At 46.2% G+C, this 123,775-nt stretch overlaps 2 protein-coding genes across 5 annotated transcripts; one reads left to right on the forward strand and one right to left on the reverse strand.

Annotated features, from left to right (window-relative positions):
- Positions 1-205: 205 nt before the first annotated feature.
- Positions 206-101,923, reverse strand: zcchc4 (zinc finger, CCHC domain containing 4). 2 transcript variants are annotated; one of them, XM_038791467.1, is made up of 13 exons: positions 101,745-101,923; positions 93,207-93,325; positions 74,113-74,195; positions 64,604-64,879; positions 62,185-62,265; positions 31,065-31,137; positions 23,432-23,582; positions 21,101-21,198; positions 18,225-18,346; positions 16,798-16,873; positions 14,289-14,340; positions 12,488-12,632; positions 206-657 (listed from the first exon to the last, which is right to left on the reverse strand). In XM_038791467.1, exons 1-13 carry the CDS (start codon positions 101,821-101,823, stop codon positions 465-467), a joined length of 1,548 nt encoding a protein of 515 aa, XP_038647395.1. In that variant the 5' UTR covers positions 101,824-101,923; the 3' UTR covers positions 206-464. The 2 variants fall into 2 exon arrangements, 1 of the variants encoding a protein (XP_038647395.1); XR_005460003.1 differs by having other exon boundaries at positions 557-657; positions 12,488-12,591.
- si:dkey-219e21.4 (nuclear factor 7, ovary) lies at positions 28,780-61,226 on the forward strand. Of its 3 annotated transcripts, none has more exons than XM_038791469.1 (7): positions 28,792-28,936; positions 35,588-35,868; positions 51,342-51,437; positions 51,618-51,875; positions 55,609-55,631; positions 56,466-56,599; positions 59,936-61,226. In XM_038791469.1, the coding sequence occupies exons 2-7, from the start codon at positions 35,620-35,622 to the stop codon at positions 60,526-60,528; spliced, it is 1,353 nt and encodes a 450-aa protein (XP_038647397.1). In that variant the 5' UTR covers positions 28,792-28,936; positions 35,588-35,619; the 3' UTR covers positions 60,529-61,226. The 3 variants fall into 3 exon arrangements, with proteins under 3 accessions (XP_038647398.1, XP_038647397.1, XP_038647396.1); XM_038791468.1 differs by lacking the exon at positions 28,792-28,936 and adding an exon at positions 34,925-35,004; XM_038791470.1 differs by lacking the exon at positions 35,588-35,868 and having other exon boundaries at positions 28,780-28,936.
- Positions 101,924-123,775: the final 21,852 nt, after the last annotated feature.

The raw sequence follows: 123,775 nt of genomic DNA on the forward strand, positions 1-123,775 counted from the left end.
TTAATGGATTACTAGTCTCATGACACTACCACAATGCCACCATCGCCCCACACTTGGGAAACACAGTTGAAAAGAACTTTCATTCAAATCAAGTAAGACCACATATTTAGAAAAATGCGCTTTAATCTAAAAGTGCCTTTTCCGAATCGCTGTATGACTAAGGTGAGAACATAGACGACACAGGATTTCACACCAATGAATGAATGGTAGCTTTATATCCCTGACAACATTTCCAACGTTTTTAAAAATTCTCTGCACGAGTGTTCTCTGGTATGCGGATGGAATGTGGCTGCCAGATTAACAGGTTGAATATTGCATCAAACATATTGTGTAAACAAGGCACTGACATTGGAAAAGAGGTGATGGAAAGATATGCAAAGGTATACCTCGGCGGCCCCTAGATTCCTCAGGAAGAATTTAATTTGCTTGTGAAGGTAGACGTTAAGCAGTGCTCATCTCATCATCTAGCACTGCACAGTTTGTCCCCTACGCTTCTGTTTCTTCTTCCTCTTCAGTTTCCTTTTCAACTTTCCAGTTGCCCACTTCAGAGTTTTCCTCTTTCTGGCACTCACATTTTGGGCTTGTTTTTTACATTTGTTTGCAGTGGTCTTGTTATCTGTCTCCAAAAGTTTTCTTTTACGTGGCTTTGCCTCTTCACTGTGTACAAGACAAAAAATATAATGATAAAGTATCTAATAATAATCATCATCGTTTATTGTCACAAGTAGGCTTCAATGAAGTTACTGTGAAAAGCCCCTAGTCGCCACATTCCTAGCTTTAGGAATTCTAAATTGTAGTACATCGTCTGTCGCTGTAGGAACACCATATGCCACTAGGTGGTAGGGTGCGTTTCTGCAATAGTTGGTGCACAAAGCAGATTTCTGACCTCTGGCAATACTGATCACCTACTTCTCACAGGGAGGGAGGGAGAAGGCAGGTGAACCGCCTGGCACCAGAAGAGCGAGGGCAATGCCATCAAAGGCTTGGGAGAAGGCCATCTGCCCTTCTTTTCAGTCACACCCATGGAAAGATTAAAGACCTTCAACCTTCACACGTTTACCATCCTACTGCGGGAAAATGACAGATCTATAGTCTGTGAAGCCACGTAGGAATCATTTGCTTTTCTTCACGTCTGCACTAACAACAGAACAGATTATTGTTGAAATGGAAATATCGCGGGTTTATCAGGGAGCGAGACAACTGTGGAGACTGTACCACTTGTGCACTGAATCCACCAAATCCACCAAATAGGCAAACTCCGTGGCATTAATGTGAACCATGATTGATAGCTCCAAATTCAGATTTTGGACTGGACTCATGCAGACTCGGAATCAGAGAGATCAGGCGAACAGCCTAGTGCGAGGGACAGAGGAAGACAGCAGACAGAACAAAATGCAGACTTGTTTTATTCTTGCTCGTGAAACCTCTCTCAAGTACATCACTAATTGAAACTTACAACATTCTTAAAGGGCTAGACATGGTAGATGCAGAAAGGATATTCCCACTTACTGGGATGTTTAGAACCAGGGGCAGTCTCAGAATAAGAGGCAAGCCATTTATGACTGAGGTGAGGAGGAATTTCTTCACTCAGAGGATAGTGAATCTCCGGAATTCTTTAACCCAGACGTCTGTGGACATTTAGTCATTGACTATGTTCAAGAGATAAATAGACTTCTAGATACCAATGACATCAAGATGTATTGTCATATATCTGTGGAAATTGTCTTCAAGGTCAACAGGCCTTAAAGTAGACAGGCCAACAAGGGGCGAGGCCACATTGGATTTGGTACTGGGTAATGAACCGGGCCAGGTGTTAGATTTAGATGTAGGTGAGCACTTTGGTGATAGTGATCACAACTCGGTTATGTTTACTTTAGCAATGGGCAGGGATAGGTATATACCGCAAGGCAAGAATTATAGCTGGGGGAAAGGCAATTATGATGCTATTCGACAAGATTTAGGATGTATAGGATGGGGAAGGAAACTGCAGGGGATGGGTACAATCAAAATGTGGAGCTTTTTCAAGGAACAGCTACTGCGTGTCCTTGATAAGTATGTACCTGTCAGGCAGGGAGGAAGTTGTCGAGCAAGGGAACCGTGGTTTACTAAGGAAGTTGAAGCACTTGTCAAGAGGAAGAAGAAGGCTTATGTTAGGATGAGACATGAAGGCTCAGTTAGGGCACTTGAGAGTTACAAGTTAGCCAGGAAGGACCTAAAGGGAGAGTTAAGAAGAGCGAGGAGAGGACACGAAAAGTTCTTGGCGGATAGGATCAAGGAAAACCCTAAGGCTTTCTATAGGTATATCAGGAACAAAAGAATGACTAGAGTAAGATTAGGGCCAATCAAGGATAGTAGTGGAAAGTTGTGTGTGGAATCAGAGGAGATAGGGGAAGCGTTAAATGGATATTTTTCGTCAGTGTTTACAATGGAGAAAGACAATGTTGTCGAGGAGAACACTCAGTTTCAGTCGACCAGGCTAAATGGAATTGAGGTTCAAAAGGAGGAGGTGTTAGCAATTTTGGAAAATGTCAAAATAGATAAGTCCCCTGGGCCAGATGGGATTTATCCTAGGATTCTCTGGGAAGCCAGGGAGGAGATTGCAGAGCCTTTGTCCTTGATCTTTATGTCGTCTTTGTCGACAGGAATAGTGCCGGAAGACTGGAGGCTAGCAAATGTTGTCCCCTTGTTCAAGAAGGGGAGTAGAGACAACCCTGGTAATTATAGACCTGTGAGCCTTACTTCGGTTGTGGGTAAAATGTTGGAAAAGGTTATAAGAGATAGGGTTTATAATCATCTTGAAAAGAACAAGTTGATTAGCGATAGTCAACACGGTTTTGTGTTATCGTGGGACCAGGCAGGGGTGTCCCCTGTCCCCCCTGCTCTTTGCACTGGCGATTGAACCGCTGGCCATGGCGTTGAGGGAGTCAGGGAAGTGGAGGGGTCTGGTGCGGGGGGGGGAGGAGCACCGGGTATCGCTGTATGCAGACGACCTGCTGTTATATGTGGCGGACCCAGAGGGGGGAATGCCGGGGGTGATGGAACTGTTAGCAGAATTTGGGGGCTTCTCGGGCTATAAGCTGAACTTAGGAAAGAGCGAGGTATTTGTAGTGCACCCGGGAGATCAGGAGGAGGGAATTGGGAGGCTCCCCTTCAGGAGGGCAGTGAAGAGTTTCAGGTACCTGGGGGTGCAGGTGGCCAGGAGTTGGGGGGCTCTTCATAAGCTTAACTTCACCAGACTAGTGGAACAGATGGAGGAGGAATTTAAAAGGTGGGACATGGTGCCGCTATCGCTGGCGGGCAGAGTGCAATCCGTCAAAATGACGGTTCTCCCGAGGTTCTTGTTCCTCTTCCAGTGCTTGCCCATCTTTATCCCTAGGGCCTTTTTTAAAAGAGTGACCAGCAGCATCATGGGATTTGTTTGGGCGCATGGCACCCCAAGGGTGAAGAGGGTCTTCTTGGAGCGGAGTAGGGATGGGGGGGGGCTGGCGTTGCCCAACCTCTCGGGGTATTACTGGGCGGCCAACGTGTCGATGGTGCGTAAGTGGGTGATGGAGGGGGAGGGGGCAGCATGGAAACGGATGGAGAGAGCGTCCTGTGGGGATACAAGCCTGGGGGCCCTGGTAACGGCGCCGTGGCCGCTCCCTCCCACGAGGTATACCACGAGTCCGGTGGTGGCGGCTACCCTCAAGATTTGGGGGCAGTGGAGGCGACATAGGGGAGAAGTGGGGGGCTCGATGGAGGCTCCGTTAAGGGGGAACCATAGGTTCGTCCCGGGGAACATGGATGGGGGATTTCGGGGATGGTATAGAGCGGGCATTAGACAGCTGAAGGACCTGTTTATCGACGGAAGGTTTGCGAGCCTGGGGGAGTTGGAAGAGAAATTTGGGCTCCCGCCGGGAAACATGTTTAGATATCTGCAGGTAAAGGCATTTGCTAGACGGCAGGTGGAGGGATTCCCTGCGCTCCCCGCGAAGGGGGTGAGTGACAGGGTGCTCTCGGGGGTCTGGGTCGGGGAGGGGAAGATATCCGATATCTACAAGCTTATGCAGGAGAAGGAAGAGGCGTCAGTAGAGGAGCTGAAAACGAAGTGGGAGGGGGAACTGGGGGAACAGATCGAAGACGGGACATGGGCTGATGCCCTGGAGAGGGTAAATTCTTCCTCCTCGTGTGCGCGGCTTAGCCTCATCCAATTCAAGGTGCTGCATAGGGCCCACATGACTGGGACGAGGATGAATAGGTTCTTTGGGGGTGAAGATAGGTGTGCCAGGTGCTCGGGGAGTCCAGCGAACCATGCCCATATGTTCTGGGCATGCCCGGCATTGGAGGAGTTCTGGAAGGGGGTGGCGAGGACGGTGTCAAGGGTGGTGGGATCCAGGGTCAAGCCAGGATGGGGACTCGCGATCTTTGGGGTTGGGGTAGAGCCGGGAGTGCAGGAGGCGAAAGAGGCCGGTGTGCTGGCCTTTGCGTCCCTAGTAGCCCGGCGAAGGATTTTGCTACAGTGGAAGGACGCGAGGCCCCCAAGCGTGGAAACCTGGATCAATGACATGGCGGGCTTTATTAAGCTTGAGAAGGTTAAATTCGCCCTGAGAGGATCGGTGCAAGGGTTCTTTAAACGGTGGCAACCTTTCCTCGACTTTCTGGCTCAACGATAGGGTACTGGGACAGTAGCAGCAGCAACCCGGGGGGGGGGGGGGGGGGGGGGGGGGGGGGGGGGCGTTGATTATGTTAGGTTATTTTATTTAAATTTGATTTATCTAATTTTAATTTATGGTTAAGTTCTCTTGTTTGGGGGGGGGGGGGGAATGTGATACATGTGGTGTTACCGTATGGGGGGAATTGTGGGTGTTATGGGGCTGTTAGTTGCATATTACTGCTTTTTGCTATACTTTTTGTTATATTTTCTGCAAAAAATTCCAATAGAAAAATGGAAAAAAAAAAAAAAAAAAAAAACACGGTTTTGTGAAGGGTAGGTCATGCCTCACAAACCTTATTGAGTTTTTTGAGAAGGTGACCAAACAGGTGGATCAGGGTAAAGCTGTTGATGTGGTGTATATGGATTTCAGTAAGGCGTTTGATAAGGTTCCCCACGGTAGGCTATTGCAGAAAATAAGGAAGTATGGAATTGAAGGTGATTTAGCGGTTTGGATCAGTAATTGGCTAGCTGAAAGAAGACAGAGGGTGGTGGTTGATGGCAAATGTTCATCCTGGAGTTCAGTTACTAGTGGTGTACCGCAAGGATCTGTTTTGGGGCCACTGCTGTTTGTCATTTTTATAAATGACCTGGAAGATTGTGTAGAAGGATGGGTTAGTAAATTTGCAGATGACACGAAGGTCGGTGGAGTTGTGGATAGTGCTGAAGGATGTATCAGGATACAGAGGGACATAGATAAGCTGCAGAGCTGGGCTGAGAGGTGGCAGATGGAGTTTAATGCGGAAAAGTGTGAGGTGGTTCACTTGGAAGGAGTAACAGGAATGCAGAGTACTGGGCTAATGGCAAGATTCTTGGTAGTGTAGATGAACAGAGAGATCTCGGCATCCAGGTACATAAATCCCTGAAAGTTGCCACCCAGGTTAATAGGGTTGTTAAGAAGGCATATGGTGTGCTAGCCTTTATAAGCAGGGGGATTGAGTTTCGGAACCACAAGGTCATGCTGCAGCTGTACATAACTCTGGTGCGGCCGCACCTGGAGTACTGCGTGCAGTTCTGGTCACCACATTATAGGAAGGATGTGGAAGCTTTGGAAAGGGTTCAGAGGAGATTTACTAGGATGTTGCCTGGTATGGAGGGAAGGTCTTACGAGGAAAGGCTCAGGGAATTGAGGTTGTTTTCGTTAGAGAGGAGAAGGCTGAGAGGTGACTTAATAGAGACATATAAGATAGTCAGAGGGTTAGATAGGGTGGACAGTGAGAGTCTTTTTCCTCGGATGGTGATGACCAACACGAGGGGACATAGCTTTAAATTGAGGGGTGATAGATATAGGACAGATATCAGAGGCAGTTTCTTTACTCAGAGAGTAGTAGGGGTGTGGAACGCCCTGCCTGCAACAGTAGTAGACTCGCCAACTTTAAGGGCATTTAAGTGGTCGCTGGATAGACATATGGATGAAAATGGAATAGTGTAGGTCAGATAGGCTTCAGATGGTTTCACAGGTCGGCGCAACATCGAGGGCCGATGGGCCCGTACTGCGCTGTAGTGTTCTATGTTCTATGTTCTATGGTCGATGATCAGCCATGATCTAGTTGAATGGCAGAACAGGCACGAGGGGCTGAATGGCCTAAGTCCTGCTCCTTTGTTCCTATTGTAGTGCAAAAAAGGAAGACAGTCAATTCTGGTTTAATTTCAAGTCTCATGTAAGCACTCTTGGTGCAGTTAAAGGCGGTCGTGTGGAATTTGAACAAACCCAAGGCTGAATGAGATAAGACAATGTTAGTGATAAAAATTAACTGTCGATGGATAGAGGAAGTCAGCCATGATACCCCAAAACAATTAAATGTAAATCAGGTTATTTTGTTTGATTCCATTTAGATACATTGACACATGAGATAGCTGCAGCATAAACAGCCAAACCATAGATGCCTCATGTGGCACAGTCTCATCATATCAAAATGACACATTTTCAAGAGCGGAAATACACAAAAATCAACAAAGTTTAAGTTCTATGATAGATGTAATTTCAGGATTTAGGAGAACCTAATTAAGTGAGAATTATCAACAGTGAGTATAATGTAGGGGAAACGCAGGCTAAAATAGTAAACTGAAGAAGTTATGGAGTGATGCAGGTTACTGCAAATAATAGAGGATAAAACATGATTATAAGGATAAAACGACATTAAGGAAAAAAGGTACATCAAAGAGTACAAACGGATTAGTGCTGCATTTTCATATGCAAATGTAAAACATTAGAAATAAATTAATGGAACCAACTGCATTCATCTGAATATAAAGACAATGTTGGAAAGTGAGACTAACACGTAAATATTCCACCGACAAAATGTTCAAGGGAAAGAAGGAAAGAAGGAGGATGGTTAGATTATTAATTACAGCTTTGAAAAGGGGAGGTTTCATTGAAGTTCACATTCAGACAGTCTGTGTTGAACAAAGACATAGAATGGGATTTGTTGCTACACTGATAGTATACAATACAGTAAATAGTGAGGAAAATTGAGGTTGAGATTTATCGGCAATTTAGTGAGATTCGCAGTCGTAGCAGAGTTTTAACTGTGGGGAAATTTAACGATCCTAAGGTCGGCAGAAATAACATTTCTGAAAAGAAGTCTTCCCAGATAATATAGAATATAGAACAGTACAGCACAGAACAGGCCCTTCGGCCCTTGATGTTGTGCCGAGCAATGATCACCCAACTCAAACCCACGTATCCACCCTATACCCGTAACCCAACAACCCCCCCTTAACCTTACTTTTTAGGACACTACGGGCAATTTAGCATGGCCAATCCACGTAACCCGCACATCTTTGGACTGTGGGAGGAAACCGGAGCACCCGGAGGAAACCCACGCACACACGGGGAGGACGTGCAGACTCCACACAGACAGTGACCCAGCCGGGAATCGAACCTGGGACCCTGGAGCTGTGAAGCATTTATGCTAACCACCATGCTACCATGCTGCCTATGCTATCTAACTATGTTGGATGTCCAAATGTTAGATCTGAATCTGGGTAACAGAGCAAGATAAGTATCTAGCAGAACACCTGGGAAATAGTGACAATGTATGGGATTCTCTGAACCCCCGCCGGGTCGGAGAATCGCCCGGGGCCAGCGTCAATCCTGCCCCTGCCGTGTCCCGAATTCTCCGCCACCAGAGATTTGGTAGGGGTGGGAATCAGGCCCAAAACACCTACCTGACCGGTGGGATTGGCGGCGCGGGTGGGCTCTGGGGTCCTGGGGGGGGCGCGTGGGACGTTCTGGCCCCAGGGGGTGCCCCCATGGTGGCCTGGCCCGCGATCGGGGCCCACCGATCAGCGGGCAGGCCTGTGCCGTGGGGGCACTCTTTTTCTTCCGCCTTCGCCATGGTCTTCACCATGGCGGAGGCGGAAGAGACCTCCTCCGTCCAAAGATGCGGATGTCTCCGCACCTTTTGGGGCCAGGCCCTCACACTGAGGGGCTCGGCCCGCGCTGGAATGGTTGCCGCTCCGCCGGCCGGCTAAGTCCTTTAGGCCCCGTCTGGCGTGGCGCCAAAGGCCGTTCACGCCAGCCGGCGGAGTGGCAACCATTCCGGCGCGGGCCTAGCCCCTCAATGTGAGGGCCTGGCCCCGAAAGGTGCGGAAACGTCCGCATCTTTGCGGCGGCCCGACGCCGGAGTGGTTCACGCCACTCCAATACGCCGGGACCCCTCGCCCCGCCGAGTAGGGGAGAATCCCAGCCCATATCCTAATTATGCTCACATTGTCAACAGTAAAAAAAAAGACGGGGAGCGGGATTCTCCGTCCCTCTGCACCCGATTTCTGGTGCGGCGCGCCCCTGGGATTCTCCATCTCGCCAATGGGGTTTCCTATTGTGGGCAGTCACTCGCCGTTGGGAAATCCCCAGGCTGCCAGCAAAATGGAGAACGCTGACAGCGGAGAATCCAGCCCAGGAACTTTGAACTTGAAATTTCCCAACTTCAGTGAGATGAAAAGCAATCTGGCTCTGAAAATGGCATATCAAATCATTGAAACAGAGAAGGCTAAGAGATTTAATAAATGTTTTTTTTTTTAAAGTAGGAGGTGTTTTAATAGAGTAAATAGGAAAATACTATTTCCTCTATTTGTGAGATCAGTGGGTCAGCAACTTAAAATGGCCGTGTAACGTGACAGAAAATTAAAGCTTTCTTCACACAGAGGGTTAATGCTTTGCTACAGGGAATATTTGAGGTGGAGGGTAATGCTTCTTCTAAGGAAAAATTGGATAATTATTTGTAGCAGAGGAAGATACAAGTTATAGGAGGAAAACAAAACAACAGGATTAGTTTTGGATTGTCGTAGCAAAGAGTTGACACAGACATAATGAGCCTCTCACCACACTTCAGACTTCTGTGATTCTTTGAATTGTGAGATGAATACATATAGATATATAATTTGGATCTTCCCATAAGTAAGCAGTGAGGTTGCAGCAAAAGGGAAATTTTTTTATTGAGGTATATGAGAAATATAGGACAGTGCAGAACAATACAGAGAATATAAAAACATAAAAATGGGGAATAAGGAGAGACATTAGGAAAGCTAATAAGTTATCTAAAAGAGAATTGTACATACAAAATAAGAGGACAGTTAAAGAAAGGCTAGGATTACTTTGAGATGAACAGGGATATCATATACCTGAACGTGATGCAATAGTGAAGATGATGTTCAGTTAAGGATCGATGGTTGTGCTTATTTATTTTTTCCAAAAATAAACGGCTTGTAGGGCTACCCAAAGAGGATGTGAAAAGCCACTATTAAAGATAAATATTCAAAACAAAACTTCTAACAAATTAAAAGAATTAACCATGATTTTACAGTTGTAGACTGGAATAGTGTCAAAAGGTGGCAAAAATAATTAGGTTCAGAAAAGCAAAAATACATCGGTATGACACACCTAGAATATGGTTGGTAGAAACATAAGAATTCTTGGGTTAATCAGGGCTAAATTCTTTAAAATAAATTTAGAGCACTCAATTTTTCCCCCCAATTAAGGGGCAATTTAGCCGATCCACCTACCCTGCACATCCTTTTGGGTTGTGGGAGTGAGACCCACGCAGACACAGGGAGAATGTGCAAACTCCACACGCACAGTGACCCGGGTCATCGACGAAATCAGGGTTAATTTTAACGTATTAGTAAAAGGCAATTGTATTTGAAATTGATTTCTTTTGAAGCGAAGTGCATAGAAAAGGGTAGGGCGTGTATAGATTTTCATAAGGCATTTGATAAGATGTCACATAAGGAACTTGATGTGAAAACAAAGCTGTGTTGTATTCAAGGAAATGAAGTGTATGGATAGAGAGATAGGGGATTAGAGAGCAAAAGGTAGGGCTAAATGGATATTCGTCAGACTAATGGGGTGTGGATAATTGATTGCCATGGGAGGGGTGTGTTGGGTTCTTTTTAGTTCACAATATTAATCATTCAGAATTAGGCAGGCAAAGAATTGTTCTGGCGAAAATAAATTACAAGGCATGACAAACTAAGGAAGAGTGAAGGACATTAGAGGACAGGCATAAACATGAATTAGGCCACGTTAGAGCGAATCTAATGGGCAGAGCAAAGATATTGGGAAGAGTAAAAAATATGTTCACTTGGTTGCTGTAAGCTATCACACTCAGTACAACGAGAGATAAAACTATTTGGTTTACTATGTCACAGTCAGTCATTTGCTTGTGAACAATGGGACAAAAGGGAATCATAGAAAATAGGAGCATGAGGCCATTCTTTCCTCCGGAGTCTGCTCAGCCATTCATTATGATCGTGGGTGATTATCCAACTCATAACCGTTTCCCCCCCATATCTTTTCATCCCTTTATTCCCATCTATATCTAACTCCTTCAAAGCATACGGGGCGGGATTCTCTCATCCCGGGGTTGGGCAGGAGAATCGCCGGGACGGACATGAATCGCGCTACGCTACCCCAACACCATTAGCTCTACGTGCCCCCCCCCCCCCCCCTACCCCTGTGACTCTCCGTCTGGGATGGGCCAAGCGGCCACGCCAAAAAAAAACGAATCCCGTCGGCGTCGTTCACACCTGCCCTTACCCGGTGGGACCTCGGCGTGGATCCATCCAGGGGCAGCCTGGTGGGGGAGGGGGGGCCCGATCGGGGCCCACCGATCGACGGGCCAGCCTCTCGGGCTGGAGGCATCTTTTGTTCCGCGCCGGCCCCTGTAGCCCGATGCCACATTGCGTCGGGGCCAGCGCGGATAAGGGAGCCACTGCACATGCGTGCCTGTCCCACTGCGCATGCGCAGACACCGCGGCACCCACCTGACGCCGGGGATTGGCAGCTGGAGCGGCGTGAGTCGCTCCAGTGCCGTGCTGGCCCCCTGTAGGGGTCAGAATCGCTGCCCCTGAGGCCATGTTGACTTAGTCGAAAAACGCAACGGCGCAATGGTCTACCCCTGGTTCTGGACTACTCGCTATCGGGAACATCCTTCCTGCACCTATCCTGCCCATTCTTATTAGAAATTTTTAGGTTTCTTGGAGATATCCCCCCCACTTCTTTTAAACTCCACTGAGTATAATCCAAGCCGACTCAATCTTATACACAGTCCCACCATCCCTGGGATCAGTCTGGTAAACCTTCTCTGCACTCCCTATATAGCAAGAGCATCCTTCCTCAGAAAAGGAGACCAAAACTGCGCCCAATATTCCAGATGTGGTCTCAGCAAGTCCATGAATGCAGCAAGACATCCCTACTTCGGTACTCGAATCCTCTCGCTATCAAGACCAACATACCATTTTCTATCTTCACCACCTGCTGCATCTGCATAAATACTTTCAGCGGCTGATGTACAAGGACACCCATGTCTCGTTGCACATTCCCCACTCCCAATCTATAGCAATTCAGATAATAATCTGCCTTCTTGTTTTTGCTACCAAAGTGGATCACCTCACATTTATCCACATTATACTGCCATGTATTTGTCCACTCACTAAACCTGTCCAAATCACACTGAAGCATCTCCATGTCATACTTACAGCTCACCCTCTCATCTGGCTTTGTGTCACTTGCAAATTTAGAGATATCACAGAATCACTACAGTGCAGGAGGAGGCCATTCAGCCCTTCAAGTCTGCACTGACCCTCTGAAAGTGCACCTTACATTGGCCCCCACCCTATCCCCATAACCCATTAACCCCACCTAACCTTTTGGACATTATGGGACAATTTAGCATGGCCAATCCACACAACCCGCAGATATCTTTCCACTGTGTGGGATGAAACAGGAGCACCCGGAGGAAACCCAATGCAGACACAGAATATCCATTTATTTCCAATTGAGGGGCAATTTAGCGTGGCCAATTCACCTATCCTGCACATCTTTTTCGGTCATGAGGGTGAGACCCATGCAGACATGGGGAGAATGTGCACCTGCCACTGATCCTTGTGGTGTCCATTTGTCACTGCCTGCCACTTGGAAAAAGACCCATTTATTCCTACTCTTGTTTCCTGTCTTCCAACCAGTTTTCTATTCATCTCAATGCACCACCCCCAATCCAAAGCGCTTTAATTTTACATGTTAATCTCTTATGTGGGGCCTTGTCAAAAGCCTCCTGCAAGTCCAAATAAGCCATATCCATGCCCCCTCCACCCCCCGCATCAATTCTAATAGTTACTTCCTTGAAGAATTCCAGTAAATTTGTTGAGCATGATTTCCCTTTTGTTAGTCCATGCTGACTCTGTCCGACTCTGCCACTGTTTTCCGATTGCTCTGCTATCAAACTTGCATTAATTAGATCAAAAAGTTGATTCGCATTTCATGAAAAAGTTTTTCAATTGATGTGTTAAACTCACATAGTGGTCCTGTTTGGGAATGCTGACTGAGGACATTCCCTGCGTTTGTGCTCAGTGCTTCCACATGTAAAACATCCATCTCCGGCTATCCCGCATGTATGTTCCTGAAGGACACAACGACAGCAGGTGTCACAGTGAATCCACGCTGGAAAACACAATTATTTCTTAGGTTAATATCAATCTGTACTTTTGGTTTCTTTTATTGTTTTGACAGCACAGGCAGTGCCATATTTGAATTCTGAAACAACAAATAGATTCAGACTTCTTTAACAAGTGCCTGCTTTTCCACGGCAGGAATTGTTTTAATGCAGAAAACTGGACCGTGTACTCAGAATTTCAATTGTTGGAACAGCAGAATGAAAGAACCGGAATTCAATCTCCTTTGCAGAATTTCAACATTGAATAAATATTATTACGATTTGAATTGTAAATAAATCTTATTAAAAGCATTATATTAAAAAATAAACTCTGACCTGCAGGCCAAAATATTTTTAAAAATTAATTCCACATCGCAAACCATTGTCTTGGTTTTAACTGAAATACTACATTTCCAGGAATATCTTTCCTCAAGGCAGCACCGTAGCATCGTGGTTAGCACAAATGCTTCACAGCTCCAGGGTCCCAGGTTCGATTCCGGCTTGGGTCACTGTCTGTGCGGAGTCTGCACATCCTCCCCGTGTGTGCGTGGGTTTCCTCCGGGTGCTCTGGTTTCCTCCCACAGTCCAAAGATGTGCAGGTTAGGTGGATTGGCCATGATAAATTGCCCTCAGTGTTGGGTGGGGTTACTGGGTAATGGGGATAGGGTGGAGGTGTTGACCTTGGGTAGGGTGCTCGTTCCAAGAGCCGGTGCAGACTCGATGGGCCGAATGGCCTCCTTCTGCACTGTAAGCTCTATGAAAGAGAACAAACAAGAACATCCCCAGAATATTCCCACTCTTGATTCTTAGCTGGCATAGATCACCTTGATACACCGCATTCCCATTTCCTACGAAAGTGGTCAGCACTGCTGCCTCACAGCGCCAGGGACCCGGGTTCAATTCCAGCCTTGGGTTACAGTCTGTGTGGAATTTGCATACACTCGCCATATCTGCATGGATTTCCTCCTGGTGCTCTGGTTTCCTTCCACAGTCCAAAGAAGTGCAGGTTAGGTGGACTGGCTATGCTGAATTGACTCTTAGTGTCCAGGGATGTGCAGGTTCAGTGGGGTTACGGGGAATAGGGCAGGGGAGTGGGCCTTGTTAGGGTGCTCTTTCAGAGGGTCGGTGCAGACTCGATGGGCCAAATGGCCTCCTTCTGCACTGCAGGGATTCTATGATTCTTTGAAATAATTAGAGAAATGCATTTAAAATATACACTAAAGTAAAATATGATTAGCTTCTGTCATTTGCTTCAATTTAGTGCAAACATTTTACCTGGTTCTCATCTATCGAGACCTCATTGTACCCATGTTTTAACCATCCCATAAAGTAAAATTATAAATATCCTGTTAGCTTACTGTCATGGTTTTCCCCTGAAGGCCAGGTGATTGCTTTGAGCATCATACATTCAAGGAAATCTGGATAATATATATTTGTCAATGTTGCTGACCCCATCCTGTACTATATTGTGCCTATTTTCCAGAATAATATGAAATAAATATTATAGGTAAAGTTCCCCTAGCATTGGTCTCAACATCTGCACTACCAATGCGTTAGTGTCATTTTTGTGGATTAAATATTCTTGTACATTGACTGCCTGCACATCTAGTCAACGGACCCTGGAAACAGTAACACAGTGTAACTGCCTAATGAGTTCTACTCACATGGTTTTACGCATCTGTTGCAGGTCTGACAGTGTTTCCATTGCCTGCCATCCTAATAGGAATATAAAACAGCGTTAAGCTAAACCAGAAACTTCAGAGAAAATACATTTTATTATGGGTTATCATTTACATTCCCCAATACAAACAGCCGGCACAGTGGTTAGCACTGCTGCCTCACAGCACGGATGACCCGGGTTTGATCCAAGCTCCGGGTCACTGTCCTTGTGGAGTCTGTACATTTTCCCCGTGTCTGTGTGGGTCTCACCCCACAACCCAAAAGGTGTGCAGGGTAGGTGGATTGGCCACGCTAAATTACTCTCTCATTGGAAAAAAATAATGGGGCACTCTAGATTTATTTTTAAAAATACATTCTCCAATAAAAGATTAAAAGTGGTGAGGAAATGACCACACCGAGAAAGGTCCTTCAAATATACCAGTTCTATGATCAATCTCTCTTTATTTCAAATACAGTCATCTCAAGACCGTGTCACCAACACCTCTGTTTCTTTGTCGAAGATTCCTTGTCCCACACACCTCAAGCCCCAATTAAATTGATTGCCAATCATTCCAAACTGTCTCCTGTGTCATTTTGAAGATAGAAGCTGAGATATGAAACCTTGCCTTCAAGAGAGTATTTTCTAATTTTCTCTCCCTTTTTGCGGCAAGTTACTTCCCTCTGGTCTTTGGTACAAACTGACAACAGCGTATACAAATTTGGGAAAGGTGTGCATGGAAGGCAGCAAGTACAAATCCACAAATCATGGACTGGGTGCGGGGGTCACTGGGAAAGACTCTCTCATTGAAGAGAAACATCTCATCAGTAAGCAGAGGCCATAGTCAGCACCAAAAGCAATTTTCCAGGCAATGAACATGCACTCAAAAGAAACTAAAGGATATCTGCATAAAAATTCAGCCCATAGTTGCTAAAAACACAACTTCACAATATACAACAAGCACAACAACTTTTATTTATATAGCTCCTTTATGGTGACAGAATGTCCCAGGGTTCTGCACAACAGTTATTAAATAACATTTATCAAGCCACATGTGGAGATATATGGGCAAGTGACCAAAATCCTGGTCAATGAGGTAGGTTTTAAGGAGCATTACAATGAAGGGAAGTGAGGTCAAGATGTGAAGAAGTTTTGAACACTGCCACCAGTGATGAAGCGATTAAAACTATGGATGCTCAAGGAGCGACAATTAGATAAGCGCAGATACCATGAAGGGTTGTGGGACTGGAGGAGATTACAGAGACAGGGAGGTGCCAGGTCGTGGAGGTGTTTGAAAGGGCAGCACAGTGGCGCAGTGGTAGCACTGCAGTCTCATGGTGCCAAGGTCCCAGGTTCGATCCAGGCTCTGGGTCACATTCTCCCCGTGTTTGCGTGGGTTTCACCCCCACAACCCAAAGATATGCAGGGTAGGTGGATTGGCTACGCTAAATTGCCCCTTAATTGGAAAAAGTGAATTGGTTACGCAAAATTTTTTTTTAAAAATGGAGGCGTTTGAATGTAAGGATACAAATTTTAAGATCGAGCTGTTGCTTACCCGGCAACCAACGTAGATTAATGAGAACAGGGGTGAATAGCACTTGGTGCTGGGACATGGGCAGCAGAGCTTTGGATAACCTCAAATTTACAGATTATAACATGGGAGGCCAGACAGGAATGCATTGGAATGAGGGTTACAGCACTGGTTCAGTGTAGGCAGGGGCAGATTTGGGCAATATTATGGAGGTGGAAATAGGTGGCCTTAAGAGAATAAGTGGTCGGAAGCACATGTTGGGATGGCAGGGTGGCTAGCACTGCTGCCTCACAGTGCCAGACCGGGTTCAATTCCAACCTCGGTGACTTGCCTGTGTGGAATTTGGACATTCTTCCCGTGTCTGCATTCTGTGTGGGTTTCCTCTGGGTGCTCCGGTTTCCTCCCACATTCCAAAGATATGCAGGTTAGGTGAATTGGCCATGCTTAATTTTCCCCAGATGGGGTAATGGAAATAGGACCGGGGTTTGGGCCTAGGGTAGGGTGCTCTTTCAGAGGGTCAGTGCAGACTCGATGGGCCAAATGGCCTCCTCTGCACTGTAGAAATTCTATGAATATAACACCAACACTTAACAGTTTGGTTCAGTCTCAGGTAGTTGCTAGAGAGACAGAATGGGACTTCAACCTTCTCAATATTTAATTGGAGGAAATTTCTGCTCATCCAGTACCAGTTGTGAAGCATGCTGGATATAGTAAGAAGTCTTACAACACCAGGTACAGTCCAACAGGTGTGTTTCGAATCACTAGCTTTCGGAGCACAGCTCCTTCATCAGGCGAGTCGCCTGGTGGTGCAGGTCAGTCCTGTAGCACCATTTAGCGTTTCCAAGGCAGTTATCAAAGAACTTTGGGGGCTTCTCAAATATTTTGCTTCATTTGCTGGAATAATTTACCAGAATGGTGCGATATGTCAAATCATTTGTCAATTGCCTCCAATCTGGTGGGGCACAAGAAAACAAAACATGCTTACTTTCGATGTGCAGGCGTTGCATTTCTCACAGTGTCTGTTTGCTGAGGATATATATCGCTGGCAAAGTGAACAGAACCTAGAGGAAAAGACTGGAATTTGTAAAAGTGCAATTTAAAAGCCAGGGAATATGCATTTGTGTTTCTAAATGGAAAACTGCTTCACCAACCTGAGCAAATTATAAAGATTGAATTACTTGATTAAAGTTAACTACCAACCTATAAAGTAAGTGAGTCACGCAAAGATAGAAAACACTGACTGAAGTAGATACAGTGTCATGACAGTCCCAAATTATATGCTGTTGTATTTTGTAAAAGATAATATATACACACACGCTGCAAGGGGATTGGAGTACAGGAATAAAGAAATCTTGCTACAATTGTACAGGGCTTTAATGAGACTACATCTAGAATACAGTGTGCAGTTTTGGTTTCCATATTTAAGAAAGGATATATTGGCATTGGAGGCAGTATTGCAAAGGTTCACTGAATCAATCACTGGGATGAGATGCTGAGTAAATTGGGCCTATGTTCTCTGGAGATATGAAGCATTAGAGGTCACCTCATTGAAACAAACAAGATTCTGTAGGATCTTGACAAGATAGACATGAAGAGATGGTTTCTGCCCGTCAGGTAATCTAAAATACAGAGAGGCGGCTTCAGGATAAAGGGCCGATCATTTAGGACTGAGATTAGGAGAAATTACTTCATTCAAAAGGTTGTGAGACGTTGCAATTCTCTACCTCCTTGGGTTGTGGATGCTCCATGGTAGAATATATTTAAGGCTGAGAGAGACAGATCATTGGTATGACAGGGAATCAAGGGATATGGGGAGTGGGCAGGAAAATGGATTTGAAGTTCAAGATGAGCATGATCATATTAAATGACAGAGCAGACTTGATGGACCATGTGGTCTTCTCCTACTAGTTCTCTGTTCTTGAGAATGTCTTCCTCTCTGATTCTTGGTTTATTTCCCATGACATCAGTTCAGAGCAGGTCAAAGATGTGCAGGTTAGGTAGATTGATCATGTTAAACTTCCCCTTCTTGTACAAGAATGTGCAGATTAGGTTACGGGATAGGGTGGGGTGGAAGGGGGAGTGGACCTGGGTCGGGTGTTCTTTCGGAGGGTGGATGTAAACTTGATGGGTCGAATGGCCTCCTTCTGCATTGTAGCACTCAAGGATTCTATGTTGAGGACATGTTGAGATTTTTCTGGGAGGTTGGGAAGCTGCAGTCCTGATATTCATTACACTGAATGGAACATAAAGCACATAGTTGCATTCCCTGATGACTTATTGTAAAACATTTGCGATGAGAGCTATTTTACTCAGTTTGTCACTTTGATTGAGGATATTTCAAGTTAAAGGAATTTTATTAGAACACGGAAACATTTTCACCAGGTGACATGCTTATATAATGCATGAACTTACCTGTACCCTTCTTCTGCAGGCAAAATAATGTCTTTAGGAGGAAGATTGGTAAATATCCGCACAGGAGATTGTTTTCGACCAGTGTTTCCATGCTTGTATAATGCATGGTTATCATAATCCACCTGAAATCAAAATCATTATTGTTGATTATCTGCTACCATCTATTCTTTCAGCTGATATGGCTCCAGATGTGCACTAGCTACAAACTGTAAATCCCCCACTGGCAAATCAATAAATATATTATTTACAGATCACGGATTCCTTGAAACTAAATTCATGGCACATCATCTCATCTTTCAGCCTTGGCTCAGTTTAAACTTTGCTGTTGTAATGCCCTTAAAAAAAACTATTCAAAATCTACATAAAGTAAATTCTAAGAAACAGTAGATTGTCTCACATTGCCAAACAAAGACTCTATTTGGCTGTGTTGTTTTCAAAAAAACAGCAAGCTGACTCCTGCAAAAGAATGTTGACGGAAAACATTCTACCGTTTCCATCACATTTCTTCCATCTTTACAGCCAGGTACAAATGACTTGGTTACTACCCGCCAGCCACGCAGTTGCTACCTCAGTTTTTAAACCAGAGGGAGACCCTACGGTCGCAGAAACACTTTGCTTTGATAGATATACCATCTGTATTCGGTCTCCAGCCCAGAATGAAAAGCTGCCCGCATGTAGCACTCTATGAAATTAAACAATTAGTCAATTTTTCTGACTCCTGCTACAGCTTTCCCTGTTAAGAGCACACTAGTCTTTTAAAAGCTGCTCCTGTCTTGTAATCCCTAGCATCAAGAGTGTGCCTCAGGGCACATTTGCGAAATAATCTCTCGTAGCTATGTAGAAATTCCAGTTCTTCCCACGTACTCTAAAAGGCAACGTGACAAGTGGCCTAACCCGAGCTACCAGGTTTAGAACAACAATTTAGCCTCAAGCTCTGCGCATGAAGAACGGGTGCAGTGCTCAACAGAAAGCCAATATTTTCAGGGGAGAAAAGGCAAAAAGACAATTAGCACGAAAAATCTATTTCTGCTACATTAAACTTCCTGAGAGAGCCGCAGCTCAAAACTGTCGTGAATTCAGCAACATCTGGGAATTTCACTTGAAAGGGCCAAATTTACAGTTGATATGAAAACATGAACATCTCAGCCCCATTTCTAGGAGCTTAATCAAAACAGGTGTTCGTAGCACAGGCACCACACATGGGTGCTCACCAATCCTGCAATATTTTGGAACTGGTTATAGGAAGGAGTTAAAAGCTTTACCATGAAGCAATAGGCTGCTAAAGCCCTACCAGCCTGAGGCAAACATTATTTAAACCACATTATAACATTATCTTAGTTGATTACAATTTTCCAAGAATGCCTATCTCCTAATCCCAATGTGGAGAGCAGCAGACGGCAGTGAGATTTCAAGTGGTTGAAGGCCCATCAGGAAAAGGTCCCGGGCCCAAAAGCTCGCGATGGGAGGTAAACAGTCATCATTTGAGAAATGGAAAAAAATGCTGAGCGTGGAAGCGGCAAAGTTTCCTTGTGAGGCCCCAAAGCAGTATTACTGATCCTCCTGGCCCACAAAAGGAACCATTAAAGATTTACATAAATTTACTTTGTTTGGCATCTTCTGGCACTGAGTCATTCTGAAATCAGTCTACACAGTTGCAAATAGTTTTGTATGCCACTTCACAGACTGCAGTTAAAATGGCAGGGTGAACAGACTCTGCACCATGCTGCTCAAAAAGACCCTAGTGCATCCAACATTTACATGAGAAACTCATATAAATTTGCAAAATTGAACAAGGGCTGGTCACACGTTCATTAACATATTATAAACATTGCATGGGCGGCACGGTAGCACAGTTGCTTCACAGCAAAAGGGTCCTGGGTTTGATTCGCGGCTTGGGTCATTGTCTGCATGTTCGCCCCGTGTCTGCGTGGGTTTCCTCCGGGAGCTCCGGTGTCCTCCCACAAGTCCTGAAAGACATGCCTGTTAGGTGAATTGGACATCCTGAATTCTCCCTCAGTGTACCAGAACAGGTGCTGGAGTGTGGCAATGAAGGGATATTCACAGTAACTTCATTGCAGTGTTAATGTAAGCCTACTTGTGACAATAATAAAGATTATTATGACTGGATGCCCCAAAACTATCCTTGTTTGGTACGTCTGGACAAAATATCCTAGGCCAGAATTTAGAAACCTTGCTTGACTGATGCATACAAATTGTGGCTTGAAAGACTTCTTTAAGAGGTACTTTCTCAGTGCAGAGCAGTGACAGTGCAAGTCCAGGCTCTGAAATACAAAACAATGTCAAAACAGTTCTCTTTCACAGCTCGGAATTCCAGGCTTGCAATGAGAGCACTTCCTCTCACTACCCCCACAATACCCTCTCCAATCGTCAAGAGCATGACCAAGGGCTAATCTATATGGTCGTTCTGAAGTAAAAGGTTAAGAAATGCAGGGAGGTAAACACTGCTCTATTCCTCAGTCCGATTGCCCAAATGGGATATAAACATAATAGCATCAGACTGAATGGCATATCACGTGTGTCTCCGTTTGATGTCCATTCACAATAACCAGACTATTGCACTGGGGCAAAGTTTGACAGTTTCCTCACCTGGCTGTTTAATGGTCCGGCAAATGAACTTCAAGCTCCCCTGTTCAGGAAGAACCATCAGTTTTCCCACCGAAATAAGCTCAGCCCATCTAGGGCTACATGTTTACTCATCTCTACCTCAGCTTATTTGAACCATATCAGAAAACACCACTTGCAAAGTAACATGTTGCAATTTGTGTGCTGATCTAACTTTAAACTTGGATTGAATCACAATGAAGTATAACATTTGCAGTTAGTGGGATCGCCAAACATACGGAGAAGCTGCTCACCTGGTAATCCAGCATGCTCAAAGATGGGAAACATCGCAGAATGCGAGGTTCAAAAAAGTATGGGAAAATCCAAAATATTGGCAACTCCGCATCATCAACTGAATGAAAACAAAACATAATTAGAAGGTATTAAAGTACCAACTTCCTCAGAATGAGAACAAAATAAGAACTGCCATTTACATACATCGCTGCAAATTCTTCCCCCTTTTAAAAAAAATCTGAACAAATAAAACAAAAGTCGAACCAGAAATGATAGCAGTTGCCATGCATTCTCAGAGTTGGGAAACCTTGTGCTCTCGGGTAAGGCTCAGAGGAGTAAATTATGAAGACAGGCGATATTCCTTAAATAGAGGGGATTGAGCGGCAATTTGATAGAGGTTAAAATGATATTAAAATTTATCTTTTGAAGGGTAAAAAGCCAGGCAGGAGAAGAGGAGAATTTATTTTTTTGAAGTAAGTTCATATGATTTGTAATGCATTGCCTGTGAGGGTGGCAGAAGCAGATTCAACAGTAACCTTCAAAAGGCAACTGCATCAATGCTTGGAAAGGAAAAATCTTCAGGATACTGGGAACAGCACAGAGAGTGGGACTAATTCATAATTCTTTCACTATCTATCCACATAAACCCATACCAGGGTAAAGGTTTGAAACAGGTAGCATTGCCGTGACTATCTCAACATAGGAATCAAGGCATTCCGATTAGCTCAGGTTGTACTAAACTACCTGGAGGGGAACCCACTACAGATCCGCAAACCAGACCCTCTTTAAAAACACTCACATTTCAGTGTAAAAAGGTTAATTTTACCTGCTTTTACACTGGTGTTGAATTTATTCTGATCCCAGAAGGCAGGCACTCGGCTGTCAGCACCCACCATTTAAGGTGCTATATCCTATTGTCTCATTGGCTGGCAAACTCACAGACCGATAAGAAAAACTATGTTAACAAGTCTACCATCAAGATGAAGCAAGCAAGACTGAGAAATGTAAATGGCTGACAGGGCGACTCAAGGCTTCCAAAATCAGATCAGAGCAAAAGCAATGTCAGTCAACAAACCAACTAACTGACCTGAATCAACAACCAGTTAGAGCCCCTTTCAGATCAGTATAAATTGGCAGTTACTTTCCTCTTCAATCATCATCTCTCCTACCCAATAATATCCCCAATACTCATTAGCTCATTCATTTTTGCCATAGCTGCAATAGATTTCAAAACGGATGTGCAATCTACCGGCCGCATTGTACACAAACAGGAGTACGACATGGCCAGTAGATGAAGAGGCCTCCCCCACGGGCTTCCCAACAGCCAGTATGACTAGTGAGATCTACCCAGAACTCTTGAGGCTTTGTGATCAGCATCCCACCCACAATGGGTGGGACTAAGCCACATACGCCTAAGTAGGTTTAAAAACCAGGCATGCTGACCCGGTATCTATCGGATTCCCGGCATCTAGCTGCCTCCTTAGGGAGACTCCAGCCGGGCACCGTTCAGTACTGGTTCACACAAATGTGGACCAGGTGGAATGGCACCCAGGAGCTCACCTGGGCCATCGGAGTCCCCTGGGTGGTCAAAAGCAGGGCAGAGTGGGCATCTCGGCACTGCTGCCACCACCCTGGCACTGCAGCCAGCAGTAGAACTCGGGTTGTCTGGATGGCACGTCCATTGTTCAGGGCCTGAGGTGGAGCCATGCCCATGAAAGGAGGGTGGAGATATGATGCGTGGGGGGGTGGGGGGGGGTAAAGGGTGGGGTCCTGAGAGGGGCAGGGGTCCCAAAAGGGATGCGGGAAGGCCCAAAAAAAAGGGGGAGTCCTCAGAGCCCCCATAGCGGGGCGTCATCACTTGGAGAGTGTGTGCAGTAATGTCATTGGAAAGAGTACAGCGCATGTAGAATGATACCAGGGCTTAGGGAATTAAGAATAACATGTTGACAATGTTAAAATGATTTGCAGAGACTATTTCCTAAAGAAGGGAATTAAGAACAAGGAAATAAAATCTTAAAGTAAAGCTAAGCCATCGAGGAGTGAAATTAAGAAGTACTTTCTCACACAAGCGGTGATAGAAATCTGGAATGCACTTCCCCATCAATATAATGACAATTAGTTTCCAAGACTAAGTTAGACAGATATGGTGAGGTAAAAGTACCAATGGATACAGTGTACAGATAATTGGAATTGAGATGAAGGACACCAAATAGGACATTCTCCTTTAATGCATCAATCAAATAATAAGTGTATTTCAGGAGCTGTCTGCCCTACTCAAATTCCAAATGTTCCCAAATGCAAAATATGCCTACACCATACATGTACAGACACATTGTACTGAGATTCCATACTTTCATTCCGTGAAGTCTTCCATACGCCAACAATCTTCTTGAAGCTGTGGGCAAGAGCCTCCACTAAGCCGCCAAATGGTGGGTCAGTCACCATGATAATAGACTCTCCCTTGTCTTGGCACAAGAATGTTTGAAATGCTTCAGAGGCAGACTATGAAAAGTTAATAAAATAAATCAGGGGACAGGCACATATGCAATTTTCAAACAGGTTCGGACAGCTTTACTAACAACTACATTTTTAAAAAATGATAGATGAAACAAGTATTAAAAACATTTGTACGGGGTGCATTATTGTAGTGTTTATTCTGTAACTCTATAGTGTGTTAATTTGCGTTGTTGTTAAAATGCTGGGTTGTTCATGGGGATGGGGCGAATGTATATGATTGTTAATATTATTGTTATTTTCGGTATTTTACTAAGGTGCGTCAATGTTGTATAAAATCAAAATTTCTCAATAAAAATTATTTAAAAAAAAAACATTTGTACTTTGACACATAATTGCCCGAGGCTCAAACATCTTCAGTTGCTTCATCAATGACCTTCCTTCCATCATTAGGTCAGACGTAGGGATTTTCATCGATGTTTCTACAATGTTCAGCACATTCAAGATACTGAAGCAGTTCATGCCCAAATGCAGAAAGACCTGGACAATATCCAGGCTTGGGCAAACAAGTGGCAAGTAACATTCATTCCACACAAGTGCCAGACATGGCCATTTCCAATAAGAGACAATCAAACCATGAATCACCCACTATCAACACCCTGGAGGGGATACCATTGACCAGAAACTGAACAGGACCAACCATACAAATACTGTGGCTGCAAGAGCAGGTCAGAGGCTGGGAATCCTGCAGCAAGCAACTCACCCCCGACTCCCCAAAGCCTGTCCAGCATTTACAAGGCACAAGTCAGGAGTGCAGCTCCAACAACATTCAAGAAGCTCAACACCATCCAGGTCAGAGCAGCCTACTTGATTGGAACCCCTTCAACAAACATTCACTTTCCATACCAGCCTCCCCGAACATGCGCCGGAATGTGGCGACTAGGGGCTTTTCACAGTAACTTCATTGAAGCCTACTTGTGACAATAAGCAATTATTATTATTATTATTCCTCCCAACTGATGCACAGTAGCAGCAGTGTGCACCACCGACAAGATGCACTGTACATAGGGACTGACCAAGACTCTGGAGACGGCATCTTCCAAACCCATAACTGTTACCATTCAGAAGACACATGGCAACACCACCATCTGGGTTTCCCCTCCAAGCCATCCCAACTTGGAAGCATATCGCCATTCCTTCACTGTCGCTGGGTCAAAAACCTGGAACTCCCTCCCTAACGGCACTGTGGATGTACCTACACAGCAATTTAAGGTGGGAGTTCATCACCACCTTCTCAAGGGCAATTAGGGATGGGCAATAAATGCTGATCTAGCTAGCGACGCCCACATCCCATAATGAATAAAAAAGTTATAATTTTATGACGATTGCTTTGCCTTTTAACTGTGCAACAGCATTAATACGTTATAAATATGTAATGGGAATAAAATATTTTCTCACGTAGAATGATAATTGTAGATGTTGAAAAGATCCAGATGAAGTGTATTTATTTTTGGAAACAATGGAGTGATGAAGATAATTTGGTGCAACGTGCAAATTAAATCACTGCATAAAAGATACTCTAATCTTTGGCTTTGCTCACAAGCAGTTATTTTCAAATTTGTTCCTGGACATGGCTCAGAGGGAGTGCCGTGAAATAATTAACAATATTGATTGTACACACTGTCTCACTGTAATTCAATTCACTTCCAGCTGAACGAAGCTGCTTTAATTTCTCCCTCCTATTTAGAGATGGAAGCAGATGGCAATATCATAACAATGCAGTGCTGACGTGATACAAGACGAGCTCGATCAACACACTGCTTTATTGCCATCTGTTCAAGCTCCATGAGTCTCTGTATTTGGACCCAACTGTGTGATGGTAGAGAGAAATGCGAGAAAGGAATCAGCATGGTCCTGAGGAATAAGTTAGGAACTGTACGTGACTTCAATTATGTGAAAAGTCCAGAGAAACTGGGATTGCTCTCCTTAGAACAGAGAAGGCTGAGGGGAAATTTAAAGTCATTGAGGGTTTGAGAGAGTAAATAGGAAGAAACTGTTTCTACCAGTGTGGGTAACCAGAAACCAGAGGACAAAGATAGAAAGTAATTGACCAAGAACCAGGATGAGACGAGGAGAATCGATTTTTTTCTAAATATGATTTGCAGCAATCTTATTAAAAACCTTAGTTTAAAATATATATAAGGCAATGTGTCTACTAAAAATGTAATTAAGGTGTCATAAGAGGCGAGGTAATTGTTGATTATAACCACTTATTTGTTTACAGAGAGATGGCTAATGGAACATTGTTTTGATTGCAGGAGATTCCCTGGGGGTGTTTATAATTTAAAGGATGGTGTTTAGTCCAAGCTAAGCAGGCGATGGGACATCTTGGTGGGGTACAGATGATTTAATTAATGGGCGGAATAGGTCCATCAGTAGTTTTAGCAGTTTTCCATAGGATTTGTGTCTGACAAAACCAAAGGATTTTCAGGTTGTTCCGGAAAAAGGGTCTCTCTCCCCAAAGGTCTGTACAGATAAGCAAGTAACCCTGGTTTCTAACTTTATTTATGAGCGGATTTTGTATTATATTTGGGTTGCTTAATTGGAATTAGTGGCAGGTGTAACTTACTATTTAAGAACTGTTTAACTGTTAATTGGAAAGCTATTTATTTGATATTAGTGTGGCTAATTCTGTGTTTAAATTAAAATTTGTTTTGAAATAAAAGATACCTATTGGTCAGAGCTATCACTCTTAGTTTTACAAATTTAAAAACTGTTTTGAATTCTCATCCCATATCCCAAAACTATTAAATAATGTGGCTGCAAGCCGGGAGAAAATGTCCTTTTAAATTTGTAGTGCATTAACAAATTGGGGCCTCACGGTAGCATGGTGGTTAGCATCAATGCTTCACAGCTCCAGGGTCCCAGGTTCGATTCCCGGCTGGGTCACTGTCTGTGTGGAGTCTGCACATCCTCCCCGTGTGTGCGTGGGTTTCCTCCGGGTGCTCCGGTTTCCTCCCACAGTCCAAAGATGTGCGGGTTAGGTGGATTGGCCATGCTAAATTGCCCGTAGTGTAAGGTTAATGGGGGGGGATTGTTGGGTTACGGGTATACGGGTTACGTGGGTTTAAGTAGGGTGATCATTGCTCGGCACAACATCGAGGGCCGAAGGGCCTGTTCTGTGCTGTACTGTTCTAAATTCTAAATAGTCGTGCGATGCAGCAGAATAATAGAGGCACTATAAAATTGAATTGAAGATGATGCAAAAAGTGGGGATGGGTAGGCAAAGAGAAGAGACTGTTCAGAATAGAATAGCATGCTTTGGCAGGGTAAAGAGTACTGGTGCAATGTGAATTCTGGTCATCCTAAGCAGTTAACTGATTTGTGGTGAAAAATTAGAAAGAATTATGAAGAATTTCAAACTTGGACACAGGCATTTGATCCAATCAATCAATGTGGGTGTAGTTCTGCTGGTCGAATCCCATGAGCCCAGCCTACTCTCATATCTATTTATTTAGTTTTCCTTAAGGCAGCTATCTAACCTAGTCTAGAACGGTCTCTCCTTCAATCACCAAATCCAGCTGTACATTCCACAACCCCAAAGAGATCTGAGCAAAAATATTTCTCCTACACTTTGTCCTAAATATCTATTCCCGATAACTATTTGTATCAAACACCCTGTAATCTCAAATGAAAGTTACCCCATATTTTACAAAATTTCTTACATTTGCATGTACTCATACCAAGTACTATGTGATAGGATCTGAACTGTATCCTCCTTTGCAGCACCTTTCCTATAGTGCACATGGTACCCCAAACTCTTGCCTAATAAAACTTTAGAATATAGATTATTTTTTTCCCAATTAAGGAGCAATTTAGCGTGGCCAATCCACCTACCCTGCACATTTTTGTGTTGTGGGGGTGAGACCAACGCAAACACAAGGAGAATGTGCAAACTCCGCACGGACAGCAACCCGGGGCCGGGACCGAACCCGGGTCCTCAGCGCCGCGAGGCAGCAGTGATAACCACTGCACCACCGTGCCGTTTGTTTTATAGATTCAATCTTGACTTTTTTTTATTCTGTAGATTTGACCATAAAATCCAAAGTCTTGTGAACCCGAACACCAAATTCTCCTGTCCTCCACCATTCAATTATTACATGTATACAACTAGAATTATTACATTTTGGTGTAAATAGTACCACTTCACAATTGTCCTTCTAACCAATTTTCATTCCAATTTGCTACCCTGCCCTTAATTCCATAATTTGCAACCTTCTCCAGTTTTTTTCCTGTGTTGTGCCTCATCGACAGCTTTACAGAATACCTTGTACACCACATTCACTGCTATTCCTTCAAAACAGCATGCAGAGAGTTAACTTCGCCTCATCGATTACAGTGGTTTGAATGTAGCTATCACCAGGAATTCCTTTTCACCAGGAATTAATGGCAAATGACATGAAACATCAACATATTTTCTCTCCACAGATGCTCTCAGATAAGCAATACATACAGACCTTCCTAGTGGTACCTATAATCCTAGCATAACTTTTAAAAAACATTTTACTACATTAGATTTGTTGTTGCTCAGGAATGGACATTTTCACTGCCTCTGGGATTTTAATACAAAACTGTGGTTACCAGGAGCAAATTGCACTGTGTTACAAGAATACATATTTACAGGATTCATCACAAGGTGCAACAGTGCACCAAATCACATCCCAATTATGAGGTACAATAAATACAAAAAAAAGGTGACTCACGTCATAAAATATGAATTAAAACTGACATACCACAGTCAATAAAAAAGTCCATTATGATTCTTCATCACCAACATCAAGACATCAAGCCAATTCTGTCCTGGCAGCAACATGTTAAGTGTTGTCAGGAGGCAAAAATCAGACAATGTTGCTTGTTTTGCAATGCCGATTGTAAAGAACCAAATAAAACAATTGCAATCCTGATTGCAAAGGACCAAATAAACAATCAGAGTTTTAGTAGACTAAACCCTCCAGTTCGCAATTTCAAAGCCAAAGTTCCTTATACAATTTCGAAATATCCACCTTGATTGTGCTGGCTATAAGCGTTTAGTTTTAACTGAAATGAAATAAAAATATTTCACTTGTAAACTTCTCTACAGTTTAACCCTCACATGCGCTTTGATTGGTTGGATCTCAATGCTCCCTTTGATCTACAGAATCAGAGGAGGAGCAAAGTAGGAGCAGTACAATAGAAAACATGAGAGCATGGGTATAAAAGTGCTGCAACACTTGTACTGTTTGCTTTATAGTCTAAGAATTTGAAGAGAACAGAGACGGTAGTGACAATTGTACAATCAATCTTGAGACCAACAGAAAAGAGCGCAGAATCTCTTAAAATTGGACAGTGACAAAGGGAACGTGGTAAGAGAAAATTTAATTTTGCATGCCACACAAGAGTATTCAGCAATACAAGATATAGTATTCTGCTCTATTATCAAATAGATGGGAAAAGTGACAAGTTACAACTGGTGTAATTACCAGAAGAGGTATGCAAACAAAAAAATTATGTCAGATAGTTTCTGTAGTGCTTAATTTTGTTTCTGTAGTGCTTAATTTTGTTTCTACTTAAGTCAGGAATTGACTAGCTAGAATGGAACTCTAGCAATACCAGGCACCTAGCTTAATCAACCATTTGCCTGGTGTCTAAGTGATGCCACAGCAAGAATCGACAAATTGGAGGTAAATATACACTAGATAAACAAGATTAAAGGATGAATAGTGCTTGAAGCATCAAAGAAAATTCAATTGATAATGTATCTGCATCAATAGGTAACTTACTTTTTTAATGAGGCACGGGGGAGGGGGTAAGCACGAGAGAGCACACAAGCTCTCTCAAGGGCAAAGTTTCAAAGAGTAAGGATTGTTATTTTTATTTAAAGATTGAGGAGTAACCATGGAATTTAGATGGAATGGCATCACACAAAATGAAGCATTTATATGATAGAAATTGCGAATTGATTAAAGGCTTTCATTCAAACAATATATATAGATTAAAGCAACAACCAGATGTGCTGTGGAGAACAAGAGCATTGAACGTAAGAGAGAACATGGTGCGTTGGTACCCGACATGTGCACTGCTAAATCTGACTCCTTTAACCCAGCCAGTGAATCAGACACATGAAGAATGGGACCGGTGAGCCTGCCGCCAGAATTAGAAACCAACTTGCCAGTGTAAATTTTGGGAACGATCCCACAATCCAACTAAAACAGTGCCAGTGTAAAAGAGGCTTTACAGGGACTAATTGGATTTTGTTGAGAAGAAAAAGGATGAGAAAGTGATTCAGGTCAATAAAATGCCAAGTAGAAATGAAAGTGCAAGCAAATTATTTAATCTGGACTCTGAGCATACAACTAGAAGGCATTTTTACAAAATTAGCAAACCTTTAGTGGTTCTAGTACACTTCAGATGGTCCCTAGCAAAATTCGCTATTAATTTGCTCATTTAAAAACAAGGGCTTGCAGAAATGTAAGCTTCTGGGTGAGAACTACTTTAGTTTTAAAGTATTCTCCAGAGGCCTATTGAAACCCAGTATATAGAATACATCAAAACTATTGTGCCAAAAGCTTGTTCTACACAGGTTTGTAAAATGCAGCAAATGTGAAAATAACCTCTAACATAAACTGCAAATTACACAAGATAATAGGAATAAATTGAATGAGGACAAATACTTCATGTGATGTTCCTGCATATGTTCATTGCTTCAAGACTTTGTTTCCCCCCCCCCCCCCCCCATTACAGAATAATTATCCCTTTGTTGTCCATTTGATACTGATGCATTTCTAAGATGCTGCTCACATTTCTAAGATTTTAGTGGAATATGCAAAAAGCATTATTAATATAACATATTTTACTGGCCAAATTGCAAAATAACTGCTGTTGCAGAATTGTGAACAAGCTGTCAATTATACATCTAAATGAAAATAGCTGCACGTTGTGAATGTAAAGAATATGTCACCACAGTACACTGGCTGCCCTCCCCCACAACCCAAAAAGAGGTGGATTGGCCATGCTAAATTGCCCCTTAATTGGAAAAAAATTATTGGGTACTCGGAACTTAAAATGAAATACTTGAGAAAGATTGAGAAACGAAGATCTGTAGGTGGAGGTGTGTGGAAAATGGGTAGACAGGCAGTAAAAGATTGCATGCACTAAAAGTGTTCTTTAATTCTGGACTGTAATGTTGCTGGTTGTTTTAAGGGCTGCAAATCTTTCTGGATTCAGGGAGTTATTGTTCAGCTCCCAGACCCCTCTGTAATTAATGGCACTGCTTCACCATTCCGCCTCTTTGTGGGGATTGCTGATTGGCAAGGAGATCCAATGTGCTAAATTGGCTAATTATTACTTTTAAGATACTTTCTATAAAAGAAAGCTTTGTTTAAATAGAAAACGGGGAACTAATACAAACAAATTTCTATTTGACTTTCCTGTTCTTTAAGGAAACTTTGCATAGCAACGTACCAATACAATCACATACAAGCTGATGCTTACCTTTCCCCCAAAGAAATAGTGATTGAACATGTTATAGTGGCAGAACTCCTCCTCTGAATAAAACTGCGAATACCTAAAGTAAAAAAAAAGATATATTTATTACTACACGGATGCACACGAATTGTGCACAAAGGCTGTAGAACCTGAAAAGGTAAATAGAGCAGCTGTTAAGAATGAACCTCCTTTTTAAGAGGGTATTTTTTTTAATGTATCAAGATGAGAAACAGAGATATGTCCGTACAGAGATATGTCAGTACAGAGATATGTCAGGACAGAGATCTTGGTAACTTTCTCACATTTTTGACCAACTGCCAGCTTCAATCCTTCAGGAATTGGGCACAAATTCCAGTTGTGAAATGTTAAACACAGGCCATCTGCCCAATCAGTGATAATATCTGAAGTAAAACAGAGCACATGGGACCATCCTGTCTGCTAATGGGCTGCTGCAACTCCCAACAAACAATAACAAAAATGGCAGCTTAGAAGGGTCGAAAATTTGGGGACTTATGGGTAGAACTTTAAAACCAAAAAGGAGCAATCATATTGGTGGGAGTGTTCTATAGGCTTCCTAACAGTCCAAGAGGAATAGAAGAACAGATATGTAGGCAAATTTCATAGACGTGTAAATGTAATAGGGTAGTGATAGTGGGGGACTTCAATTTCCCCAACATTACCTGGGGCAGTCATAGTGTGAAAGGTTTAGAGGGAGTGGAATTCTTAAAATAGGTCCAGGAGAACTATTTAAGCCGGTACACAGAAGACCCTCAAGAGAGGGGGTGACCCCGAACTTAGTTTTAGGTAACAAAGCCAAAGAAGTGGTTGAAGCATCAGTGGGGGAGCATTCATTAGATTCAAGTTTGTTATGGAAAAGGTCAAGGATCGACCCAAAATCAATGTTCCAAATTAGGCGATGGACAATTTTAATATTACATTGATTTGGCCAGAGTGGATTGAGAGCAGTCACCTTTAGATAAATCTGAACAGAACAGTGGGACATATTCAAGAAGGAAATAGGGAGAGTACAGGATTGGATAAAAAGAGAAAACAGGAGGCTTATAGCAGATATCGAGGACTCAAAACAGCAGAACTCCTAGGAGTGTAGAATGTGCAAGAGGAATTTAAAAAGGAAATTAGGAGAGCAAAAAAGGGGACATGAAAAGATACTGTAGTAAAATAAAGGAAAATCCCAAGTTCTTTCACAAGTTAACTAGGGAAAGAGTAGGGGCCATGAAGGACCACAGTGGTAACTTGTGCGTGGAGACGGAGGGACCTGGTAGGGTTCTAAATGAATACTTTGTCGGTTTCACTAGTGAGAGGGACGATACGGATATAGAAATCAGGGAGAAGGACTGTGATAAAATTAAAGAACTTACATAGACAAAGGGAAGATTCTGATAGGTTTTTCAGGCTTAAAAGTAGATAAATATCCAGGACCGAATAAAATGTATCCCAGACTGTCTTGTGAGACAAGAGAGGAAATAGCAGGGGATAGAAATCTGTATCCAGTGGGGCTCCGCAAGGTTAGTGTTGGGACCGTTGTTGTCTATGGTTTAAATAAATGAATGATCATTAAGTTTGAGGAGGATAGCCTTAGATTACAGGAGGATATACACATGTTGGTCAGGTGGGCTGATCAATGGCATGGCATACAAAGCTATGGACCAAGTGCTGGAAAATGGGATTAGAATAGTTAGGTGGTTGAATATGAATGGCGCAGACGTGATGGGCTGAAGGGCCTTTTCTTTGATGTGTACCTCTATGACTCTATGGATGAAGTGCCCCGAGAGATCTTGCATGTGGCGAAGTGAAACTGGCTGCGGGAAACAGGGATTCAAAAATCTGATTCTGTGCAAGCTACTACTCGAATGCTACTACTAAAAAAAAATGATGGTCCAGGCAAAAGAAAAATTATTTCGCATTGTGGATTAGGAGGCCACATGCTTTATACATATAAAACGGACCCTGGGAGCCGGTATCCGAAATAGCAGTAAAGATGGCGCCATGCAAGCATTAGATGAAGAATGAGAGGCTTGGAACTCATATGAAGAGATTTTAACTTCATCTCAATGAATTAAACACCGGAGGATCTAAAAATTGTGACGTTTCTCAGTTCAGTGGGGCATAAAACTTTTATGCAAAACTTAGTCCATCTAGAAAAGCCGGGAGATAAGACCGACAATGAACTGATGAAAATTCTAGAAGGGCATTTCTCACCAAGACCGCTTATAATTGCAAAAAGGTTTCTGTTCCACTGCTGTAGTAAGGAAGAAGGTGGAAGTATGCTACAGTTTGTAGCAACCTTTAAGGTTAGCAAAATATTGCGAGTTTGGTGCAACACTAGATGACACCCTTCGTGATAGGCTGCTATGTGGACTCCGCAACAAAGCTATTCAGAGGAAGCGGCTTGCTGAAAGCGCTGTAACTCTTAAATCAGCAGTAGAAACTGCCACATAAATGGAGCTAGCAGAAAAAGTGTCTGAACAGATAGGAGCTGGAGTGAAGATCCATAAGATGGAGACTACCAAAAACAAGTCTGCAAAAGGACAACAATGCCATTGATGTGCACAAGTTGGACGGTGCAAGAACTGTGGCAAAAAGGGCCATATTGCCAAAGCATGCTGGACACAGCAAACTTCAGGAATACCGTAAGTGTATAAAGGAGAACTTTCTTAATCAGTTTGTTGTAACCCAATGGAGGGAGGAAGGGAGCAGTGCTGGATCTACCTTTATGGAATGAAGAGGAGCATACTTCAGTGGGAGAGCATTTGCAAAGCAGTGATCACAATATCATTAGGTTGTGGAAGTGGACAAGGAAATATCATATGCGAAAATAGCCAACTGGAGAACGGCTAATTTCAGTGATTCCAAAAGGGATCTGGTGCAGATGGATTGGAATCATTGATTGGCAGGTATGGGAGGCTATCAAAGAAATTTCAGATACAAACTAGACAAACCTACAGGGGGAAAGGAAAGGCTTTGAAATCTGGAGCGTCCTGGATGACCATGGACATGGAGATTAAAGTGAAACAGTAAATATTAGGCTTATGATAAACTTGAGATTCATCACTCAGTAGTGCACGCAGCTGAATACAACAAGAAAATGAGGGACAAAGATAGTAGGAGAATAGATTAATATGTGGCATGAAAAGGAACCTACATGTATTCTCTAAACAGCAAAATTGTAGTCAACGGTGGTATGGGACCAAAAAGGAGATCATCTTGTGGAGGCAGAGGGCATGGCTGAGGAACCAGATGAATACTTTACATCTGTCTTCACAAAAGAAAAAGTTGCTGCAAATGTCACAGTAAAGGAGGGAGGCAGTAAAAAAAATTGACTAAGATGAAAATAGATAAAGAGATTCTTAAAATGTTGGCAGTGCTCCCAAGTGGAAAAGTCACCCAGTCTAGATGGAATCTATCCTAGGCTGCTGAGGGAAGTAAAGATAGAAATTGCAATCTTCAAATCCTCCTTGGTATGGCATGGGTGGCATGGTAGCACAGTGGTTAGCATTTTTGCTTCACAGCCATGGTTGCCGGTTTGATTCCCGGCTTGGGTCACTGTCTGTGCGGAGTCTGTAAGTTAGCATGGCCAATCTATTAACCTGCTCATCTTTGGACTGTGGGAGAAAGTTCACGCGGTCATGGGGAGAATCTGCAAACTCCACACATAAAGAGGTCGGAATTGAACCCGGGTCCCAAGCGCTGTGAGGCAGCAGTGCTAACCACTGTGCCGCTGTTCTGGAGTTGAAACAAAATGGGAAAATTTAAGTTTTAAGGATGAGTGAAGTGAAAACCGCCGATATTTTAACCAGAATTATTTTAACGCCCATTCCCTACATTTTTTAAGTTTTTGACTTGGCGGAGAAAATAGAAGTAAATTGATCTTCTGAAAATCAATACCAGTTGATGCTCAATAACAACAAGCTACTTTGTCTACAAGGTAAAAAATCTGTTCAGCATAACCATCTCAAATCTGACTTAAATGTTTAAAATTTTAGTTTTAGAGTGAGTAAATGTTGTAAATGTTTGTTGGAAGCATGAAATTATTTCAGTACACTAGATTAAAAACCTCTGAACCCTGTAATCCCATAGATGTATTATGCTCAAGTTAAACAATTACAGCAGCAAAATAAATGAATAGCTATTTTAACTTGCAAAAGACAAACATAAATTTGTCTCACTCTTTATTCTGGTATTACAGCATTTATGTTTGAACATTTTACTCAATAGCATGGAATGTTGTTCCAGAAAACATCTTGCCAATCACCTTAAGGGTTCAATTTGGATCAGTCCACTTTTACCAAGGGGTAATGGGGGGTGGTGATACACACATACACCAAAGTTAACTAATGTACATGCTAGTCAGATTTGTTCTGCAAACATCTAATGATAAATTAAGCGACAAACCCTGAAGAAAGATGACAATAAAACGAGTTGCTACGTTGACTTAATTCAGTCACACCTCTGTCATAAGCCAATCCAGCAGCAGCTATTTCTGTTTACCTTCTAATCAAACTCCGCAGGTTGTCATTACACTGCGCTCACCCTGGTAAGGATGGCAGAAAACACAAGGCCCTTGCCGTCTAACCTTGCACAACAGCAACATGCTATCTGTTCAAATGTTGCTACGGAACTTCATGCTAATACAAATGCAAGCAAGGAACCAAAGGAAAGGAGTACGGCTCCAGCCCATTCGCAACAAATGAGGCACCAAGATTCAGCTGACAAAAAACTGCAAGAGTCAACAAGCTCTGCACTAGCCCAGAGTGTTGCTGTAAGGAGGACAGAACCCCTCTTACTACAGGTATTGTTTCCTTTGGAAAATTCCCTTTTCTTTAAAATGGAAACCAATAGCAACTCCATTTTCCTTCGTCAATAATAGTCATTCTTGCCCTGCCTTCTTTCAAAACCATTCCAGTAAACATATTATCAATGGGTAAGAAAAGTATTATTTTGGAAGAGTTAAAAAGTGCATAATTTTTGACATGATGTAATGTACAAGTTTGTGTTGATAGGTGTGAGAAGTTTATTTTACTGTCATATTATAAAGAAGGCTTACCAATTCAAAAGGAGACGAGAGCCATTTTAAATAATTGCAGGAACAAAATTCTGATGGCGACACTATGTGAAACACAAGTACTATTTTCTATTATGAATGCTGCTTTACACTTTCAAACCCATGTATTTAAAGGTGATATTACACATTTTATTTCATTCTTTACATAAATATGAAGTGACCAAATATTTGATCTGAGAAAACCTGAGCTGCACCCAAGTTGCTGATGTATAATGTGAGAACGATTCAGATGGGATAACTCTGCTCATATGTGCACACTCTACACGATCAGACACAATGGGCGCAATTCTCCGACCCCCACGCCTAGTGGAAGAATCGCGGGAGTGCCGGGTGATTCCCGCCACGCCGCCCTGGCACCCGCACGTGATTCTCCCACCCCCACAAATCGGCGTGCCACGTTTCACGACAGGCCGCTCGGAGAATCGCCGCTCGGCGTCTCTAACAGGCGAGCGACGGTTTTCCAGCCCGGATGGGTTGAGCGGCCTGCCCAATACGATGGGTTCACGCCGGCGCCAACCACACTTGGTCGTTGCCAGCGTGAACAGCACGCAAACGCTGCGTGTGTGGCCTGTTGGGGGTGGGGGGGGGGGGGGGGGAGGAGGAGGATCGAGCACCAGGGGGGTGCTCAGTAGGGGTCTGGCCCCCGATCGGTGCCCACTGATCGGCGGGCCGGCATCTCTAAAGGACGCACTCTTTTCCTCCGCCGCCCCGCAAGATCAATCCTCCATGTCTTGTGGGGTGCCCGCGGGGAGGACGGCAACCGCGCATGCACGGGTTGGCGCCGGCCAACCTGCGCATGCGTGGGCGATGTCATTTACGTGCTGCCGGCTGCGTAATTTACACGGCGCCGCGTCCCAGCGCGTGTAATTGACGCGGCGCCGCTCCTAGCCCCCTGGGGGTGGGAGAATATTGGGCGAGGAGCGAGGAACACTCCCGTTTTCACTCCGGCGTCGGCACTTATTCTCCCGATGGGAGAATTTCGCCCAATTTGTTAGATTTAGAACATGATTGAGCAGCTGAAGATGTGGTGTGAGGAATTAAGTCTAGTTGTGTTTAAAGGCACATGGTGTAGGGCTTAGCTAGCCAACTGCTTTGTAAACCTCAGTATGTGAAAAGATTTAGGTTTTTCTCTGGCGCCCTCCATGATCAAGGCAGCACGGTAGTCTTGTGGATAGCACAATTGCTTCACAGCTCCAGGGTCCCAGGTTCGATTCCGGGTTGGGTCACTGTCTGTGTGGAGTCTGCACGTTCTCCCCGTGTGTGCGTGGGTTTCCTCCAGGTGCTCCGGTTTCCTCCCACAGTCCAAAGATGTGCAGGTTAGGTGGATTGGCCATGATAAATTGCCCTTAGTGTCCAAAATTGCCTTTAGTGTTGGGTGGGGTTACTGGGTTATGGGGATAAGGTGGAGGTGTTGACCTTGGGTAGGGTGCTCTTTGCAAGAGCCGGTGCAGACTCAATGGGCCGAATGGCCTCCTTCTGCACTGTAATCTATGATATCTATGATCAAATAGCCGATTCTGACTTGGGTTCAAATGGTCCTATACAAATAAAAATGCTTATAATAATAATCTTTATTGTCACAAGTAGGCTTACATTTACACTGCAATGAAGTTACTGTGAAAAGCCCCAAGTCGCCACATTCTGGCGCTTGTTTGCGTACACAGAGGGTGAATTCAGAATGACCAAATGACCTAACAGCACATCTTTCGGGACTTGTGGTAGGAAACCAGAGCACCCGGAGGAAACTTATGCAGACACGGGGAGAACGTGCAGATACCGCACAGTGACCCAAGTGAGAATCAAACCTGGAACTCTGGTGCTGTGAAGCAACATTGCTACCCACATGCTGCCCCAGCACCCAGGATGCCAGAGTGCAGCATTTATCAATAACTTTCCCAAAAGGATGGGTGAAGAGAGCAAGGACAGGTCAAAAATGTACATTGGGTGCACTGGCTATTAATTCTAATATAACACACTTCATTATAATTCTAGATCAGGTCTTGAGCACTGTTGGCTAACTGAATGAATCTGGGCATGAAATGCATGTTAGTTCCCAGCTGAAGCACCTAAGTTTTTAATGTAAGTTTGGGGTGGGGGTGCGGTGGAGGAAAGAACACAAATCAGTGGAAGGCTGATGAGATGCTTTTCCTTCCCCATTGGAGTACATGTCCAAGCCATTCATTTAAAGGCCTGGTTAGCCAGATTGGACAGACTGGCTGGATAATTCCAATTTCCTGCATACATCAATATTTAATTGTTTGTAAATCAGTTCCCAGGTCAAATTAATAAAATTTAATGTTGCACACTGGAAGTGATAGACAGTTACCCAAATTATTGACTTACCTAAACAAGTGTTTCCCTTAATGGTTTAGATGGTGGAAGTTTTGCAGGGAGCAATCAACTGGAGACAACTCGATAATCAACTCCATTGGGATCAGCTTGGTGACATTTTTTAATGCACAAATATCGCAAGAAATGATGCTGTTTCGTTAAATTACTGCAACAATAGATTCATTTATCAGTGTTGCGTATAAATAATGGACAGAACTGTGATTTTAAAATGAAGAGTGAATTACATTTGCATGGTGCGGTCTCCAATACTAACCACTTCATTTGAGCACTACACTTGGTTTTGACTCACAACGTACAACATCACAGGAGATTAACAAGCAGATTTTTAAATTCTGCATCTCTTCCAAAAGCATGTCCAGACTCAGACAGATTCCGACAGAAACAGTACTGTCAAACACAGCAAGACAAGTTTAGACATATAACACTTGTAATATGCAGGCAAGAAAATTGAAACTAATGAATTCCATTCCTTGCCATTGAAATTCTGGGGGAAAAAAACCTGTCTCGCATCACAATGACTTTAACTTCAAAACCATTCATTACAATTTTTTATTCTGCCAATATGTGCATTTCTTTAAAGGGCAAAATGTTATTGCCTATCTCTAGCTGAAAAAATGGTGGGAGGTGGTGACCTTCACTTGTACCTGCTGCCCAAGTCACAGGAGTTCGACACAGAACCAAATCTCTGATCTTTTAAGCGGAAGCATTTCAGCATTTATGTGGAAGGTCTAGTTTAGTAATGGTAACTCCCCACTCTGCAGATTGTTGATCTTATGCGATGGCAACATCATCAAATGTGATGGGAAAAGTGGTTAGACGCTCTCAAATATGATTGTTTGATATTGGTCTGTTGCAAACGTTACTCATACGTTATCGTCCCACGCCTGAATGCTGTCTATACCTTGCTGCATGTAGGCAAGGACTGCTCCAGTATCGGAGAAGTGGCACTTGGAAGGAGAATGTGCAATCATCAGTGGACAGCCAGATAGCTGCCAAAATGATCTGGAAAGGCCATTCATGAAGCAATTTAAGATGGTTGTGATGAGGGCACTGTCCCTAGTAATAATAATAATCTTTATTATTGTCACAAGCAGGCTTACATTAACAATGCAATGAATGGGGCAGCACAATGGTGCAGTGGTTAGCATTAGGAGAGGAGAGTGGGCAATGAAGTGGCAAATCAAATACAATGTGGAAAAGTGTGAGGTTATGCACTTTGGAGGGAGAAATTTAGGCATAGACTATTTCCTAAATGGGGAAATGCTTAGGAAATCAGAAGCACAGGGCGTCCTTGTTCACGATTCTGTTAAGGTTCATGTGCAGGTTCAGTCAGCAGTTAAGAAGGCAAATGCAATGTTAGCATTTAAGTCGCGAGGTCTAGAATACAAGAGCAGGGATGTACTTCTGAAGCTGTATTAAGCTCTGGTCAGACCCCATTTTGAGTTTTTTGAGCAGTTTTGGGCCCCGTATCGAAGGAAGGATGTGCTGGCCTTGGAAAGGGTCCAGAGGGGGTTCACAAGAATGATCCCTGGAATGAAGAACTTGTCGCATGAGGAACATTTGAGTACTCTGAGTCGGTACTCATTGGAGTTTAGAAGGATGAGGAGGGATCTTATTGAAACTTACAGGATACTGTGTGGCCTGGATAGAGTGGATGTGGAGAGGATGTTTCCACTTGTAGGAAAAACTAGAACCAGAGGACACCATCTCAGACTAAAGGGACGATCTTTTAAAAAAGAGATGAGGAGGAATTTCTTCAGCCAGAGAGTGGTGAATCTGTGGAACTCTTTGCTGCAGAAGGCTGTGGAGGCCAAATCACTGGGTGTCTTTTAGACAGAGATAGATAGGTTCTTGATTAATAAGGGGATCAGGGCTTATGTGAAGAAGGCAGGAGAATGGGGATGAGAAAATATCAGCCATGATTGAATGGCGGAGCAGACTCGATGGGCCGTGTGGCCTAATTCTGCTCCTATATCTTATGGTCTTATGACTGCCTCACGGTGCCGAGATAGAACAAAGAACATTACAGCGCAGTACAGGCCCTTCAGCCCTCGATGTTGATCCCGGCTCTGGGTCACTGTTAGTGTGGAGTTTGCACATTCTCCCCATGTTTGCATGGGTTTCACCCCCACAACCTAAAGATGTGCACGGTAGGTGGATTGGCCACGTTGAATTGCCCCTTAATTGGAAAAAATGAATTGGGTACTCTAAATTTATGGAAAAAACAATGCAATGAAGTTACTGTGAAAATTCCCAAGTCGCCCCCCTTCCGGCGCTTGTTCGGGTACATTGAGGGAGAATTCAGAATGTCCAATTCACTTAACAAGCACGTCTTTCGGGACTTGTGGGAGGAAACCGGAGCACCCGGAGGAAGCCCATGCAGACATGGAGAGCTCGTGCAGACTCCACAAGCAGTAACCCAAGTAGGAATTGAACACGGGACCCTGGCGCTGTGAACCAACAGTGCTAATCACTGTTCTACCATGCCGCCCAACTCCTGCAGCCATGCCCTGAATTAAAAGTAGGCTACAATTTGCTTGCAACAGGGCACCTAATATCATCTTCTGTTCGTTAAACTTGGCCTTGCACAATTGGCTTTCAAAATCTTTTTTGCATAAGTTTATGAAAATGCAAGCTAATATCGTAGTGAGGGGAAACCACACAACTGGAAACAAAGTGAGCAGGACAGGCAACTATGTATCTATTTACCCAATCGTACTAAAGGGTTGTAAAATAATCAGCAGAAGGACTGACTAATCATTTTTAAAAATTCATTTTATGGGATGTGTGTGTCGCTGGTTAGGACAGCATTTATTGCCCATCCCTTCAGAAGGTGACGCGAGGTTCCTTTTTGAACTGCCTCATCCTTGTAGTGTAGGTACATACATAGTGCTCTTTAATTAGAGTAGATCAATTCAATATTAAATCAGCTACAGAAGGAGCGATAAAGACATAGGAGAAAAATTGAACAGGGAGAGAGAAAAATTATAGAAAGAAAACGTTAAAAAAAAGTAAGATTTTAAATTTAACTTTAAAAGAAAATCTCCAGGGCAGCAAGGTGATGTAGTGGTTAGCATTGCTGCCTCACGGCGCCAAGGTCCGAGGTTCGATCCCGGCTCTGGGTCACTGTCCATGTGGAGTTTGCACATTCTCTTCGTGTTTGCGTGGGTTTCGTCCCCACAACCCAAAGATGTGCAGGGTAGGTGGATTGGCCACGCTAAATTGCCCCTTAAATTGGAAAAACTGAATTTGACACTCTAAAATAGATTTAAAAAAAGAAAATCTCCAACATCAAATAATATCCTGAGGGACTGAAACCCTCCAACTGATATGCTTAACTTTCAATGTCAAGGATGTTCATTAGCTGTAATTGGTGTTTTTCTTTTACAAATTTAGAATATCCAATTATTTTTCTTTTCCAATTGAGGGGCAATTTCGCATGGCCAATCCATCTACCCTTCACATCTTTCGGTTGTGCGGGTGAGACCCACGCAGACACGGGGAGAATGTGCAAACTCCATACGGACACTGACCCGGAGCCGGGATCGAACCTGGGACCGCAGGGCCATGAGGCAGCAGGGCTACTAACCACTGCGCCACCGTGCCATCCTCATTTGCTGTAATTAATGATCATATTAGTAAAAGGATGCAAGCACTTTAAACAACAAGATTAAACTTTCTGTGGCAAGTTTAGTTTTTATCTACTGTACAATCCAGCAGCTTCATCAAGTGTAATGCTTTTCAATGATAAGGCAAACAGCTTGAAGTCATTTGCATGAAGCTATGTCACAGCTGCACAACTTGGACTTTTGGACTGTGGATCTGCACCTGTACCATTTATGACTGCATAATTGTGCATGCCATTAGCTTTATTGTCATTCTGAAATAATGCACAGATTGCAATTTTCCCTATGACTAACCAGAGGTGATGTGCCACAGGCACTTAGGTATCACCTAAATAGTTCCTACTACTTTCACTCCAGGGTCAGAAGGTTGCAAGGTCAAGATCCACTTTTGGATTTGAGCACTTAATCAGTACTATCTTAAGAACTCTTGTATTATTGGAAGAAGTGTTTTTCAGATGAGACAACCGTAGAAACATTCAATGGATGCACAGTAGGATACAAAGAAAGAGGTTTATTTGGATACATTACTAAACTCCCACACCCAAAGGATCACCCTCCCTGACCTGCACCCAGGCTGGGGTTTGTATGGGAGTGAATGGGAACCGGATAGTGCCCACTCCCCGACTTCCCAGGGGGCCATAACACTAATAAATCTTCTTTTCGGGTGGACATAAAAATCCTATGGCATTGCGTGACAGGATTTTGTACTCCAGGCAAGAAATCTAACTTAGTGCCAAGGCTGAGTAATTTGGAACAGTAAACCACACAGAACAGGTAGCAGAGGAGCACAGTCAACGGACAGAGATATAGGCAGGGTGTGAATGATAAAAGGGTGTGGGTAGTTCAAATGGAATAAAGGAACAATCAATATTAGTGTCAACTCAATAAAATCAATTTTTTTAAAGTATTTTGTCCAATAGTCTAGTCACATTGAAAACCTAAAACGTTATTTTTCTATACTTTTGAGGAAATGAACAGAAAGGCATGGTACTAAAGCATGATGGGTAGTTAGGCCAAGTTAGGAGTAAAATCTTACTGCAGTAAAATAAGGAGTTAGGTTAGCGGACTTTGTAAAGATCTCGGCCCGATTCTCCGCTCCCCACGACGGGTGGGAGAATCGCGGGAGGGCCGGGCGACTCACGACACGCCGACCTGGCACCCCCCCGCGATTCTCCCACCCCCCTGCTCGGAGAATCGCCGCTCGCCGTTTTTCACGGCGACCGCCGATTCTCCGGCCCGGATGGGCCAAGCGGTCTGACGTTCCCGACCTGTTCACGCCGGCGGCAACCACACCGGGTCGCTGCCATCGTGAACATGGCGCCAAAGCTTTGTTTGTGGCTTGTGGGGGACGGAGAGGGGAGTGAGCACCACGGCCGTGCTCGGGAGGGGACTGGCCCGCGATCGGTGCCCACCGATCGTCGGGCCAGCGTCTCCAAGGGACGCACTCTTTCCCCTCTGCTGCCCCGCAAGATCAAGCTGCCACATCTTGCGGGGCAGTGGAGGGGAAGACGGTAACAGCGCATGCGCGGGTTGGAGCCGGCCAACCTGCGCATGAGCGGCTGACGTCACTTAGGCGCCGCCGTCGCGCCATTCTCGGCGCACCTCCTTGCGTCAAGGCCCGGCGGCCGAGATTTACGGAACGCCGCTCCTAGCCCCCTGGGGGGGGGGGGGGGGGGTGGTGTGAAAAGGGTGCAAGGAGCTGCCTCTGCGGCCGTCGTGAAACTCAGCCGAGTTCACGACGGCCTTCCCGATGCCGCGCGGGAGCGGCAAATTCCGCCCCTCTAGTTTATGCTGGGGAAAATGTGCAGCCTGCAAGTGGGATTCAAGGCATGATGAGGGGGATGGGTAGTCACTGGGTCGGCCTGTTAGGGAAGATACTGGTGAAAGGGGCCTCAGGGTTAAGTAATGTGGGGAAAGCTTATGGGAGTTTTGCATTTGCCACCTTTGCCTTATTTGGTGGTGTGTATATGAAACGTGATGCTACATGAATGTATATGAAAACAAGATGCTTTGTCCCTTTGTCTTTCACTTGCTCTGGGAATCTCAGGAACTCTGTTGGTGTCCTGTGTTATCAGAGTGAGTCTAGCTTGCAAGCTGCTTGGAATAAAATAGATTTTTACTGACAAATCAGATTTGGTAATTTTACTGAGACCAGACTGAGGGCAAAAAGAACTCAAAATCATCACTTACATTTCTGCTGTGAATCATGAATATTAACAAAATAAAATAGAACATTCACAGACCACAAATGTGGCTCTTAAATTATGCTATTGTTGAGTTTTGAATGATACCAATAGCATGTTACAAAATTCAAATAGCTGGTCTATTCAATGTACACATATCAGCACTGAAACAAAAATGTTCGATTACTGAAGTCTCCTAATAATTTGCTTCCATTTAAGCTATCTTGCTAGGTATAGGTGACAGACAGGGTACCAAGAAGAAAGTTTTCACTTCTATTCTGCAAAAACGTGACTCAAAGTGTCCACAGCTGCCATGACACAATTGGTTAAAAAGGCCCAGAATAAGAGCAGCATGGTGGTGCAGTGGATAGCACTGGGACTACGGCGCTGAGGACCCGGGTTTGAATCCCGGCTCTGGGTCACTGTCCGTGTGGAGTTTTCACATTCTCCCTGTGTTGGCGTGGGTTTCACTCCCACAACCCAAAAGATGGGCAGGTTAGGTGGATTGGCCATGCTAAATTGCCACTTCATTGGAACAAAAAAAAAATAATTGGGTACTTTAAATTTATTTTTATAAAGGCCCAGAATAGCAAGGTTGAAACTATTACCACACGGACACCGTCTTTCACTTGAAAGCTGTATTCGGAGAGAGACAATGATTACTTCTTCAACACGATTGAAGAACTCACCATTTTGGAAAGATTGGATCGAAATAAACCAAATGGATTTATAATTTCCACATTGTAATTTGTTGCACTTTTGATTCGTGTGCATTGCTTTACTCACAGAATCGGCTTTCAGACGCGCCATGTTTTGTACTTTATATAGCTATGGGCAAGCTTGATGGCCTGACCATTTATGGTGTTGCTGCTGAAGTGGATACAGCATTGAATACACCGAGTACGATTTTCCTACCGCATTGTACCCAGCGCTGATCCCGTTACATCGGGTCCATAGTAGGAGAGGCCTAAAAACAGATTTTGCGCTGAGCGTCGAGCTCGATGCACCCGTCGCACTATGCCTGACGCAATTTGGATCATGCCCTCAGTGGGCATGATCCAGATCAGCATATTTAAATAAGTAATTAAACGCTTTGAAATATGCGCAAGCCTTTTGAGGCCGGATTCAACCGTCTCCGGGTATTTACCAGCCCTACCAGCAAGGCCTGTCGCCAGCATGAATTAGCACTGGTCTCCAAAAATGGAAATTAGAAGTGATATGGGTGGGGGGGGGCTGGTGCTCAGGGGCCATCGGAACCCTGGTGGTCAGCATTGCCAAACTGGCACTGCATGGGTGCCAGGTTGGCACTTCCATTGTGCCATGGGGCAGGGCCTGAGCTGAGGGGGGGCATGCCCATTGTTTAACCTTTACGTTGCAGGTATAGTGGACCAACTCTTAGTTAGCACTGCACTGAACATCAAAATGATCTGGTGGGTTGTGGTAAATCTGCAGATGGTGGAGAAAGGCGTCAAGACGAACATATTATTTCATCGAGAACAACCACCAGTTTCAACATGCAATGTGGTAAATTAATTATCCAAGGATCTGCCGCACCACAATGACACACTGGCTCAACATGATGTGACATTCGAAAGTCATCTGGGGCACATTGTTGTGAAGTACATCTCTTCATAAACAGAAGAAAAGTTCTATCAAGGCTCTAAAGTTGTTGAAATTCTTTGAGATTTCATTTAAATAATGTCATTAAGAGACTGCAAGGGGCTTATTGCATTGTGACGAAAACTGTTCAGCGCTGGGCAAGCTTTTAAAAGAAAGCTCTACTCCAATCGAAAGTTAGTGGTGCGAGTTGCAATTCCGCTTATGCACTGCAATTCAGAAGGAGCTGGAAAAATCTAATGACTGTGCCAGTTACAAATTTAGGATGAGAAAAAGGAGTTTATCAGCCATGTCAAAGGCTTCCCCTGAAAGGTCTCCAGACTGGCAGGTGTTTGAAAATCTTTTGGGTCGAGAATGCCACACCACAGTTATTAAAATTACATTTGAGTTCCGACATAATCACCAGTGGAAGAGTAAAGTTAATGAAGTGGGAGCTTGAAGGTTGGCAATGTCAACCTCAGTTCATACGGTCATTATTTAACAGCAGCGATGTGTAAGAAGAAGCATTTTCAGAAATTAATCTGCAGGCTGCCCATTAGGTGCTCACATCAAAACCGGCACTAGAAACAATGCCACCCGGATTGAGAAACAGCCCGATCACGTTGTGCAATAAATAGTTATTGCTCACTAAATGCAACCATTGAGGTTGAAATGTTGCTGACAAAACTGGCACTATGAAGGTGAGAGAGAAGGCTGATCCAATAAATGGGAGTGCTCATTAAAAAAGAATGTGACTGTTGGACAGAGGGTTTAATCTGGATTTTGGATAACACAAAGTGTTTTAATCATACGCCTAAGACATGGGTTCAAGTTCCCCGTTCCAAAAGATTGGTCATCCCTACCCTGGTATATATATTTTAAGTGAAATATTGCATTGCCAAATTCATCATCAGCTCATCATGGTGAACCCGATGTGATATTTGAAAATACATGAAACACAAAGGTTTGCTGTATTTTTGCCAACAAGTGAGCTGGATTTCACTACTGTTTCCTTTTAGTTTAAATTTAATTTACTAATTAATTAACACAATGTCAATTAAAGGGGTACAGTACTCTGACTGTGAGATGTGGCAGGTCCGGGAGGCTTCCAGCGTCCCGGATGGCTTCATCTGCAGAATGTGCACTCAACTGGGGCTCCTCACAGACCGCATGGTTCGGTTGGAGCAGCAGTTGGATGCCCTTAGGAGCATGCAGGTGGCGGAAAGCGTCATAGATAGCAGTTATATAAATGTGGTCACACCCAAGGTGCAGGGAGAGAAATGGGTGACCACCAGAAGGGGCAGGCAGTCAGTGCAGGAATCCCCTGTGTTGTCCCCCTCTCGAACAAGTATACCCCTTTGGATACTGTCGGGGGGGATAGCCTATCAGAGGAAAACAGCAGCAGCCAGAGCAGTGGCACCATAGTTGGCTCTGATGTTCAGCAGGGAGGGTCAAAGTGCAGAAGAGCAATAGTCATAGGGGACTCTATAGTCAGGGGCACAGATAGGCGCTTCTGTGGACGTGAAAGAGACTCCAGGATGGTATGTTGCCTCCCTGGTGCCAGGGTCCAGGATGTCTCAGAACAGATTGCAGGCATCCTGAAGGGAGAGGGCAAACAGGCAGAGGTCGTTGCACATATTGGTACTAACGACATAGGCAGGAAGGGGCATGAGGTCCTGCAGCAGGACTTCAGGGAGCTTGGCAGAAAGTTAAAAGACAGGACCTCTAGGGTTTAATCTCGGGATTACTCCCTGTGCCACGTGCACATGAGGCGAGAAATAGGAAGATAGAGCAGCTAAACACGTGGCTAAATAGCTGGTGTAGGAGGGAGGGTTTCCGTTATCTGGACCACTGGGAGTTCTTCCGGGGCAGGTGTGACCTGTATAAGAAGGACGGGTTGCATCTAAACTGGAGAGGCATAAATATCCTGGCCGCGAGGTTTGTTTGTGTCACACGGGAGGATGTGGCAGAGGGGTGGGTACCGGAGCAATAGGTCAGAAGGTGAAAGCATTGAGGGAGAACTAGGGAATAGGGCCAGTATGGATCTGAGGAAGAGCAGATAAGGAGATAGACATAGAACAGTACAGCACAGAACAGGCCCTTCGGCCCTCGATGTTGTGCCGAGCAATGATCACCCTACTTAAACCCACGTAACCCGTATACCCGTAACCCAACAATCCCCCCATTAACCTTACACTACGGGCAATTTAGCATGGCCAATCCACCTAACCCGCACATCTTTGGACTGTGGGAGGAAACCGGAGCACCCGGAGGAAACCCACGCACACACAGGGAGGACGTGCAGGCTCCACACAGACAGTGACCCAGCCGGGAATCGAACCTGGGACCCTGGAGCTGTGAAGCATTGATGCTAACCACCATGCTACCGTGAGGCCCCTACCATGCTACCGTGAGATGTTGCTGAAAACAGCGGGTCTGGTGGCCTGAAGTGCATATGTTTTAATGTAAGAAGTATTATGGGTAAGGCAGGTGAATTTAAGAGCTTGGATTAGTACTTGGAACTATGATGTTGTTGCCATTACAGAGACCTGGTTGAGGGAAGGACAGGATTGGCAGCTGAACATTCCAGGATTGGCAGCTGAACATTCCAGGATTTAGATGTTTGAGGCAGGATAGAGGGAGATGTAAAAGGGGTGGCGGAGTTGCGCTACTGGTTAGGGAGAATATCAGAGCTGTACTACGGGAAGACACCTCAGAGGGCAGTGAGGCTATATGGGTAGAGATCAGGAATAGGAAGGGTGCAGTCACAATGTTGGGGTTTACTACAGGCCTCCCAACAGCCAGCAGGAGAGAGAGGAGCAGATAGGTAGACAGATTTTGGAAACGAGTAAAGACAACAGGGTTGTTGTGATGGGGGACTTCAACTTCCCCAATATTGACTGGGACTCACTTAGTGCTAGGGGCTTGGACGGGGCAGAGTTTGTAAGGAGCATCCAGGAGAGCTTCTTAAAACAATATGTAAATAGTCCAACTAGGGATGAGGCTGTACTCGACTTGGTATTGGGGAATGAGCCCGGCCAGGTGGTAGAGGTTTCAGTAGCGGAGCATTTCGGGAACAGTGACCACAATTCATTAAGTTTTAAAGTGCTGGTGGACAAGGATAAGAGTGGTCATAGGGTGAATGTGTCAAATTGGGGAAGGCTAATTATAACAATATTAGGAGGGAACTGAAGAACCTAGATTGGGGGCGGATGTTTGAAGGCAAATCAACATCTGACATATGGGAGGTTTTCAAATGCCAGTTGAAAGGAATTCAGGACCAGCATGTTCCTGTGCGGAAGAAGGATAAATATGGCAAGTTACGGGAACCTTGGATAACGAGAGATATTGTCGGCCTCGTCAAAAAGAAAAAGAAGGCATTTGTCAGGGCTAGAAGGCTGGGAACAGACGAAGCCTGTGTGGAATATAAGGAAAGTAGGAAGGAACTTAAGCAAGGAGTCAGGAGAGCTAAAAGGGGTCACAAAAAGTCATTGGCAAATAGGGTTAAGGAAAATCCCAAGGCTTTTTACACGTACATAAAAAGCAAGAGGGTAGCCAGGGAAAGGGTTGGCCCACTGAGGGATAGGCAAGGGAATCTATGTGTAGAGCCAGAGGAAGTGGGCGAGGTACTAAATGAATACTTTAAATCAGTATTCACCAAAGAGAAGGAATTGGTGGGTGTTGAATCTGGAGACGGTTGTGTAGATAGGCCCGGGTCACATTGAGATCCAAAAAGACGAGGTATTGGGCATCCTGAAAAATATTAAGGTAGATAAGTCCCCAGGGCCTAATGGGATCTACCCCAGAATACTGAAGGAGGCAAGAGAGGAAATTGCTGAGGCCTGGACAGAAATCTTTGGATCCTCACTGTCTTCAGGTGATGTCCCGGAGGACTGGAGAATAGCCAATGTTGTCCCTTTGTTTAAGAAGGGTAGCAAGGATAATCCAGGGAACTACAGGCCAGTGAGCCTTACGCCAGTGGTATGGAAATTACTGGAGAGAATTCTTCGAGACAGGATCTACTCCCATTTGGAAGCAAATGGACGTATTAGTGAGAGGCCGCATGATTTTGTGAAGGGGAGGTCATGTCTCACAAACTTGATAGAGGTCACAAAGATGACTGATGCAGGTAGGGCAGTGGATATTGTCTATAAGGACTTCAGTAAGGCCTTTGACAAGGTCCCTCATGGCAGACTGGTACAAAAGGTGAAGTCACACAGGATCAGGGGTGAGCTGGCAAGATGGATACAGAACTGGCTAGGTCATAGAAGGCAGAGAGTAGCAATGGAAGGGTGCTTTTCTGATTGGAGGGCTGTGACTAGTAGTGTTCCGCAGGGATCAGTGCTGGGACCTTTTCTGTTCGTAGTATAGATTTGGAGGAAAATATAACTGGTCTGATTATTAAGTTTGCAGACGACACAAAGGTTGGAACTGCGGATAGCGATGAGGACTGTCAAAGGATACAGCAGGATTTAGATTGTTTGGAGACTTGGGCGGAGAGATGGCAGATGGAGTTTAATCCGGACACATGTGAGGCAATGCATTTTGGAAGGTCTAATGCAGGTAGGGAATATACAGTGAATGGTAGAACCCTCAAAGTGTATTGACAGTCATAGAGATCTAGGTGTACAGGTCCACAGGTGACTGACAGGGGCAATACAAGTGGAGAAGGTAGTCAAGAAGGCATACGGCATGCTTGCCTTCATTGGCCAGGGCATTGAGTATATGAATTGGCAAGTCATGTTGCAGCTGTATAGAATCTTAGTTAGGCCACACTTGGAGTATAGTTTTCAATTCTGGTCGCCACACTACCAGAAGGATGTGGAGGTTTTAGAGAGGGTGCAGAAGAGATTTACCAGGATGTTGCCTGGTATGAAGGGCATTAGCTATGAGGAGCGGTTGAATAAACTCGGTTTGTTCTCACTGGAACGACGGAGGTTGAGGGGGAACCTGATCGAGGTCTACAAAATTATGAGGGGCATAGACAGAGTGGACAGTCAGAGGCTTTTTCCCAGGGTAGAGGGGTCAATTACCAGGGACATAGGTTTAACGTGCAAGGGGCAAGGTTTAGAAGAGATGTACGAGGCAAGTTTTTTTTTTTTTGTTTTTTTTTTACACAGAGTAGTGGGCGCCTGGAACTCGCTGCTGGATGAGGTGGTGGAAGCAGGGACAATAGTGACATTTAAGGGCCATCTTGACAAATACATGAATTGGATGGGAAGAGGGATACGGACCCAGAAAGTGCAGAAGATTTTAGTTTAGACGAGCCGCATGGTCAGCACAGGCTTGGAGGGCCGAAGGGCCTGTTCCTGTGCTGTACTTTGTTTTGTTCTTAGTTCTTTGAAGTCACTTTATATAAAATTGCCCATGAATTAAAACTTGTTCCAGCACAAAAATGGTAAAGTAAATTAGGTAGATTACTATTTTTTTATGCATTTTGCAGATGACACCAAAGCAATCTCTTCATGATCTCTGCACCAAAAGAGATAAAGCAGAGGCACACATCCAGTCCCTGAAAAGCAGAAACAATGTTCTTACGGTAAGAACTTTAATAATTATGCATACTTAAAAAACTACTAGTAAGCAAGCACCCCACCAGACTCAAAACTTTAAGTGCTGTGCAATTATACCACAACCCCTTCTGGATCAGACTTTATTATGTTTCATTAATTGCCCTTCTTTGTATTTTGATCGAACTCACATGTCTCTCTTTGTGCAGAGCTCAGCAGAAAACCTCAAAGAACAGATTTCCAGCCAATATGAAACAATACACAAAATGCTGAACAGTGATGAGAAAGCAACTCTGGAACTCATCGACATTGAAAAGAGGGTTGCTTTGGGAAAACTTCAAAAGATCATCAAAGAATGGACCAGCAACCTAGATCAGATAAAGAAGTCCATCAAAGCTACACAAAATGTCATGGACCCAGAAGAAAACCAAGCTCAAGACAGCAACACACTGTCATGTCAGGCTACAGTAGGTCCCATTTTTGATTATTTGTTGTCATATTCCTTAAACCACCATAAGGCCACCACAATGAATTACATTAGTAACTCAACATTTTACCAGTTATTGTAATGACTAAATAAATAGGAAACTGTCTTAAGCTATGAGCCGCACAGACAAACACAAGTTCCTTCTTTAAGTGTCTTGCGGAGCGATACATAATTTTCACAATGAACAAAGATTTTTCAGTCAAACTGAATATATACAGCCCAGCTAATAAAAGACCACATACACAGTTTAGTTTGTTTTTGTTTTACTGTAAAAGTTGAACAGTGCAAGACAGATTGAAGCCGAAGTATTCCATTGTAACAACATATTATTGCCATCATCTTTCAAGTAAAGCACATGGATAATTCTCCAGTTAGAAACATCAAGGCTGGGATTCTCTCGCAATTGGCGGTATGGCCGAACACCAGAATGGCGCAAACCATTCCGGCGTCGGGCCAATCGGAAGGTGCGGAATTCACCACACTTCCGGTGGCTAGGCCGGCGGCGGAGGGGTTGGCGCCGCACCAACCGGTGTGGGTCTGCGCACCGATCGGCCTGTTCTTCTCTGCGCCAGCCTTGGCGGAGCCCTACAGAGGCCTGCGCGGAAGGAAGGAGTGCCCCCAAGGCACAGGCCTGCCCGCAGATCGGTGGGCCCTGATCGCGGGCCAGGCCACCGTCCCCCCCCCCCCCCCCCCCCACCGAGGACTCCACTAAACGGCCTACAAGCCAGGTCCCGCCGTGATGGACCATGTCCATTTGACGCCGGTGGGACTGGCCAGGAACTGACAGCCGCTCAGCCCATTGGGGCCCGGAGAATTGTCGGGGGACCCACTGCCAACAGCTCCTGACCGGCGTGGCATAAACCCCGCACCCGCCCGAAAACCGGCGCCGGAAAATACGGCAGCCAGCGCCGGAGCAGGATTCACGCCGCCCCTGGGTCGGAGAATCCCGCCCCAAGAGTCCAAAACTAAAAAACATGGGCCGGGATTCTCTCCTACCTGGCTGGGCGGGGGGTCCCGGCGTAGCGGAGTGGCACCAACCACTCCGGCGAATTATCCGCACCTTTGGGAGCTAGGTCCGCGCCAGTGGTTTGGCGCCAAAACCGACGCCAACGGCCTTTACCACCCGCCTGCCGGCATCGGGGCTGGCTGTTAGGCCTTCGCCGGTCCGCTGCCATCACCACCTGCGCATGCGCGGTAGGGGGGTTCACTTCCACACCAGCCATGGTGGAGGCCGTGGCGGAAGAAAAAGAGTGCCCCCACGGCACTGGCCCGCCCGCCGATCGGTGGGCCCCATCGCAGGCCAGGACACCGTGGGGGAAAGCCCCCGGGGTCCGATCGCCCCGCAACCCCCCCAGGGGCCCGCTCGCGCCACCAATCCCGCCGCCACCAGAGGTGGTTGAAACCACGTCGGCGGGATTGGCCTCTCAGCGGCGGAACTTCGGCCCATCGTGGGCCGGAGGATTTCCGCGGGGGGCACGCCGATTGGCGCGGCGTGATTCCCACCCCTGCCAATTCCTGGGTGACGGAGAATTCCGGCCACAGCGGGGGCGGGATTTACGTCGGCCCCGGGCGATTCTCCGACCCTGCTGGGGGTCAGAGAATTTCACCCATGGTGCTCAAGTAGGGCATCCGTCTCCTCTACCGCCGGCCAGGTACTCCACCAGCCCGGTAGTGGTGGTGACCCTGCGGATATGGGGCCAGTGGAGGAGGCATGTAGGGGAGATGGGGGTGTCGGTTTGGGCGCCAATCTGCGGCAACCATCCGTTTGCCCCCGGCAGTATGGATGGGGTGTTCCGAGCATGGTGGCGGGCGGGGGTGGGAAGGGTGGGCGATATATTCCTGGAAGGGAGCTTTGCGAGTTTGAGGAGCTTGGAGGAGAAATTTGGTCTGGTAAGGGAAAATGAAACTTACAGTTGCGGGACTTTGCCCGTAGACAGGTCCCATCCTTCCCACGCCTCCCGCCAATGGGGATCCAAGACAGAATAGTCTCTAGGGGGGGAAGAAGAAGGGGAGGGTAGAGTCTCTGATATTTATAGGGTGCTCATGAGGGAGGAAGGGTCCCAGACGGAGGAACTGAAACTTAAATGGGAGGAGGAGCTAGGCGGGGAAATGGAGGACGGGCTGTGGGCAGAGGCCCCGAGTAGGGTAAATTCGACCGCGACATGTGCCAGGCTCGGGCTGATTCAATTAAAGGTTGTTCACCGGGCCCATATGCTCGGATGAGCAAATTCTTTGGGATAGAGGACAAATGCGCTAGGTGCGCGGGAGGACCAGCGAATCACGTTCACATGTTTTGGGCATGCCCTAAGCTGAGGGGGTACTGGGAGGGATTTGCGGGCGTCATGTCCCGGGTTCTAAAAACAAGGGTGGCGATGGGTCCAGGGGTGGCAATTTTTGGGGTTTCGGAAGACCAGGGAGTCCAGGGGGAGAAAGAGGCCGATGTTTTGGCCTTTGCTTCCCTGATAGCCCGGCGATGAATACTATTGGCGTGGAGGGACTCAAAGCCCCCGAAGACTGAGTTGTGGCTTGTGGACATGTCGAGTTTCCTGGGTGTGGAAAAAATTAAGTTCACCTTGAGGGGATCTGTACAGGGGTTCGCCCGGAGGTGGCAACCGTTTATTGACTTCTTTGCGGGAGAGTGAGCTCTCCCGCAAAGGGGGTGGGGGGTGGGGGTAGAGTAGAGTAGAGTGCTGTGATTCCGCCATGTCCCACGGGGCGGCCGCCACAGGCCATCGGAGTGTGCAAGCGCGGACTCCCGACCGGAAGTGCAGGGCACCGTATCCAGGGCCAGATCTGCGGGAAGCACTCCAGGGCCCTGCTAGCCCCATGCAAATTGTAGAATCACTCTGGACTTTCTTAAGGAAAGTCCAAATTGAAACACCCGGGTTTTGATGCTGGCGTGGGGACAGAGCCCCATTATTGGAGAATCTAGCCCATGGTTCCCAGTATGTCAGTTCCTGTACCTCCAGAAAAAGCATTACTGTAAGAGCCCCACAACATGTGGCAGGTTTCAGTATGAGCCACACCACCCCAACCTTCTTCCCATATTCCCAACAGGTTACTGTGAATGTATTTCCCAACCTGTGTGGCATACTTATCGACACAACCTAAAATGGGGCAAGAAGCCATAGAAACGTGTGGTATGAGATCTAGACTATCAGTTAAAGAAGCAGGGTGCAAGATCTGTGCAAGATCACATTCCACGCCATACAAAATCCACAAATTTTGTAACAGCTGATTGTTGAACAGAGGTACACCTTCATGCGGCAGCACTGTGGTTAGCACCGCTGCCTCGTAGCGCCAGAGACACAGGTTCAATTCCAGCCTTGGGTCACTGTCTGTGTGGAGTCTGCATGTTTTCCCCGTGTCTGCGTGGGTTTTTTACGGGTGCTCAGGTTTCCTCCCACAGTCCAAAGAAGCGCAGGTTAGGTGGCTTATCCATGCTGAAATTGCCCCTTAGTGTCTTAGGTGAGGTTACGGGGATAGGGCAGGGGAGTGGGCCTCTTTCTTTCAGAGCATCAGTGCAAACGCAATGGGCCAAATGGCCGCCTTCAACACCATCGAAATTCAATATAAAAACATCCATTAAGCGAATCTTGTCATTCCCCGCATTCAGCGACTTTTCCCCACAGGGTAAAATTCAACACACTATGGACCATTGCTATAAAATGTTTTGCAATATTTCTATAACATCTTTTATCCTTTCTTTTCAGGATATCAAACTTTCTGCATATGGGTAAGGTTCCAAATTTAGCCTGGTTTTTAAATGAATGAAGTATTTGTGAATTTACACTTTCTAGTTTTAGCATTCATCCAGGAACATTCATTTCTAATTTAGATCACAGAATTCTGTGCAGTATCTACTACACCTGTAGGTGACACTGTAACAATGATTTTTAATAACACACAGTGATTGCTCATTTTATGGTTTCAAGCAGCTATGTAGCATCACATCCCACCAGTGGTGTTTCTGCAATAATCAATGGCCCTCATTTCATAGTCAGTGGTAAAATGATGTCGCTCACCACTGACCACAAAGTATCCAGCAATCTCGAAATTGTAGATTTCTCCTTTCCTGCTATTAGTTTGAATCTGGCACCAAATCAAGGGCATCGTTAGACAATCAGCTGCAGTAATGCCATTAAGCAGGATAGGCAGACAATCACAGTCAGCAAACTAGAAAGGACATTGAAAAAGAGTGTTAAATAAATAACTGGGGCATACAGCTAGGATGAAGGTAGAAATTGAAATAGCATAAACAAACTTTGCTTCAAAAGAAATATTTTAATTAATTTTATTCATAATGGAGATATTGGCACTCAAAAAAATTGCCGAAACCTGGAAGTATGTTTTAAAACAGATTGGGGTTCTGCCTCTATGGCCCTTTCAGCCAATGTATTCCAGATCCCCACTGTCCTCCGAGTGAAAAGATTTCTCCTCAACGCAAAAGATCTACGAATGTCGATTGTAGCAGGAGATTTGCTTTTATTTAATGCAAGGAAACATATTTTAAACAGGAATCATAATCAATTAATCAACCAGAATCTATTATATTCTTTTTCATCACAAGTTATTCAAAGAAAACTGAAAATGAAATCCAGGCCATTAAAATTGATGAAGTCAGGTTTCAGAAGTTATCGAAGTTCATCCGGAATATTTCAACCAACCTTTATTCTCAATTGCAAAGGAAGACGTTTGTATTAGGTACGGTGTACTATATCTTAACTTCAAATATCCATTAACATTTGTATATTCTAATAAGTCATACTGATCGTGCGCTCGGGCCAATTCAAACATTCTGTTCGCCTAATCAGTAAAGACAACTGGGAAGAATAAATAGAAAAATAATTCTCCAGAGATCATACTGGAGAACCAAGAGCCAATTAATAATAATAATCTTTTATTGTCACAAGTATGAAATTACTGTGAAAAGCCCCTGGTTGCCACATTCTGGCGCCTGTTCAGTAAGTAATAGACGTTTATAAGATGATCGGGGAATAGATAGAGTAGACAGTCAGAGACACCGGGTGGAACAAACCATTACAAAGGGACATAAATTTAAGGTGAATGGTGGAAGATATAGGGGGGATGTCAGAGGCAGGTTCTTTACTCAGAGAGTAGTGGAGGCATGGAATGCACTGCCTGTGGAAGTAGTTGAGTCGGAAACATTAGAACATAGAACAGTACAGCACAGAACAGGCCCTTCGGCCCTCGATGTTGTGCCGAGCAATGATCACCCTACTTAAACCCACGTAACCCATATACCCGTAACCCAACAATCCCTCCATTAACCTTACACTACGGGCAATTTAGCATGGCCAATCCACCTAACCCGCACATCTTTGGACTGTGGGAGGAAACCGGAGCACCCGGAGGAAACCCACGCACACACGGGGAGGACGTGCAGACTCCACACAGACAGTGACCCAGCCGGGAATCGAACCTGGGACCACTGGAGCTGTGAAGCATTGATGCTAACCACCATGCTACCGTGAGGCCCTCATTAGGGACCTTCAAGCGGCTATTGGATAGGTACATGGATTACGGTAGAATGATGGAGTGTAGATTAATTTGTTCTTAAGGGCAGCACGGTAGTATTGTGGATAGGGGGGGGGGGGGGTCCCCCGGCGTAGCGGAGTGGCGCCAACCACTCTGGCGTCGGGCCTACCCAAAGGTGCGGAATTCTCCGCACCTTTAGGGGCTAGGCCGCGCTGGTGTGGCTCCCGCTCCGCCGACTGGCGCCAGCGGCCTTTGGCGCTACGCCGGCCGGCGTCGGGGCTGGCCGAAAGGCGTGAGTCCGCACATGCACCGGAGTGACGTCACCACCGGCGCATGCGCAGTAGGGCGGGGGTCTCTTCCGCCTCCGCCATGGTGGAGGCCGTGGCGGCGGTAGAAAAGTGCCCCCACGGCACTGGTCCGCCCGCCGGTCGGTGGGCCCCAATCGCAGGCCAGGCCACCGTGGGGACACCCCCCCGGGGTCCGATTGCCCCACGCCCCCCCCCCCCCGGGACCCCGCTCGCGCCGCCAATCCCGCCGGCACAGAGGTGGTTTAAACGTCGGCGGGATTGGCCTGTGAGCGGCGGGACTTCAGCCCATCGCGGACCGGAGAATCGTCGCGGGGGGCACGCCGACCGGCAGGGCGTGATTCCCGCTCCCGCCGATTCCCGGGTGGCGGAGAATTCCAGCCACGGCGGGGGCGGGTTTTATGCCGGCCGCGGGCGATTCCCCGACCCTGCGGGGGGTCGGAGAATTCCGCCCCAGGAGAGAAGCAAAGTGAGTTGGAACTATTTAATTCAACAAGTAGCAGCCTGTGAAAATATTACCCATTAAAGGCCATTAAAGCATATAAACATAAATAGGCTGAAAGGACAACTACTTGCGATTCTGCAGTGGTGAGAAGACACATAAACTGAGAATTTATCTCAAAAATGGACATGCTTTTGGGCCTAATTGCCATTTCCAGATCATAATTTTTTTTTCCTTGCATGTTGGTTTTACACGTTCTTATGAATTGTCTTTAATAAAAAGAAAAAAGGCTTAGAATAAAACATGAAGACAGCACTACAAAAACACTATTCAATATAAACTCTATCAGGATCATTGTATAGTTCATACAGCATATAAGATTGGACTGCCTTATGTACTTTAGAATTGTGCCATCAATTCACAGTACCAGTTTTTCGAGGAGCTAAATATCAAGGAATTATATTAGCACAATTGGCAAATATTTTATCTTGACATTGCACAAGAAAAAAACGTAATTTTATATCAGACTGCAAGACAGAGGGGGAGATTCTCCACTGCCGGCCTCCAGTAGCAGCAAGCTACACGCCCTGTGCCAGCAGGAAAATGCAGTTGGATCATTTGCACCTATTTGCATCCGATTAACAGGCTGAAAGCCTGATTCACTAGGCCGCCCCGCAATGCTCTAGCCCTCTCAGCCGGGATTCACGGGGGTATAGATTGGTGCAGGTATTTTCAAGTGTGGTCCTGACACAATGGACCTCACAGTGGGGAAAGGGTGGTCAGTGTGTAATTGAGGTGCCCCCCCCAAACTCTATGTCAGGACAGGTGCCCCTTCCCCCGCAGCACAAATCCTGCGCACCGCCACCACCACCACAAATAAACATGGAGACAAGTACAGAACCTCGTGGAACTAACTGGAAACAGCCTCCCAGTCAGAGAAAACATCAATCTACAATACCCTTTTGTTTCCTACTACTGAGCTAATTCTGATCCAGCTTGCCTTCTATTTATTTTACATAATAATCCAGTCCAAAGATGTGCAGGTTAGGTGGATTGGCCATGATAAATTGCCCTTAGTGTCCAAAATTGCCTTTAGTGTTGGGTGGGGTTACTGGGTTATGGGGATATGGTGGAGGTGTTGACCTTGGGTAGGATGCTCTTTACAAGAGCCGGTGCAGACTCGATGGGCTGAATGGCCTCCTTCTGCACTGTAAATTCTATGAAGATAATAATCTTTATTAGTGTCACAAGTAGGCTTACATTAACACTGCAATGAACTTACTGTGAAAATAAACCACTGCCATGTGGGACCTTGTCAAAAGCCTTGCTGAAACCCATGTAAAAGCTATCCATCTAAACCTACAAAGAATTCTCATTAAGAGACCCGAAACCTAGGAAACATTTTACAGCATCTTAAAAAGTACAGTAAATATAACTAGGGTCTGAAGGAACAGTTCAGGAAATGCAAACAGGAAATGACAAAATACTACCACGAATGTAGCAAGGCATGACAGCATAACACAGGTAGATTTCTTTAAATGGACATATCGGATGTATCAGTACAACACTCAAAATGTAATGCGCAGGTTATCTCAGAGTTTTTGTGATGAATATTTTGATAAATATGAAAATATCAGGCTATATAAAACGAGTGACCACAGTTACGAGTATCTTTTAAGAATTACATCACACCAGTTACTTCAACTACAGAAAATGGGACTGATTTTTAAGCAATTTACTAAATACTTACGCCTGCTGGAAATGCTGATTGGAATTTCTTTCCTGCTTCCCCAGAATACTCACCAGTTATCCTCGACATTGCATCAGCCCACAGAAATGTGCTCGTGTCAAAGGATCTAACTAGCATGTCTGTTGCTAATGAGTCACTGAGTGTTCCTGAGAGCCCTTTGCGATTTGACAAGGTCTATAATATCTTAGCTGCCAAAGGACTGATGAGGGGAAAACATTACTGGGAAGTGGACATCAAGTCTTCTGCACAATGGTGCGTTGGAATTGCGTATGGATCCATAGAACGGAAAGGGAAGCACAAGTCTACAAAACTGGGAAGAAACAGACAGTCCTGGTGTATTGAACTAAAAGCTAACCAGCTTTTAGCTTGGCACAATGATAGAAATGTCAACTGTAGTATGAAGCCCTCGAAGTTGGAAAAAGTAGGGGTATACATTGACTATGAGAAAGGGCTCGCTGCATTTTACGATGCTGACAGCATGAAGTTGATACAAGAGTTCTCCAGTATCACAACAAGTCTTTTCGACAGAATGCACCATCATTTCACTGAGCCAATCTATCCTGCTTTTCGCCTCTTTCCTTTTGCTGTTGGTTCTACCTACTTTGATAAGTTGAAGATATGCAAACTAGAAAGTTAGAAAGCAGGCAGGTCTGTTGCTGTTCCAACAAGCTGTGCCATAGTGTAATCGTAAGGTCTGCAGCGTGCCCCATCACAAATTCACACGTTCAGGAGAGGTACTGAAAGCACTTATACACACAATAAAGAGAAAAGAGAATTGACTGGCAATCCTCACAATATTCTTACTGAAATTTCAGCTGTACTGTATTACTTACAGAAATTAACCTCCTGAACAAAAAATAAATGCAAGAAATAATATACAAATATATTACCAACAATATACCCAAGCAACCATTCTTAGAGGAGGAGCATGCATTTTCAGAGATGTATATCACTAATGTGCTACTGAACTGTATTAAACCTTGAATATAGAGATAGGTCATTGTTCCTGTTTAAAGGCCAAAGCTTCAATTAACATATATAAAGACAAGATCTATTTCCATTACACTGTAGTCATACTTGCTTGGAGCTTTTCAGTATGTTAAGGTATATAAAAATATTGTTGTGATTTAAGAAAACTTTAATATTTTCATGTAGACGCAGGATCATCTTACTAGCAATTGTACCAGGCTTTCGGATTTTCAATTTTAGAATTGATTCAGCACTAAAATTGTATTTAAAATAGCTCAATATAAAACAAAAATAGCAAATGTTTTGTTTTAAAGCTTGTACAAATTCTAAATAAATTGTGTGCTTGCAGCTAAACTGGCTATTTTTTTTTTTAAAATATGCAACTTTTTAGCCTTTACATCTTGTTTTATGGTTCTGGAGATCTCTTGGCTTTATATTTAATAAGGTGACATTCGTTCCTGTGGAATTCGTCAATCTAGACAGGAACTAAGTTTGCTCAAGTCTATTTTTGTGACTTCCAGTTCCAGGTAAATCCTCTATTTGTCCTTAAGAACTTCGCAGTGCTTTATTCTGCTTGGTTTTTAATTTTAATTCTCTCTGTATTGCACTCAATTTCTTTACATCTGTTAAAATTATTAAACAACGAAAAAGAAAGCTGAATGAGTACCTCATCAAGAAACACTAACATAACTTGCAAAGCTAAGACAATACTCTCCTCACAATCCACAGCTGTCAATTTACATTACATAAAAGCAGATACTTTTCCAATTGAGATTTGTTTACTAGATTCTGAATATATTTGTGTCTCTCTAATAAACTCCGTATGATTTAAAAGAAACACTTGAAGTCTTTGCACATGGTTATGAAATGCAGAATAGTATCCAAGCTGTATGGAATGACTTACTCTTCACAGTTTTTACGTACTGAAGATTCACGTGGCTGGGGGAACCAGAGCATCCTGCCCATAATTCTTCCCCCTTCTCGCCTGACTATTAAAATTTACTGCATCGAATAGGCTTGAGGATTCTCAATACATTTCCCAGCAAGAGGCTCCACAAAACCACCTTCAATTTAACACTTCTGTTTTGTATTTAGAGAGGTCATAAGGTTGCCTTGTATGGAAAATTAATTTTCCAATTCAGACAATTCTTTGGAGGTTTCAGGTTAAAGTACTTTGGTTGCAGCAAAAATAAACAATTCGACATTTGCAAATGCTAGATCTGAACTCACAGCAAAAAGGAGTATTGAATTTCCCAGCATCGATATACATCAACTTGGAAAGCATATAAATTAATTCTAAACAGGAACAAAACAAAAAGGTTACCTGAAATCAATATCCAAAAGTTGACTCTTTATAATTGGTTCTTCCTTTTTGGACTGGCGCACTCTTATCAGCTCATGTAGCCTGAAAATTAATCCAAGAATTAACATTAACTTTGACGAGGAAGAATTATCTCCATACCTTAACAAATCCACTTGGTATGGCATCAAGTCTTTTTTTTTTAAATAATTTTTATTAAAGGTATGGCATCTAGTCTTATATTATGTTCTCAAAGAGGTTGCAGGCCTGGATATTAACAGGAGCGCAGTGTGTTCGCTGGAGGGTAGGGGTGACATTTCAGAAAGGAGTCCACATGTCCGACTTTCCCGGATACTTCACCACACCTGCCTTTAGTACCTGACATGTTGTTTAGCTTGACTGACAGAAATGACGTCCAGTCAGACAGAGGGGATTCAAGAGCAGGCAGGTCCAATCCATGACTGGAGTGTGGGCATTGTTCAATCCCTAACCCTACGGCATTCCATTTCTGGGGATTTTTGAAGCGAATGTTTGCAAGTAGGAACCTTGGGGTGCTGGGGTAGGGAGAGGGTGGGGAAGGAAGAGGTACAGCCTGTTGCAGTGGTGTCACAATATAGAAGTTGTTACCTTCTCCGTAAAGCTATCCTCAGTTCCCTTCAGCTTCCAGGCTTCCCAAAGCTTGGGAAACCCATTCAGCTACTTTGCACGTTTTACAGAAGGGACAAGGGCTTGGCAGCCTCATTAAAATACTTAAAATGACGGCCTATTCTCTTGTCCCACCTCTTCCAGAAGTGGGCGTTTTGGAGACATGTTGGGTCCAGCTTTTGAATTTTAAAAATTTCAACAACTAACCCAACATATCAATTTGTGGGTGTTAAAATTCATCTCTTAGTGAAAGTGGTCAACAAAATGAACCTGATATCAGAGACATAAACTGAAGAAACAACTTAATTAGAAATTTTACTGTGAGAATAATTACATCGGGGAAAATGAAAATAATTTACATGCAAATTAATACAATGGAACAGATTTGTAGGAATTGAAGTTATAATTTCATGAAATGTTCACTTCCTCTGGGCAAAGCTTTCAATTCTACCCATTTGAGCCACCATAATATACATTATTTGTTTTGAAAAGGAATGGTAATGCCCCTCATATTATACTTATAGAATGATTTGATGAGTGAGGCGTCAGAGGGCTGCCAATGCTTTAGGAACTGCATTCCAGTGCCATTCATCACTTGTCAAAGAGAGGATATTGGGGAAAATAAATAAATAATTTTATCTTCCAACTCACCTCCTGACCACCCCAAAAGCCTGTCCACCATCAACAAGACATAAGTCAGGAGTGTAACGGAATACTCCACTCGCCTGGATGAGAGCAACCTCACCACTGAAGAAACCCGCCACCATCCAGGACAAAGCAGCCCGCTTGATTACTAGGCCTCCCACAAACACTCAATCCTCCACCATCAAAGGACAGTGGTAGTGGTGTATACCACCTACAAGATACACTGCAGTAACTCACCAAACATCTTCCGGCAGTACCTTCCAAACCAACAACCACTGCCATTTAGAAGGACAAGAGCAACAGATACCTGGGAACACCACCACCTGGAGGTTCTCCTCCAAGTTACTCACCACCGTGACCTCGAAATATAATCACAGTTCCTTCACTGTCGCTGGATCAAAATTCTGGAACTGCCTCTCTAACTTCACAGTGGGTATACCAACCAACACCACGTAGACTGCAGTGATCCATGAAAACAACTCATGACCACTTCTGAAGGGCAACTAGTGATGGGCAATAAATTTTGGTCTAACCATCGACGCCCACATCCCATAAATAAATAAACAAAACTTGCAAACAGTCTGATTTTGGGCTTCTACCAATTCTGTTCCACATGGATCACCTGTGGTGGTAAACATGGAGTAGGAGCATCTATTCCTCAGGTTCCCTTTCTTTTACTTGTAAAAAAGAATGTGTCCTCTTCACTAGAATTGCTTTACAGCAAAAATTGCGGAGGTTGGAAACTTGTCACAAGTTAGAGACTAAAACTGAAGCTGCTTTAACATCAGTCGTGGTGGGGATTAGTGGGGTTTGCGACGTGCCGTCAATTTGTTTTAAAAAACGGGTCTTCATGGTGAAGAGTTTATATTAGGATTACTGCTATCTGCGTGGAGAGAATCTCTGGAAAATGATTCCGCTAAAACCTTTACCAAAGTCTATTAGATTTTTCTTTGCCTCATTTATCTCGGAAATGCCTCACAGGCAGAAAGTTCGGTGGCTCCGAAAAGTTGACATCACTAGTTCACACAATCCGAAATATAAAGGCAGACAGATATCAGGGAAATGATTGGCTCATTGGTTGAGTTCAGCATGTTATAGAGAAGAGAGATTAAAACGTGCCGTAACTGGAAATATTGTATTAGCACTCACATACCGTGGTGTCCCAACACACAGCACCCTTCTAAAGCCCAACAAAACAATTAAATCCAACAAGAATTGGCAAGTGCGATCAGCAAACAGATACTGAGCATTAGTCTTCTTGTTCTCGAGTGGAAGCAGCAAATGGCTGGGTCTTTTCAGCTGAGCGAGAGAAACGTCTCCAAGCCGACAGTGAGGTGAATGCAGGTCCCACTCTTCGGGAAGCAACAAAATCTGACAGTCGGAACAGAATATTCTTTTTGCTGAGGGTAACGACACAAACCGCTGATATCTGCAGCAAAACAGGTGTAAATAATCCATTAAAATTAATCAGTTCTTCACCAAAGAAAATGCTGGCATCTTGCTAATCGGAAGTAATAAAAAGCAAAGCCAAATGCTATTCAGAGATTCCATACATAGAAACATTCTACAGTTCCTACATCCTGCAACACCACTTAACAATATTCATCATTCAAAATTTGAAATGAGACGTACACTTTCAGAAACTGCATCTATTTGGAATTTTGTTCAAAGCATCCAATATTCATGCTGATTATCTTTATTCCAGCAGCTTTAATGTACACAATACATTCCTGCTGCTTGAGCACATGGCCCACCCCACGCAAAATTATTGGAAGCTTATTGCAAAGCTTGCTGTCATTTGGCTCATCAAGTTCCTATTGGTGTTTTTCTCTACAAGCCATCTTCCTGCTGACTCCCCTCATCATTTTACAATATATCCTCCTTTTTTTTAAAATAAATATTTTTATTGAAATATTTGTGAAATTTTATAACAAAAACAGAAAAAGAACAATAGGCGTTAAACATTAACATAGTGCAAAAATAGATATTTCGCCGAATAGCTCTGTCTTCACAGACCACCGAAAATAACAAAAAAAACAAACACAACACTCACCCACCCCCCACGGAAAGCTGCTACTGCCGACATTTTAAATTAACTTTCCCCAAGAAAGTCGACGAACGACTGCCACCTCCGGGAGAACCCTAACATTGAACCCATTAAGGCAAACTTTATTTTCTCAAGGTTGAGAAACCCAGCCATGTCACTCGGGGGCTTTGTGTCCCTCCACAATAACAGGATCTGTCTCTGGGCTACCAGGGAGGCAAAAGCCAGAACGTCGGCCTCTTTCACTCCCTGCACTCCTGGGTCTTCCGACACTCCAAAGATCGCCACCTCTGGACTCGGCACCACCCGTCTTCCTAGCACCTTGGATATTGCCCCGGCAAACCCCTGCCAGAACACCTCAAGCTTCGGGCATGCCCAAAACATATGGACATGATTTGCTGGGCTCCCCGCACACCTCGCACATCTGTCTTCTACCCTGAAAAACTTGCTCATCCTCGCCTCCGTCATGTGTGCCCAGTGAACCACTTTAAACTGTTTAAGACAGAGCCTGGCACATGATGAGGAGGAATTGACCCTACATAGGGCTTCCGCCCATAGTCCCGGCTCTAACTTCCCTTCTAATTCCTCCTCCCACTTGCCTTTAAGCTCCTCCACAGTCCCTGGTAGATAGCCAACACTTTCCCCTCCCCCACCCGGGTACCGGACACTACTCTGTCTTGTATTGCCCATGGCGGCAGCGGCGGGAAGGCCACCACCTGCTTCCTCAGGAAGGTTTGCACTTGTAAATACCTAAAGCCGTTCACTGGCGGTAATTTAAACTTGTCCTCCAGCACCTGCAGGCTGGGAAAACTCCCATCTATAAACAGGTCACCCATCCTTCTAATACCCGCCCTCTGCCAGCTCTGGAATCCGCTGTCCATCCTACCCGGCAGGAACCTGTGGTTATTCGATACCGGGGTCCAGACCGATGCCCCCTCCATCCTCTTGTGTCTCCTCCACTGCCCCCAGATCTTCAGGGTTGCCACCATCACCGGACTTGTGGAGTAGCGGGCCGGCGAGAACGGCAGTGGTGCCGTTACCAGTGCTCCCAAGCTGGTGCCTTTGCATGACGCCGCCTCCAACCGTTCCCATGCCGACCCCTCCCCCAATACCCACTTCCTGATCATGGCAATGTTGGCCGCCCAGTAGTAGTTGCAAAAGTTCGGCAGCGCCTGCCCACCCTCCCTCCGACTGCGTTCCAGCAACACACACTTCACTCGCGGGGTCTTGTTCGCCCACACACATCTCGAGCTGATCTTATTAACCCGCTTGAAAAAGGCCTTCGGGATGAAGATGGGAAGGCACTGGAACACAAATAAGAACCTGGGGAAGACCACGGTCTGCACCCTTCCCACCAGTGACAGCGGGAGCATGTCCCATCTTTTAAAGTCCCCTTCCATTTGTTCCACCAGCCGGGTCAGATTAAACTTATGCAACAAATCCCACTCCGGGCCACCTGCATACCCAGGTAACGAAAGCTCTTCTCTACCCTCCTCAGCGGCAGCTCCCTCAGTCTCTTCTCCTGTCCTTTAGCCTGGATCACAAACAGCTCGCTCTTCCCCACGTTCAATTTATACCCCGAGAAACTGACAAATTCCCTTAAGATCCGCATGACCTCCCCCATCCCCTCCAATGGGTCCAAAATATACAGGAGATCATCCGTGTAGAGCGAGACCCGATGCCACCCCCGCCCCCCTCCACCCACCCGGACCAGTCCCTGCCAGTTCCTTGAAGCTCTCAGCGCGATGGCCAGCGGCTCAATGGCAAGAGCAAATAATAACGGGGAAAGGGGACACCCTTGCCTCGTACCCCAGTGCAATTTAAAATATGCCGACCTAAGCCGGTCCGTACGCATGTACAGCAATCGCACCCACCGGATAAAGCCCTCACCAAACCCAAACATATCCAGCGCCTCCTACAGGTACTCCCACTCCACCCGATCAAAAGCTTTCTCTGCATCCATCACTGCCAGAACCTGTTTCCTACCCTTCAGAGGGCAAAATAACACTTATTTAAAAGTCTCCGCACATTAGCATTAAGTTGCCTGCCCTTAATGAATCCAGTCAGGTCTTCCCCTATCACCCCGAGACATGATCCTCTATCCTCGTGGCCAAGATCTTAGCTAATAGCTTGGCATCCACATTTAGCAATGGGATTGGCCTGTAAGACCCACACTGTTCAGGGTCCTTATCCCGTTTCATAATGAGTGAGATCGAGGCCTGTGACATTGTGGGGGGGAGGATTCCCTTCTCTCTCGCCTCATTAAAGGTCCTCATCAATAGAAGGCTCAACACCTCTAAGTTTTTTTAAAAATTCCACCGGGATGCCATCCGGCTCGGAGCTTTGCCCGACTGCATGCCCTCCAACCCTTAACAATTTCTTCTATCTCAATCGGTGCCCCCAGCCCCTCCACCAGACCCTTCTCCACCCTCGGGAACCTCAACTGGTCCATTAATTGCCTCATCCCTTTCGCACCCGCCGGGGGTTCCGACTCATATAGTTTCCTGTAGAATTCCTTAAAAACTTCATTCACCCCCTCTGGGTCTGAGATCAAGTTGCCCTCCTTATTCTTTACTCCCACAATCTCCCTGGCCGCCTCTCTCTTCCTAAGTTGGTGCGCCAGCACCCTGCTCGCCTTCTCCCCATATTCATACACCGCAACCCGAGCCTTCCTCAGCTGTTCTCCCGCTTTCCCCGTGGTCAACAATTCAAACTCCGCCTGAAACATACGCCGTTCCTTCAGGAGTCCCGAGTCCGGGGCCTCCGCATATTTCCTATCCACCCGGAGTAACTCCTCCAGCAATCTCTTCCTCTCCGCCCTTTCCCTCTTTTCTCCAAAGGACCGGATCGATACATGTTCCCCTCTGATAACTGCCTTCAGGTCGTCCCAGACCGTCGCTGCCGAAACCTCTCCCGTGTCATTTTTTTCCAAAATAGTTCTGGATACTCTTATTCACCCGCCGGCAAACCACCTCGTCTGCTAACAACCCCAAGTCCAATCTCCACAGTGGACGCTGCCCTCTCTCCTCCCCAAGACGCAAATCCACCCAGTGCGGGGCATGATCCGAAACTGTAATCAGTGAGTATTCCATCCCCATCACCTTTGGGATCGACACCAGAACAAAAAAAACAATATGGGAATAAACTTTGTGGACATGGGAGAAGAAGGAAAACTCCTTTACCCTCGGCCATGTACACCTCCAGGGGTCTACACCCCCCATCTGTTCCATAAAGCCCTTCAGCTCCCTTGCCGCCGCCGGCCTCTTCCCTGTCCTGGATTTTGAGCGATCCAATTTGAAAATGAAAATCGCTTATTGTCACAAGTAGGCTTCAAATGAACTTATTGTGACAAGCCCCTAGTCGCCACATTCCGTCGCCTGTTCGGGGAGGCTGGTAAGGGAATTGAACCGTGCTGCTGGCCCGCCTTGGTCTGCTTTCAAAGCCAGCGATTTAGCCCTGTGCTAAACCAGCCCCTTCAGGTTCAATGACCGTATTAAAATCCTCTCCCATGACCAAGTTGTGTGACTCCAGGTCCGGGATTTTGCCTAACACACGCCTCACAAAATCCATGTCGTCCCAGTTCGGGGCGTAGACATTCACGAGCACCACTAGGACCCCCTCCAGCTTACCACTCACCATTATATACCTACCCCCTTTATCACCCACTATTCTCCCAGCCTCAAATGCCACTCGCTTGCTGATCAGAGTTGCTACCCTCCTGGTCTTCGAGTATATCCCCCTTTTTTTCAAAGAACTACCTAACTCCCTTTTAAAAGGATCTTTTGACTCTATTTGACAGTGAGAGCCTTTTTCCTCGGATGGTGATGTCCAGCACGAGGGGACATAGCTTTAAATTGAGGGGAGATAGATATAGGACAAATGTCAGAGGTAGGTTCTTTACTCAGAGAGTAATAGGGGCATGGAATGCCCTCCCTGCAACAGTAGTGGACTCACCAACATTAAGGGCATTTAAATGGTCATTGGATAAACATATGGATGATAATGGAATAGTGTAGATGTGCTTCAGATTAGATTCACAGATCGGTGCACCGTCGAGGGCCGAAGGGCCTGTAATGCGCTATAATGTTCTATTGTCTATCGTAGCATTCATGACAGTGCAGGCACCAGAGGCCCAGAACCAATGGAAGATTGCAGGCCAAAGATGAGCTGGGGGTGAGCCAGGGTTTAAACTCTGCCAAATAGTACTCATCTCACTAAAAGTCTCACCTCCAATAAAGCTGTGTGAGGATGGAAACTGAGAATTTCAAAAGTGAGATTGATTTATTAAGCAGCATTACTAGGGGTTAAGGAATCAGGGCAGGTGGAGTTGAAATACAGATTGAACATGATCTTCATGTAGGGCACGGAACAGGCTTTTTGGGGCTGAATGGTGTTCTCCTGTTCCTTCCAATCTCCCCATAGAACACAGGACTGTCACAATGTTAGAAAATTAGAGAATTCTCCACGGCAAATCCACCGGGTGGCAGTGAAGAGTTTGGGCTGAAGCAAGAACAGGGGGCGGAATTCTCTGAAATGGGGCTATGTCTCCACGCCCGCGAAAAAACGGGCGTGAATCACTCTGGACTTTCTTGGAAAAAGTCCAGTGTGATTCTCCGTTTTGAAGGGGGCTAGCAGGGCCCCAGAGTAGTCCTCGCAGCTTTGGCTGTCAATACGGGGGGCCCTGCACTTCCAGCCACAGACCCCTGCATGCTGCGGCGGCCCCGCACAACATGGTGGACCCACACAGCGGGACAGATCTGTAAATATAGCCTCCCCCCGCCAGATCGCGTCCACCTGCCGGTCGGTGGCCCCCAATCGCGAGCCTGGCCTTCCTGAAGGACCCCCCCCCCCTCCCCCTGGTGACGGATCCCTCTGCCCCCCCCACCAGGACTGGGTCCGCAGCCGCCACTCGGAGCTCCCGCCGGGTGGAACCATGAGTGAACCAGGCATTCTCTGAATCACAGCAAGATGTCGGACCCGATCGCGGGTCTGACGCCCCATTCTCCGCCCCCGCGCCGAGCGCGATTTCAGCACGGAGGCTCGGAGAATCCCGCCCAGGCTCTCTTAATAACATCAGGAACTCTGCCTCACTAAACCTACGGAGAAAGTAGTCAGTTGGGCTGGCAGTAAATCATCATTTAGGTTCCTACTGCCAACTCGGCTGTGTATGGACTAAAAGGTTTTGCTCCTTAAACAGTCCCTTAAAAATATTTCCCCCTTTGTTTTGCTTTTCATGTTTGGAGTTCATACTTTGAATTTCTCTACCTCAATTTGTCACCTACACGTTCCCCTTGATTGCTTCTTAAACTCTCCATTTGAACAAGATTAAGTTTGAATCCGGATTAAAGAACAGCTTTTGTTTATATGGCTCCTTTCACAACTTCTGAACATCAAAAGTGGCTTTCCATGTTCACTCACATTCCAGGTGCCCTTGCCAGGATTCTGCACTGTTTCCATCTCACATTTCAAGCAACTTGCGGGGTGAAATATGGAGAATGCACAGTGAAGGATAGACTAAGTATCAATGGCCATCGTTCTTTCGCCTGCCACAGCAATTTCTGGGCCAGCAAATATGGACATTTGTGTTACATTGGTCCTTAATTTGTGCACTTGAGAATTTCTATTACAAGATCAGAGTAATTTCTAGGATCCTTTACTTGTAGCTATGCAGTTCGCTGTAATAGTTTATTATCTCTCCATGTAGCTATCTAGTATACTATTCTAGTCCATTGCCTCTCCATGCAGCTATCTAATATACTGTTCTAGTCAATTGCCTCTCCATGTAGCTGTCTAGTATATTGTACATCTCCAAGCAGCTCTCTTGTATACTGTACTAGTCCATTGTCTCTCCATGCAGCTCTCTAGAATACGGTATATAGAACATAGAACATAGAACAGTACAGCACAGAACAGGCCCTTCGGCCCTCGATGTTGTGCCGAGCAATGATCACCCTACTTAAACCCGCGTAACCCGTATACCCATAACCCAACAATCCCCCCCATTAACCTTACACTACGGGCAATTTAGCATGGCCAATCCACCTAACCCGCACATCTTTGGACTGTGGGAGGAAACCGGAGCACCCGGAGGAAACCCACGCACACACGGGGAGGACGTGCAGACTCCACACAGACAGTGACCCAGCCGGGAATCTCTCCAAGTAGCCATCTAGTATACTGTACTAGACCATTTCCTCTCCATGTAGCTATCTAGTATTCTGTACCAGTTAATTGCCTCTCCATGTAGCTATCTTGTATACTGTTCTTTTTTTTTTTAATTATTTTTTTTTTATAAAGAGTACCCAATTGATTTTTTCCCAATTAAGGGGCAATTTAGCGAGCAATTCACCTACCCTGCACATCTTTGGGTTGTGGGGGCGAAACCCATGCAAACACGGAGAGAATATGCAAACTCCACACAGACAGTGACCCAGAGCCGGGATCGAACCTGGGACCTCGTTGCCGTGAGGCAGCAGTGCTAACCACTGCGCCACCATGCTGCCCTTATTGTACACTGCTCTAGTTCATTACATCTCCATGTAGTATAGAGAGTTATCTAGTATACTGCAATAGTTCATTGCCTCTCCATGTAGCAATCTTATATACCATACTAGTTCATTGCCTCTTAATGTAGCCAACTTGTATACTGTTCTCGTCCATTGCCTCTCCATGTAGCTCTCTTGTATACTGTACTAGTCAATTACCTCTCCATGTAGCTATCTTGTACACTGTACTAGTTCATTAGCTCAAGTAATAATAATCTTTATTGTCACAAGTAGGCTTACATTAACATTGCAATGAAGTTACTGTGAAAAGCCCCTAGTCGCCACACGATGGGGCCTGTTCGGGGAGAATTCAGAATGTCCAATTCACCTAACAGCATGTCTTTCGGGGTTTGCGGGAGGAAACCGGAGCACCCGGAGGAAACCCACACAGACACGGGGAGAATGTGCAGACTCCGCACAGACAGTGACCCAGGCAGGGAATCGAACCTGGGACCCTGGAGCACTAGCCCATTATCTCTCCATGTAGCTATCTAGTACACTGTTTCAGTACATTACCTCTCCAAGTAGCTATCTAGTATACTGTACTTGTCCATTACCTCTACATGTGGCTATCCAGTATGCTGTTCCAGTTCATTTCCTCCCCATTAGCTATTTAGTATACTGTAATATTCCATTGCCTCTCCATGTAGCTCTCTTGTATGCTGTACTAGTCCATTACCTCTCCAAGTAGATAACTAGTATACTGTACTAGTTCATTACCTCTCCAAATAGCTATTTAGTATACTGTACTTGTCCATTACCTCTCCAAGTAGTTATCTAGTAAACTGTATGAGTTGATTACCTCTCCAAGTAGTTATCTAGTATACTGTACTAGTCCATTACTTCTCCGCGTAGCTATGTAGTATATTGTACAAGTCCATTACTTCTCCATGTGACTATCTAGTATACTGTACTAGTCCATTACTTCTCCGCGTAGCTATGTAGTATACTGTACTAGTCCATTACTTCTCCACGTAGCTATCTAGTATACTGTACTAGTCCATTACTTCTCCACGTGGCTATCTAGTATACTGTACTAGTCCATTACTTCTCCACGTGGCTATCTAGTATACTGTACTCGTCCATTACTTCTCCACGTAACTATCTAGCATACTGTACTAGTCCATTACTTCTCCACGTAGCTATCTAGTATACTGTACTAGTCCATTACTTCTCCACGTGGCTATCTAGTATACTGTACTAGTCCATTACTTCTCCACGTAGCTATCTAGTATACTGTACTAGTCCATTACTTCTCCACGTGGCTATCTAGCATACTGTACTAGTCCATTACTTCTCCACGTAGCTATCTAGTATACTGTACTAGTCCATTACTTCTCCACGTGGCTATCTAGCATACTGTACTAGTCCATTACTTCTCCCCGTAGCTGTCTAGTATACTGTACTAGTCCATTACTTCTCCACGTGGCTATCTAGCATACTGTACTAGTCCATTACTTCTCCACGTAGCTATCTAGTATACTGTACTAGTCCATTACTTCTCCACGTAGCTATCTAGCATACTGTACTAGTCCATTACTTCTCCACGTAGCTATCTAGTATACTGTACTAGTCCATTACTTCTCCACGTGGCTATCTAGCATACTGTACTAGTCCATTACTTCTCCACGTAGCTATCTAGTATACTGTACTAGTCCATTACTTCTCCACGTAGCTATCTAGCATACTGTACTAGTTCATTACTTCTCCACGTAGCTATCTAGTATACTGTACTAGTCCATTACTTCTCCACGTGGCTATCTAGCATACTGTACTAGTCCATTACTTCTCCCCGTAGCTATCTAGTATACTGTACTAGTCCATTACTTCTCCACGTAGCTATCTAGTATACTGTACTAGTCCATTACTTCTCCACGTGGCTATCTAGCATACTGTACTAGTCCATTACTTCTCCCCGTAGCTGTCTAGTATACTGTACTAGTCCATTACTTCTCCACGTGGCTATCTAGCATACTGTACTAGTTCATTACCTCTCCAAGTAGCTATCTAGTATACTGTACTAGTTGATTACCTCTCCATGCAGTTATGTACTATACTGTACTGGGTCATTACCTTTCCACATACTGCTCATGAGTAAATGGTGGCTGTCGACTTTGATTAAATTCTTCTCTTGCTAATTGCCGGGCCTTTGATACCTGATAATGACAGGGTAATACATGCAGTGGTTAACATCACGTTTGAAGCAATAGATGAACCATTCTGGTCAAGTTAAATGCCAAAGTAAACAGGTCAACAGGTTCATCGCTATCATGACCAGTGGAAAAACGGAGGAGAAAGATCAAAAGTCAATCGATTGTGGCACTCAAACTGACAACATGTCAATTCAACAATCTGCTCAAACGTTAATGGGTAGAAATTCAGAAGCAGAGCGGAGGGAAGAATCTCACTTTTCTATCTCAAAATGTAAATATGTGGCATAGTTTCAGTCACAATGAAACAGTTCCGATAAATGATAGTAACAAAGTCTGCAGCACCCGGGGTATATAGTGAGTTTGTCCCAGTTTATTCCAACTCTGATATGGACAGGGTGGGCATAGAGGGATATGGGCCAAATGCAGGCAAGTGGGACTAGCTTAGTGATAGAAACTGGGCAGCATGGACAAGTTGGGCCGAAGGCCCTGTTTCCATGCTGAAAACATCTTTTACTCTAACCTGGCAAGCCGTCCTCAACTAAAGGTTTACTGTAAATAAAACTGTGTACAAGTATGTGTGCTCTGGTATGGTGTTGATTCTCTTGCTACTGACACAAATGAAGACAGTTCCAAGTCGTGCATGAGTGTATACAGCTTTAGTGGGCTGCTACTTCAATTATGTTTGAACATATGGCCCAACAAGCGCTCTTTGGTCGGAGATGAGTAATTCTAGCATGGAGAACAATATCTGCTTCATTGCTGCCTTTCCAATGTACCAAAACAATAAGACAAAATGTCACGGTAATGGAAAGTGCCATCGACAGTGCTATCAAGTGGAACTTGCTCCCCAAAAACCTGCTCATTGATGTTCAGTTTGGTTTTCACCAGAACCACTTGGCCCCTGACCTTATTATAGTCTAGATCCAAATATGAACAAAAGTGCAGGATTTAAGAGGTGAGGCAACAGTGTGACGATTGGAAGATTTTAGGAAAATTAGATTATAAATGTAGTGGGCAATTTAAGGGTTAAAAGCCTGGGGTTAGTGTGTGTTTGGCTGCAGCTGTCATTTTTTTTTTAAGAATTCAGTTTGCAGAGCCTGTGTGTTTTTAGCAGCCAGAAGATGACATTGATGTCTGAGCTAATGCACAGTGCTCGCAGCGACTGTGATTCAAAACGGTTGCTCAACTCCCAGAGAAACTGCTGACTGGAGAATGAATGCGAATGGCGATCGATTTTAACGGGTAGCACAGTTGCTTCATAGCTCCAGGGTCCTTGGTTCGATTCCCGGATTGGGTCATTGTCTGCGCAGAGTCTGCATGTTCTCCCAGTGTCTGCCTGGGTTTCCTCCGGGTGCTCCGGTTTCCTCCCACAGCCCAAAGATGTGCAGGTTAGGTGGATTGGCCATGATAAATTCCCCTTAGTGTCCAAAATGGTGAGGTGAGGTTACTGGGTTACGGGGATAGGGTGGAGGTGTGGGCTTAAGTGGGGTGCTCTTTCCAAGGGCTGGTGCAGACTCAATGGGCCGAATGGCCTCCTTCTGCACTGTAAATTCTATGATTCTAATGCACAGTGGATTGACTGGGGAGTTAGTGTTCTTTTGCAGCCTGCAGAGATTATGGGCTGGATTGTCCGATTTTGCGTCTATGTCCGGAGGATGCTTCTGGTCTTATGACCAAAATGTCGGCGGCGCCCCCACACCAATGTTCTGTCCGGTGGGGGGCTTGCACCCGGCTTTACCTGCCGATACGGATGCAGAATGGCCGGGTCAGTGGCCGCGCACGTGCATGGCAGCAGCCGTACAACATGGCACCCGGCCAGCCAAAAACTGCCCCTCTGTAACCCCCCCCCCCGGACTGTAGCGGCACTGGACACAGTCCGCAGCCTCCATGCCAGGTTTACAACAGTTGAGAGGACACTTGTCACAAGCAGTCGTGAAGTCAGCCCATTGGGGGCGGAGCATCAGGGGAGGGCCTCCGGTGACGTCCTGAGGCCTTCCCAATGGCCTCCCAACAGAAAATCAGCACCACCCAGCCATTGTGTTTCCCAGCCTGGGGAGATGAGGTCATTGCTAGTTGGATCTCAGAACGGCAGAGAGACAGTGAGTTTGGGGAAGCTGAGAGAGAGAGAGAGAGAGAGTGAGAGAGAAAAAGAGAGCGAGGGAGAGGGAGAGAAGTTGAGTTCTGATCTGCTCGAGTCTTGAGTCTCCAATTATTAGTACCCAATTATTTTTTTCCAATTAAGCATGGCCAATCCATGCAGACACGGGGAGAAGGTGCAAACGCCACACAGACAGTGACCTGGGGCTGGGATCGAACCTGGGACCTCGGCGCATGTCTCCAAATTCTTTCCAAGTAGGAGTTTTTTTTAAAAAGAGTAATAATATTTTTAAGCAAAGCAGTCTTGTCTGAAGACAATGAAGAGGCTGAAAGAACCGAGGTGAAGCAGCTATTTGAAGGTATTCAGTCAGAATCTGAAGGGGAGTAGTGCGGCAGGTATCGGTCAAGGAGGAAGTTGCAAGCGGGGGTGGCCGGGGACTGGGGTGGGGGATGGGGTTTTTTGGGGGGGGGGGGGGGGGTTGGGACACATTGTCCGTGCCCCTGGCATGCCCCTGCCACCTCATGCCCCCCCTCCCAACCACCACCCCAAAAATCGGTGAACCTAGAGGCAAAGTGGGACGTGCGCTTTGGCCCTGGTGCACATGTCATGTGGTCCTCCATGCCTGCCTGGGCTCCATGTCCTTCCCATCGCCGCCCTCCCCCACATCTTCCTCGTCATCCATGAGGCCTGGTGTTCATCCTCCTCCTCCAGCACATCGCCTGCTGTGCGATGTGGTGGAGAATGCAGCAGGCCACCACAATGCGGGCAACGCTCCCAGCGTCATTTTGGAGAGCCCCTCTAGAGCAGTCCAGGCACCTGAACTGCATCTTTAGGATGCCAAAACACTGGTTGATCACGGCCCTGGTTGCTGTATTGGTGTCGTTGTCATGACCGCATCGGTCTGTGGCCTTTAGATAGGTGCCATCAGCCACAACTGCACTGGGTACCCCCTGTTTCCCAGGAGCAAACCCCCCAGACGGAGGGGCATCTCAACATGTCAGGAATCGAGTGTGCCAAGATTAAGGTGTTGTGCACACTGCCCGGGTATCCGGCACAGAGATGAATGATGCGTGGCTGATGGTCACATATCAGCTCTATATTCATTGAGTAACTAACCCTTTTGATTGGTGTAGAGTGGCCTGTCATCTACAGGTGCTCGTAGGTGGCATGCATCCCGATCACCCCCTGGACCCGGGGAATCCTGGTGAACGCCGCTGCCCTGGCATCCTGGTGAGCTCGGTCTACATTGTAAAGGATGTATTGAGCCATCTGGGCATATCGGGCCTCCGTGATGGTGCACCTGTGCATCGAGGTCTGTGAGATCCCGGACAGGTACCCACTCGGGAGCCTGGAAGGACCCCATCATGTAAAGGTTCAAGGCAACGTCACCTTGATGGCGACCGGGAGCCGGTGTCCTCCATACCCCTGCCGTGTGCCAGGTGTGCCATCTGGCAAATATGTCTCTCTGTTCAGACAGAGTCTTCGACGGCATGCCAGGTCCGGCAGGTGCTCGAATAACAGGTGGTACCGGTACACACGATGCACTTCCTCCTCCTCGGTCTGTTGGGCAGCTTGCTCTCCATCCTGGGCAGCTGCCACCTGTTCCTGCGTGGCATGCTCCACTGCTGCAGCTTCCTCCTCCTCGAGCAGCTCCAGCTCTTACAGCTGCAGGGCACCCCCAGGGCAACTATCAGGAAGGCCACCATTGCTGGTTGTATTCCAATACCCATTGTCTGTGGGGAGTGAAAGGCTGACATGTTAGCATGGTGTTTGGATTGGTTTATTGTCACGTGTACCGAGGTACAGTGAAAAACAATTTTGGCATTGGAACCTATTCTTCACTCAATCGCGTCAGCAAATGTAGAATCCCGCCTATTGTCTTTGCTGAAAATCTTGGCTCTGTGGTGCAGGACATCAGGGCTTACTTCAAAGAGTTGCTTTTAATGGAGGTGCATGAAAATGTTCTTGTAATTGAGAGAGCACTTTCCCTGGTGAGGGCCCACCTCAATGTTGTTGAGATTCTGCTGCATGGTTTGTCGTCCATCCTTAAGAGTTTGGAACAACGGGAAGGATGTTAGCCCGAGGCTGCTGTTGATTAAAGAGTCAAGAGTTCTGCTCCTTTTTCCAAACACCTTTGTTTTTCCTTGAACACACTCACCAAACTCTATCATCACATCGCATGCTCCCAAGGCCATCTGTAGCCTCTTTACATATCAGTGCCAATTATTGAATCAATGAGACATCTAATTGGAATGTTTCTTAGCCCATTCCTTGACAGTCTCCCCTTCCTTGGAGAAAACAAAATAATTTGGTGAAAACAAAATTACAAGAAACTCAAAAACACACGGAACTTTCCCCCTTTTTTTTCATTTTTGGAAGGTAAAAAAAACAAAACAGTCACAGGAACGGGCGCCCTTCATTAACAATATCCAAAAGCTTCTGTGAACTAGCTTCTCTTTTTGTTAAACAGTCAGACAATTGATAGCTACTGTCAACCCATTTAATTTTTGCTATCTCCCCTCTGTCCAACATCTGCTTCAAACTAGCGATATCTATCCATAGCCTTTTCTCATTGACACTTTTTGTAGAGTGCACATTTTGCCACAGGGATTTATTGTCAATGTGACGCTCAATGTGTATGTTACCCAAATCCCCTAATCCCAAAATGTCTGTCAATATCTGAGATATATAAAAGGCCATAATCCACCACCTCTACAAGGCTTAAAGTCTCAGCAGCCAAAGTGCTTTTGACCACTCTCCTTATTTTCTTTGTTTCCCACACAAGAGGGCAACATTTACCATTGTTCCTCATGGGGAAAATTATAAAACCTCCTGCGCTTGAAACCCCATCGCATAAATTTGCATAGGACGCATCACTATAAACTATGAGTTTCAAGTGCCTAAGATCACCCAAAACCGGGAATCTCAAAACACACTCCTGCATTTTTAGTTTGAGCAACGCTTTATTTGCCCTCATTATGTCTTCCTCTTTAGGATCATTTATTTTTGTACTCAACTCTTAAGACATCAAAACTAACATCCGGCCTAGTCTGCCTACCTAACCAATTCAGTTGCCCAATTAAACTTCGCAGTTGCTCTTTTTCCATCTTTGAAACCACTGCACCTTTTTGTGAAACCCGACTACGACTAACTGCTATTGGGCTGATGTTCTCCAAATAAGATTGTTGACATAAAGTTGCCCCTAACTTAGTCTGTCCGATTTCCAGTTCAATATATTTAAATGCACCGGAAACCTGACTTCCTACCCTGAATTTCTTCCTCAACCCAGAGACTACAATAGCTTCGAAATCACTAGTCCCACCCCACAGAAAATCATTGACATGCATCATGAAAATGCCAAAAAGATTTCCCTTATGGTGCCAGTAAAACATTGCTGGATCTGCTTTCAACTGACAACAGCCTAACTTTAACAAAACTGACCTTACCGAAAAATACTAGACCCTGGATGCATCATTTAATCCATATACACATTTGTTCAACTTCCAGAGTACCCTTTCTATGTTAGCTGCCTCTTTAGGAGGACAGAGAAAAATGTCTCTCTGAAGCTGTTGCCCCTGCAAAAAGGGAGCTTTTATATCTATTGATTTGCATTCCCACGCCTTTGCGGCTAATAGAGCCAAGAGGATCTCAACCTTTCCTGCCGTAGGTGAATCTACCCTTAAATCCTGATCTTCTAAGTTTTCTTCAAATCCTCTTGCCACAAGCCTGGCCTTTGCCTTATACGTTCCATCTGGAAGAACCTTTTCCGTGCAAATCCATCTGTGGGATAGAGCTCTTTGTCCCCTATCCGGTACTTCCATGTACACCCCAAATTCACTCCAACTATGCAATTTTTGCTCTTTGGCATCTTTGATAACTTTTTCGTCCAATTTGTTGGAGGCCACCTCATGCGCATGTGGGCTTCTATTCCTAGTAGCATTCGTAGTCTTACCCATGTTCCGAGACCTTGACAAACTACGCCCCCTATCCCGCCTGGTAGCTTGTTCTGTACTGCTATTGCTTAATCTTTCCCTTCTGCTGTGGAATGTCCTTTTAATAGTTCTCGACCTTTCCCTGCGAACCTGTTCACTATCTGATGTACTATCTGAACTGGCACTGCGTTTCTGAACTTCATGTTCCCAATCCATTGTCTTGACACCTTCCTGTCCCTATCCATTTTTCCACTATCTGATCCAGGATTACTCTCTCTTCTTTACTTTGCACAATGGTTGATTGACTAAATTTGGTTGCTGCACGGTAGCACAATTGGATAGCACTATGGCTTCACAGCGCCAAGGTCCCAGGTTCGATTTCCCGCTGGGTCACTGTCTGTGCGGAGTCTGCACGTTCTCCCAGTGTCTGCATGGGTTTCTTCCGGGTGCTCCGGTTTCCTCCCACAGTCCAAAGACGTGCAGGTTAGGTGGATTGGCCATGATAAAATGCCCTTAGTGATCAAAAAAGGTTAGGAGGGCTTAAGTGGGTTGGTGCAGACTCAATGGGCCGAATGGCCTCCCTCTGCACTGTATGTTCTAAATCTACAAAATGCAAAATATATATAGTTAGCTTTATCCCAGATCTTAAGGTCCATGGCCAGAATGCCAAAGGTAGGGTTACTATCGGTCGTGATGGTGTCCTTCTACACTTCCTAAAAACCTCACAGCGATCACTAACCTGTTCTATCAGTTTAGTATAGTCTTCATCCCCTATCCCTGCATCCTTTAATAAATTTTCCAGCCTCCGAGGAGATGGGTGCGCAAATTGCCTATGCAGTTTTAATACAACACGCTTTTTATCAGCTAAAGTTCCATTTCCAGCTGCCAACAACACATCCTTAACAACTGCACCCGAAATATTATTTGTCAGTAATGGAATACAATCGTGTAAACGACTGTGTAAATTGTAAGTCCACTGTCTTTCCAAAAACTGTTGCCTTATCCTGTCCATATCCAATTTCATGTGTGCTTTCTTCATCGACGGTCTGCTCAGAAGCAAAGGTATCTCACTTGATACAACATCCGTGCTAATGAAATGATTCACTCCAGGCAATATTGCAAGGGATCACACCACTCTTTTCAGCGATTTCAAAGTATTATCATCCCCAAACCTGAAACTTGTAGAACTTTCAAATTCCTTAACCTTGTTACGATTTTCAGCATTCAAAAGTCCAAGTAACATTTTAACCAGTCAATTCCACACACAGTAGATGTGCAGCTACTGTCCAATACAGCACAACTGAAGGATTCTGCAACCAACACCCTCATTATCGGAGTAAAACTGCTTGTTAAGAGGACAATGCCGGGGGGGGAGGAGCACCGGGTATCGCTGTATGCGGACGACCTGCTGTTATATGTGGCGGACCCAGAGGGGGGAATGCCGGGGGTGATGGAACTGTTAGCGGAATTTGGGGGCTTCTCGGGCTATAAGCTGAACTTAGGAAAGAGCGAGGTATTTGTAGTGCACCCGGGAGATCAGGAGGAGGGAATTGGGAGGCTCCCCTTCAGGAGGGCAGTGAAGAGTTTCAGGTACCTGGGGGTGCAGGTGGCCAGGAGTTGGGGGGCTCTTCATAAGCTTAACTTCACCAGACTAGTGGAACAGATGGAGGAGGAATTTAAAAGGTGGGACATGGTGCCGCTATCGCTGGCGGGCAGAGTGCAATCCGTCAAAATGACGGTTCTCCCGAGGTTCTTGTTCCTCTTCCAGTGCTTGCCCATCTTTATCCCTAGGGCCTTTTTTAAAAGGGTGACCAGCAGCATCATGGGATTTGTTTGGGCGCATGGCACCCCGAGGGTGAAGAGGGTCTTCTTGGAGCGGAGTAGGGATGGGGGGGGGGGCTGGCGTTGCCCAACCTCTCGGGGTACTACTGGGCGGCCAACGTGTCGATGGTGCGTAAGTGGGTGATGGAGGGGGAGGGGGCAGCATGGAAACGGATGGAGAGAGCGTCCTGTGGGGATACAAGCCTGGGGGCCCTGGTAACGGCGCCGTGGCCGCTCCCTCCCACGAGGTATACCACGAGTCCAGTGGTGGCGGCTACCCTCAAGATTTGGGGGCAGTGGAGGCGACATAGGGGAGAAGTGGGGGGCTCGATAGAGGCTCCGTTAAGGGGGAACCATAGGTTCGTCCCGGGGAACATGGATGGGGGATTTCGGGGATGGTATAGAGCGGGCATTAGACAGCTGAAGGACCTGTTTATCGACGGAAGGTTTGCGAGCCTGGGGGAGTTGGAAGAGAAATTTGGGCTCCCGCCGGGAAACATGTTTAGATATCTGCAGGTAAAGGCATTTGCTAGACGGCAGGTGGAGGGATTCCCTGCGCTCCCCGCGAAGGGGGTGAGTGACAGGGTGCTCTCGGGGGTCTGGGTCGGGGAGGGGAAGATATCCGATATCTACAAGCTTATGCAGGAGAAGGAAGAGGCGTCAGTAGAGGAGCTGAAAACGAAGTTGGAGGGGGAACTGGGGGAACAGATCGAAGACGGGACATGGGCTGATGCCCTGGAGAGGGTAAATTCTTCCTCCTCGTGTGCGCGGCTTAGCCTCATCCAATTCAAGGTGCTGCATAGGGCCCACATGACTGGGACGAGGATGAGTAGGTTCTTTAGGGGTGATGATAGGTGTGCCAGGTGCTCGGGGAGTCCAGCGAACCATGCCCATATGTTCTGGGCATGCCCGGCATTGGAGGAGTTCTGGAAGGTGCGAGGACGGTGTCAAGGGTGGTGGGATCCAGGGTCAAGCCAGGATGGGGACTCGCGATCTTTGGGGTTGGGGTAGAGCCGGGAGTGCAGGAGGCGAAAGAGGCCGGTGTGCTGGCCTTTGCGTCCCTAGTAGCCCGGCGAAGGATTTTGCTACAGTGGAAGGACGCGAGGTCCCCAAGCGTGGAGACCTGGATCAATGACATGGCGGGCTTCATTAAGCTTGAGAAGGTTAAATTCGCCCTGAGAGGATCGGTGCAAGGGTTCTTTAAACGGTGGCAACCTTTCCTCGACTTTCTGGCTCAACGATAGGGTACTGGGACAGTAGCAGCAGCAACCCGGGGGGGATGTTGATTATGTTAGCTTATTTTATTTAAATTTGATTTATCTAATTTTAATTTATGGTTAAGTTCTCTTGTTTGGGGGGGGGGGGGGGTGTGGGGGAATGTGATACATGTGATGTTACGGTATGGGGGGAATTGTGGGTGTTATGGGGCTGTTAGTTGCATATTACTGCTTTTTGCTATACTTTTTGTTATATTTTCTGTAAAAAATTCCAATAAAAATTATTTAAAAAAAAAAAAAAAGAGGACAATGCCTTCTTTCTGGTCACTGTCTTGTTTGAAGTGTAGCTTCAAACACTATTATAACGTACTGGAAGCATAATAGTATTGAGACCGAAAACATCGATTTATCATACCCCTGGGGTTCATTTTCATATTTCCATTCTCCATGTCCCTCCTTCTATTATAAGTTTCAAATGAGTTTCTGCCCTAATTTCCGGGTCCCGATCTCCTTCCATATTCTCGTAACCTGTTCGTAGCCGTACAATCTCGCCATCCTGTCTGTAGTGTATCTTCCATAGTCTGCTTTATCGCTGACTGACCCCATTTGTGGCACGAGAGCCATAAGAATTGAATGTTTCCCTTGGAACTTCTTTAAGGCCTCTATCATCTGATCGAATAAGGTATCATTATCCACAAACTTAATTCCTGTCAAAACCAGGAGCCTATCCATATTGGACACTCTAGTAACTTAAATGCCAAACAGACTGTGGAAATTCCAGGCGGTGTTTGCGCAGCCTTTTGTACAGTCTGTTAAATTCCATTATGTGGTCCTCAATAGAGATATCCTCTGTTTTCCGGAATCTATCGAATTCTGACCAGGCTTCATACGCACTTAAGTCATCCTTTTGATAAATCTTATCCATAAACTGTAATAGAGTCTCCAGACCTTCTTCCGAGTCTAGCTCTTCCAATTCCAGTTCAGAAGATACTTTGTTTTGGATTTTACTCTCATAAGGTAGAGAAAAAGCCAATGCCATAGCTTGTTTCCTCTTTCCCAGGGCAGTTACTTTAGTCCACATAACAGCTGCACTTCTCCATTGGTCGTACAATCCCCTTTCTGAAAATAATGGTGGATAGTCATATCCAGCCAGCTTTATCCTAGGTTCAGCCATATTTTCTTTCTCCTTCTCACTCACTTCTTAGTTGAAAACAAAACTTTTTTTTTCCTGGAAAAGTATCTTTCAACCCTTAACATTTATACAGCAACCACCCTCTGCTACCAATGTCATCCTCAGGTTGCTGTTGAGTGAAGAGTCAAGAGTTCTGCTCCTTTACCCAAACACCTTTATTTTTTCTTGAACACACTCAGCGCCAAACTCGATCATCACATCACATGCTCCCAAGGCTACTGGTAGCCTCTTTACATATCAGTGCCACTTATTGGATCAATGAGACATCTAATTGGGATGTTTCTTAACCCATTTCATAACAAAGGAAACCAAGCGGGGTATACCTCTGGGCCTGATCCCCGGCGAGAAGTAGTGGAGGAGTTCCCTAGCGAATTCGAAAATTGGTGCATTAGATTCGATGAAGGACAATGTATCCTGTCTTCAAAGCCAGGGATCGGTCTGGCCCGCCGATAATTGGGTCTGTCTTGACCTATTCCTCATCATGAGGGGTTGGAGGTGGCCAAACCGGTCGAGTCAACCTCCCCAGCCGGGGGCTAGACTGTAAACCACCTGGACATTGGTGAGATGGCATAACAGAAGGAATGATGTCTCCTGCTCAATTGTTGACATCCTTGAGAGATCCTGAAGGGTGCTTGTTGACCCTGCTTGGCTTTTGCTTTCTTTGTGTGGCCAGGAAGATGTCTTTATTCTGAGGACTGCCCCGCAGTGTCCGTTATGCTGAACATTACTCCTTGTTGATATTGTTGTTGTTTTCTTGGTGCTGTCTTTATTCCTATAGGGAAGTGTGAAATATGGATGTGATGGCCTGTACCATTGGTTATCCTGATTTGGTGAATGGATCTGTGCAGTTTCACTCCTAATTGTAGTTATGCCTCATAGTATCTTATGTGTTTTATAGTGTTATAGTGTTTGAAAAGGAAGATGAGTCCGAGCGGAGTGGAAAGTTTGGTTGGCGGGGGGTCCCCCCCCCCCCCCCCCCCCCCGGTATTAGTGGCTGAGGACTGGGGACAAGTGGCTCTGGGTATCCTTTATTTGACAGTTGGGGTGCCCCCTTCTTGGGGGTTTCTTTTATCCTTTTTTTCATCGAGGCGAGCATTGAGCTGCACCTGGTTCTGGACTGGCCCGGTGGGGAGGATTGGAGTCTCAGCTGGCCCTCCCTTCCAGGATGCCCCATTGATGGGTGTCTTGGCAGTTCTTCTTCTCTTAGACTGGGATCCGCTCCTGGCTCAGGTTACAGCGATTAACCTTTTCCTCTTTGTGCCTGTGTGAGTGGGAGAGGTACATTGCCCTGGATTGGGTTGGATAGGTGTAGGCTTGGCGGGGTTTTGGGGTTGTGTGGAAAGTACGGTAGCATTGTGGATAGCACAAATGCTTCACAGCTCCAGAGTCCCAGGTTCGATTCCGGCTTGGGTCACTGTCTGTGTGGAGTCTGCACATCCTCCCCATGTCTGCGTGGGTTTCCTCCGGGTACTCCGGTTTCCTCCCACACTCCAAAGATGTGCAGGTTAGGTGGATTGGCCATGATAAATTGCCCTTAGTGTCCTAAATTGCCCTTAGTGTTGGGTGGGGTTACTGGGTTATGGGAATAGGGTGGAGGTGTTGACCTTGGGTAGGGTGCTCTTTCCAAGAGCTGGTGCAGACTCGATGGGCCGAATGGCCTCTTTCTGCACTATAAATTCTATGATCTATGATATATTTACTGAGTTTTGGATGGTGCTGGGTTATGTCAGGCCCGACACTGTGCTAGTATTCCTCTCTTACTGACTGGCAGCTGACTCTCCTCCTCGTTGTTGTTTCAAGTTGGGGATGTAGGAGGATACGGACGCCATATTTGTTTTTTTTGGGGCTTCTTTTTTATGTATGGTATCATTTGGTAACCTTACATAGAACAGTACAGCACAGAACAGGCCCTTCGGCCCTCGATGTTGTGCCGAGCAATAATCACCCGACTCAAACCCACGTATCCACCCTATACCCGTAGCCCAACAACCCCCCCTTAACCTTTTTAGGACACTACGGGCAATTTAGCATGGCCAATCCACCTAACCCGCACATCTTAGGACTGTGGGAGGAAACCGGAGCACCCGGAGAAAACCCACGCACACACGGGGAGGACGTGCAGACTCCGCACAGACAGTGACCCAACCGGGAATCGAACCTGGGACCCTGGAGCTGTGAAGCATTTATGCTAACCACCGTGCTACCGTGCTGCCCCATGCTACCGTGCTGCCCCTTGTTGAGTCCATTTCTAAAATGTAAAATCCTAATAAATAGACTTATTAGAAAAACTACCCAAGAGGGTGGAATTGAAAGTTGGCATGACTGGCCAATCGAAGGAAGAGAGCCCAAAAGGGGGGGGGGGGGGGGGGGGTGAAAGAGAGAGAGAGAGAGAGAGAGAGAGAGAGAGAGAGAGAGAGAGAGAGAGAGAGAGAGGGCACATAGCAGACGTTAGCATGCAAATGCAATGCTTTCGTATTTTCTCCACTACCTTTTCTAACTTCTCATCAGCAAATATCACTGAATAACCAAGTGAGCAATCTGGATCAAGGGTATGGAGATGAAGTGAATGGTTGGAATAAAGAATTATATTATACAGCACTTTTCACAACTATCATGTTTTTTTCACAACTATCATGACTTTTAAAGCACAGTCATTATTATAATGGAGGAAACTTTTCAGCCAATGTGCACCCAGCAAGCACTCACTGACAGTCATGTGGTCACGTCTGATACTCCACACTTTTTAAATTGATGATTGAGGATACCAGGGAGAACTTGTCTGCTCTACTTTGAAATAATGCAATGGCTTTGATACTTCCATCTGGGAGGACAGAAGGGCCCTCAGTTCAATATCTCTTCAGAAAGATGGCACCCCCCACACTGAAATACTCGCACAGAGCTGCACAGAGTCTTGACTGACACACTAAAAAGAGGTTCAAAGTTCAAAAGGATGACCAAGACTTCCGGTAGCGGCCATGACCAGCTAGGTCGCAAACACGGCAGCTCCGGCCAGGATCGGGGTTTTGGGCCGTTAAACGCGGCGGCGGCACTTGAAGAGTGGGTCCGACGTGGGAACGGACGCTGGAGAGGCTCCCCCCCCCGGAGCTGTATGGAGGGAACCAGGAGCGGGGCCGTCAAACGAGCAATTGCCGGGAAGAAGGCAGAGCGGTCCGGGAGGACAAAATGGCGGCAGTTGCAGATCGAGAAGCATGGGTCCAATGGGCCAGAGAGCAACAGGACTTTTTGAGGAGCTGCTTCGCAGAACTGAAAACGGAGAAGCTGGCCCCTATGAAGGCCTCCATGGAAAAGATGGTGGAGGTATAGAAGGTACAGGAGAAGGCGATCAAGGAGGTGGAGAGGAAGGTGTCTGAGAATGAAGATGAGATCCTGGGCTTGTCGGTCAGGGTGGAGGCACACGAGGCCCTGCACAAAAGATGGCAGGAGAGGCTGGATGACCTTGAATATAGGTCTCGGAGTCACAACCTGCAGATCCTGGGCCTCCCTGAAGGGGCGGAGGGGGCAGACGCAAGCACGTATGTGGCTGCAATGCTGGGGATGCTGATGGGCGCGGGGGCCTTCCCACGGCCATTGGAATTGGACGGAGCGCATAGGATCCTAGCCAGGAAGCCAATGGCCAACGAACCACCGAGGGTGATGGTGATTAAGATCCATCGCTTCACAGACAGGGAGTGTGTCTTGCGTTGGGCAAAGAAGGAGCGGAGCAGTAAGTGGGAGAACGGCGAGATTCGCATATACCAGGACTTGGGAGCTGAACTGGTTAAGAGGCATGCGGGTTACAATCGGGCTAATGCGGTTCTCCACACCAAAGGGGTGAAGTTTGGGTTCCTGCATCTGGCGGGACTTTGGGTAACGTACCAGGACAGGCACCATTATTTTGATATGCCGGACGAGGCGTGGACATTCATTCGGCACGAAAAGCTGGACTTGAACTAAGGGGCAGCTGCACGTGGGTGAAATGCGCTGGCGGGGATGTGTAATCGGGGGTTGACCTGGTGTAAGATTGTTTGTAGCATTTAAGTTTATTTGCTCTTCTTTTCCTGTTTTTTGTTTCAGGGGGCGGGGCAACGCCCGGGCTGTGTTGTCCGGCGCACGGGAAGGATCCGGATGGCACTTGCCCTCTTACCCTGTGGGGGAGGGGGGCGTTGGAGGCCCGAAGGAGGAGACGATAGTAAGTTTTGGAGATAGAGGCAGGAGCGGCCGGGGTCAGCATGGGTCAGCTGACTTACGGAAGCGCAATGGGGGGGGGAGAAAATCAGTGCTAAGCGAGTGCTTGGCGTGGGGGAAGGGGTGCTGCTTTGCTGACTGAAGGGGAGGCAGTTGTTGCGGATGGATGGAGAGTCGGGCTGTGGGGCCTCCGGTGGGAGGGCTAGAGCGAGCGGCTGGGCGCGGGCACGTGGCTGGCTGAAAAAGGGAGATGACTAGTCGGCAGGGGGAGGGGGGGGGGGGGGGGGGGGGGGGGGGGGGGGGGAAACCCCCGTCCAGGTTGATCACGTGAAATGTGAGGGGTCTGAACAGGCCGGTCAAGAGGGCCTGTGTGTTCTCGCACTTGAAAGGGATTAAAGGCGGACATGGCCATGCTACAGAAGACACACTTAAAACTCGCTGACCAAACGAGGTTAAGGAGGGGAGGGTGGGCTAGGTGTTCCACTCGGGGCTAGACTCAAACACCAGAGGGGGTGACAATTCTGGTTAGCAAACAGGTGGCACTTGAGGCAGGGAACATTGCGGTGGACGAGGAGAGCAGGTACATAATGGTGAGTAGCAAGCTGCAGGGGGTGTTAGTGAACGTTTATGCCCTGAACTGGGATGATGCAGAATTCATGAGGCACATGTTGGGTAAAATCGGGGGGGTCGGGAATGGGGGGGCGTGGACCTGTGGAGATTCGCGCAGCCGAGGGCGAAGGAGTTCTCCTTTTTCTCCCACATCCACAAAGTCTACTCGCGGATTGACTTTTTTGTGTTGAGCAGGGTGTTAATCCCGAGGGTGGAGGGGGTCAAGTATTCGGCCATTGCGGTCTCGGACCATGCCCCGCAGTGGGTGGACTTGCGACTGGGGGCAGAGCAAAGGCTGCTGGCGGATGAAGAGATGTGTGGGCGGATAAGGATGAGCATTCAAAACTACGTGATAACAAATGACACAGGGGAGGTAACAGCAACAACGGTTTGGGAGGCTATGAAGGCGGTCATCAGGGGAGAGTTAAACTCTATTAGGTCGCACAGAGAGAAGAGGGAGAGGGCGGAGAGGGAGAGGCTGGTGGGAGAGATATTTAGGGTAGACAGGAAGTACGCGGATGCTGCCGAGGTGGGGCTGCTAAAGGAGCGCGGGAGATTGCAGGCGGTGTTCGATTTGCTGACCACTGGGAAGGCAGAGGCACAGTTAAGGAAAGTGAAAGGGGCAGTCTACGAGTATGGGGAGAAAGCCAGTAGGATGCTGGTGCACCAACTTCGCAGGAGAGAGGTGGCCAGGGAGATCGGGGGAGTGAGGGATAAGGAAGGTAACGTGGTGTTGGGCCCAGAGAAGATCAATTAAGTCTTCAAGGAGTTTCATGGGAAGCTGTACGAGTCAGAACCCCTGAGGGGAGGGGAAGGGATGAAGCAATTTTTGGATCAATTGAGGTTCCCAAGGGTGGACGAGGAGCAGGTGGAGGGACTAGGGGCCCCGATATCGCTCCTGAATGTAGATGCCAAATTGCTGGCAAAAGTTCTGGCCACCAGAATAGAGGACTGTGTCCCAGGAGTGATCGAGGAAGACCAGACGAGTTTCATCACGGGCAGGCAACTGAACACAAATGTGAGGAGGCTCCTGAATATTATTATGATGCCCTCAGAGGGAGGGGACGCAGAAGTAGTGGCTGCAATGGATGCAGAGAAGGCCTTTGACAGGGTGGAGTGGGATTATCTGTGGGAAGTGTTAGGTAGGTTTGGATTCGGGGAGGGATTCATAGGGTGGGTCAAGCTACTGTATCAGGCCCCCGTAGCGAGTGTGTCCACAAACCGGCTGAGGTCAGAGTATTTCAGGCTGCACCGAGGAACGAGGCAGGGGTGACCCCTGTCCCCGCTACTATTTGCCCTGGCAATTGAGCCATTGGCCATAGCGCTGAGGGCTTCAAAGGACTGGATTTTCCTCTATGCAGACGACCTGCTATTTCGGACCCGCTAGAGGGGATCGGGGTGGTCATGCGGATCCCGAGGGATTTTGGGAGCTTCTCGGAGTACAAGTTGAACGTGAGGAAAAGTGAGCTGTTTGTAATCCATACTAGGGGTCAGGAGGAGACGGTGGGAGCTCCTGCTCAAGATGGTGGAGTGGCGCTTTCAATATTTAGGTGTACAGGTGGCTAGGAACTGGGATGCCCTATACAGGCTCAATTTATCTCAGCTTGTAGAGCAGATGGAGGAAGGCTTTAAAAGGTGGGACATGCTCCCGCTTTCCTGGCGGGAAGGGTGCAGACTGTGAAGATGACAGTTCTCCCCAGATTCCTGTTCGTCTTTCAGTGACTCCCCATTTTCATCACCAAATCCTTTTTCAAGTGGGTGAACAGGATTATCAGAGTTTGTGTGGGCAAATAAAATCCCGCAAGTCAAAAGACTATTCTTGGAGCGTAGCAGGAGGGGTCGGCATGGGGGCGGTTAGAGGCAGCGTCAAGCAACGGCACCAGCCTAGGGGCACTAGTAATGGCACCGCTCCTGTTCTCGCCAGCACGATACACCACAAGCCCGGTGGTGACGGCGGCACTCAGGGTCAGGGGTCAGTGGAGAAGGAAGGAGGAGGGTGCCTCAGTTTGGACCCCGATATGGAACAACCATAGATTTGCTCCAGGCAGGATAGACCAGGGGGGGATCAAGGCTGGTATAGGGCAGGCATTAGAAGGATGGGGGACCTGTTTACAGATGGTACTTTCCCTACCTTGAAGGCGCTGGAGGAGAAGTTCAGCCTGCCCCCGGGAAATGCCTTCAGATACCTCCAAGTCCATGACTTCCTCAAAAAACATTTGGGGACATTTCCGCTGCTATCCCCTTGAAGGGTACAGGACAGGGTGGTGTCAGGCATCTGGGTAGGAGAGGGGAAGGTGTCGGACATATACCAAGAGCTGCAGGAGGTGAAGGAAGCCTCAGTGGAGGAGCTGAAGGGCAAGTGGGAGGAGGCGCTAGGCGAGGAGCTAGATGAGGGCCTGTGGGCTGATGCCCTGGGCAGGGTGAATTCTTCCGCATCATGTGCCAGGCTCAGTTTAATTCAGTTTAAGGTGGTGCACCGGGCTCACATGACGACGGCGAGAATGAGCAAGTTCTTTGGGGTGGAGGACAGGTGCGCAAGGTGTTCAGGGAGTCCAGCAAACCATGTCCATATGTTTTGGGCATGCCCGGCGCTTAAAGAATTCTGGCAGGGCTTTGCGAGGGCTATGTCCAGGATTTCGGACACGCAATTGTCCAAACACGGATTGTGGAGCCGAGTCCAACAGTAGCGATCTTTAGGGTGTCGGAAGTGAAAGAGGCCGAAGTGTTGGCCTTTGCCTCGCTAGTAGCCCGGATCTTGTTAATGTGGAGGGACTCGAAACCCCCGAGTGTGGAGACCTGGGTGAGTGACATGGCTGGGTTCCTCAGCCTGGAGCGAATAAAGTTTGCCCTGAGAGGGTCCTTGCTGGGGTTCTCCCGGCGGTGGCAACCTTTCCTTGACTTTCTAGGGGAGCAGTGAAGTGTCAGTAGCAGCTGCAACAGGGGAGGGGGGCTCAGGTGGAGGGAACTGTTGATGTAATGTGTGTTTTCGTTTTGTATAATGATAGCAGCTACCTTATTTTGTTAAATATTTTTTGTTCATTTTCTTTGTTATGTGAAAATTTTGGTTGAAAAAAGCTTTAATTAAAAAAAATTTATAAAAAAAAAGGATGTCCAAGGGGTGCAGGACTGGAGGAGGTGGTAGAGGTTCAGTCATGAGAGGTTTGAGGTGAAGATTTTAGACTTAACTCATTTGGGTCATCAGGCTGTGTAGGTAAGAAAGATGGGAATGATGGGCAAGGGAGACTTTCTGTAAGAGAGAATTCAGGCAGTTGAGTTTATGGAGGGTGGATAGCGAGAGTCTGGCTTACAAGGATGACAGTCCAGAAATTATAAAGGAATTGATTTCAGCGATAGTGAGTGAAGTGGACATGGGGATAATTGATGGGCAAACACAAGTAGTTTTGCTGATTGATACGAGGTGAGGATTGAAACTCAGCTGAGGGTTGAAACAATTCTCAGTGTTCACACAATCTTCTTCAACCTGTAAGATGCCCGGGAGGGGGCTGGAGTTACAGCTGAAAAGTGATGCCTCTTGCTCGCGATATTCAGTTGGAGAAACTTTTGACTCCTTCACAACTTGATGTTAGACAGGCAATCTCATAGCACATAGACAATCAAGGAAAGTGGCAAAGAGATAGAATCGGGCTTCATCGTGGAAAAAACCAGTGTGGCTGTCACTGGCTGGTGGGAGGCGCATAATAACTGCTTTGGCCCCCCTCCAATTCTCTATCAACTTCTGTGGGAAGTGGCTAGTCTACACCTTAACTTGACATCTTCACACTACCTAACAGCGCAAATATCAAACTATTCAACGTTGTGTTCACAAGTTGCAGGACCTTTAGGCATGGCAGATGAAAAGGCTTTCCATTTTATAGGGTTAGGGAATATAAACTTTTTCCATAATATCCAGGGCAATGTTGTTCTTAATTCATGGACAGTTTATTGATAAGTCTTCCCTACCTTTTCATCTTCCCACTGAAAAAAGTTACAGTCCTTTCGATCTCTGCAGGCCGCACAGGCATAAAACCTCCTGGCTTCTTGCTTCTTGTGTTTGACCTTTACAAACAACAAAGTTGGGCCTAGAACAAATCAGATACTTAGTGTAATTAGTAATACGTATAAATTAGAAAATCTGTGCTCATTTGGTGGCATCTGCTAGTGAAGTAATGCATCTTGTAATAGAACAGGAACATACATTCAACCATCCCATTAGAACAAGTTCAATATACTTGAGGAAGAGTAATGATATTTAGCACATTGTCAATGAGACAGGGAAAAGATTGGAAATTAACTTAATTCAGTGTTTTCATGCAATAAGGCGAATTGAGTTTATCCATCAATTCATTTAGAAAAATACAGTTACTGTAAAATAATCAGGTTTCAACAGATGAACAAGAACATCACACGCTAGGAATTACATCATTTAGACAGATGAACATTAACACTTCAAAAGCCAGCTCTGCATTTCTTTCTTGATCTAGCTATTGGGAAAGCTACAGAGCAGCACTGAGTGCATCTGAGGAGCAAGCAAAATACCTACTCAAAATGCCTTCACTAATATAGTGCTTCATCGCTTGATCAGGTCATCCACAATTGCTTTACAATCTAATAAATTACTTCTAAAGTGCATCTATCCTGATGCTTTTCAAAATTTCCAGCACATCTTCCTTCTTAATATCGACCTGTTTGAGTCTATTAACCTGGTTCACACTATCCTCATGAGCAACTAGTGAATACTGAAGCAAAATATTCATTTAGGGCCTCCCCCATCTCCTCAGACTCTAAGCTCAAGTTCCCTCCACTATCCCTGAATTGCAACTGATCACAATATAAGTGAGATTAACCAAATATCTAGATGAAGGCAAAATAGAAGAAGCCAACATGGTTTAAGGCAGTGGAAATCTGCAACCCCAGAAGGCAGTGTGTGGACGTTCGGTCAAATTGAATTTCCAACTGAGATTGTTCGGCAGGGTAACAAGGGAGTTCCAAGTTTCTCCTTCTGGAATTGCTTCTGCTCAATGCGTACTTTGATTGCATGGATGGAGGGCTGGAGAGTAGGTCTCCAAATTTGTATATGGTACTAACAATAGGAAGCATCAAATCATCCCCACAACCACAGGAAATCCAAGCTGACAATTCTTCCCCAGATATTACTTTGACATTGCATATCAGTGACCTTCAATGAAGCTTAGTGTATGTCAATTGCTTTGAGATGTTTGAGAAATGCAATTAATATGTAAATGTACGTTATAAATCAAGTCATAAGCAACTTCCTTTAAAGGTATCACATGTCACTATATTCTGGTAATGGGATGGGCAAGAGAAGAACATTGTTGATCGGAATAGTCTCAGTACAACAAAGTGCTGTGATCCACCTATCAATTTCGGAAAATACATTTGTCATAAGATTAAGCATGTTTCAATGGATGCAGAACAGGAAATAATATTCAAATCACACCCAAAGGATTGCAGCATTCTTTGACATTTAACATTTCAAAACCAGTTTAGATACATTTCTTTACCGACAGCCTAGCTCATGTGACAGGCCCCGCAAAGCAGTGACTGTCCCTGCAAAGCAGCACCTATTCAGTGTTAGGTAACAATAAACAAACTGGGAATGCTGAAAATCTATCTCTGAATGGCTGAAATGTTTCATATCAACAATGCATTCAGCAGCTTCTGTAAAGTGTCAAGCATTTGACAGGCATTTGTTAGCATATTTGCAGTTTGCAAAGCGTTCTGCTCATCTTCTACTATTAAAAAGGAAACAAATAAAACAATAGTTGACAGAGTCCAATCCAGTGACATAATCATGGCTGGCGGGGGTGAAGGAAAGTCCAATTCTGATTAAAGGTCTTTGAGCTGAAACTTGAACTCTGCTTCTCACTCCATGGAGGCTGTCATAGTTCCAGCATTTCTGTGCGATTCCTGCCATTTTTTGCTTTTGTAAAAGAATATCGTCTTTGAAAAATTAAATTTGAACCTATTTCCTGGAATGTAATTGGCCAATATTATTCTAACAATGAAGACCAATGATTAACAAAACAAAAACTGTTTCCCTTTGGTGTCAACGTGAAAAATGTTGAATTGGCCCACGCTGTTGAATCGCTAACCACATTGGCAGTGGAAGTGACTGCAGGGGGTCAAACAATCTGGAATGATCATAAAAGATGATTATGTCAGGAAAGAAATAGAAAGGTATGCCTTGATAAACGGAGATATTACATGACTAATAATCTAGAGAATACAAATTCAGATCTCACTGCGGTTGACTCTGGACTGGCTTAGCAAGCCACTCAGTTAAAGACAATTATGAATGGGTAACAACTGCTGGCCTTGGCAGTGACCACCACAACACGCGAATAATAAAGAAAAAGGAAGTTTGAGAATTTGGATGCAGAAAAAGTGACTATAAAATGTTGAATTATCAGGAAAATGTCCTTTATTTCATAGAATTTACAGTGCAGAAGGAGGCCATTCGGCCCATCGAGTCTGCACCGGCTCTTGGAAAGAGCACCCTACCCCAGGTCAACACCTCCACTCTATCCCCATAACCCAGTACTCCCACCCAACACTAAGGGCAATTCTGGACACTTAGGGCAATTTTGGACACTAAGGGCAATTTATCATGGCCAATCCACCTAACCTGCACATCTTTGGACTGTAGCAGGAAACCGGAGCACCCGGAGGAAACCCACGCACACACGGGGAGGATGTGCAGACTCCGCACAGACAGTGACCCAAGCCAGGAATCGAACCTGGGATCCTGGAGCTGTGAAGCAATTGTGCTATCCACAATGCTAGGAAACGGTTGTTTTTTTTGAGAACCTAGTTAATATTTGGTCCCGGTTTCTCACACAGTTGACTCACAACAGCCCTATGAAGTAGCAAGGTTTGGAAGTGGGTGATGTGGTAACACAGTGGTCAGCACTATTGCTTCACAGCACCAGTGACCCAGGTTCGATTCCCAGCTCGTGCTTGTTAGGTGAATTGGACATTCTCGGGTGGTGCAGTGGTCAGCACTGCTGCCTACGATGCTGAGAACCTGGGTTCGATCCCGGCCCTGGGTCACTGTCCGTGTGGAGTTTGCACATTCTCCCAGTGTCTATGTGGGATTTCACCCCCACAACCCAAACGATCTGCGGGGTAGGTGGATTGGCCACACTAAATTGCCCCTGAATTTGAAAAAAATAATTGGGTGCTCTAACTTTATTTTTTTTTAATTAGACATTCTGAATTCTTTCTCAGTGTACCCAAACAGGTGTTGTAACGTAGCGACTACAGTATTTTCACAGTAACTTCATTGCAGTGTTAAAGTAACCCTATTTGTGAAACTAATAAAGATAATTATTATTCTGAACTCTAATGAATATAGGCCCGACTTGCTCACCCTTTCTTCATAAGACAACCCCTTCATCCTCGGACTAGCCTAGTGAATTTTCTCTTAAATGCTTCCAATGCAATGTACATCCCTCCTCGAGTAAGGAGACGAAAACTGTACACAGAACTTGAGTTGCAGCCTCATCAATACCCTGTACAGTTGCAGCAATACGTACGATCTCCCTTTAAATAAAGATCAACATTCCAATTACCTGTCTAATTACTCACTGTGCTCCCATGCATCTGCTGCCCTTGCCCTTCTAGATGGTAGACATAATGGGTTTGGAAGGTGTTGCAGAAGGACGCTTGGCAATTTGCTGCTGTGCATTATGTAAATAATATGCATTGCTGAACTGATAGTGGAGTGAGTGAATGTTTATGATGATTGATGGGGTGGGAATAAAAGGGGCTTTGTTCTGGATGGTGGCAAACATCTTGTATGTTGGAGCTGCAATAATCCAGACAAATGGACACTATTCCGTCACACTCCTGACCTGGCTTGTAGATGGTGGTCAGGCTTTCGGCTTTCGTTACCCGCCACTGAATTCCTAGCCTCTGGCCTCCTTCAGCCACAGTATTTCTACAGCTGATCCAGTTCAGTTTCTAGTGAATGGTGACTCCCACAGGATGTTGACGATGGCCGATTTAGTGATAGTGATGCCATTTCATGTCTGGAAGAGCTGAATAGATGTTTCTTTTTTTTGGTGATGGTCATTTTCTGGTATGTCTGGTGCAAATGCTACTTGCCACCTGTCAGATCAAGCCATGTTGTCCGGGTCTGTCTTCATGCAGACACAGCTGCTTCATTATCAGAAAATATGCAAATGTAATGGAACATTGTGCAGTTAGCAACAAACACCCTCCATTTCTGTTCATATGGTGGAGAGAAAGTTATCAATGAAGCAGATGAAGATGGTTGGGCCTCTAACATGACCCTGAGGAAGTCCTGAAGTGATATCCTGGGACTGAGCTCATCAGCCTCCAACAACCATAACCATCTTCCTTTGTGCTAGATATGGACTCTAACCAGCAGAGTTTCCCTCCTGATTCCCATTGACTTCAGTTTCAATTCACTGACTTCAGTGTCACCTTCTCCTTCCGTCACTTGCTTAAATGCCCATTACCATTCGCGTCTCAGTGGCAGGTCTGAAAAACTTTGATCTGTTGGCTCTTATCTATTGCATCTTATTTGGGCTGTTTAGTATGCATATAGTCGAGAGACTTCCGGTGGCAGCCATGGTGTGAGTGATCGTACATTTGGAAGCTCCAACTCGAGGCGGTCTTCTTGGTCCTTTTCCTCAATTGCCAGGCGGATGTTTTGAATGAAAAGGGTGCAGGAATGGTGGAGGAAAACTATACTCCACCAGTGAATGGATTTGTGGACCAGAAGTGGATTTAGAGGGAGCTGCAAAAGCAAGACACTCTTCGTGCGACACAGAGAAAGCTGGCGGAGAGCAAGGGGTCGACCCTACCAGCCCAATGGGGACAAGATGAATGGGCAGAGATGGCGAGGTTGGTGGATAAGATGCTGCAGGTCGATGGACTGTATTTGGAGGTCTCGGAGGCTGGACTGTTGAAAAAGCAGCAGAAACTCCAGTTGGAGTTATCTACGGTCAGGTGTCTACGGATAAGGCAGTGGGGCAGTTGTGGAGGGCCAGTCTAGGAGTATGAGGAGAAGGCAAGCAGGATGTTGGCCAATCAGCTGAGGAAGCAGGAGGCGACGAGGGAGATGATAGGTGAAGGATAGGAGGGGAAATATGGTCTTAGACCAAATGGGGATGAATGGGGTTTTCAAGGAGTTTTAGAAGAGATTATATAATTTGGAGCCCCCGGATTGGGCAGGCAGGGGAGGGGGGAATGAAGCATTTTTAAACAGGTTGGAGTTCCCCAAGGTGGAGGAGGAACTGGTAAAGGGCTGGGAGCACCCATTTGATTGGTGGAGGTGAAGGAGAGTATGGGGACGGTGCAGGTGGGGAAGGTCCCAGGCCCGGATGGCCTCCTGGTAGAATTTTATATAAGGCTTTTGGGAGACCTGGGGCCCCTGCTGGTAAGGACATTCAACGAGGCGAAGGAGAAGGGAGAGCTCTCTTCCCCCCCCCCCCCCCCCCCCCCCCCCCCCCCCCCCCGGACGCTATTGCAGGGGTTGATATCATTAATTCAATTTCACTGCTGAATGTACATGCTAAGTTGTTGGTAAAGATCTTGGTCTCGTGGATTAAGGACTGTGTGCCACAGGTGATAGGTGAAGACCAGACGGGGTTTGTAAAGGGGAGCCATCTGTTGGCTAATATTAGACATTTGTTAAACGTTATAATGATGCCCTCAGAGGGACGGAATGTGGAGGTGGCGGTCGCCATGGACTCGGAGAATGTCTTTGATCAGGTAGAATGGGAATATTTGTGGGAGGTACTGGGGCGGTTTGGGCCGGGGTTTGTGGATTGGGTTTGGTTGTTGTATCGGGCACCCGCAGTAAGGACGATCTGGGTGAACATCAAGGGTTTTGCATGGGATTGGGGGGGGGGGGGGGTGCTCTTTTGGATTGTCGGTGCAGACTTAATGGGCTGAATGGCCTCCTGCAGTTTCGGCATTCTATGATTCTACCCCTAAACATGAAATGCTGCTTATCCGAGAATACGTTTACTTCCTTCAGAAAGTAAATAAGATTGGTGTCATTAGGTTTGGTTTTATTTGTTTTATAATCTTTATTGTCACAAATAGGCTTACATTAACACTGCAATGAAGTTACTGTGAAAATCCCCTCATCGACACACTCCGATGCCTGTTCGGGTACACGGGAGAATTCAGAACGTCCAATTCACCTAACAGCACGTCTTTCGGGTTTGTGGAGGAAACCTCCAAAGTCACACACCGTCCTGATTTGGCATTGATATTGCTCTTCCTTCATTGTTGCTGGGTCAAAATCCTAGAACGGTTTCCTTAACTGTACTGTGGGTGTACCTATTCTATATGGACTGCAGTGGTTCAAAGTGACTTACCACAAACGAAAAACATATTAGCTTAATACTTGGTTCTGACGTGTAAAGGTAATCTCAAATGGGAAGTTTTTCCAGTCTGCTTGTGCCTCAGTCACTAACAATGAGTTGTCCTCCTCTCGGTTTTAAAAGTACAGGATTCCATTTCTTTTTTTAAAAACTGCATTTAAGGTACACTTTTCAGGACCATGGGTCTTCTCAAAGTGAAATGTTAAACCAAGCCAATTAAGTATTTTTGAGGCACAGTCAGGCTCAATGTAGGAAACCAAAAGCACTCAGCAAGCTCCCACAAACATCGACAGATCATAGGCAATTGGATGGAGAATAGGTTCCAACACTAAAATTGCGGCGGGCGTCATTTGACTTCAAATCGCTATTCGCCGTCACCTCAACAGCAGCGTCAATGTGGTCCGGAAAGCACATAGACACCGTTTGCATATTATTAGCAGGCCTGACTCCACGATGCTCCGCCTCCGATGGGTCGAGTTCCCAACAGCACGGTTCACTTGTGCTTTGAAAAAAATAGTGAAACCGGTGTCGTGGCTGCTGAGGGAGAGGAGTACAGAAGGTGTCCAATGTCACCATAGTTTGCTGACAGATACGCTGCTGGCCGGGGGGAGGGGGCTTCTACCAGGACCAGAGGGAGTAGCGGGGTTTGCCAGGACATAGAACACCATTGCAGCAGCCAGAAAGGCAGCCATGTAGCTACGTCTGCCGCTGACAGCCCACAGTGAACTTCGAGCCATGGGTTGTATAGGTGTTCCCCCAAACCACCTCATGAGGCGCCCTCTGGCCCCAGTCGACCCATCAGCTGTATGAGCAGCTCCAGCACAACCAGTGCCATTTTGTTGGCTGGGATAAGTGTGTGTGGGTGGGGGAGAGAGAGAGAGAGAGAGAGAGAGATCATAATGTATATAATCGGCTGCAGCTTATCAGCCTCTGAGTGTCAAACACAGATCCAGCGAATCCCACACCGTTTTTCATTGGAATCAATTCTGTTCCCCATGGTGCCAGTGCTAGCCCCTCCACAGTTGCTGAATCGGCCCAGGTTCGCCACCAGTTTTGCTGTCGTGAAAGTCCACAAATCCTGCGTCGTTGATAATACTTAAGTCTCCGAAACGGAGAATCCCACCCCATGTTTTTGTGATGGGAGTTGGTCCAGTGATAAATAGTGACCAAGATACACGGGACCGCTCCCATGCTCTTCAAAATGACGCCACAGAAATGTTTACATCTATCCAAGGGGACAGTTGAGGCCTTGGTTTAACATTTCACCCAAAAGAAAGCACCTCTGAAAGAGCAATGCTGAACTGAACTATTTATTGAGCACAGTAAGAAGTCTTACAACACCAGGTTAAAGTCCAACAGGTTTGATTCAAACACGAGCTTTCGGAGCGCAGCTCCTTCCTCAGGTGAATGGCGAGGAACCATTGCGAGGTGAATGGCCATTCACCTGAGGAAGGAGCTGCGCTCCGAAAGCTCGTGTTTGAATCAAACCTGTTGGACTTCAACCTGGTGTTGTAAGACTTCTTACTGTGCTCACCCCAGTCCAACGCCGGCATCTCCACATCATGGCATTTATTGAGTAGTTTACTTAACAGAGCTCTCAGCCTCGATATTGGAGTGAGACTTGAACCCAAAACCTTTGGCTCAGCGATGAGATGTCTACCAACTGCGCCACAATCATTGTGTTCACCCTTCACATAAATTGCACTCCCGACATTCCCTTGTTGATGTTGACAGCCCTTCCTTAAAGCATAAGTTATCAGCCGCACATATTTCTCGGTTGCTAATGGTAATTTAAACGCTACATGAGATCCTGCCGGTCAGACAGCATCGGTGGAATCGGAAGATGGTTCCCGAGTTCATCTAACAGCTTCCAGTTCTGATCAAATGCCATGGACCTGAAAAGGTAACTCCACAAGTGCCGTCCGTAACCTTGTTCAACATCCTTGCTGAGCTTTAAGCGACAAATCCTCTTTTTATTTCAACATATCTAGTATTTTGCTTTTGTTTCCCAGTAAACAGGTGCTTCCTCGGCCTGCTGCGTGCAGCACCAGTGCAAGTTCTGAATCTCCACTATGCCGCTCCCCTTCTCTCCCTCCCTCACACACTCTGTCCTTACCATGTGGGCACTGGGGGGCCCTGGCCTCCGCTTCCGGGTTGATGATGAGCTCGATTCCTGCAGCCTCAGACATTTCCATTCATTCGCCCGTCAACAAAGGATGCCGGGAACCGCTACGTTCGACTGCAATTGCGCATGCCCTCTGCGCCGACGTTACGTCATCCCCGCGACGGCAGCGACCGGTCAAGCTCCGCCCCCCGCATCCTCCAATCGGAAACCAGGCCGCCAAAGCGCATGCGGGTCTCAATGAATGGAGGATTGGGATTGGTTAGCGACGCCAAGGCCTTGCCTTTGCACTCTGCTGCCCACGTGGTTGGGGGGAGGGGGTGCGTGCATTGGCCTTTTTGAGAGTGGGACGAGGGAATGAAGAATGGGAAGTGGCAGATATGACAACTTCCCTGGTTCTCTCCAACCCATTTAATTTCAAATCTACCCACACTGGCACTGCCCAGTTATTTTAATATTGTAAAGATACCAATCAAATCTGTTTCAAGAGTAAAAGTTCAAACCCCACTCCAGAGATCTGTACACAGAAATATGGCTGGCACTCCAATGCCAGTACTGAGGGGATGCTGCACTGTCCGATGTGCCACCTCTAAGATAAGATGTAAATCTGAGTGCCCTTATGCTCTCTAAACCTATCATTGGTGATTAATGGCTTTCAAGCTACATATCAATCGAACAGCCTCCTCTGAAACTTTCCCCTAACTTCCATATCACTCACTATCACCATGGTAGGGAACCAAAACTGCAGGTGGATAAATTAATTTTGAAATTGTATTGGGTGGGCAAGTCGCCTAGGATTTGGAGGGCCTTTCTATAGACTGGGGTGGGGTCTTGGCACTCCTAAACCAGTTGTTCTATTATTGGGCAACAAACAAAGAATTGGTGAGATGCTGGGGGGGGGGGGGGGGATCAGAATGAGTTTGAGTGGAGGAGGTCTCGGTCGATTTTGAGGGTCCTGGCAATGGCCCCACATCTGTTTACCCCAAGTAAGCATTCTAGCAGTCCCGTCGTTGTGTCATCTCTCAAAATATAGAACCAGATAAGGCCCTGATGAAAAAAAAGCAGACAGTTACATGGGCAGGGTGGGTATAGAGGGATATGGGCCAAATGCGGGCAAGTGGGACTAGTGATAGGAACTGGGCGGTATGGACAAGCTAGGCTGAAAGGCGTGTTTCCATGCTGTAAACATCTTTTTTTAAATGTATTTTATTACAAACATGTATCAAAACAGGTTACAGAAAACAAACACCCCTGGAAACATGCTTCCCAACAATCAACTCTACAGTCTGTACAGATTTTTCACCCACCCTCCCCTGTGACGAACAGCCCCTCAAACATGGTTACAAACATCCCCCACCTTTCTTCAAACCCCATGTAGGAGAAGGACTCCTACATCAAACTCCTATTCATTGACTACAGCTCCGCCTTCAACACCATAATCCCAGCCACGCTCATATCAAAGCTCCAAAACCTAGGACTTGGTTCACAACTCTGCAACTGGATTCTCAATTTTCTGACCAACAGACCACAATCAGTAAGAATGAACAACACCTCCTCCACAATAGCCCCGCAAGGCTTAGCCCCCTACTCTACTCCCTGTACACACACGACTGCGTGGCAAAATTTGGTTACAACTCCATCTGCAAGTTTGCTGACGATACAACCATAGTGGGCCGGTTCTCGAATAACGATGATTCAGAATACAGGAGGGAGATAGAGAACCTAGTGGAGTGGTGCCATGACAACAATTTCTCCCTCAATGCCAGCAAAACTAAAGAGCTGTTCATTGACTTTAGGAAGCAAAGTATTGTACACACCCCTGTCAGCATCAACGGGGCCGAGGTGGAGATGGTTAGCAGTTTCAAATGAAAAAATGAAATGAAAATGAAAATTGCTTATTGTCACGAGTAGGCTTCAATGGAGTTACTGTGAAAAGCCCCTAGTCGCCACATTCCGGCGCCTGTCCGGGGAGGCTGGTACAGGAATCGAACCGTGCTGCTGGCCTGCTTGGTCTGCTTTAAAAGCCAGCGATTTAGCCCGGTGAACTAAACCAGCCCTATGGGTGCACATCTCTAAAAATCTGTCCTGGTCCACCCACATCGACGCTACCACCAAGAAAGCACAACAGCGCCTATACTTCCTCAGGAAACTAAGGAAATTCGGCATGTCCACATTAACCCTTACCAACTTTTACAGATGTACCATAGAAAGCATCCTATCTGGGTGCATCACAGTCTGGTATGGCAACTGCTCGGCCCAGGACTGCAAAAAACTTCAGAGAGTCGTGAACACCGCCCAGTCCATCACACGAACCTGCCTCCCATCCATTGACTCCATTTACACATCCCGCTGCCTGGGGAAAGTGGGCTGCATAATCAAAGATCCCTCCCACCCGGCTTACTCACTCTTCCAACTTCTTCCATCGGACAGGAGATACAAAAGTCTGAGAACACGCATGAACAGACTCAAAAGCACCTTCTTCCCTGCTGTTACCAGACTCCTAAATGACCCTCTTATGGACTGACCTCATTAACACTACACCCTGAAATGAAATGAAATGAAATCGCTTATCGTCACGAGTAGGCTTAAATGAAGTTACTGTGAAAAGCCCCTGGTCACCACATTCCGGCGCCTGTTCGGGGAGGCTGTTATGGGAATCGAACCGTGCCACTAGCCTGCTTGGTCTGCTTTCAAAGCCAGCTCTTTAGCCCTGTGCTAAACAGCCCCATACCCTGTATGCTTCATCCGATGCCGGTGCTCATGTAGTTACATTGTATACCTTGTGTTCCCCTATTATGTATTTTCTTTTATTCCCTTTTCTTCCCATGTGCTTAATGATCTGTTGAGCTGCTCGCAGAAAAATACTTTTCACTGTACCTCGGTACACGTGACAATAAACAAATCCAATCCAATCCAATCCAATCTGAAGAGCCCCTTAACTCCTGTCTCGAGTACACGAGTTGCTTTTTCTGAGCCTCCGTCGGGGGAGGGTCCGCTGAAGAGATGTAGGCCTCGAAGACTGCAAGCCAGTGAACGACGTCATTCCTGGCATGAGGCGACTGCAGATCCAGCTGCAGACGGTCAGGCTTGATTCTGATGTCCATGGTGTACGGAAAATCACACAGCAATAAATTGTGGCGCTAACAATTGCACACAAAGACGAGTGACCAGTTCAATCGAGGCTTTATTGCTGTGTGATGCTATTCCTCCGGCTGCAACTGAAGACTAGGGTCTGAGTGACTCACACGCATATTTATACACAAGCTCCCTGTGGGCGGAGCTAGCCGGCAGGGGCTTACCGGAGGAACCTGTATTACAGGTACAGCCCCCTACTGCATGGATGCATATCTACAGTGGTTATCACCACACATTCTCCTCCATGACATGTGGTGCGGTCGGAGTCATAGTCCTCACAAATCTGCCCTGTGGGTTTTTTTCCTGTCCCCTTCCTGCGCGCGTCTTCCAGCTGCTACTCTTGCCTCCTGCAATTCTTTGCTCCCTATGTTCCTAAAAACTGCAGTTGCAATTATTACCCCCTTCTCATACTTACTCTTGGTTTGGCCTGCCGACCAGGCTTTCTGCTCAGCCGCGGGTGTGTCTGGGTTATATCCTTTCTCCCTCATCTTTGTAATTAATTTACTATTGTGGGTTACAATCATCTGCACTATCGATCCCTCGGGCCCCCATCTATCTTGCTCTACCATCTCTATCTTGCTCTTGCTGCCTGTTTTATCTGATCCGGTCATCTCTGCCGTTCACTCTCACACACACACCACTCCTGCGGGGTTCCTCCTCCGTGGCTCTACCCTCTTGCGGTTACCCCTGCGGCTACTACTTTCTCACACTAGGTCAGCTCCTTCTAATTCTTTCTCCCATGGTATTTCGTCCTACGGGTTTTTACTTTTGATCAAGCACTTCAGTCTCCAAAGCAAGTTCCTTCGCAAGTTTTCCTAAACGTAACTACCCGATCCTACACCCTGGTGTCCCCCAACGATTTCTACTTCATCTCACGCGGTCAGACTTTTCCTCCATTTTGTTCTTTCAGATCGCAACTTATGGCCGGCCAACGACTAACATGGAATCGCTCCCTAACTATGGGTAGTAGATTAAAAGACACTCACCCAATTTGGAGCCACATAGTCGCCGGTCCTATGTTGATCTCCTGCCCTGACTACGCCAACTGTTGGAGGGAAGAAAAACCTCAAAGTCTGTTCACGACCGCGTGGTGTTGGTAAAAGTTTGTTTAATTCGGAAAAACTGTGTGCACACAGGAGATAGATTCCACGACTATCCTGTGGCTTGCAAAAGTCAGCACTGCCTGAACTCTTACATGCATATATATTTAAAGTTCTTCGGAGTCACAAGCAGGCATTGACGTCACTGAATCATTTGGAACAATACAAAATGATCAGTATGCATATTTTCTGGTCCCCGTAATGGGAAAATGATTAAAGAATACAATGTTTCCTTACAATCTCATGAGTTTGTGCTTAACATATTTAACTTCTAGAAGAGGTGCGAATGTGTTGGATAATGGATCCCTTAGACTTACTGGGGCCTCCTGTGCTTCCCTTTTCATATTCAAATGCTCTGTGAGATGATTAAATAATTTCCAATGTGGGTGACTTTAACCCCTCGCTTGCTGGTTTTCCCTTGGTATATGTTTAACCCCTTGCCTCCTGGTTTGCCCCTGACCTGTGCTATTACAATACTTTGAGACATCTTTATTATACCAATCCTAGGGCAGCACGGTGGCACAGTGGTTAGCATTGCTGCCTACGGCGCTGAGGACCTGGGTTCGAATCCTGGCTCTGGGTCACTGTCTGTGAGGACATTCTCCCCGTGTCTGCGTGGGTTTTGCCCCCGCAACCCAAAAGATGTGCAGGTTAGGTGGATTGGCCACGTTAAATTGCCCCTTAATTGGAAAAAATAATTGGGTACTCTAAATTTTAAAAAAAATTATATCAATCCTGACACATATAGTAATTTCTTCCGCTAACAAGGCCTAACTAGGGCCTTGTACGAGACTAGGATATTCATAGAGTCCCTACGGTGCAGAAGGAGACCATTCGGCCCATCGAGTCTGCACAGGCCCTTGGAAAGAGCACACTAATTAAGCCCATGCCTCCACCCTATCCCAGTAACCCAGTAAGCCCACCTAATCTTTTGGAGACTAAGGGGCAATTTATCATGGCCAATTCACCTACCCTGCACATGTTTGGACTATGGGAGGAAACCAGAGCACCAGGAGGAAACCCACGCAGACACAGGGAGAACGTGCAAACTTCACACAGATAGTCATCTGAGGCTGGAATTGAACCCAGGACGCTGGAGCTGTGAGGCAGCAGTGCTAACCACTGTGCCACTGTGCCACCCCAATATGTAATATTAGATTTTCCTGTCAATACATCCTAATAGTTCATTGACTTTCCCTGTATCCCCACGGCACTGGCTTGAGCATTTTGAGATTCATATTAAATAATTGTTCGATGGTCTTCAGTTTAAAAACATCTGCTTGGCATTACCACCAGTCTGGTGCTTAACACACATTTATCTATTTGAAGCAAAAGCTGTCAAATGAAGGCCTGTTACACGATTACCTAATTGTTGTTATTTTTCCTCAAGTAAAGTCTTACTTAACATCATAGAAATGATCCACAACTTTGCAGACAGTTACCCAACCCCTTCATTCAGTTCATTAATGAAGCCTGTGAAGAATAACAGTTCCAATACTGATCTCTAGGATTCCAATAATAATACCTGATCCCCTCAAACAATCATGACCATTATAACAACCTTCTACCTACGAGAGTTCCTTACATATCCTTACACAGAGTTCCTTACACACCCATAACCTATCCCTTATTTTCACAGTTAAGCATAATTATTTCTGGCATATTGTCAAAAGCTTTTTGAAAACCTAATGTGCAATGTCTAGCTTCAATGGGCTAGCTTCAACCATCAATCAAAGCTGAATCTTCATGAACCAGCCTAGTTGTTCCCTATTGATGCACGATCAATCACTACTGAAGCGAGATTGTAGTCCAATTGAAGGCTTTAATGAACAAATAGTTACCCCAGCAGCTCCGGTACAGAATGACTGCTGTGGGTGAAACACAGACTCTTATGCTCCGCCTGCTGGGTGGAACCAGCAGGCAGGTTCTACCACTCATACTACAGTATAAGGTACATCCCACCGAGGTACCGCGATACCCCTAATATAGCCTACCACACCTATATTGTATTTATTTTACTTTAATTTAGTTGTAAGACTTAGGTGAAGTCCAATTATCAACTAGTTTCGGAGAGCTAATCAAAAAGAGTCAACCACCTCAGACTGACTACAAGACCACACAAGTACGGGTATATTTTTACAAGTTTCACAGACATTATTATGTTTTCCATAATAAGCACAGAATCATGAAATTGAGCAAAAGGCGGTGGTTATCAGTTGCATTCACGATGGACCATAAGTCATCCTTAGTTGACTGGCTGTCGTGTCTCATTGTCATTTGGGGGATCCATATTTGTACTTCCTTTCCGTTTATTCATCCACGATGACAACTCAAAATAATAAATTTAGAGTACTCATTTATTTTTTTCCAATTAAGGGGCAACTTTAGCGTGGCCAATTCACCTACCCTGTACATCCTTTTCGGTTGTGGGGGTGAAACCCACCCAGACACGGGGAAATGTGCAAACTCCACACGGACAGTGACTCAGGGCTGGGATCAAACCTGTGTCCTCGACACCGTGAGGCAGCAGTGCTAACCACTGCGCCATCGTGCTTCGTTGATGACAATTTAATTAGATTAATATACGCTTGTCTCATTTCATAACTATTTAGCTATGTTTACATTCATTACTGGTTTAAAAACTAACAATCTCCCTGAGGCTATCTACATTCTAGTGACTTAAATAAAGGATTTCTGCTGTTCCACATTTGTCCCTTTGCAATGCCTCCCGATATATAATGGCATAGAAAACTGCAGCTAACATTTATCCATCAGGTGTTGTGGTTATGATACACATAGAATACAATTTCAACCAATACACTTAAGGACATGTCAACTAAATCCCAACAGTACTATAATAAATTAAACAATCCTCAAACATGAAGGTCTGATACCAAATCATAATCACTGCAATGGACAATGGACCTAGGAGAAGGTCACACATAAGGTATCTCCTGCCATGGTGTTCATTTTTTGGACTTTTTAACCATGTTCCCAGGGATTTTGGTTTTCAAAACCGGCCCATTGTATGGGCGAAAGTATGTCAAAATCTATGAAGAAGGTTTGTGGCAAGAAGATTATAGGGGTAATCCTACCATGGCCCAGAAGGCCTGCGAAACTCAGCAGGAGGGAAGGTGGCCTTCGGTGTGGCCACTTATATCATGGTGTAGCCGCTGATTGGGGTGATAGCGCAGGTGTGACGATGGAAACCCTTAAGTTGAAAAAAAACCTCAAAGGCTATGAAGGAGCATGGAGAGATGCTGAAGGGTGTGGAAGCAGCCTTGTTGCGACAATCAAATCACCTTGTTGGAAGCTGAAATGCTGCTACTGGAGGAGAGGAATGAGACTCTGAGGGCAAAGGTGGATGACTTGGAAAACAGTTTGAGGAGACAGAACCTCAGAATCATGGGGTTACCGGAGAGGGTGGAGGGCCCGAAGCCTACTGAGTACTTTTCTCAGATGTTTGTCAAGCTTTTGGGGAGGGACAGGCAAATGTTCCCTCCAGAGTTGGATCGGCCCAACTGTGTACTCCGGTAAAAACTTCAGGCAAATGAGCCGCCACGGGCGGTGATTATTGGATTCCACAGCGTCCAGGAAAAGGGAGCGAGTTCAGCAATGGGCCAAAATGAATCAAGACTCGAGGTGGCAAGGAAGCCTCATCCGGATAGTCCAGGATGTCAGAGCAGAGTTGGCGAAGCGGCATGCGGCTTTTAACAAGTGGAAGTCAGCATTATTCAGGAGGTGGAGTCAGGTTTAGAGTGGTTTACCCCACGAGGCAGAGAGTTACTTTTCAATCAAAAGATTGATTTTTCAATACATTGGAGGAGGTGGAGGTTTTTGTCAAGGAGCACAGACCTGGACTTAATTAAATGAATTGGACCGGGGCGTTAATGAGGTTGGGAGGGGTTGATTTAAGATTTCTTGTAGTTTGTATCTGTTGTATGTTTGAGATTGAGGGGGCTACGGTTGTCGGAGGGCAGTAGACAGCACGGGGAGTATATGACCCCTGAGGGGAGGTTAAATATTGTAAGGGTGTTGGGTTTTGGTTACTCTTCTGCACCTGGGATGGGTTGGGGAGCGCCTTTTTGCTTTGAGCATGCACCCTGGGTGAGGGGTTATCTTTGCTAGCAGTAACGGTTTAGCTAATGGACGGAAGCCATATTGTGGGCAGCACGGTAGCATTGTGGTTAGCACAATTGCTTCACAGTTCCAGGGTCCCAGGTTCGATTCCGGCTTGGGTCACTGTCTGTGCGGAGTCTGCACATCCTCCTTGTGTGTGCGTGGGTTTCCTCCGGATGCTCCAGTTTCCTCCCACAGTCCAAAGATGTGCAGGTTAGGTAGATTGGCCATCATAAATTGCCCTTAGTGTCCAAAATTGCCCTTAGTGTTGGGTGGGGTTACTGGGTCATGGAGATAGGGTGGAGGTGTTGACCTTGGGTAGGGTGCTCTTTCCAAGAGCTGGTGCAGACTCGATGGGCCGAATGGCCTCCTTCTGCACTGTAAATTCTATGAAACTGAGGTGTGAGAGGGGCTGCAGCTTGAGGGATGTGTTTGGACAAGGTTCAGTGAGCCTGGCTTGTTTGTTTGGTGAGGGGAGAGAGGAGGGAGTTGTTTTTCTGGTAAGCTCTACTCAGGTTTATGAGGGTGAGGGAGAAAGGGTGTTGGGGGGGGGGGAGGGATCTGACCGGAACAAAGGGCTTTTCTTTGTCTCACCTTAGGTGTGCAGTTGGTGGCTGCCTGGACCCAGGCCTACTGGAGGTGGTGACATTTGTCTTCTATCTTTAAGAATTGGTCACAGTCGGTTTGGTGGGTGGGGGGGGGGGGGGGGGGGGCTAGAATTTGTGGTTTGGGTTATCTTTCCAAGGTTTGGGCATTGTAAATAGTATTTTGTTTGTATGGATTTGGTTATTTTGTGTTTTATAAAATGAAAACTTTCACAAAAAGGTATTTTTAAAAATATGACTCCTGGGCGGCACGGTGGCGCAGTGGTTCAATCCCAGCCCCGAACCCGCTGCAGTGAGTGGGAGATTTCCCTGAGCGCCAAATTCATGTCCATGCGATCAATGGTAGTGTGGTGGACTCACAACAGAGAATCCCAGCCCTGCACGCAGATAATTTAGGCTGACATGCCAGTGTATTTCTGAGGGAATGCTGCACTATCAGAGGTGCAACCTTTCAAATGAGATGTAAAGCTGAGGCCTCTTCTACTACTGCAGGTAGATGGAAAATATCCCGTGACGTAATGTCAGGGAAGACCATGTGTTCAGATTTATTTATTTTTAAAAACAATTTAGAGTTCCCAATTCATTTTTCCCAATTAAGGGGCAATTTAGCGTGACCAATCCACCTAGCCTGCACATCTTTGGGTTGTGGGGGGCGAAACCCACGCAAACACGGGGAGAATGTGCAAACTCCACGTGGACAGTGACCCAGAGCCGGGATCAAACCTGGGACCTCGGCGCTGTGAGGCAGCAGGACTAACCCACTGCGCCACCGTGGTGCCTCAGGTGTTCAGATTAATAGTTATGCCACAATGATCATCTGAAAAAATGTTAATAACCAAATTGCTAGTTTTGGAGCATTGTGTGTGCAATTTGGTTGCCACATTTACTAAATTACAACAGTGACTGTACGCCATTGCAAGACAGGCTGCCCTGAGGTTCTGAAAGCGTTGTATCAATTCAAGTCTTTTTTTCCTTCACTAAAATATTCTGTTCATACAGAATAATTTATGACACCTACAAAATATTTAGCTGCCCTTCAGACGATTCATTCGGGAAATCCCTCCCGGACAAACAGACTGTCAGCCTTTGGCCTGGAAATAAGTAAAATCAATCAGAGAGATTGAGATTGAGAGAAAGAATAGATGTTTCAGTATTAGACCATTAAGCTTTAGGAAACAAAAAGATCACATTACATAAACGTAACATAATTCAGGTGCTTAATTTGTGTCCAAAGTGCCCCGTGTGCGATGCCCACCATCATTGCATAGTCAGTCCCAGCCAGGGTTGGAAACGGGTGTGGAGGCAGATGTTGTAGCCTTCGCCTCGTTGATCGCCCAAAGGCGGATCCTGTTAGGGTGGAGATCAACCTCTCCATTGTGCCCTGGCGTGGCGGGGGGACCTGCTGGAATTTTTGATGTTTGAAAAGGTCAGATTTGAACTGAGGAGAAGGATGGAAGGGTTCTACAATTCATGGGTGTTATTCATTATGCACTTTCGAGAATTGGATTACATCGAACATTGGGTGGCTGGGAGGGTTGAAGGGAGGGGGACTGTATGTGTTAATGGTGCCTATGGGTGATTCTGATTCCTCTTTGTCATTTGTTTATGTTAACATGTGTGCCAATGTTTGTGGGTTTGGTGGGAGGATGGGATCGTTGTTATTGACATGGGGATTGACATTGCATTCGTTACTGATTATTGTTTAATGTTGGGTGTGAATTTGGGAGAAAATTTGAAAAAGGAGAATAAAAATATTTTTAAAAAATCATTGCATAGTCAGTCAATATTCACCATTGAGGCTCATGTGAAATATAGCAACTTGTGTGAATTTCTGAAGAGCCACAGGGACTCAATGAATCATACTTCAATAGACAAGAGCCCTGAGGAGAAAAATATCAATGCTGAGTCATTCAAGAGTCCCATAATTTATTTAAGTTATCAATGCTCACGACTCAGGTGGAAAACTAAATCTTGTTTTCTATGATTTGAAATTTCCTGGAATGAATCACTACAGTGCAGAAGGAGGCCATTCTGCCTGTGAAGTCCACACCAGCTCTTTTCCCATAGCCTGTAACCTTTTTGTGATAGAACATAGAACATAGAACAGTACAGCACAGAACAGGCCCTTCGGCCCTCGATGTTGTGCCGAGCAATGATCACCCTACTCAAACCCACGTATCCACCCTATACCCGTAACCCAACAACCCCCCCCCCCCTTAACCTTACTTTTTAGGACACTACGGGCAATTTAGCATGGCCAATCCACCTAACCCGCACATCTTTGGACTGTGGGAGGAAACCGGTTTTGAATGTAATATAATTCTTTGTTTTGTTCTTTGTTTGTTTAAATATTATTATAGTTGTCGAGTTGCTGCAAAGAACATGCAGACTCTGTACTAAATCAAAGCCAATTTATTTACACTAAGCCATAAATTGTGAATTCTTAAGTATGCCAAAAAAGCTAAGTGTTAGATCAAATAACTACAATACACAGAACTTCTGAAAAACACAACTGTCTCCAACCCTCTCTCCTAACTCACTCCAAGATCATGTGAAATGAAAATCGCTTATTGTCAAGAGTAGGCTTCAATGAAGTTACTGTGAAAAGCCCCTAGTCGCCACATTCCGGCGCCTGTCCGGGGAGGCTGGTACGGAAATCGAACCGTGCTGCTGGCCTACTTTAAAAGCCAGCGATTTAGCTCAGTGAGCTAAACCAGCCCCTCATGTGGACCACCGTGTGGGTTGTGAGATATGCTCTTACTCCATCTTGTGGCTGGGTGCTGTAATTACATACCATTCTACATGATCATTCAAGTAAAGAAAGATGATATACTAGATATCAATACATCCCCCTTTCTTTGCAAATTTTGAAGTTTATATTACATTCAAAATGTATATTTACAATTACATTCACTTAGATGATGATCATGTTTCAATACACATGCAAAATATTCTCAGATGTAATCGATCAGGCTTCTTCCTAATTCGTTGCGATCTTCTCAGTACTCCAATCGTACTTGATATAGATTGCAGTAGGATCGGAGTTGCAGCCTGAGCATCTTCATTGAGATTTGTTGTTGTCTCTTCATGTGCACCCGTATTCATATTCGTCGTTTATGTTGCTTTAGGATGAATGTCTTCCTCATTCACAATTGGTTGATATCTTTTTTTTAAAAGTATTTTTATTAAGGTTTTACAGAATTTTTCACAATAAAACAGTAGTAACCATAATAACAAAACAAACTAGAGTGAACATTAACATAGTGCAAAAAGAGAATGTACAATAACAATTAAATAGACATTACCCCTCACGACCCAGTCTTCCCACACCATCCCAATGAAGCACTCACCCCCTCCCACACCCCCCCCCCCCCCCCACCCCCACCCCCCCTCCCCCACTCCCCTCCCCCTACGGATTGTTGCTGCTGCTGACATTTTAATTTTCCCCGGGAAAGTCGAAGAATGGCTGCCACCTCCGAGAGAACCCTAGCGTAGACCCGCTTAAGGCAAACTTTATTTTCTCGAGGCTGAGAAACCCAGCCATGTCGGTAACTCAAGTCTCTACACTCGGGTTACCTGGGTATACAGGTGGCCAGGAAATGGGATGCCCTGCACAGGCTCAACCTGACCCGGTTGGTGGAGAAAAGGGAAGGGGACTTTAAAAGGCGGCACATGCTCCCGCTGTCACTGAGCAGGGAGGGTGCAGACCGTGAAGGTGACTGTCCTTTCCAGATTTTTGTTTGTCTTTCAGTGCTTCCCCATCTTCATCCCTAAGGCCTTTTTTAAGCGGGTGAGTAGGATCATTATGGGCTTTGTGTGGGCGAATAAGACCCCGCGAGTAAGGAGATCGCTGTTGAAGCGCAGTCGGGAGTGGGGGGGGGGGGGGGGGGTGGATTGGCACTGCCGAACCTTCGCAACTACTACTGGGCGGCCAATATAGCTATGATTAAGAAGTGGCCGTTCTCACCGACCCGTTACTCCACACGTCCGGTGGTGGTGGCAACACTGCGGATCTGGGGACAGTGGAGGAGGTACATGAAGGTGGAGGGAGCGTTGGTCTGGACCCTGATATGCAACAACCACAGGTTTGTCCTGGGTAGAATGGATGGTGGGTTCCAGAGCTGCAGAGGGCAGGCATCAGAAGGATGGGAGATCTGTTCATAGACGGAAGCTTTCCCAGTTTGAAGGCATGAAATTTAATCTGCTGCCAGGAAACGCCTTTAAATATCTGCAAGAACGAGCCTTCCTGAAAAAACAGGTAGTGGCCTTTCCGACGCTGCCGCTACTGAGCGGCAGCTCTTTCAGTCTCTCCTCCTGCCCCTTAGCCTGGATCACAAACAACTCGCTCTTTCCCATGTTCAGTTTGTACCCTGAAAAACGACCAAAATCCCTCAGGATCCGCAGAACCTCCCACATCCCCTCCACAGGGTCCGAAATGTACAGGAGCAAATCATCCGCGTACAGCGAGATCCGATGTTCCACACCCCCCCCTCCCCCCCCTCCCCCCCCTCCCCTGAACTAGTCCCCGCCAGTTCCTCGATTCTCTCAGTGCCATAGCTAGTGGTTCTATAGCTAGGGCAAATAGTAACGGGGAGAGGGGTCACCCCTGCCTCGTTCCCCGGTGAAGCTCAAAGTACCCCGACCTCAGCCGGCTTGTACATACACTTGCTACAGGCGCCTGGTACGGCAATTTCACCCAGTCGATAAAGCCCTCACCAAACCCGAACTTCCCCAGCGTTTCCCACAGGTACTCCCACTCCACCCGGTCAAAGGCTTTCTCTGCATCCATCGCTGTTACCACCTCCACCTCCCCTCCCTCTGAGGGCATCATAATAATATTCAAAAGCATCCGGACTTTGGTATTGAGTTGTCTGCCTTTAACAAGCCCAGTCTGGTCTTCCTCTATCATCCCTGGGATGTAATCCTCAATTCTTGTGGCCAGAATCTTAGCTAGCAATTTGGCATCCACGTTTAAAAGCGAAATCGGTCTGTATGACCCGGAATGTTCCGGGTCCTTCCCTCGTTTAAGAATGAGTGAGATCAAGGCCTGTAACATTGTTGGGGGGAGGGTTCCTTTCTCTCTAGCCTCATTGAAGGTCCTCATCAGGAGTGGGCTCAATATTTCTGAAAATGTCTTATAGAATTCTACCTGGTAACCGTCCGGCCCCGGGGCTTTACCCGATTGCATGGCCTCTGTACCTTTGACAATCTCCTCCAATTCAATCGGGGCCCCCAGCCCCTCCACCAGGTCCTCTTCCACCTTTGGAAACCTCAACTGATCCAAAAATTGCCTCATCCCTTCCGCTCTCATCAGGGGCTCTGACTCGTACAGCTCACTATAGAATTCCCTAAAGACTCCGTTCACACCCCCTGGAGCCAAGACCGTGTTACCCTCCTTACTCTTTACACCCCCAATTTCCCTGGCCGCCTCCCTCTTTCGCAGTTGGTGTGCCAGCATTCTACTCGCTTTCTCCCCGTACTCAATAGACTGCCCCCCTTGCTTTCCTCAGCTGTGCTACCACTTTCCCTGTGGTCAGCAGTTCAAACTCTGCCTGCAGACTCCTACGCTCCCTCAGTAGCCCCGCCTCGGGGGCCTCCGCGTATCTCCTGTCCACTCGGAGTACCTCTTCCACCAGTCTCTCCCTCTCTGCTCTTTCTCTCTTTTCCCTATGGGATCGAATTGAGAGGAGTTCCCCTCTGACAACTGCCTTTAGAGCCTCCCAGACCGTTGCCGCTGCAACCTCACCCGTATCGTTTGTTTCCAGGTAATCCTGGATGTTCCTGCTAATCCGCCCTCAAGCTTCTTCGTCCGCCAGCAGCCCTTCAACCAGTCTCCAGAGTGGGCGCTGCCTCTCTCCTCACTAAGCCGCAGGTCCACCCAGTGCGGGGCATGGTCCGAGATTGTGATTGCTGAGTACTCTGTCACAATTGGTTGATATCTAAAAGGTTCAGTCACCTTGACTTTGACTAAGGCTCTTCTATTTCTTCTTAGAATATTACCTTGCATTGTCAGGATTATATCAGATTGTCGACCTGCTTGTCTAATGACTTTAACAATTCTTGACCATCCAGTTGGTGTATCAACTCTTACCATATTATCTGACTCCAATTTAAACAGTTCTTTACTCGACCAATCATAGTTTTTCTTTTGTATTTTCTTCTGGCATTGCATCTTGTAGCATATGGTTACATTCATTGCTTTGGCTTTTCCAGGTATGTGCTCAAGATCAGTTCCCTTTGGCTGACATGATTTACCTTTGAACTTTTCAAAGTTTCTTTTGTCCTCTTTGGATCCATCCTTTTTTGTGTTTCACTTTCCCAGACTGACGTTTCTGCCTTGCTTCCAACATTGTCCCAGTAAAATCACTGCTAGGCTTCTCTGGTTTTCTTTTGAAAGCTTCTGCTGGTTTTCAATTGAAACCTCCCGCTGGATTTCTTTTAAAACCACTTTCTGGTTTTCCTTTAAAAACTCTTGCAGGTTTTCTTTGAAACCGTTTGCTGGTTTTCCTTCACGTGCTTGTTGATTTCCGACATGAAAATTGTGTGTTGTTTCACTCTCTCAAAGGCATCCAAATCTTGTTGGTCCATCATCTGCTCAGTGTAATCTTCTTTCCTGTTCACTGCCTGTGGAAAACTAGCCAGTTGATCGGATTTATCATTCAGAGCCTGTGCTTGTATACAGTCTGCGTTATCTACACACTATACTCCCTGTAATTTCTCACATGCTTCAGCTAATAAAGACATTTTATTTTCTTGTACAATTTGAACCATGGTGAAAAATCTTCATTGCTTAACTTCGATCGGCAGTTTTCAGGTTCCGAAGGTCACTACTTGTCTTCCGATATAGTCTTTTAAAATAGGGGTGCATGATGGCGCAGTGGTTAGCATTGCTGCGTCACGACGCCGAGGAACCGGGTTCGAATCCCGGCCCCGGTCACTGTGCGGAGTTTGTACATTCTCCCCGTGTCTGCGTGGGTTTCACCCTCAGAATCCAAAGATGTGCAGGTAGGTGGTGTGGTAGTCACCACTTGTAGTATATTACATGTATTACAGCACTGCCCGTATAGTAGAGGTACATGGGTAAATCCCTGCCTGCTGGCTCCTCCCAGTAGGCGGCGTATAAATGTGTGTGGTCACCGGTGCTGCAGCCATTCTGGTTCCAGCTACAGGAGACACCACATCTTTGCTCAATAAAGCCTCGATTATTCCACTACTCTCATCTTTGTGGTAATTGATAATGCATCAATTTATTGAGCAAGGTTTTTTAAAACGATGGATCTTCGTATCAAGCCTGATCACCTGCAGCTGAGCCCTCAAGCAGCCAACGCTACCTCTGCCTTTGACCACTGGCTAGCCTGCTTTGAAGCTACATTCGAACATCCACAGAGGAACCCTCAGACTCCTAGAAGCTCTCATCCTCTATTCACGGGTGAGCCCTGACATTTTCCCTCTCATCCGGGATTCGCCCACCGACTCTGAAGCTATGGAGCTCCTGAAGAGATATTACATTTGACCAGTCAATCAAGTATACGCCAGGCACCTACTGGCCACGAGAGCAACTCCCTGGGGAGTCTCTGGATAATTTTTGGCATGCCCTTCACATCCTCGGTAGGAACTGTGACTGCCAGGCAGTTTCAGCAGTCCAGCACACCAAACGTTTAATTCAAGATGCTTACGTTATGGGCATGAAGTCTGCATACGTCCGCCAACGGCTACTGGAAGGGGATACGCTTAATCTTGAGGGAATTAGGCAGCTCGCTAACTTGTTAGAAGTAGCCTCCAATAAAGTTCAATCCTACGCCCTTGACCACGCGGCACCCTCATGGGCATCATGGGCTCCACCAGCTGCCGCCTCCAGCTCACCGCAAGCCGGCGCCGCACGGCAGCCAGCCAACTCTGGGGGGCCCCAACAGCTATTTTTGCGGGCAAAACAAACACCCCAGGCAGCACTGCCCGGCGCGGAGCGTGACCTACAACGGCTGTGGGAAGAAGCAACATTTTGTTTCTGTTTGCCAGGCCCGGTCGGTCACCACTGTTTCCAGGCCCGGCGTCCCTACACCCCCCATGTGCGACCCAGGGGCGCCGCCATTTTCCCCTTTGCAAGCCACGTGCGGCCCGTGATCGCTGCCATCTTTGATGCTGCCTGCCATGTGTGCCCCGTGGGCGCCGCCATCTTCGCAGCCATTATGGAGGGAACCTCAGGACCCCTGCTCGTCTGGCCGTTCATTGCCTGCCGCTACCTCCACCACCGCTGACCAGCCCGGGGCCTCCCAGCGTCTGCCGCAGCTCGCCTCTATCACCCTGGATGAGTCCCAGCCTGCAATCTCGTGACCGCGATGAAGATGGTAAAGATCGATGGACAGGGGACAACCTGCCTTTTGTACTCCGGGAGCACAGAGAGCTTCATCCACCCCACTACGGTAAGGCGCTGCTCCCTCCCGGTACTCCCCGTCACCCAGAAAATCCCCCTGGGCTCCGGATCCCATTCCTTGGAAATCCGGGGGTACTGCATCGCGACCCTTACTGTCCAAGGCGTAGAGTTCAGCAACTTCCGGGTCTATGTCCTCCCCCACCTCTGCGCTGCCCTGTTACTTGGCCTGGACTTTCAGTGCCATCTCCAAAGCCTAACTTTAAAATTTGGCGGGCCCCTACCCTCCCTCACCATCTACGGCCTCACGACCCTTAAGGTCAATCCACCTTCACTGTTTGCAAACCTCACCCTGGACTGCAAGCCCGTCGCCACTAGGAGCAGACGGTACAGTGCGCAGGAAAGTTAGAGGTCCAATGGCTTCTGCGGGAGGGGATCATTGAGGCCAGTAACAGCCCCTGGAGAGCCCAAGTGGTAGTTGTAAAGACAGGGGAGAAGCACAGGATGGTCATTGACTACAGTCAGACCATCAAGCGGTACACGCAGCTCGACGCGTACCCCCTCCTGTGCATATCTGACATGGTCAATCAGATTGCGCAGTATCGAGTCTTTTCCACAGTGGACCTGAAGTCTGCCTACCACCAGCTCCCCATCCGCCCGGAGGACAGTCAATACACTGCATTCAAAGCAGCTGGCCATCTCTATCATTTCCTTAGGGTTCCCTTCGGTGTCACTAATGGGGCTCAGTCTTCCAACAGGAGATGAACCGAATGGTTGACTGGTAAGGGCTACAGGCCACCTTCCCGTACCTAGATAATGTCACCATCTGCGACCACGATCAGCAGGACCATGATGCAAACCTCCAAAAATTCCTCCAGACCGCCAAACTCCTTTACCTCACATACAATAAGGAGAAATGCGTGTTCCGCACCAACCGCTTAGCCATCCTTGGCTATGTCATGGAAAATGGAGTTCTAGGGCCCGAACCCGACCGCATGTGCCCCCTCATGGAACTCCCCCTCCCCCACTGCCCCACAACCCTGAAACGATGTCTGGGGTTTTTCTCCTACTCTGCGGACAAGGCCCACCCACTCATTCAATCCACAGTTTTTCCCCTGACGGCTTAGGTCCGCCAGGCCTTCAACCGCATCATGTCAGACATCGCCAAGGCCACGAAGCACACGGTCGACGAATCCCTCCCCTTTCAGGTCGAGAGCGATGCATCGGACGTAGCTCTGGCCACCACCCTCAACCAGGCAGGCAGGCTCGTGGCCTTCTTTTCCCGTCCATGCCTACGAAATTCGGCACTCCTCTGTCGAAAAGGAGGCCCAAGCAATTGTGGAACCTGTGTGGCATTGGAGGCATTAGCTGGCCGGCAGGAGATTCATTCTCCTCATGACCAACGGTCGGTTGGCTTTGTTCAAAAACACACAGCGGGGCAATATCAAAAACGACAAGATCTTGAGATGGAGGATCGAGCTCTCCATCTATAATTACGAGATTTTGTATCGCCCGGGGAAGCTCAACAAGCCCCCTGATGCCCTATCAAGCGGTACATGTGCCAGCGCACAAGTGGACCGACTCTGGGCTATTCACTATGACCTCTGCCACCTAGGGGTCACCCGGTTCTTCCATTTCATCAAGGCCCGCAATCTGCCCTACTCCATTGAGGAGGCAGGACCGTCACCAGAGACTGCCAGGTCTACGCAGAATGCAAGCCGCACTTCTACCGGCCAGATCGAGTGCACCTGGTGAAGGCTTCCCGCCCCTTTGGGCGCCCCAGCATGGACTTCAAAGGGCCCCTCCCCTCCACCGACTGCAACACGTACTTCCTGAACATGATTGAAGCGTACTCCCGATTCCCTTTCGCCATCCCATGCCTCGATATGACTTCTGCCATGGTAATTATAGCCCTCCACAGCATCGTCACTCTGTTCGGTTTCCCCACCAATAACCACAGCAACGGGGATCCTCTTTTATGAGCGATAAGCTGCGGCAGTTCCTGCTCAGCAAGGGCATTGCCTCGAGCAGGACGACCAGCGACAACCCCTGGGGAAACAGGCAGGTGGAGAGGGAGAACGGGATGGTCTGGAAGACCGTCCTACTGACCCTCCTGTCTAAATATCTTCCAGTCTCCCGCTGACAGGGGGTCCTCCCCGAATTGCTGCACTCCATCCGATTGCTCCTCTGCACCGCAACTAACGAGACCCCTCACGAACGTGTGTTTGCCTTCCCCAGGAAGTCCACCTCCGAGGTCTTGCTCCCAACATGGCTGACAGTTCCTGGACCTGTCCTCCTTCAGAAGCATGTGCGGACCCATAAGTCGGATCCATTGGTTGAAAAAGTCCACCTCCTACATGCGAACCCGCAGTACACCTACGTGGCACACCCCGATGGGCGCCAGGACACAGTCTCCCTCCGGGACCTGGCACCCGCTGGATCCCCACCCATGACTCCCGACCTGACACACCCCCCTCCCAGGTTGCCTCATTCACCCCTGCACCACTCCCCCTCCCCCCAGCGAACCTCACCGTAGCCCCCACCCCAGCAGGATCCGTCCTCCTGCTGGTTCCACTCAGGGGTGACCACGCTCCTGAAGTCGCAGGTGACCAAGTCAGCCCCACATCACCACCAGGACTGAGGCGATCGCAGAGGAGAGTCAAGGCCCCCGACAGACTTAACTTGAAATGTTTTTCCACCACCCCCACCGGACTCTTTTTTTAACAAGGGGTGAATGTGGTAGTCACCACTTGTAATATATTACATATTTTACGGCACTGCCCGTATAGTAGAGGTACATGGGTAAATCCCTGCCTGCTGGCTCCGCCCAGTCAGCGGCGTATAAATGTGTGTGCTCACCGGTGCTGCAGCCATTCTGGTTCCAACACATCTTTGCTCACGGTAGCATTGTGGATATCACAATCGCTTCACAGCTCCAGGGTCCCAGGTTCGATTCCGGCTTGGGTCACTGTCTGTGCGGAGTCTGCACATCCTCCTTGTGTGTGCATGGGTTTCCTCCGGGTACTCCGGTTTCCTCCCACAGTCCAAAGATGTGCAGGTTAGGTGGATTGGCCATGCTAAATTGCCCTCAGTGTCCAAAATTGCCCTTAGTGTTGGGTGGGGTTACTGGGTTATGGGGATATGGTGGAGGTGTTGACCTTGGGTAGGGTGCTCTTTCCAAGAGCCGGTGCAGACTCGATGGGCCGGATGGCCTCCTTCTGCACTGTAAATTCTATGTAAAAAAAAAGCCTCGATTATTCCACTACTCTTGTCTTTGTGGTAATTGATAGTCCATCAGGTGAATTGGGCAAGCTAAGTTACCCCTTAATTGGGGAAAAAAATAATTGGGTACTCTAAGTTTATAGGAAAAAAAATCTTTCAAAATATAGTCACTGTCTTCTATTATTAGTTTAACTTTAAGTTTTTTTACATAGTCTTGATTTATTAGATTCGCTCTAGCGCCACTCACTAGTTTCATATCAACTAGAGTTCTGTTGACTATTATTGGAATTGTCCATTCATCCGTATTTTTGACTAATGAGATTTCTTTTGAAGTTTTCTCTATTTTCGACACCCACAAAAAATGTATTGTCTAGTCTTGTAGCTGTATTTTCATCAACATATTGCTTGTTTTCGGTTATCTATCTGCCACTGATGTATTCTTTATCTTCTGTATTTTATGGATTTCATTAACCTTTGTGGCTTGTTGCATCTTACTGGGCATGCATTGTTGCGCAAAATGATTCTTTTTGCCACATTTGACACGTATTTTTCCATATGCAGGACATTTTTGTAGAGGGTGAGTGACACCGGCTCTTACACAAAACGGTAGCTTCAACATTTTTTCTAAAATGGCCGCTTGGACCACGGTTTTGTTAAACAGTGACATGGCATTAATTTCATCGCTGTAAACTGCCGTTTTCATGGAGATGATCTCTGTTATTCTTTTTAATGCTACTTTTCTTGCTTTGCATATTTTAATTGCATCAGCGAGCTTTAATTCGGATTCTCTTAACAGGCGCTCACAAAGTTTATCGCTCTGGAAGCCATACACGATCTGGTCTCTGACTAAGGAATCATGTAGCTCTGTGAAGTTGCAGGTCTGCGCTTTTAACTTCAGATCCGTGACAAAGCTATCTATTGTTTCGCCCATTTTCTGCACACACATTCAAAAAATATACCTTTCGAAGGTCTCGTTAGTCTGAGGGTTACAATGATGATCAAATTGCTTCATTACCTTTTTAATAGCTCCTTTTGTCCTCCTCTGGGACCTGCTACTGTTAAAAAAAGTGCAACTTTTCTCTTGCCCGAGATATCTTGTAAGCCAAGAGCCTGTACATATAGCCTGAACTCGACTGCCTTGGGGACCACTAAATTTAAGAGAGTGCATGTCTGTAACTCTTTTGATTTGTCTGATAGTCCAGCACCATGGCAGATACGCAATTCATTTTTGAATTTTGTCCAGTTGTCTGCGACGTTTTTGTCAAACACAGGCAGATCAATGGAGCAAAGTTCCTGTGCCATTCTGCCAACTCATGACACCATGTAGAAGTGTTGGTTTTGAATGACTGGTGACAAGGGACTAACAATTATGAAGGTTTGTTAACAGTACTGAGCATCTCTTACATGCTGAGTGTCTGCCCGTGCCCAAGGGAGAACTCGCAGGTGACCGACACTTGACCCCTTTGTACCCGCCTC

The sequence above is a fragment of the Scyliorhinus canicula genome, chromosome 3 (genome assembly GCF_902713615.1).
Source record: "Scyliorhinus canicula chromosome 3, sScyCan1.1, whole genome shotgun sequence".
Taxonomy (NCBI): Eukaryota; Metazoa; Chordata; class Chondrichthyes; order Carcharhiniformes; family Scyliorhinidae; genus Scyliorhinus; species Scyliorhinus canicula.

Excerpts from the sequence above, each read along its gene's own strand:
- zcchc4 (XM_038791467.1), bottom strand. The coding sequence starts at position 101,823 with ATGGAAATGTCTGAGGCTGCAGGAATCGAGCTCATCATCAACCCGGAA. Across the intron at positions 93,326-101,744 it reads GGCCCCCCAGTGCCCACATG|GCCCAACTTTGTTGTTTGTA; the intron begins GTAAGGACAGAG and ends GATTTGTTCTAG. Across the intron at positions 64,880-74,112 it reads CATGAGCAGTATGTGGAAAG|ATATCAGCGGTTTGTGTCGT; the intron begins GTAATGACCCAG and ends GTTTTGCTGCAG.
- si:dkey-219e21.4 (XM_038791468.1), top strand. The coding sequence starts at position 34,971 with ATGCTCAATAACAACAAGCTACTTTGTCTACAAG. Across the intron at positions 35,869-51,341 it reads CAGAACCCCTCTTACTACAG|ATGACACCAAAGCAATCTCT; the intron begins GTATTGTTTCCT and ends TGCATTTTGCAG. Across the intron at positions 51,438-51,617 it reads GCAGAAACAATGTTCTTACG|AGCTCAGCAGAAAACCTCAA; the intron begins GTAAGAACTTTA and ends CTCTTTGTGCAG.